This window comes from Bidens hawaiensis, unplaced genomic scaffold (genome assembly GCF_021521415.1).
Source record: "Bidens hawaiensis isolate Kalapana, Puna unplaced genomic scaffold, B.hawaiensis_p1.1 tig00004743_1, whole genome shotgun sequence".
Taxonomy (NCBI): domain Eukaryota; kingdom Viridiplantae; phylum Streptophyta; class Magnoliopsida; order Asterales; family Asteraceae; genus Bidens; species Bidens hawaiensis.
In genome coordinates, this window is record NW_027491293.1 from 1,009,069 (window position 1) to 1,153,247 (window position 144,179).

The 144,179-nt window shown below is 35.4% G+C and overlaps 7 protein-coding genes, 1 long non-coding RNA gene and 3 pseudogenes across 12 annotated transcripts; 6 read left to right on the plus strand and 5 right to left on the minus strand.

Moving 5' to 3' along the window:
• Positions 1 to 19,687: 19,687 nt before the first annotated feature.
• Positions 19,688 to 23,726, minus strand: LOC143627793 (uncharacterized). 2 transcript variants are annotated; one of them, XM_077097536.1, is made up of 10 exons: positions 23,501 to 23,726; positions 23,187 to 23,391; positions 22,988 to 23,078; positions 22,754 to 22,899; positions 22,382 to 22,625; positions 22,193 to 22,297; positions 21,912 to 22,094; positions 21,623 to 21,827; positions 20,323 to 20,806; positions 19,688 to 19,823 (listed from the first exon to the last, which is right to left on the minus strand). In XM_077097536.1, exons 1-10 carry the CDS (start codon positions 23,724 to 23,726, stop codon positions 19,727 to 19,729), a joined length of 1,986 nt encoding a protein of 661 aa, XP_076953651.1. In that variant the 3' UTR covers positions 19,688 to 19,726. The 2 variants fall into 2 exon arrangements, with proteins under 2 accessions (XP_076953651.1, XP_076953650.1); XM_077097535.1 differs by lacking the exon at positions 22,988 to 23,078 and having other exon boundaries at positions 23,324 to 23,391; positions 23,501 to 23,606.
• Positions 23,727 to 28,821: 5,095 nt separating this feature from the next.
• Positions 28,822 to 30,412, plus strand: LOC143627861 (uncharacterized; annotated as a pseudogene). The gene is made up of 3 exons (XR_013152656.1): positions 28,822 to 28,968; positions 29,048 to 29,410; positions 29,642 to 30,412. The product of XR_013152656.1 is annotated as an uncharacterized LOC143627861 (transcript).
• LOC143627862 (uncharacterized) lies at positions 29,390 to 29,911 on the minus strand. Its single transcript, XR_013152657.1, has 3 exons — positions 29,859 to 29,911; positions 29,550 to 29,705; positions 29,390 to 29,465 (listed from the first exon to the last, which is right to left on the minus strand). It is a non-coding gene; the product is annotated as an uncharacterized LOC143627862 (long non-coding RNA).
• A 62-nt stretch (positions 30,413 to 30,474) lies between the features above and the next one.
• On the minus strand, positions 30,475 to 35,937 carry LOC143627820 (uncharacterized). Its single transcript, XM_077097548.1, has 13 exons — positions 35,824 to 35,937; positions 34,992 to 35,126; positions 34,870 to 34,896; positions 34,595 to 34,685; positions 33,976 to 34,019; positions 33,692 to 33,790; positions 33,400 to 33,457; positions 33,254 to 33,306; positions 33,034 to 33,135; positions 32,880 to 32,945; positions 32,129 to 32,247; positions 31,860 to 32,031; positions 30,475 to 30,713 (listed from the first exon to the last, which is right to left on the minus strand). Exons 1-13 carry the CDS (start codon positions 35,935 to 35,937, stop codon positions 30,651 to 30,653), a joined length of 1,143 nt encoding a protein of 380 aa, XP_076953663.1. The 3' UTR covers positions 30,475 to 30,650.
• A 29,907-nt stretch (positions 35,938 to 65,844) lies between these two features.
• LOC143627794 (cytochrome c-like) lies at positions 65,845 to 67,948 on the plus strand. The gene is made up of 3 exons (XM_077097537.1): positions 65,845 to 66,066; positions 67,482 to 67,615; positions 67,753 to 67,948. The coding sequence occupies exons 1-3, from the start codon at positions 65,955 to 65,957 to the stop codon at positions 67,843 to 67,845; spliced, it is 339 nt and encodes a 112-aa protein (XP_076953652.1). The 5' UTR covers positions 65,845 to 65,954; the 3' UTR covers positions 67,846 to 67,948.
• An 8,258-nt stretch (positions 67,949 to 76,206) lies between these two features.
• LOC143627795 (tubulin-folding cofactor E-like) lies at positions 76,207 to 80,124 on the plus strand. Its single transcript, XM_077097538.1, has 15 exons — positions 76,207 to 76,525; positions 76,610 to 76,780; positions 77,293 to 77,339; positions 77,484 to 77,630; positions 77,705 to 77,779; positions 77,872 to 77,981; positions 78,077 to 78,183; positions 78,302 to 78,363; positions 78,547 to 78,654; positions 78,735 to 78,769; positions 78,877 to 78,942; positions 79,464 to 79,555; positions 79,664 to 79,740; positions 79,827 to 79,904; positions 80,020 to 80,124. Exons 1-15 carry the CDS (start codon positions 76,207 to 76,209, stop codon positions 80,113 to 80,115), a joined length of 1,590 nt encoding a protein of 529 aa, XP_076953653.1. The 3' UTR covers positions 80,116 to 80,124.
• A 1,085-nt stretch (positions 80,125 to 81,209) lies between these two features.
• LOC143627821 (uncharacterized) lies at positions 81,210 to 83,265 on the minus strand. The gene is made up of 2 exons (XM_077097549.1): positions 82,261 to 83,265; positions 81,210 to 81,675 (listed from the first exon to the last, which is right to left on the minus strand). Exons 1-2 carry the CDS (start codon positions 83,263 to 83,265, stop codon positions 81,253 to 81,255), a joined length of 1,428 nt encoding a protein of 475 aa, XP_076953664.1. The 3' UTR covers positions 81,210 to 81,252.
• Positions 83,266 to 93,293: 10,028 nt separating this feature from the next.
• LOC143627822 (26S proteasome non-ATPase regulatory subunit 2 homolog A-like) lies at positions 93,294 to 98,547 on the plus strand (annotated as a pseudogene). Its single transcript, XR_013152652.1, has 16 exons — positions 93,294 to 93,299; positions 93,368 to 93,388; positions 93,489 to 93,571; positions 93,681 to 93,795; positions 94,586 to 94,660; positions 94,761 to 94,912; positions 95,023 to 95,139; positions 95,232 to 95,336; positions 95,419 to 95,559; positions 95,646 to 95,750; positions 96,475 to 96,696; positions 96,778 to 97,282; positions 97,791 to 97,875; positions 97,991 to 98,099; positions 98,209 to 98,397; positions 98,472 to 98,547. The product of XR_013152652.1 is annotated as a 26S proteasome non-ATPase regulatory subunit 2 homolog A-like (transcript).
• Positions 98,548 to 104,602: 6,055 nt separating this feature from the next.
• On the plus strand, positions 104,603 to 108,159 carry LOC143627863 (mitogen-activated protein kinase kinase kinase 1-like). Its single transcript, XM_077097581.1, has 9 exons — positions 104,603 to 105,499; positions 105,594 to 105,678; positions 105,752 to 105,814; positions 105,930 to 106,087; positions 106,233 to 106,305; positions 106,395 to 106,454; positions 107,206 to 107,316; positions 107,520 to 107,713; positions 107,859 to 108,159. Exons 1-8 carry the CDS (start codon positions 104,646 to 104,648, stop codon positions 107,700 to 107,702), a joined length of 1,587 nt encoding a protein of 528 aa, XP_076953696.1. The 5' UTR covers positions 104,603 to 104,645; the 3' UTR covers positions 107,703 to 107,713; positions 107,859 to 108,159.
• A 1,043-nt stretch (positions 108,160 to 109,202) lies between these two features.
• Positions 109,203 to 111,177, minus strand: LOC143627823 (uncharacterized; annotated as a pseudogene). Its single transcript, XR_013152653.1, has 4 exons — positions 111,072 to 111,177; positions 110,886 to 110,973; positions 109,478 to 109,630; positions 109,203 to 109,380 (listed from the first exon to the last, which is right to left on the minus strand). The product of XR_013152653.1 is annotated as an uncharacterized LOC143627823 (transcript).
• A 23,963-nt stretch (positions 111,178 to 135,140) lies between these two features.
• LOC143627797 (sucrose transport protein SUC8-like) lies at positions 135,141 to 137,178 on the plus strand. Its single transcript, XM_077097539.1, has 4 exons — positions 135,141 to 136,439; positions 136,703 to 136,769; positions 136,844 to 136,887; positions 137,002 to 137,178. The coding sequence occupies exons 1-4, from the start codon at positions 135,141 to 135,143 to the stop codon at positions 137,176 to 137,178; spliced, it is 1,587 nt and encodes a 528-aa protein (XP_076953654.1).
• Positions 137,179 to 144,179: the final 7,001 nt, after the last annotated feature.

Below are 144,179 nucleotides of genomic sequence, written 5' to 3' on the forward strand. Positions count from 1 at the left end.
ACATCATAACTATTTTATATTGATATAGTGATAAGTTCTTGAGTTTAATTGGACCATTATATAAATTAGACTAAATATGAGATATTCATAATATCATTCCCTTATTATATTTCTACATTATTTAATTTTGTAATTTTTTTATTGGTGTAGTAAGAGTTTTGAGCTATAATAACTATAGAAATGTTTTCGTCAATTGTAATATATATTTTACTTATTATGTTTTGACGAAATTTGTTGCTTACATTTCTATACGTGGTTTATTTAATGTAATTTTTTTCCCGATCCATTTTGGTTTGACCCGTTTTAGTTGACCCCTTTTGACTTGACTCGTTCTAGGTTGACCATTTTTGGCACCCACTGACTACGAATCCTGGATCTGCCACTGATCAAAACCCGCCGCATGACCAGCAACCTTCTCTTTCTCTTCCTCAACAAGTTTTAACTTCTCCGACATAACCTCCATCTCTTTCGAAAACCGAAAGCGCTCATCTCCCAAACAGCGCGTAGCTTCTTTACTTTTCTCTACAGCAACTTTCTTATCTTCTGCCGCCTTCTGCAACCAAGCCTCAACATTAAGGATACCTGCATTCTGCCTATCGAGCTCTTTTTTATAATGCGCAATACATTCTTTCTGTTTAGCGACCTTCATAACGCTCCTCTCATAATGCGTAGTCGCATCCTGACAGGAACTGGACATTTTAGCCGCAAGGCTAAGCAGCGATCACTCGCCTAAAGGCCAGAGGACTCGGCACATAACAACAATTCCCCTCTTGGAACGGCATGACGAATAAAATCCCTACATATGGAAGTTGACTGATGGGTACCCTTATTTTTCACATGCCAGTTGGGAACATAAACCTCGCTGGCCACCTCCGGATCAATCTCAAGATCCTTATTTTCGTCTTCGTCACTAATTTCTTCACTATCACCGGTCTTGTGACCCTCCTTGTCTTTTATGTCCCCCTACCCGATAACTGTTTAGGATCGACTTCGGTATCCTCTTGCTCACCAAGGGCAGCTCTTTCCACAATTCCCAATTTGTTGTTCTTCTTCTTCTTCGCCTTCTTAGACGACGACTACCTAAATCATCTCCTTTCCTCTTCCCACTAACAGGAGTAGACTCAATCATCTTTACAGAACTGGCAGGGTCCAAAATCCGGGCAAGGACATTTTGCTCTGTCTCCCCAAGCTCCCTTGCGGTATACTTCACACCAACAAACTTCTTACGGTGATGAAATCCAATACCGACATCTCTGCAAAAAAAATACAAAGAATTAATATTTACAGAAGACCATCACTTTCTAAGTTAGTATGCATCATTATACGCCTCGTTTTCTCTAGAAATCACCATCAACATCATATAAACACACAAAACACTCAAGTAGAATTAAGGTAATTTTACCACCATATGAACCGTTGTGCATCCCATTGGGAGTTGAACTGCTATTGGGCAAAAAGTTCCCTTTGTTGATAGCTGGCATCCACAGATGATGCGACCATTACACTTGAGTTCCCACTTTGAGGCATTGCAGGATTTGGAATCTAGACATGTCCCATGCAATGTTATAAATAGCTGTTTAAAGAGTTAGATGAATCTATTGCTTATGATGATCAAATGCAATTAACGTTGGGATATATCATCAATATGTGGCATGGCATTTTGATTTTCTTCAGGAAAACTGAATCAACTTGACTTAACGTCTTGACTAGTGTTTTAGTGTTACGGGTATTGTTATAAAACATGAATGACTTGATTTATTCCAAAGTGAAAGCTTGATAGACAAGATTAATAATAGATAATAAGAACAACTCTTATGGGTATTAAACCCTAGACAAGACAATAGATCATATATATTGAAGAAAGAAGACTCTTGCTATTCTGTTATATTGCTACGATGAGGGAGGAGCATTCCATTTATATGGAATCCATAATTATAATTATAGCCAGAGATTGTGGAATTCCATTGTAGGCAACGCTCCTTTCCAAAATAGAGAAGATACAGCAAGGAGAAGCCCAGAAAAACACAAGTTGGAAGCCAGCCCATATGCAAAATAAATAAGAGAAAAGCCCATTAATTAAATGAGGATTATAAATTGAAAATATAAATACTTAGATTTTAACAGCTATCATATCTACTAGTTGACACGACAAGATCCAGGCAGTTTCCTGGGCAGGTACCAAATCAGTCCGGGACTTCGTTATCTGGGCCTGGCGTGCCACCTCATCCGTACATAATGCAACGCTATGGAGGTTAGCGTGGTACACTCAACATGTAACCTGGTTTTGTTATTTAACACTCGGGGTTATATTTAAAACAAATGCTATTTTATGGAGGTCTGCATTTCATTGCATTTATATATTTGAGAGTTAAACCCTAATGATATTTTATTGTTTTTAACTTCTTCTGCAGCTATGATTTCTTTATGAGGCGACAACAAACTCGGGTCCTAAATACAAATAAGATGATGGAGATTGCCAGGCGTTTCGATGAAGGCCTGCTTAAAACTGCAACCTCTAAGGTTTTGGCTTTTCTTATTCGATTCACTCTGTTTAATATAAAGCTATAGATTCATTTCTCCCTTTTGTTTTAGGAGGAATACATGAATATTAGCACACTAGAAAACCGTTCATAAGATTTAATGAGAAGGCGCCCCTTGAATAATCACTATCAACAAGGAAATACTTCTGTCCCCGTGGGAACTAGGAATACAATCTAAAGCCAACAGTATGTAACTTTTCTAGAGATCATAATACATAAATTATCTAGAAAACAAGTTCTATATCTCATGCCTATTACTGAAAATTGTCACTCCAAAGATTCAAAACTGATATAAGTGATCTACAGTAGTCAATGTTGTAAAACTCCCGAGTAGGCGGCCGAGTACTCCCCGATTACTCCCCGTCTAGATCGAGTACTCCCCGCCTCGGCCGAGTACTCCGTAGGTATTTTCCGAGTAATCCCCGACCACTCCCGAGTACTCGCAACTCTCCAGTCGACCGCCTAACGACTTTTACAACCTTGATAGTAGTTACCTCTATAATTAACAAAAGTAATTTCAAATTACATCAAATCCTAATTAAACCAAATACTCCGCAAATTAAAATGATAAACACAAAAACAGTTTTAAATCAAAGATAGAATTATATATATAGTTATCATAGAATGGGATTTAAAACTGACCGTTGGATAAGAATCCAAGATTGATTATCAACCTTCGATAAGCACACAGCAATTACCTTTTATTCACGTGTTCTTCCAACAAAATTCATCAGGCGGTTTTACTCGGTAGTTACTTCCCTCTTTCTTCGCCCTTCCCCATACAAAGCCATAAACTGATAGAGTTTACATATTCAGTTTATGATGACTTGATAAAACCCCCGTTTAACGAGTTGTGTTGTGATGGAAGAGGATTTCTAGGGCTACTAATAAAGGCGTTAGGATTCAACATTTGATGATGTAATCATGTATGTAAATTAACCTTTGAACAATCACTTTAGGGTATTGAGGAAGAGAAATAAATTATTCGAGTTGCTCTGAATTCTAAAGGGGGTTTCTTTGTATGCACACCAACTGTTTGATTCAATGTCTCAGCAGTTTTCTAGCTTTTCATGGATTTACATTTACCTTCTTTGATGAAGATTTTAAGTTTAAATATTCAATAATTGTGAATATCTTCTGTAATTGATCTTTGTATGTAGAAGAAATTACTGAAATTTGTTTATGTATGTTGTAGTAACTCTCTTAATGAAAGTCTACCCACATCACTTGGAAATTTGAGAAGCCTATCAATTTTGTAAGGCTTCCCATTTGAATTTCTCCATATTTTGTCGTTGAATTGACACATATTTTTTTTTTTTGGTGAATATCAAAGACACTGTCATTGTTTGCAACTTGCATATAAACACGTCTTATTGAAATAGTGATTGTTAATGAGAAGAAGGACATATATAATTATTTTTGTGTTTCCAATGCAAAACATTTGCTCTCTTATAAACAATATGCCATTGTTCTTTTATATATTTTCATTTTCTGATTATTTAAATATTTTTAACGACTTAAAATTATGGTGCCTTAGCTGAACAGTTACAGGCAATTTTAAATTTTGTCTTTTATCAATCATGTATAGCAAGTGGAACATAAATGATAAAGAATCAAAATGTGTAATTTGACATTATAAGGTAGCATATATAAGTTTGCTTATGCTATAATATATTAGTGGATAAAAAGTCATTTTTACATTATTAAAGTATATGAAAAGCATCCGTCTTTATACATAGATATTGGATTCTTGTAGCTTTAGTGTTTTCCCAAAAATTAATCAGCATATGCATATTGAAATATGGGTTTAAGTTTTTTGTATGTTGTCATTAGCAGTGTAGAAGCCATGGGTTTCTGTATATTTCATGATTTATAGGGGTGTGTGGGAGCGCAAGAGCCCACATCCCAATCAAGAGGCCAAGAAAGAAGAAAGTGAGTTACTTTAATTTTATTTTATAGCTTCACTATTATCAACTACTGAGGGCATAGGAGATCTTAATGTCTTATTAACAAGATGTTATTGATTGTTTATAGATTTTGACCGCACTTAGGAGTAGGAGATTGAATAAATGGAGGAACAAAACCATTTCAAAGTGTATGTTAAGTAAAAATCGTCATTCGTATCAGTCAAACATACTTGCATAACATATATATTTTTTAGTTACCTGGTTGACCCGTTATAAATTGGGGGTGTTGTTTTTACTTGAACCCGAACCCAATTAACGACTAACTTGAGAAACCCAACCTGATTAGTCAATAAAACCGAACCTGATTGGGTTTATATGGGTCAGTGGATTCCAAACAGTTTGCAAGTTTTGTTGACCGTAACTGAAAGTTTGGTATAGTATATTAGCAGAAAAACCGAGGTACCCTACCCGAAAAACATGAAACCCGTTTACAAAATCCTATTGACATTCTGAAAAAATATAGGCCTGGTGGATTAGGGTCACGCGCCAAAACATGCTAAATTGGGGTTCTAAGGAAAATGAGTTTGGGATCAAAATGGGACCAGTTTCTTTTTAAAAAATAGCATCAGTTTGGTTCGGGTTAAAACGGGTTTGATCAAAAATAGGGTCGGGATGAAAAGAGTGGTTTAGAAAAAAAAGTAAAGCATACGAGAGTTTAGCAGGATCATAAAAATCGACCCAAGTTTTAATATATTTTATATACACGGCTAAAAAAACGTAACTATTTAGAGTGTATCAGCCTACTAGCATGCAAGTGATTCCGGAGATTATTGAAACTTAATATGATCTTTATTACAATTAAAAAAAAAAGTTTGTAAACTGAATGACATCATTATGCAGATTCTAGAGTATAATAGGCAACATCCATCAGCATTAGTGTTCTCGACACCACCAATGAATACGAGCAATTACGTAAAGCAGAACCACAAATCGAGTTCAGTGGGGAGGTTAGTTAATCTCTCGCATACTGTTGTTTATATCATTGGTTTTAGTTTCCTAACTAATATACTCAAGTATTTGTAATCATTATTATTGGACATGCTTAATAAACAAGACTACAAGAGTTTTTTATTTGTCGTTTGTAGGAAGCATATGGGGATCAAGATTTGCATGGATTGTATAATGTTTACAATAAGTCTAAGTTTGACAAGCCAACTAAGGCATATTAATTACACTGCTTACCTTGAAGCCTTTTCACAACCACAACACATACCTCACAACCTTAAAATGTCAAGGTAATGACTATTGGTATTTTTTTTAAAGACAAGCTTTACTTATATAATTATTAGTGTATCATACCTGAGTTTGTTTTGTTTTCTCATACAGTATATGAAGTATCTGAGCAAAATGATAGAATATCTAGTGTATTTTCTTGAGTGCACAGAGCCTCTGTTAGATCTTAATAGATTATTAACAAATGTAATTAACTCTTTTAATCTCTTTTATTAAATAATCACATTTCTAATTATTTGTGTCTATGCTTTTTTAATCACTTGGGTAGTCATTAGAACCTTAGCTTTTGTAATAACATTATCACTGTTCTATGTACATGAAAATTGGAAATGGACAAAAAGGTGAAGTTTATTTATTTATTTTTTATATTATAATGGAAATAAGTGCTTGCATTAGCAAGTGAAGCATGAAAATTACAGAAAGCTTTAGTAAATTTAATTTATTTTAAACAGGTGATAGCAGAGTTGGAAGAGCAATGGGCCAATGATAAAGCAGATGAGGCGCAAGAAAACACATCAGTTAATCTAGACGACTATAGCATGGTCGATGAACTGGTTCAACTTGGTCCTAAAAAGTTGAAGCCTGAAGGAAGTAAGAGCATGTAGTTTATTTTATTTAGTTACTTTGTTGAGTGGTTATATCAATGCTTTGTTTTCTCAACTAAATTCAAATATGTGTGAACATAATCGGTTGCTAATTTTATCATCTTCTTGCATGGTAGGCATTAGGATAAAAGTAGTAGGTAATGCTCAACAACGTGCATAAAGGCTTTTTCATACCAAGGTATCTCTTTATTTATTGTTCTATTATTCGTATTAGTGTTAGATCCGAATCTCATACTTATTTTTTTAACCTGTGCAGCACAGTGATCCCCTTAGAAAGCTGGATAAGAAATATTTTGCAAAAGATGCACGAAGGCTCCAACAGAATGGTACTCAACATCAAAATGATGAGTCAAAATAGATTTCCCTCATGGAGGTCAAGATAAAAAAGCTTTGTTAGATTTTGTCATTGTGCATGGACAAGTTTCCCCACATACTCAAGGTGCAATTGCTTTCTTTCTCATATCTTTTAGACACCAATATTCGGTTTGATAACAGTTTGCTTATTATGCAGTGGTCTTATTGGACTTACATTGTCTTCAATAGAGGGACCGCATGTTGATTTTAGGAACCATGTGAACCCTATGGAGAAGTTAGAGGGTGCGATAAACATCACAGAGAACTCAAGTTCTACAACTCCCAGGTAATATATAAGTTATTGTCATATTAGAGTTTTTAAATGATGTTTGAAACATTAATTATTTATGTACTTTTAATGTTGTGACAGGTATTTGAATTGCCACCATTTGTGAGGAAGAGGTGAAATGTCATCAAGAAATTACTCATGTCTGTGATATTGTTTGGAATTTTGTTATTTGAATAATGCTTGGTTTTTGACAATATTTGGTTTTTTATTCTCTGAAAATGTTGTTAATATTATGGACTTATGGTTGAAAAGTACACGTGTTTGTTTTTAACTTTGTTGCTGGTTTAGTTATGCTCTATTACAAAGGACTAGGGATGAGCTCGGTACCGACAGGTACCGGTACTGAAAATACCGATCCCGAAAATCGCCAAGTCTTGGTACCGGTACCGAAATATTCGGTTCGGTACCGGTACCGGAACAGTATCGGTATTTAAGGTAAAATTCGGGAAATACCGGTACCGTATCAGTCTCGAAAACTCAAAACCTTGGTACCAATTCGGTACCAACGATACCAAATCGGTACCGGTACCGGTTCGGTACCTTACCGATTTTTGCTCATCCCAACAAAAGACAATTATTTTAGGGTATGTTTGGTTGGAGGTAATGGAATGAAGAGGGAATGGAATGAGAGAAGGAATGGAATGGACTATGGAATGAAATGGATCATTACATTCCTTTATCTTGTTTGGTTAACATATTGGAATAAAATGAATTATTACTTTATGTTGTTTGGTATAAAAAAAATTGTAAGAATGAAATAGAATTAATAAAAACACTTCTAGCTCAAAATACTTTTTACAAAAAAAAAAAAAAAAAAAAAAAAAACTACAATGGCGATGGTGGTAGCTCCGGCAACGAAAATGGTGGTGGTGGTGGTCAGGCGGAAGGGGTGGCGGTGGTAGAATTGGTAGTGATGGCAATGATAGTATGGTAGGCAACGACATTGGTGGTAGTGGTGGTGGTGGTGGTCAGGCAGCGGCGGTGACAATGGTTGCGATGGTTACGACGACGTTGTTGGCAGCGGCGGTGGCGACAGAGGTAGTGGTGGTGCTGATAGTAGTTGTGGTGGTTGTTGTTAGGTGGTGGTGGTGTTGAGAAAGTAGGGTGAAGGAGGAATGGAATGAAAAAAAAGAAGGGGGTGGGAATGAATTGTTTTGATGGAATGAGATTCCATGTGTAATGGATGATTCCGTTCCCTTGAGCAACCAAACACCACTTTTTTCATTCTCACGCAATGAATCATTCCATTCCCCCCTGTCATTCTTGCATACCAAACGCAACCTTAGTAAGCACGAATGGGGATTGGTGGACCATGCCAAATGATTGCACAAAACATGGGCCAAATGATTCGAGTTGAATTAGAAATCATTTGGATGATAGCACGTGTTATCTACTACTCCACTAGAGCTTTGAGAAAAAGAGAATATAAGTTAGGGTGTTTTTAAGGAGTGTCAGTGGTGTAATTGATGAGCATCTTGCAAATTTATAAGCAGTTTTGGTGCTTCTGCATGGCATGGCTCAAGATCATATATTGATTTTATAGTCTTAAGACAAAGACAACCTAAATTAATGCAGTCGTCATATTCCTACATTGATATTCCCGTCCACCGAACGAGTAAAGTACTAGTTAGAGAGAGGACGAGGATGGTTAGTAGTAACGTATCATATTAATAAACTGGAGACGCATAAAACAAAACAAAACAAGCACGACTTCGATAGATAGTTAGATACCGGATGCCCGGGTTTGGGTAGTAAAAAACAGTTTCTATTTATTTATTTATTTATTTATTTTATCCAGGTAATCCCTCAATAGGTGGACCGTTAGGGGCTCCGTCCGTCTGGACTCGTGGCCGACTCGGGCTACCTTTAACCAATAGAGGGCGCGTACAGAATACCCGGCGTTACTTAGTTTGTCGTTCCAAAAAAAAAAAGAAAAGAAAAACCTAGGATGAAATCTTATTAACTAACTTAAATACAAACAAGAAACTAGGGCTATCAAGTGGGAGCAAGTGGGAAGTCTTAGCCCAGCCCCACAATAATAGTCCACGCACCCATTTGCAGTTACACCTATTGCAGTCAAACCCAGTTAATAGTCATTTCACGATAAAATTAATATTTAAAAGTATTTCTTTTTACATATAATACATTTGACGTTGGTTTGGTTTAAAGTGTGGTTTAAGTGGCTTAACACCTTCACATTTCCACCATTCACACAATAGGTGATGATGTAAATGATATCAAATCTTATCTTACTAGCATGTTAATATAGGTTTCTAATTCATAAATTTTCTATTTATATAATTTTCACATGTTAATTTAAATATTAATTTTAAACATTAAAATTTCAATTATATATTATTATAATCATTATTTATTAAGTAATAAAGACAATTAATTGTTTGCATTATTATTTTTTAAAATTTTAAGACTTTGTTATTTTATTTTTTTGGATTTGAGAAATTATTTATGAACATTTGGACTCGATTTATGGATGTTTGGATTGAAATGGTAGTTTAAGTCACGAGGTTTGGATTATATTGTTGTTTTATTAAACGCACGATTTAATAAAAATTATAATTATATCTCATTGTTATAGTCATATTTTTAGCATTTTTTTATGTTATGTACTTAAATGTTTTATTATTTCAACAAAAATAGCTTTTATAACACATAACTTATGTTATAACATTTACATATTTACGCTTCATAGTTTACAACATATGACTTTAGTAGATGATGAAGTTTTAATTAATATGTCTTTTTTGTTTCATGGTATAAGTTAGAAATATGTTGTATAACTTGGAATTATGTTTTAAATTGTTAATTTTCTCTATTTGTCTTTATATGTTGGATTCTTTTAATTAAAACAACAATATAATACCTTATAATAATAATAATAATAAAATAATAATAATAATAATAATAATAATAATAATAATAATGCTAGATTATCTAATGTTTACAAATCATTAAAATGTATATAACACACGCATATATATATGAAGTTTTATATACTTTCCGTTCGTGTGTAACACGGGATCTAACCTAGATTTATATTATTACAATATTGATGACAAGGCAATTTAATCGTTCACACAAAACGGGATGATGTAAATAATACCAAATATTATTATATATAACAAATGACAACTTTTGTGTCACAAGGACCCTCATTGGGCCACTTGGCGGCACCTTGGTGGTTGACGAATTTTTGGGTTTTTTTTTTGTGTGTTTTTAAGTTGTAGTACCATAACGAACATAACGTAAGCCGACCGAATGACAATTTTATTTTTCCTTTTTCGTTTTAGTTCCAGTACCGTAACGAACGTGACGAAAACCAACCGAATTTTCATAAGCTCACTACATTTTGTTTTAGTTTTAGTATCGTAATGAACGTAATGAAAACCGACCATATGACAAATTTCTTTTTGTGTTAGTTCTAATACATAACAAGCGTGACGGAGACCAACCGAATGTAACAGCCCAACTACCGCCACACCATAATATTGTCCGCTTTGGCCGGGACGTACCATCATTGCCTCACGGATTTGTTTTTGGTTGCCCAGGTGAAGACTTCCCAGGAGGTCACCTATCCTGATACTACTCCCACCTAAGCACGCTTAACTGTGGAATTCTCCTCTCATCCACTACCATTAAGCGCCCAAAACGCGTTATGATAGGGAAGGTATCCATTTTTTTTATAAAAAAGGTTTAGTTCTCCTCCCCAACCAATGTGAGATGTCACAATCCACCCACCTTAGGGGTCCACGTCCTCGCAGGACTTGGCACCACCGGTCCGGTCCGGGCTCTGATACCATCTGTAACAGCCCAGCTACTGCCGCACCATAATATTGTCCGCTTTGGCCGGGACGTACCACCATCGCCTCACGGATTTGTTTTGGTTGCCCAGGTGAAGACTTCCCAGGATGTCACCCATCCTGATACTACTCCCACTTAAGCACGCTTAACTGTGCAGTTCTCCTCTCATCCACTACCATTAAGCGCTCAAAACGCGTTATGATGGGGAAGGTATCCACCTTCTTATAAAGAAGTCTTAGTTATCCTCCCCAACCGATGTGGGATGTCACACCGAATTTGCATCGACTCACTGTTTCAGCGCCTGGGATTGACAACGCTCGACTTTTACTGACCGACAAACCCCATTGGACCACCTTAATAGATATATATGTGTGTGTGTGTGTGTGTAGGAGATGTATCAAATACAAATAGAATATCCGTACTGAACATACGAACTGAATAAGACCACCTAACCTCATCTCCATCTTCTTTCGCATCCAACCACCAGACCCATCTCCATCTTCCTCATCCACCACAAAACCACCGGACTCCGATCACTCCACCGCTAATCCGTCAACCTCCGCCACCTTTCCTTCAACCAAGGCTCTGTTGCCTCGCCGTTGACACCAACCACAGCTTCCGTATCTACAACTGTGACAAATCCGGCAAGACTTTTGACTCTGGTGGCAGCATCGCCGTCATTTTCTGCTGCAACATACTCGCTCTAATCGGCGATGGCCGACCACTAGAGCCGATGTATCGTTCCGATCGGTAGTTAAATCTCTACGTCTTGTCGGATTATTGTGATGATATTAGGGAAGATATTAGTCTACAATTTCGTCAATTTAAAGTTTTTTATAACAGATTGAAACAATAAAACATGCGATTGCCAATCAATTTTGTAGTTACATTGGTGTTTTTGAAGTTGACAATTTGAGAAAGAAGAAGCAGATTCAATAATTACTCTACTAGTAAAATAATTACCGTATTTGAAACAAGTAGAGTAATAAAATTACTCTATATAGTTTACAAATAGAATAATTTTTACAAATACAGTAATAAAATTACATTACAAACATGATTTCCATTTATTTACAAAAATGTCATTGCCTCCAATTTTGTTTTAGTTTGTACGCTTCGCACATTTTTTTCTATTTGTATGTTATCTTTACTCTCTCTCTCTCTCTATATATATATATATATTTGTTTAGTTCCAATACATAATGCACGTAACCAAAATTGACCAAATTTGTGTTGACTTACCGCCTCAACACCAGTGCCTGACAACGTTTAGATTTTACCAACCTGCCCCGACACAACGCTCCGGGTGAGCTACTAGTTATATTATAATATTGATGAAAAGGCAATTTATTTACTTGTAATGATTTTAAACTTGTTCTAAGATAATAATAGAATCTTCAAATAATAAAAACTTCCCCTATTGGTAATGACTTTGATACTAGTTCGTTTCCGCGTCTTCAAAGAACGAGCTTGATTTCTAAACCTTCACCTTCATCATTGTGGCTAGTCATCGAGATATAACTACATGGGTTTCATAGTTTCAGGATAGTTATTGGGTTTCAAGGTTTACATGTTATTAACATTTGTTGTATGTCACAAATTGTATTCTAAGAGCATTCAAAGTAGATTCTTTATCTGTGTACACATAACTAGGTTAGTGATCACCCAAATATCCAGTGGCAGATCTAGAACAAAATCTCAGGGGTAACGTTCAAATTTTTTTTTACTGTTTTCGTACAATGTAAACGAAACAAAAGTAGAAACACGATAATAAATAAATTAAAACACGTAGGTTGCAAAATTCTCCTCTTCGGTTGTTAAAAGCTAGAAATCAATCCATTATAACCTCTTCTTTTACTTTATCAAATGTTTCAATTTCGACCTATCACACCCCGTTTTAAGGCCTAGAAGTGTGACACTCAGTTGCTACATGTTTTGTAAATATATCAGAGTTGCGGGTTTATTTTAGCAGAAGACTTTATAAAATATAAATTTATATTGAAAATTTACTCAGGAAATAAATACCCGAGCATTCGGTTACAAAATATTGCCTTTATATTATTACAAGAATAATATATTCAAAATTGGGTCATCTTGTATCGCGATCGTCTATCACCATGACTCTAATCCTTGCCTATAGCTACCTGCAATGGTTGGGAAAAATACGTCAGCGATGAGCTGGTGAAACTTTGACTGACTATTAAAATAATTTATAACAGTCGTTAAATACAAATATAGTTTTCTGCTCACTATCTCAGCAGCAATGTCGGTCATTCCCAGGATTTGTACCACTACCCTACACACACGATTCAAGAGTTCCCCGAGTCAGGTAGCCCCTATTTGGAGAACTTGTCATTTTAGGGTTCCTCGACCCACGTAACCCTCCTTGGAGAACCAGTTAGGACTGATTTTATCTGCATGCTTGCTTAGTCAGTTATGTTTAGATCCAGACATATGTGTAATCGGTATGAGTTGCTTTTATTTTCTATTTTGTATTGTAACGATTTTAGAGATCATGTAAAATCTCATGAAAATGTTTATTAGACTCTTTGTAATAAACAACATGTTTATTACAAGAGTAAAAATGTCAGTTCGTAAAAGATTTAACGTATTCATATGTGGTTGTCAGTTCAATGATGTTTGAAAACCTTTCCTGTCTGTATGATGCTACCCTATAGTAAAATAGGTTTGTATAAATACCTTGATGGTGTTTCTTGATTAAGCTGCAGACCTTAAGTCTGGTTTAACCTTGATAAAATTACGGTTGTTTACGAAAATATACTTGTATTTATATATGGCGTTTGGGATAACATGCTTTGGCCTAATAGGTTCTATCACGTTGGTAAATTTCTCCAGGTAAGCTAACGGGTCAAGCGGTTGATTTGGATTTGTATGAATTACTTTCCTTAGGCAAGAAACTTACTACTAGTATATCCCCCTTCCATTTACTACATGTCCGTCAAAATATATAGTTTTGATAACATTACTTCTTACGGATGTAACGTCATTTCTTTTATAAAATTCTTATTTTGATATGGAAATCTTTCAAGGTTAAAGACTAAAACCTCAACTAGGTCTAAGCTATCATAACTATATATTAAAATAATTTAAACATAACCCCTACCTTAAACGATCAGTCGAGAATAAGAATGATAAAGGAAAAACAGCAACTCGTCGTAGAGCTTTGGTAATAGAGACAGTTTGGACGTTAGCAGGGCTTCGGGACTTCGTATCTTGCACACACTTCAAGAAAATGGATCCTCGATTTGCCGGGAAAGTTGGGCACGAATTCCTAGGCTAAATGTGTGAAAATGAAGGTGTTTTGGGGATAAGAGGACTCAATCCCGTACCTCCCCTTTTATAACCAAAATTTGCTTCATTCGCATAGCTCGAAGGACTATGTCGGCATCCCTTCGCGTAGCGCGAAGCAGTAACATTTGTGGACTTGCACGTGTTGGCACGTGGCATGTACAATCGTGTCGCGTGTTGACGCGTGGTTGGACACGTGTACCCGGTATAAAATAAGGTTGATGGATGAAATTAGATTGTGGGTTCGGACCTTATATTTGATTTTGTAATCATAAATGATCAATTGATTCACAAATCGGATTGGTAAAAATTTGATGAATAAAGTACTTAAGATTGAAATCCGCCTAAACTAACATGTGCGTCTGCTATAATTTCACTCATTATTAATAACTTATAAAAAAATGGATTTTTACATATTTCCCTTTACTTAATACCCTTAATTACATATTTTCCCACACCTAAACAAACAATTACATATTTCTCATTTTCATATCAAATTACCAAAATACCTATATCTTTTACCATTAATAAACTAATTAAAAAACAAAGTTATATTAGTAATTGTAGAGTTAAACCCACACCATTAAATCATCTTCTCCAGCCTACTTTCGGCAAGCTCGATCTTTCCGGCAAGCTTCTGGCCATCTCATCACCGCCCATACATGACTACCACCACTTTTTTCTTTTGAATCCCGCCGTCTCATGTACACTTTTTTATTATACTTAAGTTGTTTTTGTTGGTAAAAAAAATTTAAATCCAAAACTTTTTTATATTGACTATTGATTAAAAAGTTCGATGCCAATTGGTTTATTAGTGTTCGATATGTTCGTCTTTACATCGACTCGATTTGGATTGAACTTGAGAAGATATGTAATTGATGTTTTAAGAAAGGAGATATATGTAAATACTTAATTAATTATGTCATTAAGGATAAAACAATCATTTAATTAGTTAATTTTAATGAAATGGGTATATACGTAATATGTGTGGTTTAGGAAGAAGAAATATGTAATTGATTTTAAAGTGATCAGTAAATACGTAATAAGGTAACTTAGCAAGAAAATATATAAAAAACTACTATACAAATGTTAGGTTACTGAAGTTTTTTTGATTTGGCTATAAATGTATCTTTTGCATACCTTTTCTTTTCTTTAATCTTATAAAGTTGGTTTGCAGACTTTATAAATATTATCTGTTTATCTTCTATATTATTTAGTAAATAAAGTATTTATGATATTATTTGGTATTTTTAAACTAACATGATCAATAGATGAAAAATGTTTGAAAGATAACCAGTACAAATTAAAATATGGGTTCATGTTACAAAATTCGAAGACCAATAGTTAAAAGAAGAAAAGTTCAAATTTACTATTTAGGGATGTTGATGCTTGCTTACGAGACGAACACATTTTTATACCTTCTAGGCCTCTTGCTTCATCGTGAGGTTGCCTTTCAATAAAAATAAAAAGTAGTTAAGAAGAAAAGTTAGAATTTATAGTGATGTTGATGGTTTGACCTTACCTTGTGAATCACTATGTCGACTCAAAATGTGACCAAGTCTTATACATCTATGTGTGACCCATGGTTCATGACGCAGCCCATGACGTAACTTCATAAGGTGACTGGGGTGGACTTCCATACACAGTATCCCACGTGTCCTTATTACAGCCGACCCACTTTTCAAATCTGAGAGTATGTATGACCAATGACATTTTATCCGGTCAATCTTTTTGATGTTGACTTCCCCACTTTCAACTTATATAGACCATGCAACACACATGCTTTCATGCATATTCACATTTTGAAAATTGAAACTTCAAACACATCAAACAAAACATGAGTAGCAGCTCGGAAGAAGGTAGCCCTTGTACAACCCGAAATCAAGAAAAGAGATATAAGGGCATTCGATGTAGACGATGGGGCAAATGGGTGTCTGAGATACGAGTTCCAGGAACCCAAGAGCGGCTTTGGCTAGGCACGTTCTCTACACCCGAGGGTGCAGCCATGGCTCACGATGTAGCGTCTTACTCTTTAAGAGGTTCTACATCGTTGAGTAAACTTAATTTTCCATCTATGTTACCTCCTACCGCCCGGACGGACCTGTCTCCTAGGTCCATCCAGAAGGCTGCGTCCGATGTTGGCATGGCAATGGACGCACAGTTTATTGCTTCAAGAGAAAGCGCGCCGAATAACGAGGCATTGAACGTTCCTGTAGAAGATTATCTTTGAATTTGGCGAACTATTTCCCCGCACAATAATTAGAAGTCGGCATTATTTTCCTTCTATGTTATAATTGTTACCACCAATAGCCCGGAGGACGTAGCTATCTCCTAGGTCCATCCAGAAGGCTGCATTCGATGCTCAAATGACGGATATATGATATGATATATTCTTTAGTGTTTATGTATGCACCCTCGTTACGTTGTTTTACCTTTAATGGTTTTCATATCATAAGATATTGTTTTGAAAATATATGTCAATGTACGGGAAAGATATTATTATTATTATTATTATTATTATTATTATTATTGTATCGTGTTCAATTCATGGTTGAAACTTGTGGTCAATAGTACGGAAGGAAATAAATCCGTATGTATTGTAGGCCATTGAAAATGAGCAGTTGCTTTCATGAAGAATTTCCTTGTATAATATTCTAAAGGAGAATAAAGTTTAATATTTAGGAAATTTAAGGAAACAAGGACAATATAGTATTCTACGTTATTTATTAGGCTGAGGGGTGTGGGGCGCTAACCTGGGCGCGAGAGCCCCTCCGCTCGCACCCCCAGGCGCTAACCCCACACCACCGGGGCGCGAACCGGGGCGCGAACGGGGCGCGAGCGCGAGCCCCCAGGCAGGCGTGAGTGTGGTCGCGGGAGAAGAGAGAGAAAAAGGTGTGGGGTATACCAAAAAGAGCAGTTGAGCTCGGATAAAATAAAAAAAAAACATTAAAAACCCCTATATAATACCCCAAAATCAACCCATTTCAACCATATCAAAACACAACTTCAAACTCCAAACTCCTATATAATACCCCAAACTCCTATATAATACCCCAAAATGTCTGGAAATTGATACCCAAACCTAGATTCAGTATATATTGACGACGATTTATGGTCGTCACCAGACCAACCGATGTTTTATTCGGGGCCGCAAGAATCATCCGGCTTTCAACCATCCAACATACAACCGTCTTCTAACTTTGTTGTTCCAGAGACACAAGAATCACAAGGTGATGCTACGGGACCAAGAAGACGCGTCCACCGGAAAAAACAACTTGCAACGGACGGGCCGGGACCGGCTTCGACTCCGAGGACGAAACGGAAAACCACTCCGTGGTCATCGGATGAGAAGGAAGCCTTATGTCGGGCTTGGATAGTCATTTCTGAGGATCGGTGTTGCGGTAATTGTTTTAACGTTTTTAAAAATGATTTTTAATAAAAAAGTTAAATAAAAAAGTTAACTGGAAATCTAATTTAATTATTCATTTTGCAGCCGACTACCAAAAAAGCAAGATTTTTTGGACAAAGGTTAGGGAGACGTTCTATACACTCATTGGGAGTACAGAGCGAAACGCCGATATGATTTCGGGTCGGTGGTCCGAAATCAGAAAATTTGTCCGCTTGTTTACTAATCTTTTCAACAGGAACGGCGGTCGTATGAGACCAAGTGGCAGTGATGATTTGGCGGTTTACAATTTCACGGTCGAAGAGTGGAGGCATGAGTGTTTGCGGAGGTATGGGATGGTGAAGACGTGGGACGATTTAAAGTTGTGGGAGAGGTTGAAAAGGTGTTCCAAGTGGGTTGAGCTGGTGGCGCCGGACCTTGATGCGGAAGTAGGGCCGAAACGGACTAAAACTAGTTCGTCTGGAGCGTATAGCACTTCCGCCGGGTCGGATTGCCGCGTTGGATTCGACCTAAACATTGCGGGGGAGGAAACGTCTTCACCGCCGAGGAGGCGGCCATTGGGAAGGGACGCCAAGGGGAAAAAACCGGCTGAGGGGGGAGCCGTAAACATCGCCGATCTTGTTGAATCCCTCAATAAATTCAACAAAACCATGGAGGTGGTCTCTAATGACAAAAAGGAAAAAAGTCGAATGAGAGATTTGGACTTCCTTACAAGAGACTTCAGTAACCTAAATCCGGTCGATCAAATGCTGATGGAAAAGCAAAAGGAACGTATCCGAAAGAGGTTGATCGAAGAAGACCAAGCCGAAGAATAAGAATAATGTTTTTTTTTAGTTCTTTAATTTTTATTTTATTTTTAGATATTAATGTGTTTTTTTAATTAATGTGTGTTTTTTTTAATAATTTATGAGTTTTTTTAATAATACGTTGTTTGAATATATTTATAAAAAAATAAAAAAAAAATTCGCTGGAGCCCCTCCACACTAGGGCCAGGGGCTCCAACACCCTCCTTATCCAGTTTCTCTCTCTGCCACACGTCATAATATTATTGGCTGGAGCCCCCACTGGAGCCCCCATTAGAGCCCCCCACACCCCTTAGCCTTAATCAGTATACTGCTAGGTGTTTGAAGATTAGGATTATCTATAGCTTTAAAAGTTTTATTTGACTTTGATTAATTAAATATACAACATGAATATTCAGGTATATGGTTCAACCAGAACTTTAAATTATATCACTGATTAACTTATGATAATAAATGAACGAACATAAAAATATGTCTTGTATACCCATTAATTTAAGTTTATAAATAGTCTTTTATTTTCATCCATAAACGTACGTTGATGTTAATTTTTATGTTAAGTTTGTTTGTGAATGTCCATTTCCTTTTACATATTTATTAAATAGTTTTATTTGACTTTTGATTAATTAAATGTAAGAAGTTTAAGAGCTTTAATGTTTGTGTAAATCAACTATATGAATATGTAAAATGTAACATGTTAGCTCAAAAAGTCAAATATAAGACTATTAAACAATTAAAAATTAAAGAAGCCTTTTTTAAGGTATTAGTCTTATAAGAGGGGTTTTTTTCTTAAATATTGAGTTTCTTTCCTGAATTGGTGACTTTGTGGTGGATATGATCGTCTGATACCACTGGTGACACGATGATACTCTAGTGGTCCGTGAGTGATACAAAACAGATAAAACAGTGAAATCTTCGTGATCAAGTGTAACAGACTTGATAGAAAAATATTTCAACCATATAATGAATGTTATCAAATGGTTAAAAAGTAAAAGTGTGTATAATAATTTTTAAATAGTTAGTTCTCATTTAAACTTATTATAATATCAAACGATTTCATAATCAATATTTTTATAGGTAAAATTACAAAATTGACCAACATATTTCAGTTCATGTATTTGGCCATTGACTTTGAAATGACAAAATAACCTTCAAAACTTTGCACTTCATTTTTCGGTTATATGCATGCACATCATATAGAGTAAAACAATATTTAGTTAAAAACCAAGATAAAACACGTTCAAGATTGTAATAAAAAATGGCATTGCATCCAATAGTCTCAACTGTCACATTATTGGATCATACATCCACATAACTAACAATATCTTAATTCTAAACTCAACCCTCTCACATAATTCCCCTAAACTCTACAAAATGATCAACCAAAGCTAAGTATCCCGCTAATTAGGCAATGTGCCTGCGCGATAAACTTAAACTGATGAACACTGAAACCAAAACCGCAGGGACAAATGGTCTTCTAGCTATGCCACGAGATATTGACCTGCAAAGTCAAAGCATTAAAGTTTAGTTCATTCCCAGTAGCTTTCATTATCCCCAGAGATTTTCAAACTAAATTACATTACAATTTAACTAGTGGGGCCTAGGAGTGTAAACGACCCAAGCTGCTCGTGAGTTACTTGAGATTGATCGCTAAAAGCTCAAGTTGAGCCAAAACAAGCCCGAGCTAAAAATAAGCTTGTTTGTAAATGAGCCCGAGCTTCACTTATCAAGCTCGAGCTAGCTTACGAGCCTAAACTAGCCCCTATTATTTATATAAAAATTTATTTAAGTTATTAAATATAAATATTTATATAATAATTGTTACGAGCCTAAGTAATATATATTATGTTATACAAAAAAAGTTATAATTAAAATATATTAAAAAAATAGTTAAAGATGTATATAAATTAAATAATAGTTAAAAAATGAGCTGAGCTCGAGCTTTAAAAACTACTAATGAGCTCGAGCTTGAAAAACTACTAGTTAGTACAAATTTTTACCTTTCAGTAACTGATTTTGTTGTGAGTCCAAATCCAAAAGGAAACAGTGGATCATAATGTTCATCACCAATATTCATTGGCAGTTGATCAACAGTTCTAACCCAAGTTCTTGAAAGTTTACCAGTAAACCCATAATCACCAAAAAGCACATCAGCCACACCTTGGCCTTCAGTACCCGGTAACCAGGCTGCAACCAGAGCATCAATAACCGGCATATACGGTTCAATCACAACCGGTCGACCCGATATGATGACCACAACACATTTCACGTTCCCGCAAACGTTTGTGATGATACTTGGACCGGGGTCTGCAATTGTGAGGTTTGAACTGTCACCAAACATTTCTGTGTAAGGATGTTCACCAACTATAACGATAGCATATGAGAAGTTGTTGGACTTGATGAACTCGGTAGTTGGATTCTCCATGTAGGATATTTCGGTGGTCGGGTCAACTGCGGATTTGATTCCATTAAGAATAGTTGTTCCTGCAGTTAAGATGTAACAGATACATTTTTAGTATAGTTGTTCCTGTAGTAATGGTTGTATTAATCACCGGGAGGTCAAACAGCTTCAATGCATACAACCCAGGGTTGTGCACTAAACCGGAATAGCTTACATAACCGAACCGAAATAACAGAATCCAATAAAAAAAACAGGCGGCTGGTTTTATGTTTTTTAATAAATTAATTTTGCTATAACCAACAACCAAAAAAACTTATCCGGAACAGACTTTTGAGTAATTTATAAAAAATTAATAAACGGTGTGGCCCAAAATTTTAGGTCCAAATGCTTTATAATCAGTTAAGTTTCAGGCCCAAATTCATAATTTGGGCATTTTGTTGGCCCAAATCGTTTGACCGAAAAAAACGATTTTAAGTAATTTATAAGATATTAAAGCATGGTGAAGACCAAAAATTTTATGTCCAAAAGTGTTATAATCAATTAATTATAAATATAACAAAAAAAATCATGCACAAAGTTTTTGGCCCAAATTCATATTTGGGCCTTCTGCGGCCCAAAAATATCAAGCCCAAAACCAAACTGAAGCCATTGTAAAATTGAAAACCAAACAGCTTTCAAATATCAAAAAGTAACTTTTTGGTCTTTGGGTCGGCTTGAGCCAAAAACCGACCCAAACGACCCATTCACAAACTTTTCAAAATTCTTTCCATATAGCCTTGATAAGCAAAATTAACACCCAAGCCCGACCCGCCCATTTTGCTACCTCAAGTAACAAGAAAGCAAATAACATTTTTCTTCTAGTGATTAAACACGGCTTTTAGCCCGTAAGACAAACATACCCGTTGTGTTTCCATTCCCACTAAACCCTTGCCAACCGATTGTCCACCCGCCACATTGGTAGCCCAAGTTATCTGCATGACTTCCAGCTACCAAAACCTTAGATGCCATCTTCGGTAGTGGCAGCATTGGGTCATCTTCCGTTTTCCCATTTTTCAGCAGCACTAATGATTTCCTAACCGCCTCCCTTGCTATTTCTCGGTGTGCCTATATTTCTCAAAACCATAAAACAAACACATTAAATAAAGTTCACGAGTCACTTACAAAGTCTGAGTTGTATAACTCACTGACCTGGCTTCCAACCTCGTTAACCATACTAAAATCAGTTAGAGGGTTCTCAAACAGGCCCATGGTAAACTTGACCCGTAGAATTCGGCTCACTGCGTCATCAATACGGTCCATTGAGATAAACTTGTTCTTGACCAGAAATGTAAGATCGTTAATGAACTCAATGTAGTTATTCGGGACCATAACCTGTTCAAGAATTTAAATTAATATCAAATTAATATAACATGAACCAAAAATATGCATATAGACATATAGTTAATAGACTTATAGTTATATATACTAACCATGTCAATGCCAGCTGTAATACTAGCTAGAACAGAATAAGTGTAATTGGAATGAGGAGGTGAAGTGATTCGGTCAATTCCTTCCCAGTCTGAGATAACAAAGCCCTGATAATATGTGACAGTTAGTAATAACTAATAAAGAATAAGATCATATAAGTTGATATTCTAGTATGGGTACACAAAATATACCTTGAAATCAAGTTTGTCTTTAAGGTATCCAGTAATAAGGTCACCATTGGCGTGCATCCGTTGACCATTTAAGCTGGAATAAGACACCATGACGGTTGACACGCCCTTGATTATAGAGTCATAATACGGAGGCATGTGAATGCTTAACAATTCATGTTCATTTGACACGGTGTTGTTTTCGTCTATACCATGAGTGGTCCCACCATCAGCCACAAAGTGCTTTGCACAAGCTGCAACCTTGTTCCTAACATGTTCGGATGCAAATTAATACGGCAAACAATATGTCATTTTAAGCATCGGCGGCGTTTGGTTCACTGATAACCAAACGCCCCCTAAAGGCCCTAACTAAAACTGATGGTACATACTACTTACTTTCCAGCAACATATGGGACACCGAGCCGTGATCCCTTTGGGATTTCACCTTGTAATCCTAATATTATGTCGGTCATACTTTGAACGAGTTTGGTATCTTCACTGTAACTCTCATAGCATCGCCCCCATCTCGGATCTCTGCATACCTATAAACAAATTTTCAACATTTGTGACTTTTAGAAAACGCATATTAACGAATGCTCGTTCTTTACTAATACTTTATCATATACTAACAGCTATACAAGGAGCAAATGCATATGGGATTCCAGTAGCTCTAACTTCAGCAGCGGTTGCAGCACCTATTCTCTTCACAAGATCAGTGTCCCTGGTGTGTGTTTCATAGTTAGTTATGTGCAGGGGTATTATTGTACTTTTGTATACAGTTTGTTACAAAGTTTGTTAAGAGATATTTTCGAGTATAGCCGTGACTTGCCTGGTAGCTCCAAGGCCAATATTATGTGGAAATATTGTAGCATTAATAACATTATTATGACCATGAACCGCATCAATCCCATAAATCATCGGGATCCCTAATCGTGTCGAAAGCGACCCGTTTTGGAACTCGTTGACCATATTAATCCAGTCAACAACCGTTGCGTGTGGATTGGGAACACTCCCTCCACCACTTAATAAGCTTCCTGCATTTCAAAACAATTTTAAAAACAACAAAACCTAATTTGTTATGCATCGAACTCAACCCGAAACCAAATTTATAAACTTATATCGAAACATTAATTATTTATTTACCAATGAAGTAGTGCCTCATAATATCAGGAGTGGCTGCAAGCCTTTCAATCTGGACCATCTGGCCTATTTTCTCCTCCATTGTCATTCTTTCCAGTAGATCTTTGACTCGAGCCGCGACGGGCTGATTCGGATCTTTATACAGAGCATCATCTGCCACTGTGGCAACAGCTAACCATAATAATAATATCATCATCCCTAAATGTGATATGGACATTGATCTAAGCATATTCACTGCAACACATCAAACATTGTATAACTATTAATTTCAAAATCAAATCAGACTGTTTAAACAATGCTTATAAGATTCTTAAATTTGCATAAACATGATTAGTACCTGTTTATAGAGAGTGAGTGAATGGAGTGAGTAATAATAATAATAGTACTTGCTGCTGCAGAAAGTTGAAGCTGAGTGAGGTACAGCAGCTGCAGGTGCGGTTTTTGTTGAAAATTTGAAATAATATGACGGTTTCTTTTTATTAATTTCATTTCACACCCTCTCAGTTTTTAAATAATACTTATTCTCATGTGCACTCACTTTTTCACACATACTCCATCAACTTTTATAAATTGAAGTTTTGCTAGATTACGTAAATGTTGAAGCTATAGTTTTATACAAATCACATAAACTATTCAAATAGTTATATTGGATTAATTTAATATATACTTTTACAAACATCATAAATATCAGACAAACTTAAAATATTATATGTGCCTTTACAAAGTAGTTAAAATATCATATATATACTCTTATTCATTAACAACAAATTATTACACAATTCATATCATGAATTAAGAACTTTGTAAGGGTATACAGATAGATATGACATTTTAGTTTTGTATGAGTAAATATGATATTTTCAATATTTGTTAGGGTATGTATAAAATTGCTTCAATATTATAGCAATTTGGTACAAATATTTTGTTAGTAAACACCAGTGATCATTCACCACTCACAAGCCTAGTTTGAGTTGAGTCAACACAAGCTAGAGCTCCAATTTGCTACAGATATTTTGGGAACTCCTAGGCTACGAGTTGTGAGAACTCAAAGGAACTCAATTTAATATTTTTTCTTTATATGTATTATACGTAAGTTACATTTATTAGAAAGTTTTTAAATTTTTTTGAACGACTCAACTATTGTAATATGTATAACAAGCTATTACAGTTTATTGTGAATGAGTAACGTAACTATTTGTTACATATGTTTATAGTCGACTCATGTAAAAAAAGTTTAAAAAAATTCTACTAAATATAACTTACATATAATATATATGAAAAAAAAAATTTCTTCGACTTCTTAAAAACTTTTGGAGTTCTCAAAATACCCCTTACGGTCTTATCCTTTATAGTGGAAAGAATGTTGGTCTAAAGAACTATAGGCTTTGGGTTTCAATTCATGGGGTTGACATTCTTTTCATAAAAATTATAAATGAGTTGTTGAGTTTATATTTTAGAAGCTTGTTATTCACCTCGAGCCCAAAGCTTTTATCAATTCTCAAATACGGCTTTGGGTGTAGGGTGCATGGCCGGCTTCTTGTCTCGATAACTCCGTTAGGCCCGAAATTTAACATAAAAAATTTGTTTACATATTTTTATTAAAAGATATATATTTTAATGTTTAAATCTAATTATTCATCACATTTAAGCCGATTTTTTAAAAAAACTTTTTTTCACAACCTAAATCATAACCAAGTAAGCTTATTTAAAAATTTAATTGTTTAAATCCAACAAAAACCCCTTTTACTTAAGACCTAAAAAAATTTTCGCCTTGCTCCAAAAAATTTTAACGATTCTCGAAGACGGCCTTGGTTGGGTGTGTGTATATATTATCTTAATTTGCCATTGCTAAACTCAAAATATTACAATAAAGTAGTATGTAAACGGGCAACAAGCTGCGCCGCTAAACTCTAGTAAAAAAAATCACAACCTCATGCACAAGTAACCCAATTGTATCAAAGGTAAAGGAAAGAAACATGTGTTTGATTCTAAACAAGTTTTCTTGTGTTTGACAACTTTGCTTGATTCCGTCTTCAATGCAACCTGACCCGCAACAAAATTTTGTCTCTGAGCCTAACAAGTCCGGTTAAAAGTTTGAAGACATTGACGATTAGAATTCTGAATATACAGAAAAAGAGAAGAAAGGGTGGGCGGTGCATCAAAAACAATCTGGTTAACGTTAGGGATGGCAAAAAAAACCAAACCCGATGGGGAAAACCGAAACCCGCCCCGAACGGGGCGGGTTCGGGGACACTTAATCGGGGACGGGTCCGGGTTCGGGGTTTCCCCGTTTAAGTTAATCGGGTTCGGGGCGGGTATGGTATAGCCTGTACCCGCCCCGTATACCCGCCCCGTATACCCGTTTAAAACCCGTTTAATTAAATATAATTTTTATATTTATATATAATATATTATTTATTATTTATTTTCCCAATAAGGCTGCCTAACCCATTTTCCCGTATACCCGTTGTTTATAGGAGCTTGTATATAGGTTGTTTCAAGATTATGAAAGTTACAGTCAAGGAACTTCACGGGATGATGGTGTGAGATCAAGTCAAAACAATGCGGGGGGTGGAAGATTTTTCAACGAATACTTCACATTCGTTGAAGAGGATAATCATTCGGGTATGACTTATTATTTACATTAATTTAACTTTATTCATTAATTGTATTAACTTTATTTATATATTAGGTGTCACAACGGAGCTTGATTTGTATCTACAAGAGAAAGTTTGGATAAAAGAAACTGAGATTGACCTTTTAGCTTGGTGGAAAACAAATGGTGTCAAGTACCCAAGGTTGCAAAAGATTGCTCGAGATATATTGGCGATTCCAATATCTACCGTTGCTTCCGAGTCCGCTTTTAGTACAAGTGGTAGATTGGTAAGTCCACATCGTAGCCGTCTTCATCCAAAAACATTGGAAGCGTTAATGTGCGCCCAAAGTTGGTTGTTGAATGAAATCAAAGGTAAACAAACATTTTATTTTTTATTTTTAACTTAGCTACTATATAAACTTTTGACTTTTGTGATATGAATATAGCAACTTGTTCAGAAGAATCCGAGGCATATTGCCAAACTATTGAATATGATTGTGACGATGGTATTGAGGTAATACATATATATATGGTTTATCGTTTACATTTTAATATGGTTTAACATTGATTCTTATATAGTTTCCAATTAATATGTTAATGTTTGATTATCATAGCAATCCGGCGTGACAAGTGTTTGAATGGTTGAATGGGTGCGGTATGGACGTGTAAGAAGGATCAATCATGAAGTTAATTTCCGTTGTGATGGGAGAAATAAACATTTTTATGTATTAATAATGTCTTTTGTATGTGTAATGTGTTTGGATATTGAACTTTTTGTGTATTAATATTGTATTGTAATTTTGTATCATTTTCTTACAATCGGGTTTTAAACGGTGAACCCGACGGTTAAATGGGGATCCCCACGGGGAATTTAGCCCGTTTAAAAACCATTTATGCTAGACGGGTTCCCCGAATACCCGCGGTTTTCCCCGAATCCCCGATGGGGATTCCCCGTTTAGTCCCCGCGGGTTTTTAGACGGTTTTGGTAATGGGTTTTATAAACCGGGGCGGGTATGGGATTGGCATTCCCCGCCCCGAAACCGCCCCGTTGCCATCCCTAACGTCCCAATAACATTTCACGTGGAGCCACATGCGCCTATTTTGTTTCTTTCTGCTTGCTTTCTACCAATTGAAATCAAGGGCTTATATTATAAACTTGTAAAGCTTTGGGTTAAAGTCGCAAAGAGTAAAAGTACAAGGGGCCATAGTGAAGAGTAAATGTTTGAGAACGTGTGGATTGGCCGAATCTTGTGTGCTTCGCATGTGTGTTTGCCTAGGTTGTTGTGCAGCGTTAGGCCATGTCATATTTATTTCATGATCGTGAAATTGAAATCTATCGATTTTTAAGGATTATACAAGTTTTTTTCACATTAAATAATTTTGTACTAATAAAAATCTTTTTAAGGTTGTAAGAATACATGTGTTCTAGTATATAAATCATCTAAATTAATAACATCCTTCACATATTTACATATCCCTAGTCTTGCTGTCATTTTATCTTTGTAGTAACCGCTCGTCTAGGACCCTGTGCTACTACTCTCACTGTAATCCTCATTGCCCTATCATCACCGACACCACCATCACGATTACAACCACCATCACGATTACACACAATGCTCCAACTTCTTTAACATGTTTATAAACCAAACAAGATCTAGTTTGTTAACTAAAATTATTATGAATTAGATTCTAGTTTAAAGTTTTTTTAGAGATTAATCATCCTATTATGTTCTTTTTTACCACTAGAGATTAGAGTGCCCCTCATTGAATTTAGATTATGCTTTTGAAAAGCAGATGTAAATGTGTGTTTCTTTTATTTTTTCTTAAAAAGTATATTTTTTTGCCAAAAAAATAAAATAAAATCTGATTATGTAAATTTATGAATACTGATAGAATCATAAAAGATAATCTGCCTAAAAAATAAAAATGCATTGCCAACCACCCTTAATGCATGTATGTTGATCCCCCTTTTCTTTAATCTTTACACGAACAACGCGGGGCAACATCCAAACACACACATTGAACTTGCATCAGCTAAAGATGGTTGCTCCTCACAACCGTCATTTTCCAGTTAAATCTTACCTTAATTATAAAATCAGACTTTTAAGTGGCTAATCACAAGAAAGAATCACGTAATATATTTTTATGTTATTGCGTAATTGTTTTATATATCATGTATAAAACGAGTACAAATATTTTAGGGGTTCACGCGATTCTCCACGTGTGTAGAGAACTTGTCGTTATGACTATATATCGAAAAGGAACCTATTTACAGTTGCAACGTCTTCATTATTTAAGATAGTTATTTACAAGTTTTAACTAAAAAGTATATGTTATGTAAATTTGACATAACTTTTTATGATACATAAATTAATAAAAGAAACTTGTATAATATACAATTATACAGAATTAAAAAAATATATGTACCAAGAGTTTGCTTTGTGGATAATGATCCTATGGGCCAGTTTGGTGAATTGGGTCAAGTGAACTATAGGAAAGATGAACCAACAAGCATTCAGTTGAACTCCAAACAAGAATATATACCCAGATACCCTCAACATCAAGCAAAATTTTGGTATACCTTCACCCACAAGTAAATATAAACCTTAAGTCCTCATCTTTGATAAATCTTACATTAACACCATATATATATGAACATACATACGAGCATTTCATACTCACAGACACATACAAGCATATATATACAAAGATTTGACACATCAGAAAAATGGCAATGAGAGTAAGGGGTGGCAGCAGGGGTAATAATGCCAGCCGCCACCACGCTTGATCGTCAATCGTGTGTTCGAACAATTCAAGCACATGTCAGAATGGAGACAAGAAGATGGTTATGACACCCTTCTTGTGTATCTCCCTGGTAAACTCATCAACTTAATATGATTTTGCTAAGTTAAATTACACTTGTTTAAATTTTATTGAATTTGTAATCTTTGTAGGTTTTCAAAAAGAGAATATTAAGGTCACGACTGAAGGTGCAAACATTGTTAAAGTTCGTGGTATGCGTTTGGTGTCGGAAAACAAATGGAGTCGGTTTCAGGAAGATTACCGAGTTCCTGAAAACTGTGAAATGAGCAGTATTAGTGCAAGATTTGATGGCGGGATACTAACAATTACAATGCCTAGAAAAATCACCAATGAACCACCCGCCTCCCCCATCCACCACCATGGCACGGGTTGCCCCTAAAAAGGGACAAACGCAGAATCCTAAAGAAGAACCGAAAGAAAAGAAGCCTAAAGAGGAACCAAAAGAAAAGAAACAAGATAAACCTCAAACTACCCGTTTAGAGGACAAAACTTTGGCAACAAAACCAAAGCCAGCATCTTCATCTGCACCGACCAAACAGCCATTGAAACCTCAAACCACTGGTTCAGAGGACAGCACTTGGCCAACACTACCAAAGCCATCTTCATTTGCACCAACCAAACAACCATCAAAACCTCAAACCAGTTACACTTTGCCACCGCAACCAAAGTCAACATCTTCATCTGCACCAAATAAACAACCACCAAATACTCGTTTAGAGGACAAGACTTTGCCACCACAACCAAAGCCAACATCTTCATCTGCACCAACCAAACAACAGCTACCAACTACTCGTTTAGAGGACAAAACTTTGCCACAACCAAAGCCAGCATTTTCATCTACACCAACCAAACCATCTAATATTCGTTTAGAGGACAAGACTTTGCCACCACAACCAAAGTCAACATCTTCATCTACACCAACCAAACAACAGCAATCGGGACCTGCACCAGAAGCAAAGGAAGCAATGGGTGGATTTAATCAAGAAGTTGCTGAGAAGCCCGATATTCGCAAAAAGATGGATTTGGACAAAGGAAAGGGAAAAGAAGCAATACTAACAAAGAGGGATTTCGAGGGTAGTAAGGAAAAACCAAATAATTCGGGAGTGATTAGTGGCGGTTTACAGGGCATACTTGCAAAGAGAGGGCTGGTGAACGAAGATAGGAGGTTGCTCGTTAATGTGGGTGTGGGTGTTCTGATGATTGCGGCACTTGGGGTTCATGTGTCCTACACTATTGGGCTCATAGGCAAAGAGAAGTAATTCGGGCATGTATATATCAACCATATATACCTGTTGTAATGTTGTGAATTTGATGTGACTTTAAAACGGTTATTGTACCTTAAAATATAATGAAACGTTTCTTATATATTTAACTCATTTACTCGTTGAATCAGTGAGTAAAATGAACCAAAAATATACTAAGTATATAAATAAAAAAGGCCAAATGTGTATTAGAAATAAGAAACTATATGAAGTAGCATTTTACGAGTTAAAACAATAATCCAACTTATTTGAAAAAAATATTCATCGGGTAAACATTTAATAGACACTATAACCCTTGACCTCCAATTTAGATGCCAAGTCAGTCTATGCAAGTACAGTGAAAAAGCCGATCTGTGAGCATGAAATGCAGAGGATTTGAAAATTGCAGAAACTTTGCATGAGAAAACATGACACAAGATTTTAAGATGATGACTTAAGAACAACTTAAATAGTCAAACCAGGTTTTCTGAATTCACACTCCTTCAAATGAGAAGGATAAAATCCTGAAGAGCCCGTCTGGATTATCAGCATGTACCTGAAAACAAAATCATATTGTCAGCAACAATACAGGCAGCAGTAGATTTTATGAGTAGGAGTAACATTTGTCGTTTAAAAAAAGCAGTAGATTTTATGAAGATATCTTAAAACACTTCAAACGGTGTTCTGTTCATTATATACGAGTCTTCACATATTGATACGAATTTGCTAAAAGTTGAGACGCTGGTGACGAATCATTGTTAGCACGAGCTACAATACATTACAACTCAATTATAATAACATTTCACGTGGACTCATTATTTCTTATTCATAACGACTTTTTATACACATAGTTTCCAGAAGACACACAACAATAACTTCAAAACATATATACTTTGATACTCTACTGCATTTTTAGACATTTTTAATGATGGAAATGTAGAATTTGATGCTTAAAAGCTTCAACTTTGTTTTGAAGATTCCAAGAAACAAAATCAATTCAAGGTATTTGCTTTCTTCTTCAGGTGACAACAGTTAAAGTTTTCAAGCCCAATTGGAACTTTTCATCTCTTACTTCCATTTGATTCTAGGTTTTGTTTTTCCATTATAATGTTCGAGATGCTTACTAATGCTTTCTCTATTATACTTGTTTTCTAATCCATGATTATGGACCAAACTCTAGTTAAATGCTTTGAGGATACGAAAGTTGAGATTTTTTTACGCTTATTGCAACTTTAGGTTAAATCCTGGTATCACTTGCACATGTTTGGTTTAATGATTCGTTAAACTTAATTGGTTGCTATTGTGGTAATGAATAGACCTAGAATTTACAAACACAATAGTAATTTATGATTAATAAGGAATAATTAATTGCACCTTGGGAGAACTATTATATGAAATAAAACTAACCCAACAAACCAACCATTTGCCTTTCGGGTTGCAATGGGTTAACAGTTGTTGATTACACTACAAACATATTATCAGTAATAGTCAATTACTCAAATGGATCATAAAACGTATTATAGTCAAATACTCAAATGGATCATAACACGTATTAATGCTCCTCGTTGCATTACTAGTAACCAATTTAGCATATTTAGTGAATTAATTTTTCTGAACATACACAGTATTAATATTATATTTAGATTCAATTACTATGATGATCATGCAGTAGGAGAATAAAATGTGAAATAAGAAAACATACCCAGTGGCCAGCATCTTCTAGAACATGCATTTCAACTCCACCACCCTCCTGAGAAGCTTGCTCCTCAGCTGCATGAATCCTCTGCAGATCACCAAGTGCCCATCTGTGCAAGCTTCTTTCTGCTTTTAGAAAATTTACATGTACACCTCTAGGTAAATCTTCCACCACACCCCTGAATTCAATCAACTTATATTATATGGTTGTTCATTTACAAACCTTAAATTAGTTAAGAGGCAGGTATGCACTATACTACTATCAAGATAAAGTACCATAAATTTGTATCTTCATAAGATTGATACATTTCAGCAATTCCATTAAGATTAAATATCCAAGAAAATCCAGAAGATGAATTAGGAGGGTTGGTTGGCCGAAGATTTGTAACGACCCACTGCAATAATTAGAAGAAAATGTAATAAGTGTTATATATTTAAACAAGTCTAAAACACTTATCAACCAGAGGGATGTTATACATAGCAATTCCAAATATCAAGAGACCATTATAGTTATTATCAACAAAAAGAATTATATTTGCAAATACCCACTGCAATTTTTTTAAACTCTCTTTCATATTAACATACATGCTCAAGTTATCCTATCTTCTCTGGGGCATCTCCTAGACTTCAAAGTATACATGTAAATGGGGTGTGTGTGTGTGTGTGTGTGTGTGTCCATATACACACACATCGACATTTGTATGTAAGAAGTTCCAAAAACCTTTTTTTTCAATTATTTTGCAATCTTTAGTTTTTTGTAAATATCATAATTTAAAAAACTAGGTTCAAATATTCTTTTTTTTTACATAACCTACACAGCATATTTTTTCTGTGAAGTTTCATGAAAAACTTATCATTGTGTTATAAAGGAGAAAGTAAATTCATGTAAGAAAACCTATCCTAATGTTATAAAGGCCTGCCACCTTTACATCAAATATTTCAATCTCTAAACTAGAAAAGAAGAATACCCTCATAAAAAAAACAAAAAACAAAAAGCAAGTTTTAGTATGTGTCTCAAAAGATTTACCTGTGCTACATCGTTTGAAAATCCCTCACGTACAAGAGCACTGATGACCTCCCTTTTTGATACGACCTTCCTTGAAGAAAAGACAATAGCAAAGTTAAAATGTGGGAGTTAACAAGACGATAATCATGTAAACATAAGTCTTGATTCAACACACCTCATTTGGAAATGCATTTAGAAAATTGATCAATTCAGCAGGATGATCATCTCCATCTCTACCTGCTCGAACCTTTCCAGGTGTAGCATCCAAAACCCAAACCTTAAGAAATGACAAGCAAAACGTGAGAATATTCATCTATTACCAATTTCACATCACTTAGACAAAGTTATCCACAAATTTTAGCATAGTTTGATCATATACATATATCTGAACTTACTCTGACAGGCCGTGCAAGTGGTTTAGCAGCTTGGTCAACCATGCTCAATGCAACTGGATCAGACGTTAGTGTTGTTAATGATATGGTAACATTGTAGCATAGGAAATGTGAGAATTTGTAAGGTTGTCATATTAAGTTTGTGTTACCTTTTCCTCCAAAGCTGTGACCAATTATGACTCGTGGTGTTACTCTAAGTTGACCAAGCTACTCCAGATGAAAGAGATAAAAGTCAATCTAACTTTAAATCGGAAATTCGACTAGCACACATGTCTTCAAACTAACTTCATTTCATAAACAAATCACAAATCTGAATTTTTATGGAGAAGAAACTTTAAGTATATATAATACATTCAGATTATCAAGAAAAGTTTTGGGATAAGTTTGTGTGATTGTATACATATGTATATACATGATTTGAAAACTAGAAAGAGCGCTCACCAGCTTTAGGACATCAAGAGCAGTTGAGGCAACAGTGTGAGGCCCTGTCTTCTTGATAGACGCTGAATCACCATGACATCGCAGGTCAACCAAGAGAAACTGTGAACAATAAAAATAAACTAGATTTGAAAGTGTGACATCCAAACGTATCTTTGTACTTTTGACTGATTAAGTTGGAGCAGAAAACATTAATCGTCGCTTAGAGTCTTTAATAACTACTACAGTATGTAAGAAATTTCCAAAACTAAGAGTGGATTGTAATTGTATTATGGAGATTAACTAACCTGCCAGTTTGGAAATTCCTTCGCTAATCTCCGCGCAAAGGTTCCTAGTATACACAGTAAAGAGCATCAATCAGATTTCATACAGGTTAGGTAGAAGTCAACGGAAAACTAGAGTAAGAACAAATGAATAAACATAATAAAGTCATAGGTTTATTTCCTTACCTACTTGGTTATCTTTATCTAAATTATATAAAAGTAGCCAAAAGTCGCAATCCATGGTGTTTCAAATTGATTAAAAACCTAAATTCATATATTAATAATAGCCAGCAAAACATAACCAAGCTGAGTGTGTGCCATTAACCAAAGGTTGCGGGTTCAAACTTCATCACAGGTTTATGTGTGAGTTATCATTGTAATAGAAAAAGATATAGTTTTTTGCTTATTTATCTATTAAGTTTAAAAGAAAATGAATGAAAAATATGTGTGGAACCCAACCAGCCCGTTTCGCCACCTCCAGTCCAGACATTTGGACCGCATCTTGCAGTGTATGACCTGTAGGAGACTAGTAGAAGAGACAACATACTCAACTAAAGTATGTCTACATCTTGTGCTATCTTTCTATCAATTAATTCGAGTAAACCACTGGCATGACTAATTTACAACATAAACATTTACCTACCCCAGTTCTTCCTGCTACCTAAAATGCCATGCAAAAGAACAGCTGTTGGTGGGCATGGTACTGATTTGTCAGCAATGTAACTCCATCTAACCTGTGTACAGAACGTGAGACGTGAAGTCAAACATAAGCATAAGATTAAAGACAATTAACTTTCAACAAGCATGAAAACATACACCGATACACAAATGTTTTCCCTATTGCTATTGGAGATGTGTATATAATAAACAATAGCATAGTTACATTAATGAGATGACATAGAAGTTGATATAACTTACAAGAGGTCCCTGAACAAGATCATATGCCTGCAAAAGAAGTAAGCAATAGTGTTAGCACACTTGCAGCAAATACCTTCACCAAGATGTGAATATTGACTCTTATATAAAAACGACAGCATTACCAATATTTCAGATGGCGTTATTATGACCTTCTGTCTACCATAACTCTCATCTACTAACGTCATCTGAATGTTTGACCTTGTAGATGACCTCCTTGACTTACCCTTAGCTGGCAGCTGGATGCATAATGTCCCACTCTACAGCTAGGAAACAAAAGTTATAAATTCCAATAGGCAATAGCTATAGATCGCATTAAGACCACATTATATGAATCATAAAATCATACAGAATAGTAGTATAGTACACACATGAATAAGTAAAGGAATCCACTAAGTGTCAAGGACTTAAATCTATTCATAATATCAAAACAGTGACAACAGACAGATAAACCGCAACATAAGGTTATAAATCCTAGATAAGCATGACGCATAGCATAAACATACAACTTTTTGGGGGTTTAGACATGATCAGCCTTATTTAGGATGATTCCATGTCATTTTGGATGTTTTAGACCAATTTATTTGGAATTTGTAGAATTTTGCCAGCATTTGGACGGAATCTCGCCAAAATCTGGCCAGGATCTCGCCCAAAGGGCGCTGGATGGCAGCAAGTGCTTTCTCAGGGCCTCACCTCGCCCAAGAGCCTAGGAGCGTGCCCAAAGGACTTTTGACAGTGACATCTCACAGATAAACCACAATATAAGGTTATAAGTCCTCAATGAGTCCCAGCGGTGCATTAATTACACAGTTTGCTAAACTCAAACTCAGCATACATATGTGTTAAGTATTTTAAATCTAAATAAATCCTAGATCAAGGCAACTCAATTGAATAACACGAAGTAAAATTCTACAATAACTGACAAACAACTGTAATTTGATTAGTACAGCGGAGTACCTGAGAAAGGCGTGAATTATTAGGCAGATTACAACTAATCGAAGCAAAAGGCCTAAAGTATGACCTAATTTCAACCGGTGATGCGACTGAAGAATTGAAAGCCGCTGTCGACATTTGGAAATGATCGTATACTGATTGAATGAAGAAAGGTGCTTTTGTTTTAATCTCTGATCTAGGATGAATGTGCTAGAATGCAACGAAGAATTAGAGTGAGATTGAATTGGTGGAGGATTTAGTTTAGGTGACAAAGGCAATGTGCTAGACTGGACTAGAATGGTTGAGGTGGGCGGAGGTATCCAAGGAAGAAAGTGGAAGCGATGGTTCTGTGTGGCTCCAGTCCACGGTAGTCGTGGACCCGTCTCGCTTTCCACCGAAATTTAGTGGCTATACAAATGACCGAAATACCCTTTTGTCACATGTATCCTCACTCGAACCCCTTTTCGATCCTGAAACTTGTCCCGACGTGAATCTGTACGGAGCCAAAACCCGTGTCAACCCGAAATCTGTCTCAACCTTAACCCGCGTCGATCCGGAACTCATTTTGACCTGAAACTTGACCCGAACTCATTCTGATCCGACACAAAACCGTGCCAAGCCAAAACCCGTGTTGATCCAACCCGAAACCCGTTTCGACCCAAACTTGTTCTTGCCCAAAACCCCTTTTGACCAAAATCAAATTAAATATTCCAACACTTTTTTTAACTTCGTTTAGAAAGTGGAAGGATTTTTAAATTCCAATAAACATGGGATTTGATTTGAATTAGTTTCAATTTTCAATTTCTTTCATATTTAAGTGAACACAATATGAAGGGATTTATATCCCACCGCCTTCAAATTTATACGAATTGCATAACATGAACACACGCAATACACAAGAGTGGTACAAAACCATAGTCCCAAACTTGTTACCTTTCAAAGTTAGACCATAAACCTGTTAGTTTTGGGAAACCATCAGAACCATTTACGTAATAACTCTTATTATTATATGGGAAAACCAACGGAATCCTTATCCTCATTACTATAATTTACCCAAAATATACATTTATCCATAAGATTTGTCCATTTTTTTTAAATCTACTGCATTTAATTTCCAATATATATGCATAATTAATTAAATACTACTTCTTTCCACACATAGGAGCAAATTAAGATACCCGATAAGGAGTGTGAATAGTAAACATTAAAATGTAGTATGAGGCATGAGATGGGACTCAAACATATAAGTTAAAATCGACAAAATCACTTATTTTTTTTTATAATTTGGGTCGAGAGATAGGATGGGGACTCCATTGTGAGTGCTCTAACTCAATTATATAAAGCGTTTATACTTTTACGCATTTTGGAAAAAAAAATTGTGTAAGCCAAGTCACAATTGCATTCTCTTTCGTTGAAAAATATTTAATCAATACGAAGCAGGATTAGTTGGCAATAAAGCAGCCAGTTATGACAATGACTCCTACACGAAACTTAGAAGAAAATAAGTTTTGCTTTAATTGCCACCAAGAACATCCAACTCGTATATGTTTTAAAGTTCTTACAAAATTTGAGTTGGCTCAGTTTATACACGAGCTGAGCCCATGCTTTCAGCTCGTTTGGGTATTTCTAGCCAAGTCGAGCTGTCTCATTACACCCCAGGTCGAGCTCTAGCTTGCTCAGACTGTGAATGGCTATGTATGTCACTTGGTTTACGTTTTGTATACTATGCACGAAAAAAAATCTTCATGGTGTCTGTTGACCCTTCATGGCATCTTGATCTCCTCCGTTGTTGAGAAAGAAAAATGCTTGTTTGGTATTTTGATTTGTGCCCCTTAACAAAAAGGGAGCATTTTATGCATTGTGTGATTTTAAGATTTTAAGCAATTACAAAATAATAGATCTCACTCTACTTAATGTTGTGAAAGTAGGTATATAAGGCCGAGTACTCCTCGAGTACACGTTACAAGGTATGACGTCGATGAGAGTTTCTTTAACTCCGCCTAGTTACTAAGAATCGATCAAATGTTTTCAACCTCAGCTAGAATCACGTCTAGTCGGTCAATTTTGGCCGATAATAAAACATAATTCATATTTATGCGATATTAAAAAAAGAAAATCACTTATTTTTAACTAATGATTAGCAAATTTTTAGAATAATTTAGTATTTTAAAATGTATTTATCTTATATTCATATTGATATTCACTTGTTTTATTATAAATATTAATAAACTTATAATATTTAATATATATATATAATATCCAAAAGTTAATTTTCTTTATATTTACTATTTTCAAGTACTCTCTGAGTACTCCGAGTATACCCAACTCTTTTGTCGGCCGCTTAGGGTCCGCCTAACGATTTTCGCAACCTTACTCCATTATATAAGTGTTTAATGGCATGAAAACATAATTTCATTTTGTCAAACTGTATTGGGTAGGTGCCTAGGTGGGATACATCTGAATTGTAACGTCCGACTTTCAGAAATAATAAATAAAGTAATATTTAAATAAACGCTGTTATTTAAATTCCGTATAATAAGTAAATAGATTAAAATTAGAGAATGTAAGCTTAAATGGATATGGAATTAACAATAAAATATGGACATAGTAAATTAATGGGCCTAAGGTCCATGAGGTAAGGTATAAGTACCCCTTAAACCTTTTCTAAAACCCTAGATCTCATATTCCATACCTTTCCATTTTTATCAACACACACACAAATACTCTTTTCATTTCGGATCCAAACCCGAGGAAGAAAGAAGTCGTTGGTGTTAGAGCGTCATAGCAAGTAAGAAATATATACCAAGAATCGGCCGTGCAATTCAAACCGGTTCGTCTAAGGTACGTTTCGTAGCGAAAGCTTGTTGATTTAGGCTCGGCTCGTTTAATATCTCTAGATCTAGTTAAAACTGGGCTTTAAAATCAATAAAGGTTCGAACTTTATCACAAACGAGTTAAATCTTGGTTGAGTGAGATGAGGAAATAATAATAATAATAATAATAATAATAATAATAGTAGCAGCAGCTAGTGTTATTATTGTTGTAATGCTACATTAGCAAGTAGCAACGTAAGTAGAGATATTAATAATAATAATAAACAAATAGCAATAATATAATAGTAATATAACTAGAATCGCATAACAATAAGAATGAATGTACAGCACTTCGTCATGTTCTATAATAATCACTAATGGACCCATAATATAATAATAAGAAGAATGAGATGGATAACAAATTAATGGAATGTTGGGGTAGTTAAGATAGGGAGCTGTGGGCGGAGGGATTCGGGTTCGAGTCTCGGCTCTCGTGCGAATTATTCATATTGAATATGGGCTATGCGAAGTTGGACCATGCGATGAGTTGGGTCATGCGAAAAAGTTCAAGCGAACTGTGGGGTTCATGTGATGTGAACTCGGCAATTCCTAGTTAATCCAACAAAATAAACCAAACCAAGCAACTTCGTTATCTCCGTATAACCTGTTATATTTTGAGATAAATAGTCAATTAAAGAAAAGAAATATATTTGTATATATATATATATGTATATAATTAAAAGAAAGGTGTGTATATATATATATACACACACTCACAATAATAGGTTAAAGGAAAGGAGCATGTATTAATGAAGAAGGGAAATATATAATAATGGGAGGATATGAACGCAAAATGAAGACCGTCGTTAAATAAAGTTATTTCGTTAGATTTGTTAGCCCCAAACAAACGAGCCTAGCTTATCAAGTATGCTAGATTAATATATACAAATCTAATTAATTGTGTTAGTACGTGGTTAATTATCGAATATATATGTTAAACAGTTAGCCGCGCACAACTCAGGAAGGGAATTACTATAAACGGTGAACGTAACAAGATCCAGGTGAGTTCTAGCCCCCTTTTATGTGTTATGTTTTCGGGGCTGTGTGCATACTGCGATGTGTTTAGATTTATACACTTAACTTAAATGGTAAGTGTATTTTAGAAATAGGTTTGCGTATGAATGTGAATGATATGGATTGTTTAACTAGTATGTACATAATGTTATATTGGTTATGATTAAAAGTAATAAAAAGAAAATGTAACGAAGATAGAATGGTATGATATGTTAGAGGGCACCGGACCCTAATAATAACCGAGGTATGTAGGGCACTATGTGACATCTGCCCAATCCGACCCGACCCAGGTACCCGTTTTCGAATCCGATTCTTTTTATGATTTAAAATTTGATTATTAATCTTTGAAAATTTAACATTAAATAAATTATATTATATATATTTTACTAATAATAATAATAATTTCCTTTCCGCCGTCCCGCCCCTTTTTCTCTCTTGTCGCCGTCCCGCCCCTCTGCTTAACCCTTAAGCCTGGAACCCCTTTTTCTCAACTCTTTGCTTGTCCTTTGGTTCTTCCCGCCTAAGGATGTCTGCGCAGCTCCACGCGCCAGACTCCTTACAAGGAAGCCTGCGTGAAGACCAGCTGTTCCTGCGATACGCGAGACGAACTGTTCCCGCGGCGCGCAAAGGACTGTAGTTCTTCCCGCGGCGCGCTAAGAATTGTAGTTCTTCCCGCGGCGCGCTAAGAATGGTAGTTCTTCCCGCGGCGCGCTAAAAATGGTAGTTCTTCCCGCAGCGCGCTAAGGATTGTAGTTCTTCCCGCAGCGCGCTAAGGATTGTAGTTCTTCCCGCGGCGCGCTAAGGATTTAAGTTCTTCCCGCGGTGCGCTAAGGATTGTTCTGTCTGCCTTCGCCCTCGCGCACTCAAGCCTTCTCGCGCTAGACCTTAAGTCTTTTCTTCAGTTTAGGTCAGCCTGTATGCTTTTGAAATATCTTATCTTTGGTATGAGCACTGTAGGACAGTTCCGACATCTGTCCGAAAAGCCACTTTCGGCGCAGCATGCGCAGCAATCCTATTGGTTGACAGAAAAAGTGACTGACATAATCTTTTGAAATCTTCTTTTGCATGTCTTGAACAGTGTTTTATCTGACACCTACCATGCTTTGATCTGTAACCTGTCAGCTTTTCCCCATCCCCTGCAGCTGCCGGCATATCTTTTGATATCTTTTGCTTTTGGTTTCTTGTGCTTTTTAATATCTTTTGCTTGATTTGATAAGATCTTTTCCCCTTTCAAGGGATTGTGTTCCCTTGGGTTTTCCTATAAATTAAGCTAATTTCTTGTTTATTAACACTACACACACTACACTTAAACACTCCCAAATCTCTCTCCCTTTTGCTCTCTGCCGTAGTTCCTCTGCAACGCCACTCCTCTCTTTGCCTCCGTCTTCTCTTCTGTTCTGCCCAGAATCTCGGTAAATATGAATATATATATTTTGTTTTAATTTGTTTAACTAACAAAAATCGATACTTACTGCATATATTCAAGACATAAAAACCAATCGTTAAACCAATAACCTCTTATTTATAGGTTAACTTGTGCTTGTTTAAAAATTGGATTCTTGCATTATCTTTCAACGCACCGTTTACAAGTGAGTAATCTCGTACTTAATCCCCTTTTATTTTTAACGTTTTGGGATGTTCATGTGTTCGTACAACTTGAGTCTTAAACTTGTTTATGAAATTTATGTGCGCAAAACCCCCTGTGTTATGGACGTTTACTTGGCTGTTTATTTGTATGTGTGAATCATTAACCGCTTTGTTCGGCCTATTCCGAAGTTTTCATGGATCCATTAGATGAACACGGGAGACCTATCGTTTACGGTTTTCTTGTTTTGTTAGCACATGCACGTATGATTATTTGTTTTTGTGCTCGATTGGGAGCACGGATTGAACTATGAGCTATGATCTATTTAGGCCTGATCACAATCTGATTACACCCTATGTTAGACCCCAGTTAAGCACATGTTGCGCGCAGTGTTTGTTATTATCTATTTATATCTATTAAACTTGATTTCTCACCGGCACGCAAGTGTTGACGTTTTATTTTAACACATGTTCAGGTTTGCTGTAGCTGCTTTTGGGAATCTCAAGGACACGTAGGATGTTTTCCTTTTCTTTGGACCTAGATTAAAATGTAACAAGACAAACTATGTTATTTGAATATTTTGAGTTATGATATGATTTATGTTACTTTACGATTTGTGTTTTGCGCGTGCGCAATGAAAATGTATTTATTAAATATTGACACCCAAATAGTGTCATGAGTAATGAAACAATACGTGGCGCCCCGATGTATAATCCGCCATCGGTCGGGGTGTTACAGATTGGTATCAGAGCTCCGTGACTTTAGGATAGGTGGTTAGACGTAACGACCTAGAATACCTAAGAGTCCCTTTTCGCGCATGAGAAATATCTCATGTTTGCGCGCTAATTGTTAATTACTCGATATTTATAAAATATGCTTGCGCATACGCAGCACATGATTTCGTGTTTTATCCACGATCTTTCGATTTTTATTGTTAAATTTCAATTTATTTCTTTACTTACATATTCGTTTGTTGTTGGATTTAGCATTGAAAATCCGAAAAGTCATGGTGATACATGAATAGTTGATTTTCAATCCCCATTAACTTTATGTTCTAAAATTGAAGATTTGAAAAGTCATGGTGATACATGAATTGTCAACCTTCAATACTCATTTACTCGTATATTTTAAATTGAAGGTTTGAAAAGTCATGGTGATACATGAATTGTCGATTTTCAATTCGAATTCATTTCCTGTATTAAGTTTGCATTTAAATTCATATTTTGCTTCAAAATTTGATAGCATTTAACTCCGCGAAACAAGCTTTACAATGATATACTTTGCGCTAAAACGATTTCCCATACCAAGATATTAACAAAAAAAAAAAAAAAACTTTTATAGAATGCCTCCGCTATCAGCTCGCCGTCATCAGAGGAGAGAAGCCGCGCGCAGACGTATGCAGCGTCGTTCCCAGGAAATGGCCGCCGCAATAGCCCAAGCCTTAAACCAAAACAATACCAACCCCTCCGGATACAATATTAAATCCTTTAATGCAGGTAACCCTCCGAAATTCACAGGGCTTGAAGGAGCCACCGTAATGCTCCAATGGCTCGAGAAAATTGAGAACACCTTCCTCCATACCCATTGCCCTCCAGACCGACGAACCTTATACGCCTCAAGTGTCCTAGAATCAAGGGCGCTTACTTGGTGGAACGGAGTAGCTCACGCGCGTGGCGCAGAGGCTGCTTCTAGCATGCTCTGGGAGGAATTCAAGGAACTTTTGACTAGAGAATTCTGCCCTCCCAACGAAATAAAGCGCCTTGAGGAGGAATTTTGGAACTTGAAGCAGTACAGTGGCAAAGCGCGCGAGTACGCTACGCGCTTCCACGAACTAAGTTTGCTTGTCCCGCACCTAGTTACCCCTTCCCGCCGAGCCATCGAAAAGTATCTTGGGGGTCTCCCCATGGAAATTCAAGATTCTGTATGGGCCAGGAACCCAGTAACCCTCTCTGACGCCATCGAGTTGGCCGTTGTGCTCAGCGACAACCATGTCAGGGCAGGAACCCTGTTCCTGCGGGGAGCCGAAAAGACCAAACTCACCAAGACTGTCTCAGAACCAACAGAAACCAAGCCAGAACCCTCAAACCGTAACAACCTCAAACGCAGGCGCAAACCCAATCATCAAGCCTACGCGCTTACCAACCCACTCATTGTCCAGCAACCCGCCTACCAACCTCCAGTATACGCTCCTAACCCACTGTCAACCTACCCAACACCCCCTGTAGTCCATAACTATGCCTTAACCAATCCCGCACTCCCTGCCCCGTCAACTAAGAAACCTTACACAGGAAACCAACCCTTTTGCCCAACCTGTAGACTTCACCATCCAACTCAAGTCCCGTGTCGACAATGTAACCGATGTGGCCGTACTGGTCACACTGCTGAGAACTGTAGAGTCCTTCCCGCCAACCCAATCGCGCAAACACCACCAACTTACCCGCTAAACCCACAACCAACATACCCTAATCCACGACCCAGGTCGTGCTATAACTGCGGTGACCCCAGTCATTTCGGGAACGCGTGCCCGAGACTGCAAGTACAAATTACGCAAGCTAATCCGGTTAACCAACTTTCAAACCAAGTGGCGCGCGGACGAGCTTTTAATATAACCGCGCACCAAGCGCAAGCGAATAATGACGTGGTTAATGGTACATTTTTACTTAACGGACAATATGCATCTATACTTTTTGATACTGGCGCCGATAGAAGTTTTATTTCTCGCGCATTTGAACAAAAACTTGCGCGACCACGAGTAAACTTAAACGAAAACTTTTCAGTTGAATTGGCTAATGGTGAAACTATTTTATTAAACTCCGTAATCAAAGATTGCACGCTTAACCTTAATGAACACGATTTTCTAATCGACCTCATTCCCATGCCTCTTGGAAGTTTTGATGTGATTATTGGAATGGACTGGCTCTCGCAAAATCGCGCCGAAGTAATCTGCGCCAAGAAGTTGATTCGCATTCCTCGGGAAAATGGTCAAGATCTTCATATCTACGGCGAGAAACCATCTAACGGTCTTAAACTTATGTCATGCTCTGAAGCCCGAAGACTTTTGCGGAAGAAATGTGTCGCGTTCTTAGCTCATGTGGTCAAACCTGATGAAGGAAAGAAGAAACTTTCTGAAATCCCCATCGTGCGTGACTTTCCTGAAGTCTTCCCCGATGATCTTTCTGGTTTACCTCCCGCTCGGGAAGTCGAGTTTCGTGTTGATCTTGTCCCTGGTGCATCCCCCGTAGCCAAATCTCCTTATCGACTTGCACCCGCTGAAATGCAAGAATTAGCAAGTCAACTTCAAGAGTTGACCGATAAAGGATTCATTCGCCCTAGCTCTTCGCCGTGGGGTGCTCCGGTGTTGTTCGTTAAAAAGAAAGACGGATCGTTTCGCATGTGTATCGATTACCGCAAGCTGAACAAGCTCACCATTAAGAACCGGTATCCCTTACCGCGTATTGACGACCTCTTTGACCAACTCCAAGGTGCCTCTTGTTTCTCCAAAATCGATCTCCGTTCTGGCTATCACCAGTTGCGTATCCGCGAAGAGGATATTCCCAAGACTGCTTTTCGAACCCGCTACGGTCATTTTGAATTCTTGGTCATGCCCTTCGGTTTAACCAACGCACCCGCTGTCTTCATGGATCTAATGAACCGGGTGTGTAGGCCTTTCTTGGACCGATTCGTGATCGTGTTTATCGATGACGTTCTGGTGTATTCCAAAACCAAGGCCGAGCATGAACAACATCTTCTGTTGGTGTTGCAAAAACTTCGAACCGAACAACTCTATGCCAAACTCTCCAAGTGTGAGTTTTGGTCGGATGAAGTACAGTTTCTTGGTCATGTTGTAAACAAGATGGGTATTCATGTCGACCCATCCAAAATTGAAGCAATCAAGAACTGGATTGCACCGTCCACTCCTACCGAAATCCGTTCCTTTTTGTGCTTAGCTGGTTACTACCGGCGATTCATTTCGAACTTCTCAAAAATCGCCTTGCCTTTAACAGCTTTAACGCACAAAGGCAAACCGTATATTTGGGGATCGAAGCAAGAAGAAGCCTTTCAAACGCTCAAGCAATTGTTGTGCGAAGCTCCTGTTCTAGCGTTACCTGAGGGTACTGACGACTTTGTCGTTTATTGCGATGCCTCCAACCAAGGTCTCGGTTGTGTACTTATGCAACGAGGCAAGGTTATCGCTTACGCGTCAAGACAACTTAAAATTCATGAAAAGAATTATACGACTCACGACCTCGAACTTGGTGCAGTTGTATTTGCCTTAAAAATCTGGAGACACTACCTCTATGGGACTAAGTGCATCATTTTCACCGACCATAAAAGCCTTCAGCACATTTTTGATCAAAAGGAACTTAACATGAGACAACGCCGATGGAACGAACTCATCAGCGATTACGATTGTGAGATCCGATATCACCCTGGAAAGGCTAATGTGGTAGCCGATGCGCTCAGCCGCAAACCCAGCCAACTCAACTGTATCTTGCCGCGCACGCAGCTTCATTTCGCGCCGATCCAAAACGATCTTGAATCGCGCATTCGCAACGCGCAGCGCGCATCGATCAGCAAAGGCAACCTACGCGCCGAGTTAGCGTGTGGTGCAGAAGCGCATTGTAACACCCCGACCAAAGGCGGATTATACATCGGGGCGCCACATATTGTTTCATTACTCGTGACACTATTTGGGTGTCAATATTTAATAAATATATTCATTCGCGCACGCGCAACGTAAACACAAGATAACATAAATCAACATAAATCATTATATTATAAGGCAAAATATTCGAACAACAATAACTTGTCTTGATACATTTTAATCTAGGTCCAAAAGTAAAATCGTCCTATGTGTCCACAAGCTCCAAATGTAGCTACAGCAAACCTGAACATGTGTTAAAATAAAACGTCAAACACTTGCGTGTCGGTGAGAAATCAAGTTTAATAGATAATAGATAACAATAATCACTGCGCGCAACACGTGTATGTCTGGTGTTTAACAAGGGTGTAATCAGATTGTGATCAAGCCTAAATAGATCATAGTTCATAGTTCAATCCGTGCTCCCAAATGAGCACAAAAACAAGAAAACATCTGTGCAAGTGTAAACAAAGAAAACCGTAAACGATAGGTCTCCCGTGTTCATCCAATGGATCCATGAAAACTTCGGAATAGGCCGAACAAAGCGGTTAATGATACACACATACAAATAAACAGCCAAGTAAACGTCCTCAACACATGGGATACTGCGCGACTAAAGTTCATAAACAAGTTTAAGACTCGAGTTTGTACGAACACATGAACATCCCAAAACATTAAAAATAAAAAGGGATTAGATACGAGATTACTCACTTGATAAAGATGCGGTGAAAGATAATGCAAGAACCAACTTTAAACAAGCACAAGTTAACCTATAAATAAGATTATTGTTTTAATGATTTGTTTTAATGTCTTGAATATAAGTTAGCATAGTAATATGTATCTTTAACAAATTATTATATATATATTATATATTACCGGGAATCTGGGCAGAACAGGAGAGAGGACGAAGGCAGAGAGAGGAGGCGACTGAGGACAACGGCAGAGAGCAAAGGAAGAGAAAGATAATAAGTATTTGTGTGTGTAGTGTTAAGAAAATAGCATTATTATTTATAGGGAAACCCTAGGGAACACAATCCCTAGAAAAGGGGAAAAGATCTTCAACAGGATCAAGCAAAAGATAACAAAAGCAAAAAGGTTCCAAAAGCAAAAGATATCAAAAGATATGGCAGCTGCAGGGGACAAGGAAAAGCTGACAGGTAACAGTAAACAGGCATGGGAGGGTCAGATAAAGGTACTGGTCAAGCATGGGAAAAGCAGATCTCAAAAGATAATGTCAGTCACTTTTTCTGTCAACCAATGGGGTTGGTGCGCATGCTGCGCCAAAAGTGGCTTTTCAGACATAAGATAGGTCAGGTCAACAGCACAGAAGATAAGACATCACAAAAGTAAACGGCTAGATTAAACAGAAGGCTCAAAGGGTTTAGCGCGAGAAGGCATCGAGCGCGTGAGCGCGAAGGCAGACAGAACAAACCTTAGCGCACTGCGGGAAGAACTACAATTCTAAGCGCGTCGCGGGAGGATCTACAATTCTTAGCGCGCCGCGCGAAGAACTATAGTTCTTAGCGCGCCGCGGGAAGAACTACAGTCCCTAGCGCGTAACGCAGGAACAGTCAATCTTCACGCAGGCTTCCTTGTAAGGAGTCTGGCGCGTGGAGCTGCGCAGACAACCTTAGGCGGGAAGAAACAAAGGACAAACAAAGAGAGAAGGGGGGGATTCAAGGCTTAAGGGCGGAACGACGACAAGAGAGAGAAATATGCGGGACGGCAACAAGAGGGAAAAGAAGGCGGAGAGAAGAAGAGGGACGGGACGGCGGAAAGGAAGAGAGAGGAAGAGGCGGGAAGGAAAATATTATTAGTAATATATATATTTTAAATGTCAAGTTTTAAAAGAAAATAATTAAATTTTAAATTATAAAAAGAATCGGATCAGAAAACGGGTACCTGGGTCGGGTCGGATTCGGGCAGATGTCACGGTCTCCCATACTTTAAGAAATTTCGTCCCGAAATTTATCTCGAAGTAGGCTGCGCAGAGAACAGGTGCGGGTACTTGATCTTCATTTGATCTTCCCTTTCCCATGTAAACTCGGCTCCGCGCTTGGACTGCCAACGAACTTTCACGATAGAGATGCGACTGCGCTTGGTTTGCTTTACCTCGCGATCCAAAATCTCAACAGGCTTCTCAACGAAATGCATGGATTCATCAACTTGAACTTCATCAAGTGGAATGTGAAGGTTCTCGTCAGCTAAACATTTCTTGAGATTGGAAACATGGAACGTTGGATGCACATTGCTGAGCGCGGGCGGCAGGTCAAGTCTGTAGGCAACTTTTCCCACACGCGCGAGAATCTTGAATGGCCCAACATAACGAGGAGCAAGCTTACCTTTCTTCCCAAAGCGGACAACACCTTTCCAGGGCGACACTTTGAGGAGAACAAGAACACCAACTTGAAATTCGAGAGGCTTTCGCCTACGATCTGCGTAACTCTTCTGTCGGCTTCTGGCAGTCAGCAGATGATCACGGATCTTGGCGATTTTATCGGTTGTCTCTTGAACAAGTTCGGGTCCTGTGATTTGAGCTTCACCCACTTCGTTCCAACAAATCGGGGAGCGGCACTTACGACCGTAAAGTGCTTCAAATGGGGCCATACCGATACTGGAATGATAGCTGTTATTATAAGAGAACTCGATCAAAGGCAGGTGCGAATCCCAATTACCTCCAAAATCAAGAACACAAGATCGGAGCATATCCTCAAGAGTTTGAATAGTTCGCTCAGACTGTCCGTCAGTCTGAGGATGATATGCAGTACTCATGTCCAAGCGAGTTCCTAGCGCAGATTGGAGAGATTTCCAAAAGCGGGATATAAAACGGCTATCGCGATCGGATATGATGCTCAAGGGAGTACCATGACGGCAGACAATCTCTTTGACATAAAGCTGCGCGAGTTGCTCAACACGGTAGTTTTCACGAATGGGCAGAAAGTGAGCAGACTTAGTCAAACGATCCACTATTACCCAAATGCTATCATGTTTGCTTGCTGTCAAAGGTAACTTGGTAATAAAGTCCATCGCTATACATTCCCATTTCCATGTAGGAATTTCTGGTTGTTCGAGCAAACCAGATGGGCGTTGATGTTCAGCTTTTACCTTAGAACAAGTCAGGCATTTAGCTACGAACACAGCAATATCCTTTTTCATACCGGGCCACCAATAAGTAATGCGCAAATCCTTGTACATTTTATCAGCGCCGGGTTGAATAGAATACCGAGATTTATGCGCTTCACTCAGGATATCAGCGCGAAGATTCTCATCAAAGGGAATCCAGATGCGATTGAGATAGCAGAGAATTCCACTCAGATTAGGGACAAAATGCGCTTCCGCGCCACACGCTAACTCGGCGCGAAGGTTACCATTACTGATGGATGCGCGCTGCGCGTCGCGAATGCGTGATTCAAGATTGCTCTGAATCGGCGCAAAGTGAAGCTGCGTGTGCGGCAAGATACAGTTAAGCTAGCAGGGTTTGCGGCTGAGCGCATCGGCTACCACATTAGCCTTACCAGGATGATACCGGATCTCACAATCGTAATCGCTGATGAGTTCGTTCCATCGGCGTTGCCTCATGTTGAGTTCCTTTTGATCAAAGATATGCTGAAGGCTTTTATGGTCAGTGTAGAGGATACACTTAGTACCATAGAGGTAGTGTCTCCAGATCTTCAAGGCAAATACAACTGCGCCTAGTTCGAGGTCGTGAGTTGTATAATTCTTTTCATGAACCTTGAGTTGCCTTGATGCGTAAGCGATAACCTTGCCTCGTTGCATAAGAACACAACCGAGACCTTGGTTGGATGCATCGCAATACACGACAAAATCATCATTACCCTCAGGTAGCGCAAGAACAGTAGCTTCACACAACAATCGCTTGAGCGTCAGAAAGGCTTCTTCTTGCTTCGAGCCCCAAATATACGGTTTACCTTTGTGCGTTAGAGCTGTTAAAGGCAATGCGATCTTTGAGAAGTTCGAAATAAATCGCCGGTAGTAACCAGCTAAGCCCAAGAAAGAACGGATTTCGGTAGGAGTGGTTGGTGTAATCCAGTTCTTGATTGCTTCAATTTTGGATGGGTCGACATGAATACCCATCTTGTTCACAATATGGCCGAGGAACTGTACTTCATCAGACCAGAATTCACACTTGGAGAGCTTGGCAAATAGCTGCTCGGCTCTAAGCTTTTGCAACACCAACCGAAGATGTTGCTCATGCTCGGCCTTGGTTTTGGAATAAATCAGAACGTCATCGATAAACACAATCACGAATTTATCCAAGAAAGGCCTACACACCCGATTCATTAGATCCATGAAAACGGCGGGTGCGTTGGTTAAACCGAAGGACATGACCAAGAATTCAAAGTGGCCATAGCGAGTACGAAAAGCAGTCTTGGGTATATCTTCATCGCGGATGCGCAACTGGTGATAGCCAGAGCGGAGATCGATCTTGGAGAAACAAGAGGCACCTTGGAGTTGATCAAAGAGGTCGTCAATACGCGGTAAGGGATACCGGTTCTTAATGGTGAGCTTGTTCAACTCGCGGTAATCGATACACATGCGAAACGTACCATCTTTCTTTTTAACGAACAACACCGGAGCACCCCAGGGCGAAGAGCTAGGGCGAATGAATCCTTTAGCTGTCAACTCTTGAAGTTGGCTTGCCAATTCTTGCATTTCAGCGGGTGCAAGACGATAAGGAGATTTGGCTACGGGGGAAGCACCAGGGACAAGATCAATACGAAACTCGACTTCACGAGCGGGAGGGATACCAGGAAGATCATCGCGAAAAACTTCAGGAAAGTCACGCACGATGGGGATTTCAGAAAGTTTCTTCTTTCCTTCATCAGGTTTGACCACATGGGCTAAAAATGCAATACAATTCTTCCGCATGAGTCCTTGGGCTTCGGCGCAAGACATAAGCTTAAGACCACTGGAGGGTTTCTCGCCGTAGATGTGAAGATCACCGTTTTCTCGAGGAATGCGAATCAACTTCTTGGCGCAAATAACTTCGGCGCGATTATGCGAAAGCCAATCCATACCAATGATAACATCGAAACTTCCAAGCGGCATGGGAATGAGGTCGATTAGAAAATCATGCTCATTAAGGTTAAGCGTGCAATCCTTAATCACGGAGTTAATTAAAACAGTTTCACCATTAGCCAATTCAACTGAAAAATTTTCTTTTAAGTTATCGCGCGGTCGCGCAAGCTTCTGCTCAAACGCGCGGGAAATAAAACTTCTATCGGCGCCAGTATCAAAAAGTATGGATGCATATTGTCCGTTAAGTAAAAATGTACCATTAACTACGTCATTATTCGCTTGCGCTTGGTGCGCGGTTATATTAAATGCTCGGCCGCGCGTCACTTGGTTCGAGATTTGGTTCACCGGATTCGCTTGTGTGATTTGCACTTGTAGTCTCGGGCACGCGTTCCGGAAATGACTGGGATCACCGCAGTTAAAGCACGACCTGGGTCGTGGATTAGGGTGTGCTGGTTGAGGGTTTTGCGGGTAGGTTGGTGGTGTTTGCGCGATTGGGTTGGCGGGAGGAACTCTACAGAACTCGACAGAGTGACCAACGCGGCCACATCGGTTACATTGTCGACACGGGGTTTGGGTTGGGTGGTGAAGTTTACAGGTTGGGCAAAAGGGTTGGTTTCCTGTGTAGGGTTTCTTAGTTGGCGGGGCAGGGAGTGCTGGATTGGTTAAGGCATAGTTATGGACTACAGGAGGTGTTGGGTAGGTCGACAGTGGGTTAGGCGCGTAAACTGGAGGTTGGTAGGTGGGTTGCTGGACAATGGGCGGGTTGGTAAGCGCATAGGCTTTGCGCCTGCGTTTGAGGTTGTTACGGTTTGAGGGTTCTGGTTTGGTTTCTGTTGGTTCTGGGACAGTCTTGGTAGGTTTGGTCTTCTCAGCTCCCCTCAGGAACAGGGTTCCTGCTCTGACATGGTTGTCGCTGAGCACAGCGGCCAACTCGATGGCGTCAGAGAGGGTTGCTGGGTTTCTGGCCCATACAGAATCTTGAATTTCCATGGGGAGACCCCCAAGGAACTTCTCGATGGCTCGGCGGGAAGGGGTAACAAGGTGAGGGACAAGCAGGCTTAGTTCATGGAAGCGCGTCGCGTACTCGCGCGCTTCGCCACTGTATTGCTTCAAGTTCCAAAATTCTTCCTCCAGGCGCTTAACTTCGTTGGGAGGGCAGAATTCTCGCGTCAGAATTTCTTTGAATTCCTCCCAGGGCATGCTAGAAGCAGCTTCTGCGCCACGCGCATGAGCTACTCCATTCCACCATGTAAGCGCTCTAGATTCCAGGACACTGGAAGCATATAGGGTTCGTCTGTCAGGAGGGCATTGGGTATGGAGGAAAGTGTTTTCAATCTTCTCGAGCCATTGGAGCATCACGGTGGCTCCTTCAAGACCTGTGAACTTTGGGGGGTTGCCTGCGTTAAAGGACTTAATGTTGTAACCGGAGGTGTTGGTATTGTTTTGGTTTAAGGCTTGGGCTATTGCGGCGGCCATTTCCTGGGAACGTTGCTGTCTACGCCTGCGCGAGGCTTATCTCCTCTGATAACGAGCTGATAGCGGAGGCATTCTATAAAAGTTTTAATTTTGGTTAATGTCTTAGCGCAAAGTATAATCTTATAAGGCTTGGTTTCGCGGGGTTAGATACCATCAACAGTTAAAGTAAAACATGAATTTGAATGCAAACTTAATACAGATAACAAATTCGAATCGAGAATCGACAATTCATGTATCACCATGACTTTCCGAATTCTCAATTTAAAATAGCGAGTAAACGAGTATTGGAGATTGACGATTCATGTATCACCATGACTTTTCAAGTCTCCAACCTCAGAACATAATCGTAAATGGAATTTGAAAATCAACTATTCATGTATCACCATGACTTTTCGGATTTTCAATCTCAACAAACGAATATGTAAGTAAAACCAATAAAAATCAAAATTCAGCAAAAATCGAAATATCGCGAAATAAAGCATAAAACCATACGCTGCGTATGCGCAAGCATATTTATAAATAACGAGTAATTAACAATAAGCGTGCAAACATGAGATTTCTCTCATGCGCGAGAAGGGACTCTTAGGTATTCTAGGCCGTTACGTCTAACCACCTATCCTAAAGTCAACGAGCTCTGATACCAATCTGTAACACCCCGACCAAAGGCGGATTATACATCGGGGCGTCACATATTGTTTCATTACTCGTGACACTATTTGGGTGTCAATATTTAATAAATATATTCATTCGCGCATGCGCAACGTAAACACATGATAACATAAATCAACATAAATCATTATATTATAAGGCAAAATATTCGAACAACAATAACTTGTCTTGATACATTTTAATCTAGGTCCAAAAGTAAAATCGTCCTATGTGTCCACAAGCTCCAAATGTAGCTACAGCAAACCTGAACATGTGTTAAAATAAAACGTCAAACACTTGCGTGTCGGTGAGGAATCAAGTTTAATAGATAATAGATAACAATAATCACTGCGCGCAACACGTGTATGTCTGGTGTTTAACAAGGGTGTAATCAGATTGTGATCAAGCCTAAATAGATCATAGTTCATAGTTCAATCCGTGCTCCCAAATGAGCACAAAAACAAGAAAACATCTGTGCAAGTGTAAACAAAGAAAACCGTAAACGATAGGTCTCCCGTGTTCATCCAATGGATCCATGAAAACTTCGGAATAGGCCGAACAAAGCGGTTAATGATACACACATACAAATAAACAGCCAAGTAAACGTCCTCAACACATGGGATACTGCGCGACTAAAGTTCATAAACAAGTTTAAGACTCGAGTTTGTACGAACACATGAACATCCCAAAACATTAAAAATAAAAAGGGATTAGATACGAGATTACTCACTTGATAAAGATGCGGTGAAAGATAATGCAAGAACCAACTTTAAACAAGCACAAGTTAACCTATAAATAAGATTATTGTTTTAATGATTTGTTTTAATGTCTTGAATATAAGTTAGCATAGTAATATGTATCTTTAACAAATTATTATATATATATTATATATTACCGGGAATCTGGGCAGAACAGGAGAGAGGACGAAGGCAGAGAGAGGAGGCGACTGAGGACAACGGCAGAGAGCAAAGGAAGAGAAAGATAATAAGTATTTGTGTGTGTAGTGTTAAGAAAATAGCATTATTATTTATAGGGAAACCCTAGGGAACACAATCCCTAGAAAAGGGGAAAAGATCTTCAACAGGATCAAGCAAAAGATAACAAAAGCAAAAAGGTTCCAAAAGCAAAAGATATCAAAAGATATGGCAGCTGCAGGGGACAAGGAAAAGCTGACAGGTAACAGTAAACAGGCATGGGAGGGTCAGATAAAGGTACTGGTCAAGCATGGGAAAAGCAGATCTCAAAAGATAATGTCAGTCACTTTTTCTGTCAACCAATGGGGTTGGTGCGCATGCTGCGCCAAAAGTGGCTTTTCAGACATAAGATAGGTCAGGTCAACAGCACAGAAGATAAGACATCACAAAAGTAAACGGCTAGATTAAACAGAAGGCTCAAAGGGTTTAGCGCGAGAAGGCATCGAGCGCGTGAGCGCGAAGGCAGACAGAACAAACCTTAGCGCACTGCGGGAAGAACTACAATTCTAAGCGCGTCGCGGGAGGATCTACAATTCTTAGCGCGCCGCGCGAAGAACTATAGTTCTTAGCGCGCCGCGGGAAGAACTACAGTCCCTAGCGCGTAACGCAGGAACAGTCAATCTTCACGCAGGCTTCCTTGTAAGGAGTCTGGCGCGTGGAGCTGCGCAGACAACCTTAGGCGGGAAGAAACAAAGGACAAACAAAGAGAGAAGGGGGGGTTCAAGGCTTAAGGGCGGAACGACGACAAGAGGGAGAAAGAGGCGGGACGGCAACAAGAGGGAAAAGAAGGCGGAGAGAAGAAGAGGGACGGGACGGCGGAAAGGAAGAGAGAGGAAGAGGCGGGAAGGAAAATATTATTAGTAATATATATATTTTAAATGTCAAGTTTTAAAAGAAAATAATTAAATTTTAAATTATAAAAAGAATCGGATCAGAAAACGGGTACCTGGGTCGGGTCGGATTCGGGCAGATGTCACACGCATCTAGTCCCTAACCTGAATGGAATTCTCTGTTATCTCAATCGCATCTGGATCCCCAATGATGAGAATCTTCGCTCTGTCATACTGAGTGAAGCACACAAAACTCGGTATTCCGTTCATCCTGGTGCTGACAAAATGTACAAAGATTTGCGCCTTTCTTATTGGTGGCCTGGTATGAAAAAGGATATTGTTGTGTTCGTAGCTAAATGCCTAACTTGTTCTAAGGTAAAAGCTGAACATCAACGCCCATCTGGTTTGCTCGAACAACCTGAAATTCCTACGTGGAAATGGGAAAGTATAGCAATGGACTTTATCACCAAGTTACCCTTGACCGCAAGCAAACATGATAGCATTTGGGTAATAGTGGATCGGTTTACCAAGTCTGCCCACTTTCTGCCCATTCGTGAAACCTACCGTGTTGAACAACTTGCGCATCTATATGTCAAAGAAATTGTCTGCCGTCATGGTACTCCCTTGAGCATCATATCCGCTCGCGATGGCCGTTTTATATCTCGCTTTTGGAAATCTCTCCAATCTGCGTTAGGAACTCGTTTGGACATGAGTACTGCATATCATCCTCAGACTGACGGACAGTCTGAGCGAACCATCCAAACCCTTGAGGATATGCTTCGATCTTGTGTTCTTGATTTTGGAGGTAATTGGGATTCACACCTACCTTTAATCGAGTTCTTTTATAATAACAGCTATCATTCCAGCATCGGTATGGCCCCATTTGAAGCACTTTACGGTCGAAAGTGCCGCTCACCGATTTGTTGGAGCGAAGTGGGTGAAGTTCAAATCACAGGACCCGAACTAGTTCAAGAGACAACCGATAAAATCGCCAAGATCCGTGATCATCTGCTGACTGCCAGAAGCCGACAGAAGAGTTACGCAGATCGCAGGCGAAAGCCTCTCGAATTTCTAGTTGGTGATCTTGTTCTCCTCAAAGTGTCGCCCTGGAAGGGTGTTGTCCGCTTTGGGAAGAAAGGTAAGCTTGCACCTCGTTATGTTGGTCCGTTCAAGGTTATTGCGAGAGTGGGAAAAGTTGCTTACAAACTGGACCTGCCGCCCGCGCTCAGCAATGTGCATCCAACGTTCTATGTATCCAATCTCAAGAAATGTTTAGCTGACGAGAACCTCCACATACCACTTGATGAAGTTCAAGTTGATGAGTCTATGCATTTCGTTGAGAAGCCTGTTGAGATTATGGATCGCGAGGTGAAGCAAACCAAGCGCAGTCGCATCCCTATTGTCAAAGTTCGCTGGGAGTCCAAGCGCGGAGCCGAGTTCACTTGGGAAAGGGAAGATCAAATGAAGATCAAGTACCCGCACCTTTTCTCTGCGCAACCTACTTCAAGATAAATTTCGGGACGAAATTTCTTAAAGTAGGGGAGACTGTGACATCTGCCCAATCCGACCCGACCCAGGTACCCGTTTTCGAATCCGATTCTTTTTATGATTTAAAATTTGATTATTAATCTTTGAAAATTTAACATTAAATAAATTATATTATATATATTTTACTAATAATAATAATAATTTCCTTTCCGCCGTCCCGCCCCTTTTTCTCTCTTGTCGCCGTCCCGCCCCTCTGCTTAACCCTTAAGCCTGGAACCCCTTTTTCTCAATTCTTTGCTTGTCCTTTGGTTCTTCCCGCCTAAGGATGTCTGCGCAGCTCCACGCGCCAGACTCCTTACAAGGAAGCCTGCGTGAAGACCAGCTGTTCCTGCGATACGCGAGACGAACTGTTCCCGCGGCGCGCAAAGGACTGTAGTTCTTCCCGCGGCGCGCTAAGAATTGTAGTTCTTCCCGCGGCGCGCTAAGAATGGTAGTTCTTCCCGCAACGCGCTAAGGATTGTAGTTCTTCCCGCGGCGCGCTAAGGATTTAAGTTCTTCCCGCGGTGCGCTAAGGATTGTTCTGTCTGCCTTCGCCCTCGCGCACTCAAGCCTTCTCGCGCTAGACCTTAAGTCTTTTCTTCAGTTTAGGTCAGCCTGTATGCTTTTGAAATATCTTATCTTTGGTATGAGCACTGTAGGACAGTTCCGACATCTGTCCGAAAAGCCACTTTCGGCGCAGCATGCGCAGCAATCCTATTGGTTGACAGAAAAAGTGACTGACATAATCTTTTGAAATCTTCTTTTGCATGTCTTGAACAGTGTTTTATCTGACACCTACCATGCTTTGATCTGTAACCTGTCAGCTTTTCCCCATCCCCTGCAGCTGCCGGCATATATTTTGATATCTTTTGCTTTTGGTTTCTTGTGCTTTTTAATATCTTTTGCTTGATTTGATAAGATCTTTTCCCCTTTCAAGGGATTGTGTTCCCTTGGGTTTTCCTATAAATTAAGCTAATTTCTTGTTTATTAACACTACACACACTACACTTAAACACTCCCCAAATCTCTCTCCCTTTTGCTCTCTGCCGTAGTTCCTCTGCAACGCCACTCCTCTCTTTGCCTCCGTCTTCTCTTCTGTTCTGCCCAGAATCTCGGTAAATATGAATATATATATTTTGTTTTAATTTGTTTAACTAACAAAAATCGATACTTACTGCATATATTCAAGACATAAAAACCAATCGTTAAACCAATAACCTCTTATTTATAGGTTAACTTGTGCTTGTTTAAAAATTGGATTCTTGCATTATCTTTCAATGCACCGTTTACAAGTGAGTAATCTCGTACTTAATCCCCTTTTATTTTTAACGTTTTGGGATGTTCATGTGTTCGTACAACTTGAGTCTTAAACTTGTTTATGAAATTTATGTGCGCAAAACCCCATGTGTTATGGACGTTTACTTGGCTGTTTATTTGTATGTGTGAATCATTAACCGCTTTGTTCGGCCTATTCCGAAGTTTTCATGGATCCATTAGATGAACACGGGAGACCTATCGTTTACGGTTTTCTTGTTTTGTTAGCACATGCACGTATGATTATTTGTTTTTGTGCTCGATTGGGAGCACGGATTGAACTATGAGCTATGATCTATTTAGGCTTGATCACAATCTGATTACACCCTATGTTAGACCCCAGTTAAGCACATGTTGCGCGCAGTGTTTGTTATTATCTATTTATATCTATTAAACTTGATTTCTCACCGGCACGCAAGTGTTGACGTTTTATTTTAACACATGTTCAGGTTTGCTGTAGCTGCTTTTGGGAATCTCAAGGACACGTAGGATGTTTTCCTTTTCTTTGGTCCTAGATTAAAATGTAACAAGACAAACTATGTTATTTGAATATTTTGAGTTATGATATGATTTATGTTACTTTACGATTTGTGTTCTGCGCGTGCGCAATGAAAATGTATTTATTAAATATTGACACCCAAATAGTGTCACGAGTAATGAAACAATACGTGGCGCCCCGATGTATAATCCGCCATCGGTCGGGGTGTTACACACTAGACCCTTATAATATCTAAGGTAAGTAGGGACTGGACTCTGAGGAGATCCAAGGTATGAAGGACACCGGATCCTTATAAATTCCGAGGTATGTAGGGCACTGGACCCTTATAATATCCAAGGTAAGTGAGGACCGGATCTTTATAGTATCCGAGGTATGTTGTTAGTAAAAAAAGTATGAATGTATGAATGTATGTATGTATGTATGTACGTATGTATGATTGAATGATAGACGAACGAGTAAGTATCAATACGTATCTTCGGACGGTATTGGTAAGTAAGTGAATGTAATGCACGTTAATTAACTAGAACTCACTCAGCGTAGCTAACTTTTAGTATGCACGCAGGCAAGTAGAATGAGACAAGTTGCTTGATGAGGACGCGTGACAATAAGAGGAAGACTGACATCGCTATGAAGAGGACACCCGTGTCGTTTACGTTTTATGTTTCAGACTTATGTTATGTTATTTTAAGACAAGATGTTTATAATATGTATGAATTAATGACTTTTAATTCTGCGAAATGTTTTAATTAACTCTGATTTTACGAATTTTGTGAATGAGTAAATCCAACCAGCGAGAAAGTAGGGCACCTGGGTCAGGATGCCTTGTATGAATCTAACCAAGGGACATCATTACTAATAATATATTTATCAAGAGTTGAATATATAGTTCAAATCCTATTATGGGTATGCATAAATGGTTAATAAAAGTAAATTAGGATTATAAGTTGTTAGAAAAAATATTCATGTTTCCGAACATGCAAACTTATGAATACATATGATAAAAGAAACGCATAAATAGTTTTCTCGCACGACGTCATTTATTTTGTAAATGTTTATACCCAAAATATGTAAATGTTTGTGTACAACAATTACACTCACATTTGTGGTATGGCAAACCAAACCACACAGGTTGTGTGTTGGGTCTATTTTAAATTATTTTAAAATTGTAGGTATTAAAATGCTTGAAATGATAAAAACGAAACACAGTCAGACCAAGCGCTATGGGCTTGTTTAGGAGTCCATAACGCATCCTAAATGAGTAGCGCACCACATCGGCCCCTCGTTTTGGCCCATCTCTTTGTACGTTCGTTTTTAAGGTGGTGAGGCCAGCTTCCTGATTCACCAATGGAGAAGAAGGTGCCCCCCCCAACTACGCACGACGTTGTAACACATTAGATAACTATATATTAAAAACACGTAAACAATAAAAGCTAAACTAGTAGTCCTTTTCACATGATTGATTCAAGTTCCAAACTGGGCCGAACATCCCATTTTCACAAAATAAAATCGCCAGTCAGACTATTTGAATCTTAAATCAAAACACATCTAAAAATGATTTGCTTCATTTTAATTGGTTTGATCATTTTCTTTTGTATACAAACATCAAACCTCTAATTAGTGGCCAATCTTTGTAGGGGTCAGGGGCGCCCGAGATACCCTCAAATTTATTAGCGAAGTACAATTTTATGTTTCGTAGATCCTAAAATTTTAAGATCCGTCATTTTCATATAAAAGTAGTCGGAAATAAAATGTTAAATTTACCAAAAATAAAGAAAACTGAAGATAGAAAATGAAAACACTGGTTTCTGGTAGGAATATGTCCTATGGCAAATAAAAATAAAAAAGAGAAAATTTCCAAACTAGTCATTTTTGACACATCTTTTCCGATTTTAGCCCAAGACCAACATAAATACCCAAAGTAGCCAAATTATTCCATTCGATCCGTCAGAAACCGTTCCCGATCCGACGGAATTTTTACGCTGTCCGACGCATCACATAGCATGCTTTTCCGTCGGAACCGGTGCTTTAAGGTTTTGGTCGACCGATTAGCCAGACAAGCTGTCGGAGGAAAAGACAATCGGCTCCGACAGAAACAGTCTCTGAACAGTCGGATCCGACTGCCTTTTACTCCGTCGGAATAAAATATTTTTTTATAAATTATTTTTGCATTGTTTATTTGTTTACATATTTATTTTGTTGAGAAATTATTATTATTTTTTATTTTGTTGAGATTATTTGATGTTTAAAATTTATAACTTTGATGAATAAAATGTTATATAAAGTATCATAATGACTTATAAAGAAAACATAAACGCTAACATTTCATTGATAAAAACTTGCATGGACATTACATTTAATTGATAACATGGACATTACATTTCAAGAGAAATAATAATATCACTTCTTGGAATAAGATAGAGTTTGTCAAGAGAAAGCTAACATCAAACCTGTAATTTTGCATAAAATATAGTTTGTCAACACAAAGGTTGGTGAGCAATTTTCATAGTTTTAGACAATAAGTATATAGTATGAAATCCACAACTAGTATATGAAAACAATAAATAATAGCAACAATTTAGATAATAAAACCGTTAATCAGAATACATTGACGAACCGTCAATAAGAATACATTGACGACAATAATGAAATCGTCAATAAGAATACATTGACGACACCTTTCTATATGGGGATACCATATATACTCGGAATTAACGTATGATCATACTTTGATGAGGCTACCCGCCTTAGCATTCAAGAGGCTACCCGCCTTAGCATTCAAGAATTTGCACATAATCATGTAAAACATATAACACCAAATCGAGCATTTATTTAAGTAAACATATACAATACATGTTGTGGTTTAAGACTCAAGTATAAATCATTTGAATTTGAATAAGTATGCAATGCCACCCCCAAAACGAAAGATGGAAAACGGGGGATGAAAAAGTACTCACATTAACAAGTAACTTGAAAGATAGTGTCGTGAATAATCGGAGAGATCGGTTTAACGAGCAAGACCTATATTAAACGGGTCTTGTGTTAGTAGGTAGTCTTGGAAGGGTTTAAAATAAAATACATGAAAAATAAAGTAAATAAATAAAGTTTAGGATTTAAAATGTAAATATTTGAGAAATTAAAGAAACGAGTTTTGTAAAATAAGTTTACTCGAAACCGGGTCTCGGTATTCTATTCATTAGTTTTTTTCTTTTTTTACTCAACCTATGTTAAGTAATAATGTGGGTTAAAATGCGATATTGCAAAACCCTTGGTTATAAGAATACCAAAACGAGGTTTAAACGAGTGTTCGGGTTTGTCGGTTCGAGACTTGATAATTGACCAAACTCACAGTTAACTTCCCAAAATAATAAATGTTATAAGATAACTTAATAAAATCAAAATAGACTTAACCAAGTATGTAGTTCTATTGTGAAGAACCTTAACGTTCGTTAAGCGAGTATACGACCTTATCGGTTCGAACTTGTTATAAGATCAAGTTGGTTACCGACATGCCAGGTATGTTTAGAAATTAATTAAAATTGATTTAAAATATAATCTTGAAGAAAAATATGAGTTTTGGTGGCTAAAAACACACTTGTGTGTCTTAAGCGAGTGAACTCGGTTTAGTTCGGTTTTTGGTTCGGTCCTTGACTCGGAATAAGACCGAGGATGGTTACCACATACCCAATTACCATGGAACTTGTAAAATAACTTATAAATAATAATACTCAAGTTTTACATTAAAAAAGTTAACAATAAAGCTTTAAAACAAAAGTTCGGTTTTTGGTTCGGTCCTTGACTCGGAATAAGACCGAGGATGGTTACCACATACCCAATTACCATGGAACTTGTAAAATAACTTATAAATAATAATACTCAAGTTTTACATTCAAAAAGTTAACAATAATGCTTTTAAACAAAAGTTCGGTTTTTTGTTCGGTTCTCAACTCGGGATGAAACCGAGGCTAGTCACCACATACCCAATACCATGGAACTTGAAAAATATGAACAATAAATTAAAATATGTAGAAGTTAAGCAAGTATAACAAGTTATATGGTTAGATTTGTTAAATATATAAACAAGGACTACAAAGTCCTCCATGTAACCTTGCCTTACTAGCCCGACATTTCAACCGGTCGAAACCGGAGAAATGAAAAACCGAAGGTAAACAAGGAGTGTATATTATATATATGTTGTAACATCAAGCTTTAAGTATTGAGAAGTTAGTTAAAATGAAATATTAGCTTATGAAGAACAACCTTAGAATTCAAGAATTTGAGAGAGAAATGAAGAAATGAGCAAGCACAAATGAAGAAGGTGGGTGTGTATATATAGGGTAAGTTGAATGGGTCTTTCATAAAGAGTGTTTCATGAAAATGGGTTGGTTATAGACCCAAGAAATCACAAACTACAAATGGGTCATTCAAGTCTCCATTTTGGTAGTTTTAGTCCCTGGAGTTCGTTTTGAGCGTTTTCGGGGAATTTTAAGAACCGAAAAGGGTGTTTTTTTTATCCAACAACTATAAAACAAATATTTAACATACAATTCATCATTTTGATAATATCGAAAGTTTCGGGATACAAAACGGGTCGGGTTTACATTAAGAATACAAGTATAAAATAACCCGAAATTGACAAATGTCACACAAAATATGGCAAATTTAATATTGTTCATTTTTACTAATATCTTAAGGTATTTGATGTCGTTTTCTTCACAATCATAAATCAACCAAGATACAAACCTGCAACATTTCATAAAATAAAGTTTGTCAACACAAAGGTTGGTGAGCAATTCATAAGTTTAATCATATTAGTATATAATAAAGATAGCCACAAAACTTGCATACGAAACGATAAATAAAAGTGGTAATTTGGATAAATAGATATCGCTATACACGTTAGCGACACCTAGCTATTAGGGGATGCCAAATAGTCTAGGATTTATAGTTATCGTTAATTGCATTACGTTAACGACACCTTTCTATAAGGGGATGCCAAATAGTCTTGGATTTTATAGTTCCACCAACCAAAAGCGATAAACACATAGGCATATAAGCATAGAACACCAAATTGAGCAATTATTTAGATAAAGTATACAACTACTTTTGTGGTTTAAGATTCAAATATAAAGCATTTTGTTAAATAAGTATGAAATGTCACCCCCAAAATAAAAGATGGAAAATGGGGTATGAATTACTCACCTTCAAGTAGTAAACTTGAAAGATGATAATTTGGAGATTTGTCGGAACGACGAGTTTAACGCACAATGCCTAAAAAGAAAAGAAGTCTTGAATTTAGAAAGGTTGTCTTGAAGGTCTTTAAACAAAATAAATGTTGAGAAATGTAAATAATTAAAGTTCAAGGTTTAAAATGTGACTATTTAAGAATTTATAATAATAACCCTTTAAAAATGTAAGTTTGCTCGAAACCGGGTTAAAGTATCTAACCTTAATATTTACTCAACCTATGTTAAGTAATAAGGTGGGTAAAATGCAAGAATGCAAATCTCTTTGGAATAAAGATACTAAAACGGTTTTTTTTATCGAGTGTTCGGGTTGTCGGTTCGGGTCTTGATAATTGGTCAAACCCAAAGTCAACTTTCCAAAATATTTAATGTTATGAGATAACTCAATAAAATTTAATAAGACTTAACCAAGTATGTAGTTCCATTGTTTTAGAACTAACAACCTACGTTAAGCAAGTGTTCAGTTTTGTCGATCCAAACTTTGTTATGAGATCAAGTTGGATCCAACATTTCCAAGTATTTAAGAAAATATTTAAAAATCAATTTGTAACTATTTTTAAAGAAATATACAAGTTTTGATGGCTAAAAAAAACACACTTGTGTATCTTAAGCGAGTAAGAATCGGTTTGGTTCGGTTTCCATCTCACAACAAGTTCATAGATGGTTTCCACATGTCCAAACACTAAAGAACTTGTATAATAATGTACAAATAAAAAATATTTTAAGTTTTACAACCAAAAGTTAACAATAAAGTCTTTAAACAAAAGTTTGGTTTTCGGTTCAGATCATGTTTTGGGTTAAGACCGAGGTAAGATTCTACAAACCCATAACCATAGAATTTGTAAAAATGATTTTAGAAACTTAGATATAACAATAAGTATGTTTAAACAATTATTTAACAAAACTAGTAACAAAGTTCGGTTTACGGTTTAGAGCTATTTACGGTTAAACCGAAGCATAGACTCTTAAAAACCCATAACCATGGAACTTGTAAACATGACCAACAAACTAAAATAAGCAAGATTAATATTTATGAACAAGTTATATAGATGTATATATATCAAGGACACGAAGTCCTCCATGAAGCCTTGCCTTATGAGGGCTGAAACCTCACCGAACGGAATCGGAGAAGTAACTACCAAAGATAAACAAAAGGTGGATATTATATATATGTTGCACAACCATAAACAAGTATAAATAAGGCTACATAAACTAATTAAGATGAAAGACTAGTAACCTTCAAAAACACTTAAGAAGATAACCTTGAATCTTTGATGTTTGAGAAAGTTTTTTTTTTTGAGTTGTAGCAAGGGAAAATGAAGAGGAAATGTGGTGTATATATAGGGTAATGTTGGTGGTCAAATATGGGTGTGAGACACAAGATTTTTCATGCAAAATGGATCAAGACAAAAACACAAAAAAAAATTAAAAAATAATAATAATAATAATAAAAATAAATAAATAAAAATAAAAATAAAGGTATGATGTTTTCAAGACCCAACAAGTGTGAAACAATATTGTAACATAAATCCCATCATTTTGATTGTAACATAAGCTTTGGTTTACAAATCGGGTCGGTTTACATAATAAACAAATACAAACAAGACCCGAAATTGACGAATGTCATAGTATTAATTACTGCTTATGATTGATATTATGCTGCACAGATAGTAAGAACCCATGAATCCATCTCTGGTATTGAACACCTCAACACAATTGCCTCTTTGAAATCTCATGTTGTTCACTGCAGTGAAATGGAGATGAGCAGACCCGTGCCAAACCTTAAAAGTAGATTTTAATAGTAGATGCTGTGCAAGATGTTCGATGGTTTTATATTATAAACGGACGACGGGATAATGAAGGTTATTACGTTGGACGATTCACTTATGTAGAACCCATGTTGATGTCTTCGGTGACTGCTGAGAATTTTAGTCGTCCGACATGTGTTATTGTGGAAAGAATGATGATCACATGGATGGAGATAAAAGAAAAGATGAGCAGGAAGATAAACTAAAGGGAAAAGCTAGATGTATATAAAAATAATGAAACCTACTAGATTGTCAAATTTCCGACGGAGTAAAAAACAGTCGGCTCTGACTGTCCATAAACCGTTTCCGTCGGAGCCGACTGTCTTTTACTCTGACGGTTCATCCAGCTATACAATCGGCCAGAAACTTAAAATGTCGAATCCGACGGATAATAATTTGGCTACTTTGGGAATTTGTGTTGGTATCGAGTTATAATCGGAAGATGTGGGTAAAAATTTTTTCCAATAAAAAGGGGCCATTCCAACCACCAATAAAACGCATCCACGTGTTCAATAGTATAGACGCCGCCCGTTCAACATACGCAGCTTGACTCCTTCCATTTTGCCCTAAAATTCTCTTCCAACATTACATAAAGCCACCTTGGTTCCATTTCCAAAACCCTAGCTCTGTCTCCGTGCAACAACTTTTGCAAAAAAACTTCAATCGGCGAATCGATCTGCAAATGGCGTCTTTCGCGGAGGCTCCAGCTGGAAATGCCGCCGCCGGCGAGAAGATCTTCAAGACCAAGTGCGCTCAGTGCCACACCGTTGAGAAAGGCGCTGGCCACAAACAAGGTCTCTATTCTATCTCTTTAGATCTGATGATTTTGAATCTGTTCCTATGATCCCGTACATGATACGCGTGCTAAGATCCAAATTTTGTTGCTTACGTTAAAGGATTGCGTTATTTGCCTAGAATCGTTGTGATTTGCTATCGTCTCGTTTAGATCGTCGTTTGTGTTTGCGGTATCCTTGAGGTGTTTTGATTTATGCGTTGAATCTGATTCATTTCTGATTTTGTTTGAAAGTAAACGGTTAGGTTTATTTGTTAGGTTATGCTACAGATTTGTAAAACACGAAGGATGAGGTATGTTAATTTCTGTTGGCGGATCTAGGGTTATCTCAAAGTATTGGGGGAAAATGAATATTACTTTGTGTAATAAGGGAACAGGGCTAACACAAATTTACCAGAGTTGTTTTTATATTTTTCACATCATCAAGCTTTTTTAAATATATTAGCTGTAGCTTTTCAGAATTTTGTGCTATTGACTTATTTGGTTTTAGCTAATTCGTAAAAAAAAGTAATTTATCTTGGAGATGAAGAGTATGTCATCTGAAATTTTGCTTTAAATTTGAAAAACAACTTAAAAACAGCTTCGTTTTGCTTTCATTATGATTGATGGTTTGTTTTTATTTTTGGAACTGAGCAACTAGGTCGTATCTGTAAATTTTTTTTGTAAAAGTTAAAAGCTCATAGAACTTTAAATATAGTAAGTTTTTGTTTTCATTTTCTGTTCTTAATTTCCATAACCAAACAGAACAAAATTACTGACCCTTAATATTTTATTTACCAGATAATGCATATCTCCTCTTGTCTTTTATGTCTTTACAACTTTTGCTTCTGTTAGTTGCAAACTCTTGATTGTATAGCGAATCATAATTTTCTGTTGATTTATGTTTCAATTTTTTTTGTTTATGTTTGATTTATCAAAACCAATTCAACAATTTAGTCGAAAAACAAATTTAAAGCAACTTTATTTCAGTTATTAATAGAGAGGGTTAACACTACATGGTTTAACAGCTGTTCGTCAGCTTCCATATTTTTATTGATTTGCACCTATCATATTTTTAGTCTTCAACTTAGCTTTATCCTTTTGATGGAATATATAATTTTATTGTAGTTTGCACTTCTTAGAGCATCTTACAATTCTTGTCGGCATATGCATTAATTGGTGCATCATCTTGTGTTTGTTAAGTTTTGATTTGTTATCTGATTACAGCAGATGTTTAGTATCTTAATGTTTGCAAATATCAGGGACATGCTTTTTTTAAGTTACATATGAATCAAACGTATATACAACGTAAAAAGTTATTAGCAGACATGTTTACGTTTGGCAAAGATGTATTTTACTTTTTTAACCATCGCTTGTTTGGGCTTAAAAAGTTAACACAGTTAATAATATAGGTTTTAATTTGATATGAATTTGCAGGACCTAACCTAAATGGACTATTTGGAAGGCAATCTGGAACTACTGCTGGATATTCATACTCTGCTGGTAACAAGAACAAGGCAGTTATTTGGGAGGAAAATACTTTGTACGACTACTTGTTGAACCCTAAGAAGGTATGAATTTTTGTTATTGTTTGTGATTGACTGATATGCAATTATGCATGATTTAGAAATTTTATGAATCGTATCAGTTGAAAAAAATATAATTGTTTTATGCTTTGCTGAATTGGCTTATATGCTTTTTATTGCAGTACATTCCTGGAACAAAGATGGTTTTCCCTGGACTGAAAAAGCCACAGGAGCGTGCAGATCTCATTGCATATCTGAAGGCGTCTACAGCGTAATTCTTTCAATTACGTGTTTTAACATTGTTTTGAAGTTCTCTTGATGATTCATGTTATTAGGAGATAACTTTGGATTATATTTTGATTAATAAGGGGAGGACATGCATCAAATTTTATTACTCCCTTCATTTTTGTTTTTCAAGTGGCAATAGCCTTCTTATTCATCAGACAGAAATTACAATGCGTTTATGTGATTTGTTTTACACATTATTTTTATGTTTGTGAATTAAGTGCGGTGGTTTTTTCCCCTCATATGATGGTATAAGTTATGGTAAAAGTATAAATTATGTTCAAAGCGTGCCCAAGTGATATGAACTTTAAATTGGTGAAAGCCACAGGTCTAGATGTGAAAAGTTTTTCGTAGTAGCAAATTACATATCTGTTTTAAACGTGCTGACCTTGTTTTTGGATAAAGACTGGCATTAGATTGTAGCCATTACATTTGAGACATGTAGCTTTGGTTTTAGAAGTGCAATTAAAATGTGACTATATATGACCATGTCAGAATTGGTTAGAAGTTGGGTTTGAAGAATATTGATTTTTAAAGACAACCAAAGAGGAGATATTATAAATGTTATGTGATATGTAGCTTTTGGTTGTATGTAAAGCAACGTCACACATGCATGAATTCTGGCTTTGTTTATGGACTAAAATGCCTCTGTCTCACTCTCACATGCTTTTTAAGACCAAGCAGTGGATATATCAAATTAAGAGATTGCTACCTTTCAAGTCGTGGCTAGTGGTCCTTAGAACAGTGTAGTGGTCTTCAAAGTCTAGGTTTTTTGGCTTTGGTTTTGCTTAACGCTAGGATTTTGGTTTTGTTCCAGTCCAAAACCATGATCGTTTCAAGTGTTGTGGGAGCTATGATTTAGCTTGGTCTGTTTTCTCTTGTTGAGAATGATAACTCACTCAATCTCTAAATTGCATCCATATGTCGGCCACAGATTCCCCTAGAAAAAGAAAAGGCTTATCCAAACCTTGATAGCAAGGAGTCTTGGGTGTTTACTGTGAATGACATGTTTTGAGTGAAATGTGGATGGCATGTTCTGAGTTTAAATGGTAGATACCACAACTCCAACACGATGTACTCTAGACGTCATGACTTTAAGCCTTCCAACATCCAGAACAGAAGTGTCTTGTGAGCATCATGAATTTATGCTCTTGTGGTGTTACGAGTATTTGGCAACCAGAATTTCACCATTTCTTACATTCATAAATAAGTCGTGTACGCGTATTTTTTCATATAATAATATAGTGTTGCATAAGTAGTCAGCTTTAGCACCTTAACTTGTCCATTTTCAGGTTATGACTATATTTTATTCGAACTAGTTCATATCTAAGCTAGTAAGATGAAGTTATGTTCTGACATGTTTTCACCATTTTGAGTGAGTTTAAGCACAATTTTTAGCATAATGTTACAACATCACAATTTTCTAACTTAATTGATATTTTCAGAAACATTCCACACCAATTTTTTTTTATTTTTTTTACGGTGAAAATTCATTCAACGCTAAAAAAATTCAAGGGCACCCCCCCAACACACACACATTAGTAACTTATGATTCCAAATGCTTTCCAAAGATAAGCTGCTTCTTAACAACTCAAAACATTATTCATTAGTTCATACTTCATACCGACAATGTTATTAATGACACTTATAACATTTTCTTTCTTTGCCACTATCGCAAATGCAATCTTCATCACCATTGATTAGTATCCCATAATAAAATTAAACCCCCCATCAAACTCCCGAGTTGTGTGAATTCTCCTATTTTTTATATAAACCTTGTTCTGCATTTGATTTTTTAGGTAAAAAAGTTATAAGATATACATTAAACATTGTAAGCTTCTATTATTCCATTAACAGTAGAATCATCACACACCATTTATTACTTTTGCTTCGTTCATAACTCTTACAAAATTTTTTATATATTTTTATGAATATTAATGCTAATTTATTTATCAATACTTATGTATATTATAACAGTGTGTGTGAAACTGAAAAACCTAAAAAACCAAATCGAAACAGCCGAATCAAAACAAAAACCTACCGTTTGGTTTTATATTTTTGTAAAAACCAAACTTACGGTTCGGTTTTGGTTTTGGATGTAGAAAATATCGAAAAAACCGAACCAATGTAAATGTGACATTTGTCAATTTAGGGTTATTTTATACTTTTATTCTTAATGTAAACCCGACCCGTTTTGTATCCCGAACCTTTCGATATTATCAAAATGATGAATTGCATGTTAAATATTTGTTTTATAGTTGTTGGATCTAAAAAAACCACCCTTTACGGTTCTTAAAATGCCCAGAAAACGCTCAAAACGAACTCAAAGGACTAAAACTACCAAAATTGAGACTTGAATGACCCATTTGTAGTTTGTGTTTTCTTGGGTCTATAACCAACCCATTTTCATGCAACACCCTTTATGAAATACCCATTCAACTTACCCTATATATACACACCCATCTTCTTCATTTGTGCTTGTTCATTTCCTCATTTCCCTCTCAAATTCTTGAATTCTAAGGTTGTTCTTCATAAGCTAATATTTCATTTTAACTAACTTCTCAATACTTAAAGCTTGATGTTACAACATATATATAATATACACTCCTTGTTTACCTTCGGTCTTTCATTTCTTGGGTCTCGGCCGGTTGAAATGTCGGGCTAGTAAGGCAAGGTTACATGGAGGACTTTGTAGTCCTTATTTATATATTTAACAAATCTAACCATATAACTTGTTATACTTGCTTAACTTCTGCATATTTTAGTTTATTGTTCATATTTGTCAAGTTCCATGGTATTGAGTATGTGGTGACTAGCCTCGGTTTCATCTCGAGTTGAGAACCGAACCAAAAACTGAACTTTTGTTTAAAAACTTTATTGTTAACTGTTTGAATGTAAAACTCGAGTATTATTATTTATAAGTTATTTTATGTGACATTCGTCAATTTCGGGTCTTGTTTGTATTCGTTTTTGTATTTGTTTATTATGTAAACCGACCCGATTTGTAAACCGAAGCTTATGTTATAATCAAAATGATGGATTTATGTTACAATATTGTTTCACACTTGTTGGGTCTTGAAAACATCCTACCTTTATTTTTATTTTTATTTATTTATTTATTATTTTTATTATTATTTTTTTGTTGTTTGTCTTGATCCATTTTGCATGAAAACTCTTGTATCTCACACCCATGTTTGACCACCAACATTACCCTATATATACACCACATTTCCTCTTCATTTTTCCCTTGCTACAACTCCAAAAAAAAAAAACCTCTCTCAAACATCAAAGATTCAAGGTTATCTTCTTAAGTGTTCTTGAAGGTTTTTAGTCTTTCATCTTAATTAGTTTATGTAGCCTTATTAATACTTGTTTATGGTTGTGCAACATATATATAATATACACCCCTTGTTTACCTTTGGTAGTTACTTCTCCGATTCCGGTCGGTGAGGTTTCGGACCTCATAAGGAAAGGCTTCATGGAGGACTTCGTGTCCTTGATATATATACATCTATATAACTTGTTCATACATATTAATCTTGCTTATTTTAGTTTGTTGGTCATGTTTACAAGTTCCATGGTTATGGGTTTTAAAGAGTTTATGCTTCGGTTTAACCGTAAATAGCTCTAAACCGTAAACCAAACTTTGTTACTAGTTTTGTTAAGTAATTGTTTAAACATACTTATTGTTAGATCTAAGTTTCTAAAATCATTTTTACAAATTCTATGGTTATGGGTTTGTAGAATCTTACCTCGGTCTTAACCCGAAACACGATCCGAACCGAAAACCGAACTTTTGTTTAAAGACTTTATTGTTAACTTTTGGTTGTAAAACTTAAAGTATTTTTTTTATTTGTACGTTATTATACAAATTCTTTAGTGTTTGGACATGTGAAAACCATCTATGAACTTGTTGTAAGATGGAAACCGAACCAAACCGATTCTTGCTCGCTTAAGACACACATGTGTGTTTTTTTTTAGCCATCAAAACTTGTATATTTCTTTAAAAATAGTTACAAATTGATTTTTAAATATTTTCTTAAGTACTTGGAAATGTTGGATCAAACTTGATCTCATAATAAAGTTTGGACCGACAAAACCAAACACTCGGTTAACGTGCGTTGTTAGTTCTAAAACAATGGAACTACATACTTGGTTAAGTCTTATTAAATTTTATTGAGTTATCTCATAACATTCAATATTTTGGAAAGTTGATTTTGGGTTTGACCAATTATCAAGACCCGAACCGACAACCCGAACACTCGATAAAAAAAACCCGTTTTAGTATCTTTATTCCAAAGGGATTTGCATTCTTGCATTTTATCCACCTTATTACTTAACATAGGTTGAGTAAATATTAAGTGTCACACCCCGACCAAAGGCGGCGGAACATGCCGAGGTGTAACGATTGTCCATAAGCACATGACACTAATTAAAGTGACAATATTTAATAAACTCATTTCATTTCACAACATCGAAAATGTCACATAACAATTATCCATAAAATAACCATGAACAAGATATTCCAAAATATGGCAAATTGATATTGTTCATTTTTACTAATATCCTAAGGTCTTTAATGTCGTTTTATTCACAATCATAAATCAACCAAGATGCAAACCTGAAACATTTCATAAAATAAAGTTTGTCAACACAAAGGTCGGTGAGCAATTCATAAGTTTAATCATATTAGTATATAATAAAGATAGCCACAAAACTTGCATACGAAACGATAAATAAAAGTGGTAATTTGGATAAATAGATATCGCTAAACACATTAGCGACACCTAGCTATAAGGGGATGCCAAATAGTCTAGGATTTTATAGTTATCGTTAATTGCATTACGTTAACGACACCTTGCTATAAGGGGATGCCAAGTAGTCTATGATTTTATAGTTCCACCAACCAAAAGCGATAAACACATAGGCATATAAGCATAGAACACCAAATCGAGCAATTATTTAGGTAAAGTATACAACTACGTTTGTGGTTTAAGATTCAAATATAAAGCATTTTGTTGAATAAGTATGAAATGTCACCCCCAAAATAAAAGATGGAAAATGGGGTATGAAGTACTCACCTTCAAGTAGTAAACTTGAAAGATGATAATTTGGAGATTTGTCGGAACGACGAGTTTAACGCACAATTCCTAAAAAGAAAAGAAGTCTTGAATTTAGAAAGGCTGTCTTGAAGGTCTTTAAACAAAATAAATGTTGAGAAATGTAAATAATTAAAGTTTAAGGTTTAAAATGTGACTATTTAAGAAATTATAATAATAACCCTTTAAAAATGTAAGTTTGCTCGAAACCGGGTTAAAGTATCTAACCTTAATATTTACTCAACCTATGTTAAGTAATAAGGTGGGTAAAATGCAAGAATGCAAATCCCTTTGGAATAAAGATACTAAAACAGGTTTTTTTTTATCGAGTGTTCGGGTTGTCGGTTCGGGTCTTGATAATTGGTCAAACCTAAAGTCAACTTTCCAAAATATTGAATGTTATGAGATAACTCAATAAAATTTAATAAGACTTAACCAAGTATGTAGTTCCATTGTTTTAGAACTAACAACGCACGTTAAGCGAGTGTTCGGTTTTGTCGGTCCAAACTTTGCTATGAGATCAAGTTGGATCCAACATTTCCAAGTACTTAAGAAAATATTTAAAAATCAATTTGTAACTATTTTTAAAGAAATATACAAGTTTTGATGGCTAAAAAAAAACACACATGTGTGTCTTAAGCGAGCAAGAATCGGTTTGGTTCGGTTTCCATCTTACAACAAGTTCATAGATGGTTTCCACATGTCCAAACACTAAATAACTTGTATAATAATGTACAAATAAAAAAATACCAAAAGTTAACAATAAAGTCTTTAAACAAAAGTTCGGTTTTCGGTTCGGATCGTGTTTCGGGTTAAGACCGAGGTAAGATTCTACAAACCCATAACCATAGAATTTGTAAAAATGATTTTAAGATCTAACACTAAGTATGTTTAAACAAACAAAAACTAGTAACAAAGTTCGGTTTACGGTTTAGAGCTATTTACGGTTAAACCGAAGCATAGACTCTTAAAAACCCATAACCATGGAACTTGTAAACATGACCAACAAACTAAAATAAGCAAGATTAATATGTATGAACAAGTTATATAGATGTATATATATCAAGGACACGAAGTCCTCCATGAAGCCTTGCCTTATGGGGTCCGAAACCTCACCGACCGGAATCTGAGAAGTAACTACCAAAGGTAAACAAGGGATGTATATTATATATATGTTGCACAACCATAAACAAGTATTAATAAGGCTACATAAACTAATTAAGATGAAAGACTAAAAACCTTCAAGAACACTTAAGAAGATAACCTTGAATCTTTGATGTTTGAGTGAGTTTTTTTTTTGGAGTTGTAGCAAGGGAAAATGAAGAGGAAATGTGGTGTATATATAGGGTAATGTTGGTGGTCAAATATGGGTGTGAGACACAAGAGTTTTCATTCAAAATGGATCAAGACAAAAACACAAAACAAAAAAAAAAATAAAATAAATAAATAAATAAAAATAAAAATAAAAATAGTATGTTTTCAAGACCCAACAAGTGTGAAACAATATTGTAACATAAATCCATCATTTTGATTATAAGATAAGCTTCGGTTTACAAATCGGGTCGGTTTACATAATAAACAAATACAAAAACGAATACAAACAAGACCCGAAATTGACGAATGTCACATTAAGGTTAGATACTTTAACCCGGTTTTGAGCAAACTTTACATTTTTAAAGGGTTATTATACTTGAGTCTTAAACCACGTTTAATATAGGTCTTGCTCGTTAAACCGATCTCTCCGATTATTCACGACACTATCTTTCAAGTTATTTGTTAATGTGAGTACTTTTTCATCCCTCGTTTTCCATATTTCGTTTTGGGGGTGGCATTGCATACTTATTCAAATTCAAATGATTTATACTTGAGTCTTAAACCACAACACTTATTGTATATGTTTACTTAAATAAATGCTCGATTTGGTGTTATATGTTTTACATGATTATGTGCAAATTTTTGAATGCTAAGGCGGGTAGCCTCTTTAATGCTAAGGCGGGCAGCCTCATCAAAGTATGTTCATACATTAATTCCTAGTATATATGGTATCCCCATATAGAAAGGTGTCGTCAATGTATTCTTATTGACGATTTCATTATTGTCGTCAATGTATTCTTATTGACGGTTCGTCAATGTATTATGATTAACGGTTTTATTATCTAAATTGTTGCTATTATTTATTGTTTTCATATACTAGTTGTGGATTTCATACTATATACTTATTGTCTAAAACTATGAAAATTACTCACCAACCTTTGTGTTGATAAACTCTATTTTATGCTATGTTACAGGTTTGATGTTAGCTTTGATTAGATTACTTGAAAAAACTTATCATCTTGGCTTTAGGATATTAAAAAATGAAAGAACAAGTTATTTGTTTATCTATCTATTTGGCATTTTGTATGAACAATTGTTGTGTTATTTATGATGATATGGATTTAGATGAGTTGTTTAAATATTGTAACTTTATAATGTCGTTGTGCAATGAGCAATCATGTCGCGCTTCGACGTTTCCGCCTTCATTGGTCGGGGTGTGACAGTAAATTTCACTAATTTGTTAAAATTTAATAAACACAACACTCAAATATGCAAGCCCAAATGTATTACGATCAATTAGTTATTGATTAACAAAATGACTCTAGTCCAAATTCATTATTACGGCCTAAAATCTTTCCTCGAGCGAAAGTTTTCAAGCTCAAACAACAAAACAAAAATCAAACCAAACCAAACCCAAAGTATTGAAAAAAACCGAAACTAAATGGTTTTAAAAATATAGAAAACCAAACCTTCGGTTTTTGGTTACGTTTTAAAACCAAACCAAACTCCCTCTCAACCAAACAAAAACTATGGGGGTGTTTGGCCTAGCTTATTTAACCATGCTTATAGCTTTTTTAGTTTTTTTTTACAAAATAAGCTTAGTTTGGTGTTTGGTTTAGCTTTTTAAGCTTATGCTTATAAGCTTATATAAGCTAATTTGAAGATGGTTTTTTAGCTTATTTGAAGAAACTTATTTGTGTTAGGATGTAAATTACTCATTTGCCCTCAAATGATGGTGGATTAATAATTATTAAAGCAACTTATTACTATAACAAATTAAAGAATGATAGATTTAACAACTTATTATCAACTTGTAGAACATAAGCTAATCCAAATTCTTCAAATTAGCTTATCAAATGATAGAAAGAGCCAAAATATAAAAGCTAGGCCAAACACCCCCTATGTAAGCACCGGCATCTGATCAGAAAATCGACCAAAATGCAAACATCAAACTCAGATACCCCACAACAATGCGACTTCAAAATCGGCCAACGAATCCACTGGGCTGGAGACTACCGCCGCATCGGCACCGTCAAGTACGTCGGACCAGTACAAGGCTATTCCGGCGTCTGGGTCGGCGTCGACTGGGACAATTGCGACGGCAAACACGACGGATCACTCAACGGCGTCCGTTATTTCAATGCCCACTTCCCCAAATCAGCTTCCTTTGCTCGCCCGCATAATTTAAGCACTGGCGTCTCACTGTTACAAGCCCTAAATATCCGATACCGTACCAGTTCTACTAAAGAAGAATTGGGTATGAATTTTGAACGGTTGGGGTTTGAATTAGTTGGTAATTTTGTATGATTGGTTTCTGTTTTATGTTATGTTATGTTTACAGATGAAATGTACGTGCTTTCTGCTAGTCATAAACGAGTAAATGTTCAGCTGGTTGGTACTGATAAGATTGAAGATATATTGGCCCGATTCGATGAGTTGTCCGGTGCTTCTTTATCGTATTTAGGGGTTAGCTCTCCTGGGGACCCCCTTGAAATTAGTAAAACTCTACCAAGTAAGTTTCAGCTCTTTTGTAAAAAGTTTGTTTGGTGAAATAAAGATTTGTTTCTCATGCGACCCATATGACCGTTTTTCGCCTATAATTTGGCCCATATGGACTTCATGGCTCGTATGTCACGTTAGTGGTGTTCCTTTAGATGGAGATAATAGTGATCTGATTTCATATGTTTTAAAATTCACATCCGAGCACCTCCAAAATTGGCACCTCTAGTTCGGTCTTTAAAAATTTTACACATTATTTGGCACCTCTAGTTCGGTCACTGGTGTTTAAGGTTATTTGTGAATTGTGATATATTCAAGATGCAAATTTTGATACGTTTTCTCTTTGGTATGCTGGTCTATCACATGATTACTTTACCTATATGAGAGGTATATTATGGATTGGAGATGTGTGTTGGAAATTTGATTTATTGTGTTGGTTTTCACAATGTCGGTGAATAACTAATAAAGAGCAAGATATGGTTGCCCCTAATTTTGTGTCATTATCGTTATGCTTGTTTCTTGCAGATTTAAAGGAACTCGATTTAACTGGCAACCTTCTTTCCAAGTGGCAAGTATGTTTTCTTGCTTGCATATTTACATTTTCATGCTTTTAGGATCTACATTTGGTATTAGGGAACATTGTAATCATGATAGATCACATAAAGGGTTCTATTATTATTGTTATTTAAGCTGAGTAAACTTGTGTTATGTTGCAGGACATCGATGCTATATGCAGCGGGCTGCCAGCCGTTACAGCGCTTAATTTGACAAACAATAGAATGTCAAATGATGTGGTGGGAATCTCTCACTTGAGGAATCTTCGCTTGTTAGTCTTGAATAACGTTTCCATTAATTGGTCTCAGGTGAGCAATGCTTCCCTACTTTTCTTTTGACTTGTTAATATGGTCAATGTAAATGAAAGTTACTTGCTTTGCAGGTTGAAGTTCTTAAAGATTCATTGCCAGCCGTTGAAGAGCTGCATTTAATGGGAAATAAGATAAAGGAGATAACGGTTTGTAACATCCTCATCTTTATCATGTCCGTACCTCAAAATCGGTCCTTTTGCGTGATATTATTATTTTACAATGCGTTTAATTTACCCAGCCCACGCCATCCAATTTCGTACAAGGATATTGCTCTCTTCGGGTTCTTAACTTGGAAGAGAACTGTATATCCGATTGGGGTGAAATATTGAAGCTTTCACAATTAAAATGGTATAAAAAGCAATAATTTTCTTACTTCCTGGCTTAAACTGTTTTAAGGTTTATATGCTGATGCTAATCCTTAAAAATGTGGGTTCTGCTTTCAGTTTGGAGCAGCTTCAATTGAGTAAGAATAACATAGAACGCATTTGGTACCCTACTACAGACGAAGGGCCATCTAAGCCTTTTCAAAATTTGCGTTGTCTACTTATTGGTAGTTAAATTTCCACCACATAGGTTTTTTTCATTTTTATTAATACCTTTTTTAAACGTCTTCATTATATATGCAACTTGCTCATAATGTAGACTAATTTATATTTTACACTTCTCAGGAGGTAATAAAATTGAGGATCTAGCTTCCATTGATGCATTAAACTCTTATCCAGCTTTAGAGGTAAGTTTGTTTATAAATCTGATATGCTTTACCTGCCATATTCCTTACCATGCCTTACTTTTTAAAAAGCTAGTGTACATTTAAGTATTTAACATTTACTTTAAGTCATCCGTTAGGGTGTTATGGGAGCTTTAAGCCTTCAGTTAAATCCCGACTTATTGATGTTCTGGTTTCAAAGTGCAGGACATTAGGTGTTCTGAGAATCCAGCAACTGATCCAAGCAGAGGTGGGACTGGAAGATATGCTTTGATTGCTCGTTTGGCAAAAGCTAAAATATTGAATGGCAGTGAGGTAAATTCAAGAGCATATAATGTATATTGCCATTTATAGTTATTTAAACCTTACCCATACATGTTATTGTCATTCGTCAGATTACCCCTCGAGAGCGCAAAGAGTCTGAGATTAGGTAAATGTTATACTGTAGAGCTGCGTGCATCAGAATTAGGACTACGGTTATATTGTTGTGGGCCTATGTAGATAAGGAAAATATATATTAATTATTTTGTATTGCAGGTATGTACGCCTGGTAATGTCTATGCCGCATCAAAATCTGGAAGAGATCAAGAGGCTTCACCCAAGGTATTGTCAAAGCCGCATCAGACATATGTTTATTAAAGTTATTTTTGTTTTTTTATGTCTAGTTCAAATATTGATGAAGTTATATGATTAAACAAATCAATGACAACTAATTTGAAAGTTAATTAGGTTAAGGGAAGAGAGTTAGAACCTCAGTATTAGATGTATGCGGATTAATACACCTCTTTGCCTGTAAATCTTTAATTAGGGTTATGTTTTATCTGATGGTGTATGGGTTAAGCAGGTTTAAAGTTATCCATAGTGTATAAAATGTTTAAAAAGCTCTTAAATAATTTTATTAGAAAAGATTTGCTTATTTTTTTGTAATAAAACAGCAGTTGTAATTACATTTAGCACATTAGTTAAATTTAGAGAAATGGATATATTTATTTAAGTCAACTTAATCCAGTTCGCTCTATTTATTGCACATTTAGTGAAAAACGTTCATTAAGAAGAACCTTTTATGCTAATTGTTATTTTTGTGCAATGATCCTTTTCACTCATGTTATCTCGAATCATATTAGATTCGCTGAGCTGAAAGCATTTCATGGAATCGAGGATGAACGACCTTCAAGTGGTCCTGCAGGCCCTCAGAAAATGGCTTCTGGACTTATTAGTATGAACCCATTTCTTTGATTTGACTTCGACCAATGTTTTAAGTCTTTAGACAAATAGTCAACTTCTTTCTTTAACCTTTGTGGCCAAATCAAATTGTTTGTTGCAGCTGTTACTCTCAAGTGTGTTGGACCGTCAATTTGTGAAAAAGCCCCAATAACAAAAAAGTTACCCGCAACCACCACTGTAATTATTTGTTTTTTTCGGTTCTGTTTTATCATTTGTTGTGTAAACGGCAACGCCTTTTAACTATAATAATTTGTTTTTGTAAGGTTGGCAAGCTGAAGACTCTTTGCTTGAGCTTCTTCAAATTAAAGTTTTTTAAGCCAAGATTATATCTTCAAGAAGAGGTATGACTATGACTTTGACTAAATGTTTTGACTTTTGACTTCATAAGCACTGATCTAATTTTTGAATTTGAAGCACTGATCTAATTATGAATTTGTGCTTGGTTGTGATTTGCAGGGCTCCCCGCTATATACACTGCTTGATGATGACATGGCGTCTTTGAACGATGCGGGTGTATGCAATCAATCAACCATTTTGGTAGATGAAGAGTAATGAAACACAACATACCATGAACAGTTTTAGGTAATGAAAGCATGATGTTAGATATTATTGGTGAAGATGTGAAAATAGGTTGCTATTTTGATATTAACCATGCTACATGCCTGTAGGTTTTATGTTGGATTATACATGCGACGCCCATCGCTTTTTGGACTGTTCTATAAGAAATTTAAGTATTCATGTTATGTAACTGGAGCATTGTATGTTTTGTTTGTTTGTTCTGCTTAGAAAGTGATATAGCAAAAAGTTTTGGTTTGTATCATCTCTGAACTAGGGTCGTCCAAACCGTTCGACGTTTGAACTCGCTCGCCGCTTGCTTGGATGTTTTTTGCACGATTGTAAACGAGCTGCTCTGCTCGGTTCGGTTTGTAAACGAGCCAAGCAACGAGCAAATGTCTGCTCGGTTTGGTTCGGCTCGAATATTTTTAATTTGTTTTATATAATTATATATGAAGAAATATAAGTATACAATTTTGGTTCGGCTCGAATATATAGACAATACACATAAAATATAAGTATTAATTTTTAAAAACTTTTTAATTTTTTTCTATTCTGTCAATTTTATAGTTTTATTAATTCGATTCAAGTATTCAGAATACTGAAAGCTTATTTAATGTTCATCATATCTCACTTTAAACTTATTTCTCTTAAAAATTTACAATCTATTATATGCTTGTCTAAAAACTACTAATTTGTTTACAAAATATATTATTTACGTCCTTTAAACTTATTTCTTATTAAAAATTTTAAAGTAAAAAAGAAATAAAAAATGCTCGAAGTTCTATCAAGAAATGCTCGGTTCGATTTTGACACGTTTTGTTTTTCGTTCGGTTTGAATTTCAGCCGTTCGATTCAGTTGTAAACAAGTCAAGCAACGAACAAGCCTTCAGCCCTACTCTGAACCACTTACATACCCAAAACATATGTTTTAATTATACTATGGTGTATATCATCCTGTCCCAAATGTGCACAAGGAAAAAAGATTTGAATATATGTCATAATACATTTGTAAACCATAGCACAAAACACGCCCAAACAAACACAAAACTAAACAAGACAATAAAAAAAAAGGTTCTAAATAAGACTATACAAACATATGTGAACCCATGTAACAAGTCAATCAAGAGTTGTCTATTTTGCTGTGTACCCCTGGAGCCGTTGACCCATGTAAGCCATATGCCATGTCAAGGCCACCAATGTAAACATATTCAGTGCAGATGAATACGCATTCAGCTTCTTCAACCTCTCATTCAACTTCAACACATCCTGTCTATCCACAGCTACACTCCTTGCTGCCACCGAGGCATTGCTTCCATGCGTCGTGCCAACCGCAACCCCAGCCACATTCTCCATCACGTTATCTTTAACCGCAACCGTAACCCCTCTCCCATTTGCAACCGACCTTACCACCGTATCACCACCACCATCCACTGCAACCCGAGCCCCCCTCGCCACCGTAACACCATCACAGTCATCCATCCCGCCTTTAGCTGCAACCGCAACCCCGATCCCTTTCCCTTCTTCCTTCTCTAACTTCATTCTTCTATACATTGCCTAAGAATAGAATAAACAATCTTTAAAAACTACCATAATGTATTGGTTAGGATTTTATTTGGCAAGCGTTTTAATTCATTTTTAAATACAATGTTTATACCAAGACAGATGGAAAACGGACAACAAGCTGCGCTGCACACACGTTTTGAATTGCAACACTCAATTTTTTGAAATAAAATGTTTTTCGAATTTTGAACATGTTTAGCCTAACTAAACAATTCCAGTATTTTAGGTTACGAATTAAGTTGGCTCTACAAACTATAACTATATTAAATTATATCGAAACAGAAGGCAAACGGGCAACAAACAAGATGTGCCGCTACCCCTTTTGAATTGCAAAACCTAATTTTTAAAAACTACCCCTTTGAATTGCAAAACCTAATCTTTAACTAGATTTGCGGATCTTGGAGTCATAGGAGTCATAACATTACTATGACTTACCCAGTAGCTCAAAAGCTTCATGAGCGAGGAAACCAAAAGTGTCAAAAGCATAAACACATGTCGATTCATTTTCGGTTGAAAAATGAGCACCCCTATGACTACAACAATCATAAAAACTGTACACATATATACATAAAAACTTACCTTGGTTGCTTTAGGCTCCAAGCATATTATGTTAATCAAAACCATCAAGAGTGCAGAAACAAGACTCAAGCTCTGAAACAGCCCTATCTTGCTAGCCAAAAACTCGGTCTTGTGCCCGAGTAAATGCCCCAACAAAGCAGCCGAAACACAATACGCCATGGCTCGGAAATACACCGGGTACATCCTGCTTTGCACCACTCCAAACATCTGCCTCGGAAGGCACCTACCCAAAACATAGCTCGAAACAAACGTCACCCACACGCACATACCGTACGCGGTCGAAAACCCTAGCATATGAATCAAACCAACAAGCGGACCGATCTTATCGCGATACAATATACACCATATAACATCATACATAAGCTTCCTAAACTTATAGAGAATGCCATTCAAAGTTTTTCGGCCCGCTTCTTGTACATTCCTCACGGTTTCTCGATATTTTCCCGTCACGTTTGTTGATATATCTTCTACAATTCTTTTCGGAGAGTCCACGACATTGAAATCATCCGAAACAGCTTCTTTTACAACCTCATTCATGCCGCCGGCGAGCTTCTTCGCTTTATCGACTCCATGCGCTAAGCTGGCTTTCGCCTTTTCCCGTACTCCTTCGGACACTTTATCTTTCCCCTCCCCCGCGAGATCTTGCGGGCTCTTTTCGATGGCTTCTTTCAGAGCTTCTTGGATTTCTTCTGCTTTATCGGTGACCCCGTGTGCGGTTTTGGTAACCGCGTCTTTTGTTTTCTTGAAAACGTGTTTGCACTTGCCATAAGCATCACAAACAAGATCTCTTGGACCTGAAAACATTCCGTGTGCTTGTTTCTCGCTATCGGAAGCGTCTGGTGGCGAAATCGACACTTTCGTGCTTCCGTCGGCTTCTTTATCGTACTCGACCGCCACTACACGATGACGGTCTTTCACGATCACCTCTTGGTGGTCTTTGTGGAGAGATGTGCATGTTAAGAGTGAGGTTAGAACAAGGACAATGACTAATATGTTGTTCATCATTTTGGATGTTTAGTGAAATTGGTTGGGTTGTGTGGAGAAAGAAGTAAGAGGCAAAGGGTGTTATGTGGGATTGATTTAAGGATAAGTATGTGCATGCATGGCGGTGAGAAAAGCTGACGCGTGGGGTGTTGCCCTGCTGCATGCTGCCAGTGAGTTACACTTGTCTACGTTTCAAGGATTTGCTTTATTCCATGCTTTCGGAAGCTACTCGTGGTCGAAAGACGTACTATGGACAGGTGGAGTCTTAACGGAAAATAAGTTAATTAGAGGTGGTTGGGATTGTTTCTTTTCTCTCTTATGACTTATAAAACTTTGAGTTACAAGAGTTACAAGATGTTTGAGAAGATTAAAGATCGTAACTGTATTAGTTATAAGTTACAACTTTGTAACTTAATTTATGATTTAAATAAATTATAAGGAGGTAAAAATAAGAAATCTTAAACACCTTCTTTGTATGAATCAATAGTATTCATTAAAAATAATAATAAAACTTATTATCTTATATACTTCCACTAGATTTTATCCTTCGTATAGGGTTGTTTTACATTATTCGCTTTTAATATATATATATTTGGATTTTAATTTTATTTATTGTAAGAAAGTTAATAATTAATATACTTGAGATTTGATGATAAAATGGTTTCACAAATAAATAATATGTTATAATCCGGTTTAAAAGCTATCTGAGTTTGGTGATACCCATTACCCATTTATTTTCTTTATTATAAAATTGTTTCTTAATTATAAATAATATCTTTTTTTAAATAAAAAAAGATATTAATTTTTAGTATACTCCTATTTTATAGATTTTCATATCAAATATTTGATGAGATTAATTTTTAATATATTGAGATGTTATAACCCGTTTAAGAGCTATCTGAGTTTGGTGAGACCTTTACCCGTGAATTCAGGTCAAATGCGTGAGAAGCCTTCATTTACAGATAAAGCAATCCGATGGCTTGAGAGAATGTTGTTTTACATTTTTTGTTTTTTAATATTTATTTTTTGGATTTTAATTTTCTTTATTGTAAGAAAGTTAATAATATATTTAGGGTTTGATGATGAAAGAGTTTCATAAATAAATGATATTTGCTACAAAAACACAATGTTTTAATCATACCACTGCAACAAGCTACTGTTAACAAGACCATGAAGTATGAAGACTCAAGACCTAACTACAACTGATGGAAAATACAAAAACTACTGTTTTATTGCTTTACAGTTGATTTGTATCAGCTGTTTACTAGAAGTTAGGGTTTTCGAGTCTTGTACCTTCTTCATGATGTAATAATACTCCATGGATACAAAATCCATGTAGGTGAATGAATATGTGATAATATAATTGCAATTCATTCATATATTTTTTTTCTTTATATTATTAGATCCATCATTGTTGCTACTATTCTATCAACCACACCCATTTCCTACACTTTAATGTTTATCAAATTGATTTCACATAAAAAGAGGTAGCTCTCAGATATCCTACACGAACTGACTATATATAATTGGTGAAATTTATAAATCTGTTTGACATCTTGCATAGGGTGATCCGTGTGTTTTTTTTACTCTTATTCGGTAAACACTAAAATTAAATCCCAGTCAAAATAGATAAATTAGTGCCACTTTTTTATTAAGACACTCTGAACGATTTACCGTATATTCGGAGTTTTGTGCTTAGCATGCATACGGATTGTTGGTTATCGGAATGAGGTAGAATGGTGTTTTTGAGTAACTCGGGTCGTTCCCACACATGCTAATTTAAGGACAACTTACCACTTGATCTTGTAAGTAATGCTCACCTACTTATAGGACAAGTATAAACAACATTCGTATAAGTGACCCTGTATGAGAATGTGTAACTGACACAAATGGTAAACGTCACCTTCCTACATAGTCCTTTCTAGTGAAATTATGAGGCAACCTCAATTTGATAACTGTTATGCATCAGAATAATAAGATATCAGTAATGCATTATAAAGATTAAAGGGAAACTCATAATAGGGCTCAAACAAAAATAACCCAAGTAATCAATAATTAGGGTTTTCAATTTATGCAACTTTTGGTTAATGGGTGGAGATGTGAACGACCTACAAGCATATTAAGTTGTGGCTCATATTTGGCCCTTGAAGGCAGAGATATATACAAGCATATCTTTTGCTAGTCAAGATATTAAACTGAGAGAAGTGTATATAGTGTGAGAGGTATGAACATGCATGCCTTAACCAGAAACAAAGTACACTCGTTTAGGTGGCCTATTTTTCTAAAGCAGCACTAAATGTATTTATTGGGTTGTCAATCTAGAAAGTGTCATTTTTGGAAACCATGTATGACCTTAGACATTACTAGTATTAATGATGGTAATTGGCATACCTATAATAGAGGTCGATGTTTGCATTAGAGTTTGCTCGAGGACAAGCAAAAGATAAGTGTAGGGGTGCGATGGTCGGGTGTAAATCATGTATATATGTGTGTTATTTCATGTATTTTAATAGTTTAGATATGGCGAACACGGTTACATTGAGTTCTTTTATGATTGCAGGTGTTCGATGCTTAAACGAGCTAATCTGGAGCCATTATGACGATGATTAAACAAGCTCCAAGATATAGGAAGCATAAGAAAGTTAAGATGGATGTTATAGAATGATTTGTGAAGAGTTTGGATGAGAAACCTGAAGCTGATGCTAAAACTAAACAAGATAGATTGAAAAAAGCGACCAAAAAGTAAAACGAGCATATCTTGGGCTAGAAAATGAGTTATGGGACCGATAATATATGAATTTTGGGTTTCCCAATGAGAGGAATCTGAATATGAGGTTTTATTTGGCCGTGTATCGCGATGCAACGTGTATATGTCAATTGCGATACGCGATAGACATAAAAACGTGAAAAAATGAGTTTTGACCTATATGTTCTATTTTACAAACCCTAATAAGATATCTTCAGTTCCAGCCGTCTTGGGACGACATGAGGGATTCCGGGAGCCCTGAATAACCTCGAATCACCTCGGGGTTCGTAGTTCATCATCCTGAATCGATAGCCGAAGACTAATTGAAGATCATGAGTTGCTGATTCGTCTCGAGTCATTCTTGGAATGTAGAGTATTGTAACTTATCAGTATTTTCTCATGTATTAGAACTGAATGATTGTGGTTACTGATTTATGATATATGAACATTGATGTTTGGTATTGTTAAGCATTCAGTCGGTTTAGGTGTATTTCAATCAGAACGATTAGTTTGCTAATTGCTGTGATATGTGTCTAATAGGATTTGTTGTTGTGACAACTGCCCAATCCGACCCGACTCAGGTACCCGTTTTCGAATCCGATTCTTTTTATGATTTAAAATTTGATTATTAATCTTTGTAAAATTTAACATTAAATAAATTATATATATATATATTTCTATATTACTTACTAATAATAATAATTTCCTTTCCGCCGTCCCGCCTCTTTTTCTCTCTTGTCGCCGTCCCGCCCCTCTGCTTAACCCTTAAGCCTGAAGCCCCTTTTTCTCTTAACTCTTTGCTTGTCCTTTGGTTCTTCCCGCCTAAGGATGTCTGCGCAGCTCCACGCGCCAGACTCCTTACAAGGAAGCCTGCGTGAAGACCGGCTGTTCCTGCGATACGCGAGACGAATTCTTCTCGCAGCGCGCTAAGAATTGTAGTTCTTCTCGCAGCGCGCTAAGAACGGTAGTTCTTCCCGCGACGCGCTAAGAATTGTAATTCTTCTCGCAGCGCGCTAAGAATGGTAGTTCTTCCCGCGACGCGCTAAGGATTTGTAGTTCTTCCCGCGACGCGCTAAGAATTGTAGTTCTTCTCGCAGCGCGCTAAGAATGGTAGTTCTTCCCGCGACGCGCTAAGGATTTGTAGTTCTTCCCGCGGCGCGCTAAGGATTTAAGTTCTTCCCGCGGCGCGCTAAGGTTTGCTCTCGCCCTCGCGCGTGCGCTCGAATATTCTCGCGCTAGACCTTAAGCCTTTTCTTCAGTTTAGGTCAGCCTGTATCTTTTGATATCTTATCTTTTGAGCTCTTTAGGTCAGTTCCGACATCTGTCCGAAAAGCCACTTTCGGCGCAGCATGCGCACCAATCCTATTGGTTGACAGAAAAAGTGACTGACATTATCTTTTGAAATCTTCTTTTGCATGTCTTGAACAGTGTTTTATCTGACACCTCCCATGCTTTGACCTGTAACCTGTCAGCTTTTCCCCATCCCCTGCAGCTGCCGGCATATCTTTTAATATCTTTTGCTTTTGTCTTCTTGTACTTTTTAGTATCTTTTGCTTGATTTGTTAAGATCTTTTCCTCCTTTTTAGGGATTGTGTTCCCTAGGGTTTTCCTATAAATAAAACTATCTTCTTGTTTATTAACACTACACACACTACACTTAATCACTCCCCAAACCTCTCTCCCTTTGCTCTCTGCCGTAGTTCCTCTGCAACTCCTCTCTTTGCCTCCGTCTTCTCTTCTGTTCTGCCCAGATCTCGGTAATTATAAATATATATATTTTGTTTAACTAATCGATGCTTAAGACATAAAAACCAATCGTTAAACCAATAAACTTTTATTTATAGGTTAACTTGTGCTTGTTTAAAAGTTGGTTCTTGCATTATCTTTCATCGCGCCGTTTACAAGTGAGTAATCTCGTACCTAATCCCTTTTTATTTTTAATGTTTTGGGATGTTCATGGGTTCGTACAAACTTGAGTCTTAAACTTGTTTATAAACTTTTGTCGCGCAAAACCCCATGTGTTATGGACGTAGACTTGGCTGTTTATTTGTATGTGTGGATCATTAACCGTCTTGTCGGCCTATTCCGCAGTTTTCATGGATCCATTAGATGAACACGGGAGAACTATCGTTTATGATTTCTCTTTTGTTTACACTTGCACAGTTTTCTTGTTTTTGTGCTCAATTGGGAGCACGGGTTGAACTATGAGCTATGATCTATTAGGCTTGATCACAATCTGATTACACCCTTGTTGAACACCAGTTATACACATGATGTGCGCAGATATTGTTATCTATTTATATCTATTAAACTTGATTTCTCACCGACACGCAAGTGTTGACGTTTTATTTTAACACATGTTCAGGTTTGCTGTAGCTGTTTCTGGAAGCTTGAGGACACATAGGATGTTTTCTTTTCTTTTGGACCTAGTTTAAAATGTAACAAGACAAGTTTATGTTATTTGAATATTTTGAGTTATGATATGATTAATTTTATGTTACTTCGTGAAATTGTGTTGCGCGTGCGCGGTAAATGTATTTAATAAATATTGACACCCAAATAGTGTCACGAGTAATGAAACAATACGTGGCGCCCCGATGTATAATCCGCCATCGGTCGGGGTGTTACAGTTGTTTAGTTTAGGTCAATGAAGCATACAATTGCCCTTAGTTGAGTCACGCTGGCAGGGACCATTTGATAACCAGTGCCATGTGTTATTGATTGTTGATGCCCAAGAAAAGATTAATCAGTTTACCAAATCTATTTATCAGTAACTAATGTGTTAAATAACATGAGATTACTGTTTAATTGCATGCTTGAACCCTAGGTGTGATTTTGTTCCCATAATTCTTAAACTCGTTTTAAGTGTTTGTTGCTTCCAAACAAAAAATGCTAGTGTGATCAGCACTCGACGAAACTTCATAATTGCTTCCAAACGAACAAACGTATGTCATTGACCACATGCTTCTCTGGATTCGATACCTGAAGAAGCGTGGATCGACTCACTGGTAGACGATCTACTTTCCTCGGGTGTGATTATGCAATTTCACCGATGGTTTTTCTTGGATCTGGATTCTTCCACCTACAAAATGAACAGCACCGTAAACTTACCCCTCAGAAAGGGACAGAGGGGTCCTCTTTGGGGTAACCCTCCGGTGTGAGAATAAGTATTTGTGGGAGAAGATAATAATATGTGAGAGTAAGGAATTTGGAGTGTATTGCTTAATAGCTGAATACTCTGTGATTGTATGTTGTCAGGTGATATCTGATGATCCTTCCTTGTGGAGTTGATGCTGTATTTATAGTGCTAGGGTTTCCACTGATTGGGCTCAGACCCAATTAGGGTTTTGATGGCCTCCTCCAATTGCTTGGCGCCACGTGTTCTTGGGGACACCTGGTGCTTTTTCATTGGTTGTAATCACGTGGTAGCACATGGTTTATGCTGAGTTGTCCACCTTTCATTTGGCAGCTGTCAACATCAGCATATTCTTATTCCTTAAAAAGATACCTTCTGGAAGGTTGTCTGACGTGCACAATCAAGGTTGCCCTAATCCTGATTTGGATAAGGACGAGGTTGATTATGTGCATGTGTGATATGCGCCAATCCTGAGGATGCGCGAGGTCTTTTCTTTATTCTCACGCGCAGATGTTTCATGCGCAGATGTGATATGCGCCGCGCGCTGATGCGCCACGCGCATATGTGATATGCGTGAGCATATGTGATGCGCGAGCATATGTGTGCCTGGGCATATGATGCCTGAGCGTGTGTGGTGCCTGGGCATATGATGCCTGAGCATGTGTGGTGCCTGGGCATATGATGCCTGAGCATGTGATGCATGAGCATATGTGATATGCGCCATGCGCGTAGGTTTTGGCTTTGTGCCTTCATAATGTCTTGATTTCAAGCTTCTTGTCTATATATTGTGGGTTGACCCGCCTTGCTCGGTGTTGAGGCGGGTACATACCTCTTCAATACCTAACTTACTTTGTCTATAGGTAAAATTTGGTTTTTGCATGATCGGTACAACACGGTCATCAAGGACTATTTTCATTTTGGAGGTGTAGTGGTTTGTAGCCCCATTACATCCCCACATCAGTTTTTTTTTATTTTCTGTTTATAATTAAATTAAACAAATAAAACTCATTAAATTAAACAAATAAAAAATACATTAAAATTAAAAAATAAATACCGAAATAAAAAAAATACATAAAAAAACCGTAAAACTAAAAACTATTTTCATAGGTTGTAAGCTTCGCGTATTTTTTGTAATCGTCGTTCTTCCAATAATGCGGCATATTCGGCAATCCTCTTTGAGAGGATTCATGGATAGTTGGGGTTGCTTATTGGATTCATTTTCATTTACACTTTTGGAGAAGATATGTGGTATTTTTGTTTAAAAGATTATAAATGTTGGAGATGAAGTATGTATTTTTTTGGAAAAAAAGATGATGAGTTGGAGAAGAAGATGGTATATATACATATATTGTTTTGAATTATTTTTTTGGTTTTGACTGTTACCAACGGTCTTATTAATATTTTATTATTATTTTCAACCCACAGTTGGCGACAAATGAACCACCCCCATCGACCAAAAATCGCCTAGGAGGCGGTGTTCCACATCAAAATCATCCAAAAACACCTTGCTTTTGTCGCCCACTACTAGGGATGGCAAAAATCCCCGAATCCGACGGGGAAACCCGAAAACCGGCTTATTTCGGGTCGGGTCGGGTTTTGTTTTTTCGGTTTCGGGTCGGGTTTCGGAGATTGTTTCGGGTTCGGGTTCGGGTTTGGGTTCAGGTACCCCCGCCCCGACCCGCCCCGATATAATATATAAATATAAATATAAATATAAATAATATATATATATATATATATATATATATATATATATATAAAAAACCTAAACCTACATCCAGACATCCACTCATCCAGACTCCGCCACCGCCAGTCCGCCCCTGATTCACTCAATCGCCGTCTGCACCACCATCACCATCCACTCAATCGCCGTCTGCACCACCGGACCACCCTCCTCCTCCTCGTTTTGATCCCAGCCGAAGTATGTAATCTCACTCTTTAATCACACACACACACCATTCTTTTCTTCCCCACTATCACACACACACCGAAGTATGTTTTCTCCTTTTTTAGGGTTTTTCATTTGAAAGTTAGTTTTAAACCTATTTTTCTTCAACTCACCTCTGCTTAATACTTGAAAATTTCTAAAAACATTATCAAGTTTCCTATCCAAAGTAAAGAGAACTAGAGAAGATTATATAGAATGGACTAGTGGCTCATGATTGCTAGTTGCACAATGGGTCTATGTATACCTGCTACACTACAAATTATTTGGCTTAACTGCTTTCTTCTATTGTTGAATTTATTCAAGAGTAAACAATGAGATCATACTTAATATGAGCAGGTTATTCACTGGTGTTTACATCTATTAATTTATTTAAAACAAAAAGAATTAACTTTAAACCTATTCTTCTTCGATTCGCCTCCGCTTATTACAGCTTGAAAATTCCCAAAATCACCATTCATAATCAATTTGAGACGTTGATTGTATATGGTTAGCATGTGTTTATCTAAACGGTTTGCATATTTGACTATTGAAATAGATTTGGATTGGAAACTGGAAATGTTTCTCAGTGTATGATTGATGGCTTCTTGGTGAATGAGATGGCGATTTAGGTTTCGGGTTTTCGGGTTCGGGGACGGGGCGGGTCGGGGGGTACAAAAAACCAAACGGGGAATCCCCGAATTAAACCCGACGGGTAATGGGGCGGGTACGGGGATGGTTTTTGGTTTCGGGTTCGGGTTCGGGTTAAGCAAAACCCGCCCCAAACCCGCCCCGTTGCCATTCCTACCCACTACACATAGCTTTATGAAATAATTGGCGTAATTTTTGTTGTAACTCTTTTATTTTGCCGTCTAATGCCTTGCTAGTGCTTTTTTGTTTGTTTGAACTCTTTAAAAAATGTATATGAATTCATAAAAAAAATGGAAATAGAAGGAAAAAATTATCGGGTTTCTTGGAGAGAAAGAGAACTGAAGGTTCTGCTGTGCAAATTATATAAGACCATCAATCTCCAGTTTTCGATTGATTCTGAGCCATGGATTCAGAACCAAACAACACTGCTGGCGGCAGTGGAAACCCCAAAGATGAGAAGGAGAAGAAGAAGAAGAAAGATCCAAAAACTAAAGGCGAAGAAGATCTAGTAACCATTATTCACTTGTTTCTTTTCATCTACATTACATCTCTAATATTATCATTATTGTTCAGTCAGAGGAGGATTCAGCTTTGAAGCATCAATTGGAGACGTACGTCAAGAAAGCTCAGGACACCGAACCAGGCGTACAGAAGTTCGCTCTTGACAGCATGAGGTACTAAATATAATATCCTTTGCTTAATTAAGATTAGTTAGTGAACTTATATATGCTTGTAGGCAAGAGATTAGGACTTCCACCAGCTCCATGAGTTCAGTCCCCAAGCCACTCAAGTTTTTGAGGCCGCATTACGCAACTTTACCAGACAATGCCGGATTCGGATGTTGAGGTAAGCTATCTCTTTCATTTTGTATTATGTTTTTTGATCTTTGTGATTTGATTTTGTTTTTGGCTGCAGAAATTGCTTGCGGATATACTGTCGGTTTTGGCTTTTACAGTGTCTGCCGAAGCTGATCGGGTATGTTTAAATGCGTTGTTATGTAGTTTTACACGTGTTCATTGCGGTGCAATCTTTTATTGATTGTTTAAGCTTGCTACTGATGTTTTCTGCATTTTTTACATTCAGGAGAGTTTGAAGTATCGATTACTTGGTTCTAAAGGTGATATTGGTTCCTGGGGTCACGAGTATGTTAGGTAATCAATTTGTTATCCTTAGTTTTTTAAATGTTAATGATCGTGCCATTCGTTACAACTACAACATTCGATAACAACTATATAGTCCACGTGTTGCACAATTCACCGTGTAAACATTGTATAATATGTTACATATTACAATGCAACAGCTTTCACCTATTAGAAGAATTCTACGTTCTCTTGTATATTGGTCTGATTATTGATTGTGTCATTGCAGGAATCTGGCTGGTGAAATTGCACAAGAGTATTCGAAAAGAGTGGCACTGTTTTCTATCTCAAACAGTGTTATCTATTCATTACTTTCTCAAGAATTTATTTTTGTTTTGCATGTGATGTTACAACATTATATATATACTTATTTCTAACTTTGTGCCAATTCAGAACAAGGAGGCAAATGTAGATGATCTAGTACAGCTTGTTGAACAAATTGTTGCTTTTCACATGAAGGTATCTCACTTATTTGTTGCTGTCTTTGCACCTGTTTTTATTCATGTTACTTTTATCTATTATTGCAGCATAATGCAGAACCTGAGGCTGTTGATCTCTTGTTGGAGCTATTTAGCTTTATGACCTTTGATATACTTGAACTACCGTTTTAAAAGGTTGAATATGAATCTGTAAGTTGAATAATTTTAGGTTGAATATCTTGATCTATTGGTGAAGCATGTTGATAAAACCAATTACAAAAGAACCGGTCTGTATCCAACAAGTTCAGCAAGGTAGAGTATAGATTACAGTTATGCGTTCTTGATCCTTATATGTATGCTTGTCACTTATCACATGCTTATGTACTGCGTATGCGTGTTCTTTTTCGTTTTTCAAATGTAGCTACCTCCCTGGACCAGATGACGTGTCAGTTTTGGAAATTGCATACACAATCTACTACCAATTTGTGGAATTTCCCCGTGCACTTCAGATTGCACTTCGACTTGACAACATGCAGGTTTGTGTTTCATGGTTATTTGTATATTTTTTTCTTTTGATATATGTTGTATAACTGTATACCTTTTCCATTTGTATAATAACCTAGGCCTGTAAACGAACCATTACCAAAAGAACACGGAAGGGGCATGCTTGTGTTCATTCATTTAATTTTACAAACGATGGAACATGAACAGTCAAACAAACGAAGTTTTCTTGTCTGTGTTCATTTGTTAAGAAATCGAATGTGCTCATGTTTGTTCGTTTACAGTATGAACGAACGGTTCACGAGCATAAGTAACATCAATGAATAAAACCAGACTAAATTAAAATTAGTGATATTTTATTTTAATAAGACTAGACCAAATTGTGATGGGCTTAACAATTTAAATGAATACATAAACTAATGAACATAAACGAACGAACATATATAATAACAAATGAACATAAGCGAACACAAATGAACAAACGAGACATGTGTTCTTGTTCATTCTTTCAACTAAATGAACAAAATTATTTGTTCATATATGTTTGTTTGCTAAATAAATATACCAAACGGTTAACAAATGGTGCACTTAACATATGGTTCATTTACAGGCCTATTTTAACCCAAACATTGCACAACTGAACATAGCCTTTGGGCGAAAATTAATTTTATTTACTTGAAGTTCATTATAACAGAATCTGACAGAACCTTTTGCTTGTATGCTAGGGTAAATGTTAAATATTTTAACGATAAGATGATTAATATTTTTTGTATTCTTTTGTATTCAATTTGAGTTCTGATATGTCATTGGATGCTTTTTTAACAGCATGTGAAGCAGGTTTTCACTTCCTGTCCTGATCTATTGCAGAAGAAGCAGTTTTGCTACATTCTTGCTCGACAAGTACTAATCTTCATAAACTGTTTGTTTTCTCATAAGTTGATTGGTGATGACTGTTAATCCTTCATAGCTTTATGAACTCTAAACTTGTCTTTTTGTGTAGGGTACAAGTTTTGAGCTTGATGAAGAAATGTGTGCTGATGATGAAGACCGAGAGGTCTTACAAGAGATTATCAACAATACTAAATATTAAGTGAAGGCTATCTTACCCTTGCAAGAGATATTGAAGTCATGGAGCCCAAATCTCCTGAATATATATATATATATATATATATATATATATATATAAGGTTTGAGCCATTTTAATCATGATATCACTATATCAAAATAAATTATAATAATCATTCATATAAATGTTTTGTTACTTTCATCAGGCACATTTACTTGATGGTCGGGCAAGTGCTGGTGCTGGTGTCGATTCAGCCAGACAAAACCTAGCAGCAACGTTTGTAAATGCATTCGTGAATGCTGGTTTTGGTCAGGTGTGTTATTTATTAAGCACAGTTCCCACATATGATATGTTATTCTATTTTGTGATAAGTGTCTGTAGTGATTTGGTTTTGTTCTTTTTAAGGATAAATTAATGACGGTTTCATCAGACTCTTCTGGTACCGGTTCTTCGGGAAACTGGCTATTTAAAAACAAAGACCACAGGAAAATCAGTGCTGCTGCAAGTTTGGTATGTAAAAGCCGGTCTATTTCTTTTATTTTAGATTACAATGTTTGCATATGAAGTGTTATACATGTTCGTACTATTATAGGGAATGATCGATCTTTGGGATGTTGACACTTGCCTTGCTCAACTTGACAAGTACTTTCATAGCAATGATAATCATGTGACAGCTAGCGCTTTATTAGGAGTTGGGATTGTAAACTGTGGTATCAGGAATGACTGTGATCTGGTGAGTAGTGAAACATTGACATTTTATATATTAGTGGCTATATGACCATCTGTTTGATATCTTGTTTTTTTTGGTTGTTTTTTTAGGCTTTGGCACTTCTTGCTGATTATCTGGATAAAGAAGATTCTTATATTAGAATTGGTGCTATAAATGGTCTTGGTCTTGCATATGCAGGCACACAGAATGAACAGGTTTTCATTTCTAGCATCTTTCTGAGTTCTCTTTGAATATATTGTGACTTTGAGAACCAATAATATGCCGAGAACAGCGAGAGCCACGTTAAATCTTGTACCATATATTATATAAGTTGACTAGAATGCATGGGGATTTCAGTATTTTTAAGATTTATTTTCAAGAAATATAATGAAGGCTTTATCTAATGTTGGCTAAAAAATAAAACAGTTAGACTCAAATTCTAACTTCAATAAAACTTGCACATAAAAAACAATAACCTGACCCTTCATTTATACCAAAATTATAACTTCTTCCCCAAGACACCTAATTAGACTCAAATTAGCATAACAAATAAACCTTAATATTCTTGCCATACTAAATAAACATACCAAATTAAACCAATAAACATTCTAAAAGACTATAACTATCCTTCAAACTTCTTACTGTTTAGCTTTTCAACTTTCACATGTGAACTAATTAGGATTAACTTCCAACATCTGAATGCATATAAGCACATTTTTGTATATTTAAAATAAGATTCAGGAGAGGAAAAAAAATCAAGGAGTGGGGAGGAAAATAAAAATGTGATTTTCAATATTACTTTTTTTGTTTAAGCGAAATGTACACATATTATGTTGTTCTCAACATACTATTGGCTCTGAAAAGAACGCTCTCCTATATAAATAAGTGTGTGTGTGCATGTATGTGTATATATTAAAAGTGTTTTTTGTTACTTTTCAGATTCGAGACAAACTAACTCCCATTCTTGGAGACCCGAAAGCACCACTAGATGTGATTGCTTTCACAGCAATTGCACTAGGTTTGGTGTATGTTGGCTCGTGTAACGAGGAGGTTTCCCAAGCAATAATCTTTGCACTTATGGACCGAAGCGAGTCAGATTTAGGAGAGCCACTTGTTCGACCATTACCTCTCGGTTTAGGCCTTCTTTACCTCAGGAAACAGGTACAAAGATGCAATTTGCAGAACCCATTGTTGTAATATCCTAACAAGCAATAAACTCCAAAATTTGTTTTTATTTAATAGGATAGCGTGGAAGCTACTGCTGAGGTGTCAAAAGACATTCAATGAAAAGATCAGAAAGTATTGTGATATGACCCTGCTATCTTGTGCCTATGCTGGAACTGGAAATGTTTTGAAGGTTCAACATTTTCTTGGTCAATGTGCCGAGCATCTTGAAAAGGATGAAACTTTTCAGGGTCCGGCTGTACTTGGTATAGCCATGGTGGCAATGGCTGAGGAACTAGGTCTCGATATGGCAATCCGTTCTTTAGAGCATCTTTTACAATACGGTGAACCAAATATCAGAAAGGCCGTTCCATTGGCTCTTGGTTTACTCTGCATATCAAATCCAAAGGTGCATGTTATGGATACACTGAGTCGACTCAGTCACGATGTAGATGCAGAAGTTGCCACGTCAGCAGTATTTTCATTAGGGTTGATAGGTGCAGGCACCAACAATGCTAGAATTGCTGGCATGCTTCGGAATCTTTCAAGTTATTACTACAAAGAAGCCAATCTTCTTTTCTGTGTAGGCAGCTAATGCTCATATATCATCATCATCGTACTCAGTATATTCCACCAATAGCAAAGCTATGGTAGGGTCTGAGGAGAGTAAGATGTAGACAGCCTTACCTCTATCCCGTAGGAATAGAGAGGCTGCTTCCGGGGAGACCCCCGGCTCGATAGTAGTTTTGCATCAAGCCTTGGACATAAGGCACATAACACTCAACCATCGGCACACCGGTCGATTGGTACATGTACCCTTGTCTTTTGGCTATTAACGCCACCACATGATGCATGATTAACCTTCCGCCACTTTTTAACGTTATTTTCACGAGATTAGTAAAATAACGTCAAAATTAGTGTAATTTCACTTTTGCCCACCCGAGGGCTCACACATATATACATTATATGCGCGCACCGCATGCAGGGCGTTCTAATGCTCATATATATCTATATATATATGTATATATTAATTGCAAGTTAATAAGAACATTATATTAATATTAATATTTATTATCATATTATCATTGCAGGTGCGAATTGCTCAAGGTTTTGTACACATGGGGAAGGCTTTGTGACTCTTGCTCCTTACCACTCGGAACGATTCTTACAGCCCCCGTAAGTAAACCTATTTGTACATGATATCTGTTTTTATTTTTGTAAAAATGTTGCATATATGCGTTCTTGTTTCCTATAGTTATAGAAGATGAATCATTATTATGCATATTTGCAGGACCGCTCTTGCTGGACTTGTAGTATTACTGCACACGTGTCTTGATATGAGAGCTATAACTTTGGGAAAATATCACCATGTTCTCTACTTTGTAGTTCTGGCTATGCAGGTTTGTATTATCAGCCGTGCTTAAGTTTACACGTTTAACCCGTTAAATCCAAATTGACCCGTTTGATTATGAACTAGAATGCACTAATTTGTGATTACTCTTTTAACAGCCTAGAATGTTGCTGACTGAATGAAAATTTGAAACCTCTATCGGTACCGGTTCGGGTGGGTCAAGCTGTTGATGTTGTGGGCCAGGCGGGTTGGCCCAAGACCAACATGGGTTTCCAGACCCATTCCACACCTGTCCTGTTGGCTGCTGGAGAGAGAGCTGAACTTGCAACAGATTACTTTTTTACATTGTTATTTGTTTACTTATGATTGTTGAAGTATGTTTTATTTATCTTTCTAAAATGTTGGTTGTTTTTCTATGCAGGTATATTCCTCTATCTCCTATCCTTGAAGGATTTGTTATTTTGAAAGAGAACCCGGATTACAGGGAAGAGGCCTAGACCGGCGGATTGTTTCATGGTTGAAAAGATGGGATTTGGCGGAAATTTGAAGTATTGTGCTGCCATGGGACCCGAGTGTGATTATGATCCGGGCTTAAGTTCTGAAGTCCTTTTTTTTTTTTTCTAATATGCTGGATGCTATTGGTTTGTGGTTGGATTATGTTTAATGTTGATGTTAAAATAGAATTATGTTCTGCGGTTAGCTATGTGACATTTTGAGCTTTACAAAACACTGATTTCAACCAATGCTCTCTTCCAACAAACATGTATTTCCACTCTAGACCCAATTGTTTTAACAGAAATATTTAAGTAGGATTTGCTTTCTTGGCACGGGTGTGACTTGTGAGTTTGAAGTTAGTAATTCTTTTTCAAACCAAGTCTATTGGGTATTCCTTCATATAGTTTGATCTTATCTAATTTTGCATACTGATGTACGATCGAAAAAAAACTTCCGTTTAAAGACAACCGTATGCAAAATTGTTGATCTATCGTGAATTGCTAAATTCAGTCAAATTGGGTTTGCTATTCACAATTTCTCCAATAAATAGCCGGCTCTAGTCCGTTCTCACGTCGTTTAATTTAAACACGTACCTAATTTTGTAATCTCTACATATAGATGCGTATGTACTACTAATTGTTTGTCACTTAATATAGAATACCTAGTTGCCACCCTTAATCGTAGTTAGTTTAGATTGAACCATGTTAAATCCTCATGTTCGTTATTGCTTTCACGTGTGTTCAGTTTGTGATAAATGTGATTGAAGGAAGACTCACTTCACTCGACTTCTTTTAAATAGTGAACCCTTCTTGGATGCAACTATGAGAATGTTTTCAAATCTACCGTGGATTGCTAAATACGGGCAAACTAGGGTCGCGCCGCCATCATCATTTACATTGAGCTTAACGTTGATAGGCTTGTTGCTTATCCCATTTGTCTAACATATAAGCCAGTTTTCTGCTCTAAAACTTATTAGCATTTCATAATTCTTTCTTCAAAACCAAGTATATTGGATCTTCCTTCAGAGCCTCAATAATCAAATCATTTTATATGACCTTATGTACTGGCTTATTTATTTTAGTGATGTGTGGTCATATGACTGAGTAACTTTCGATACCAGACACATCTATCAACTTTATTTTGTCAATGGACTCCCTTCTTGGATGCAATGAGCCAAAAATTTCTTATCTATTTTGAATTGTTGGATTCGGTCAAATTAGAGTCACCCTGCCTACACTATTTATGCTGAGCTAAACAGTGGTATGCAGTTACTTATCCCATTTGTCTATAAGATATAAGTGTATATATTATAAAGTGTCCTTGATTGTTGAAAGAAGATAAGATGGATCATGGCTTAGAAAGGTCGGGTCGAATAAGTTGGAAACACATATATTTGTTTTAAGGTGTCATTGACCTTTAAATCAAAACAATTCAACCAAAGAAGGTTGGGAAACAAAATGAAAATTGGTCAAATGGGCTGACATTGTTTCATTCAACAAATGATGTATTTTGACTTAAATAAAAGTGAAACAAAAACAAAGATAAGTTCAAATATTATGTAGGTACAAAATACCTAGTGGAGTGAGCACCCAGACTTCATTTAACCAATTAGACTAATGATATAAAACTCATTAGTCAATTGTGCTCAACACCTTATATTAGCATACTTTAATCACTATCGGGTCAAAAAAAGTACGTAACTTTGTGAGGCTTTGGAGTCTATTTTTATGAAGTGAGTTGACCAATTAATTCAAAAAATGCATGCCAAAATCCACCACTAGTCGTCTAGTTGGTAACACATGATTTTTTTTATACATAAAAAGATTTTTTTTTTTTGACGTATCATCTCAAACACAAAACAAGTATTCAAAGTCGAGTTTATGTGTAAGGATGCAGAAACCACCATTTTCAAAACAAACTTTTTATGTTTATATATATATATATATATATATATATATGTGTGTTTTTATCTACACTTTTTTTACTAGTATAGTGGGGCCCAAAGAAGTTTAATTTAAACCATGATTGCAGCTTGTGAATCATACTAATATAAATTTGGTTACATGCCCTGTTTCATGTAACAGTAATTTAATTAGTACCACAACGTAGTGATACATTTGTGAACTTTAATAGACGATTTTGTATTTCACTTATAGTGATTAATCAACGTAGTAATTAATCAATAAAAGTTAAATAAAGAAAAAAAAAAGAAGCGAATAGGCGGAATAACAACAAAGTCGACTTCGAACATTAATAATCACGATAGCATCTACAGAAATGAGTTTTTCGAAATTATAGTTATTGAAATCATATTTACGATCCACAATGCCTCAAAAAGACTTAGTGGGTTGGCGATGATAACTATCGAGAACGGAATATTATAGTGCACAAACTGCGAAGAGTTGATTCACTAATTTGCTATCAAAAATGTTAGGAGAGCTTCACAAATCCCGAGTTAGCTATTAGTCTATTACTTATGTCATAAACTCATTCTAATACCATGATATTTCTAATTGTTAATTTTATTGCCATAACTTTAACCGACATATAGAAAATGTGTTTACATTATTTAGTATGTTAAGGCCTAAGGGGCACATTTTTTTCGACTCGACGGGAGCACGTGAATTCTCATGGCCGGCTCTGGAGAAGAGTATTCGTGTAATAGAATTATAGAAACGCGTCTTCTCTAAATAATTTAAGGGCTGTTTGTTTACGTCTGAATGGAACCATTCAGATGGAAACATCTGATTAATTCAGACTGTTTGGTTTCAGACAGAAAAGCATCTGAATAGTTAAAAATTGAGTCTGAATCATTCAGACTCATGTTTTTGCTGAATGGGACAGAGGCTCATTCAGATCTGGCTCATTCAGATCTGAATGAACCAAACAACCCCTTAGTTGAATGTTGATTAATGGAGAACATAGTTGCTTATGGTTGAGAAAACCTTTTTTATGTTGGAAAAGAAATACCCGTTGTGTTTAATTATTAGACACGTCTCTTAGAGCATTCTCAACCCATCTCCTAAAATTATGTGAGAAGGGTTTGTAAATTATAGGGTGGGGTTGTGAGTGTAAATTATAGGGTGAAGAGAGAAAAGATAGTGATTTTTTGTAAATTTGAAGGAAATTTTGTGATTTTTTTGTAAATTATAGGGTGGAAAGAGAAAACTGTAATGAAAAATATAAAAAAAATATTATTTAATTAAACAGGAGAGAGAAATGTAGTGTTTTTTAGTATAATTATATGATATATATGGATATAAGAATAGAGAACTGAATGAGAATGCTCTTATAAAGAAACTTTTGTTTTTATAATGAAATTTGCTGGATTTAATTATTAGAAACACTTAAATTATTTTAGTTCGAAAATAGAAATGCTGCAGCTTTATTTCACGTGACTCATTGTACACATGAAACAAATAATTAGAACCATTAGATTTTAGATTAAAATTAAGGTGTTAACGTTCCTTCAAAAGTCAAATAATTAGAACCATTAGATTTTAGATTAAAATTAAGGTGTTAACGTTCCTTCAAAAGTCAATGAATACGTACAACCCATATATGAATCTACCAATTTTTTTTAATAATTTCGAGATATTATTGTGTTCTTTTTTTAATCCACGTGTATATGTGCTATTGTTTTAAATAATATAACTTATTATTATTATTTGTTATTATTATTATAATTATTAAAATTGTGCTTATTTTTACAATATGGATGGCCCCTAAGCTGCTTATATCATCAATCAATGAATAGATTTGTAAAGTAGAAAAATAACTTTAACAATATCTTCATATGATGACTTACGCTCTGTTCAGCGCTCTGTTTCCGAGTTCAACTTAAGGAAGGGAAGGAAAGGGATAGAAAGAAAGGAAGAGTTGTGTTCCCAAGTTTCATTTAAGGAAGGAAAGAATAAAAAGTGTGTTTTCGAGTTTTATTTAAAGAGAGAAAGGAAAGAAAAAAAAAGTGGAGGCTTTTGTAGTGTAAAATCTTTCTTTCCATTTTGAAAGGAATTGGTTGGAAGAAAAGGAAAGGAAAGAAAAATGAAAAGAAAGGAAAGGAATGTAAATGTTTTTTTTCCATTCCTTTCCTTTCTTTCGTTAAGTAAGTTCGGGAACACAAAGGTAAATCACGAAAGTGCAATTGGCATTTTCGGTATTCCATGGCATGGTAGTAGCATGTTGGCACAACCGCACAATGAATTATCGTAAAGAAAATAGTGTCATGGGTGTTCTAAAAACATTGATAGTATGTTGACAACAACTTTCTCAAAGCTCTGCTTGGTATTTGTTTGATCGAGTAATTTTATGTACACGTGCCAAAAAGGAGTTTGTTTGGAATGACTTTTGTTCGATAGACATGTATTGTGTTTCGCGGAGATGATTGCGAAGGAGATTGTTGTACTTAGGCCACTGGAAAAACATATATATGTTAAGAGCATCCATCATGAAAGTCTGGACGAAGCCAACTCGCCACAGGCCACTTTCTCTATTCCAAATGTGTGTCAACTTGGATTTAGTTAGAGCAAAAAAACCTTCGTTATGGATGCTAACAAGAAGAAAAGGGAAAAGGGGGGGGGGGGGGGTGTTTAAAGGGTTTTATAACTTTTAGTTTAATTTTTTTTAGTCTCGTTAAAATTTAACCAGAAATCTAACTATGCTATTAAAGCAACACAAGTTATCCACATGGCATTTAACTAGGCACTTCACATAGGATACCAAGTAGATGTCATGTCACTATTTCCTATTACATTATGACCAATGACCGTTTCCCTATTATAACCTATTACCCATAAGGCTTTATAAAATATTGAGAAATATATTATTGTGTGATACGGGTTCCGAGCTCAAGACCTCATGCTTCAAACCAAATGTACTTACCAACTCCACGAAAATGGTAATTGTGTTTGATTTCTTGACTTAACATATATAAATGTGATTTCTCTTCAAGTATGAAACCAAAATTATATTTAATTGTTAACATTTTCATAATTCATAATATGACATTGTTTTCTCATATCTCTTTAACACAACCATTTAAGATTGTTCATCGTTTCTCTCTGTATTTTAAAATATAATATATTTATATATATTTTCTTTTACAACAAAACCTTAGTCTTTGTAAATTTAGTTTTTAAATCTATGGCAACATTTTGTTATAAATATCATTTTTATACATACAATATTTAATATAACTATATCAGTATGAATATTTTATTTGAAATAAATCAAACATCAAGTTTGGTTTTCAACTTAAAATTATAGTGCATAATATATCAAAAACTTTAAAAAAAGTCATAAATAAAAATTATTATATGAAACAATTGAATTTATGTATTACATATAATAATGTTTTATTTTTATTATATTTTTCACCCGTGTGAAAAACGGGCTCTAACATAGTTTAATTAAGTTATCACAAGGTCCATCTATGTGAAGTTATTAACTATGTGTGAAGTGTTAATTATGTTAGGACCATTAACATAATTAACTTAAGTATTTGACCATTTTTTCTAATGACATGAGAGTGATTGTTGAAACTTATGGTCTTTAAATACTCATATTCGAAACCTACTCAAGAGGGTTTTGCCACCTTTGTGTGTTCCTATGAATGAGTCAGACCTCAAACGTCAAAAGTCAGAACAAGTATAGATGATTTGTATCCCGTCTAAAAAAAAGTCACCTAGATAGTTAAGAAAAGTTCCAAACGCTATAAAAGAACTGCGCAATTGACTTTTCTTTTAATTTATTTAACGAACAAACAAACGATGTAATTAATTAAAATATAATATGTTAGATAATAAATGAATTATTAATTAAATTTAAATATTAGATAAGAAAAGAAAGAAAAAGTTTCTCCATGTAGGAAAGTTCATTGAATAAAAGTGGTAATGTCTGATGTCTATCTGTAATATTATTAATATTGATATTAATATTATTATGATATTTTGCAGCACCACCGGTCCACCACCGCGTTCTTCTTCTCTCTTGACTCCAACCCACCGTTTACCCTCCACCGGCAGTCAACCAAACCCTAACCTCAATTACTCACACACACCTTCCAATTCCATGACTTAACACACAGATCTTCATCTCCCAAATGCATCACCTAACTCAATTTCTCGTCATCAACTCCCGGAAGAAGCACAACAAGAGGCCACCACCAAAGCCAAGACTAGAGCGCCTGAACGCACGGAAGAACATCGACTACGACCTCCCCACAACCTCCGGTTCCTACTCAACCGACGAGGTTTACTCACGCCGCTCATCGGCGGTCCGAGGCACGCAGTCACTTGACGTCATACCTACCAGCTTCCGGATCGACGGCAGTGATGACGGACAGCTTGATGTTGTTTACCGTAGCCTAGGGTTACAGAGTGCTGAAGATTTAGGGATTCCGGTTGATTCATGGCAAGCTAGTAAGATCCGGTCCAGCTCCGAGCTTATTCCGGTTCAAATTAATCATCAACATGTTGAAATTAGGGTTTCGGAGGATGAACCAGAGAATAATAATAATGAATCTGATGTTGTTAGGGTTAGGGTTAGTGGTGGTAACAGAATTGGGAACGGGATTAAAGGCGTACGGCCGCCGGTTCTTTCGCCTCCGTTGTCGTTGATTCCGCAGCAATTTGATGGTGGAGGTGAATGGGATATTGTTAGGAGCTTTGCTGGTCGTGAAGGTTTTAGTTTGTCTGATGAGGAGGAGGATGCTGATTTGGAGAATGTTAGTACGATGGTTGAAAGGGTTACGCTTTCGGCGTCGTCTTCGTTTACGACTTCTAATGATGATGATTCGTCTAGTACCACTACGGAGCCTCAGGTTGTGTCGCCGAATGAGGTTGGTTGTACGATATCTGCGAACGGAAGGTTTAGACATATTACTATTACTCATTGGCAGAGGGGTGATTTGTTGGGGCGCGGGTCGTTTGGGTCGGTTTATGAAGGCATTTGCGAGTAAGGCGTAGTATATAATTGTCCGGTTAATGCATTATAGCGTTATTAGTGCACCCGATAACTTTTTAACGGTTGTATTGCTTCTTTCTTGTAGCGGTGGATATTTTATTGCTGTAAAGGAAGTTTCTTTGCTTGATCAAGGTGAACTGGGAAGACAGAGTGTTTTCCAGCTTGAACAGGTAAGCCCTTTAATATCTTAATTTGTGTTTACCAGTTTATGATTAATGATGTGATCTTTGTTTATCTTTCCAGGAAATTTCTCTTTTAAGCCGGTTTGAACATTATAACATAGTGCGATATTATGGGACTGATAAGGTATTTCACTTTGACTTCGATTGTTACAAACTTTGTCTACAAATTAGAAGTTAGTTGTTTAAGCTAGCTTTGTACTGCCAGTGTGGTTTATTTTTATACATTGTGTGTGTCTCAGGATGAATCGAAGCTGTATATATTTCTTGAGCTTGTAACGAAAGGTTCTCTTTTAAGTCTCTATCAAAGATATCATCTTCAAGATTGCCAAGTTTCTTCATACACGCGCCAGATCTTACATGGTCTGAAGTATCTGCATGACCGCTGTGTGGTGCACAGGTGCGGTAGAACACAACTGCTTTTAGCCTGAAATAGTATTAGCATGAGTTATTCTTTTATACTTCATAGTTTCATAGATGCTAAAGGATTTAGCATCCCGCTACTCGCGGGTCTCTAAGATCAATTTTTCTTGCTTCTTTTTCAGGGATATAAAATGTGCAAACATATTGGTTGATGCTAATGGCTCAGTGAAACTTGCAGATTTTGGGCTGGCAAAGGTTCCTCCGCTATTCACTTATTAAGTTATGTTTTGTTGTTGATAGATCTCTGTATTTCTTGTGATTAAACCTTTCCCCATCTTATATAGGCAACCACGCTCAATGATGTGAAGTCATGCAAGGGAACCGCATTCTGGATGGCTCCTGAGGTACGTCTCATTACACACACACACACACATCTCAACTGAGGAGTATTCATAACTGTGAGCATATAAATTAGATCATTGTGGAGAACTGGTCATTTGAATTGCTAGATGATATATGACATACCTATTACTCAATTAGGTTTTATTATTATTTTGTGCTGTTTACAGGAAATTCTATAAATATCCAATTAAATCTAAAACACTAGGGATTGAAGATAACGGTAGATTTGATGACAGACGCACAGAACAAATGTAGAAAACCAAATCTAAAATTCTATCTCAAGTAAATCTATTGTCGTTACATGGGTATAATATTTGTGTTCTTGTAGTTAGATACATTGATAAATACTTCAAACGATGTATGTTTTGAGCTTTCTATGACCTGTTCATAACATAAATACATAACTGTCAATTGCAATTTAAATCATCTTCTCTATGGATGTTCGGGAGCTTATATGTGTAATGAATGACTTCACTTTATCATCTTTAAGAAACAAGTTAAAACACAAGATTATTCTCTCAATAAATTGGCCAATTAGTCACTTAGGATTCTGGGACCACACATAACACAGTCTTATATGTCATTCATTCTTTTATAAGCGTCTCTTCAATAGTTATGTTTTAATTATGTAAAAGTTGCAAAATATGCAGTAGTTTCTTTACTAGGTTCTGCAGTATTCAAATAATATTTTCTTTTCAGTTTTTAGATGTTTTAAGGTGTTAAGTTCTCATCATGAGTCAATGAACTTTTCAGGTTGTTAATTTGAAAAATAAGGGGTATGGACTTGCAGCAGACATATGGAGCCTTGGCTGTACTGTCTTGGAGATGTTGACTCATAGAATTCCATACGCTCCATTGGAATGTGTACGCACTCTCTCTTATTTCCATATTGGTTTCTTCTTCTGTAGGGATGGTTTGTTGGCTTATTTGATCAGTCACCTGCCATTATTTTTCTCCTTTTTTGACCATTGGTTAATGCTCTGAAATGAGATTTTCCACCACTGTAAAAACTACATTGGGTCGTACAAGTTAAGTTGATTGACAGCAGTTACTGTTGTGATGAACAGATGGCTGCATTATTTAGAATTGGAAATGGTATTCCTCCACCCATTCCGGATAGCCTTTCAAGAGAAGCAAAAGATTTCATATCTCAGTGCTTTCATATTAATCCAGCAGATCGACCGACTGCTAGTCAGCTTCTGAACCATCCATTCGTTAGAACGCCACTTCCTTCTGGTTTAATTTCATGAACAATAATGAGGTAAATACATTCTCATTTAAAAGACTATCTGTATACCTGTACTTATGCATATCTATACCTGTACTTATGCATATCTAGGTGATAAGTATGTTACTATATTTCGCACGTAGTTTCCAACATATCTTTCAATGCCTTTCTGTGACAGTTGCGACTGCAAGTCTTTTGGCTGTATTTTCTGGTCTCGGGACATATTTCTTCACTGGCATCTATCTTTATCTTTGGAGTTATATCTCTTGATTTTGTGAGGAGTCCTCGTCCTCTGGCATTGCTGTTTAGTCTGTAAGTTAATTCTTTTGATAGGATGATAATATGCTTGTTAAATGTAGTCTAAAATGTAAAAAGAATGACAGTAAGATTATGTTTGATCACATGATGATTAAGAAGCATTATTTTGTAAAGTGCACCAATCTCCGTTATCCAACTTGTTATGACTCGGACATCGACGAACCAGGATATTCTACGACTTTTTGATTGATAATAGCGTGTTGGCTTTTATTGGCCCTTGAAGTATGATGTGTAAGTTTTTTTTATTTGCTACATCTCTAGCATAGGATTCAGTGGCTTGCAGTTGTTATGGGTTTATTGTATAAACGTAGTCATGTAACCAACTTCTGGCTGGTTTTGTATGGTACAATCATAGTGTTTTCTTTCATATTAAAAACTATCTAATGTCGAATTTAATGTAAATTATACTTGGAATAAGTTTTGGTACATTGACAGTGGAGTATTTGGACAGTAAAAGCTGAACATGTGTAATCAGCATAACAATTTTAGGTCAGTGTTTGTGAAATCACATAATTAAATGGTTTTCGTTTTTAGAAGTCGTGTCTCCTATGAATGGTTTTCATTTTAGTTTCTCTACACTAAGATCATTGGTTTCAAAGAAGTTTGCAAATGTCATTTGAAATCCTAATACAAACACCAACACTGATGCCTCAACTACTGTCTAGTCATGCATAAACTATCTAGAAATGGATCAACATGTTGTAACCATTGGTATAATTTAATCTCCACGCTTCCTCCTGTGCTCCCTGTCTGAAGTCAGAGGTTTATAAAAATAAAATTACTCCATGCCCATGATACTCACAACTGGTTTTTGTCAAGTAGCTAGTCAACGCCATTTTTAAGGATACTAGGTCCTTGTGAGTGTCTGCCAAACCCCTAGATTAACTTGTAAAGTTGTAAGCATTAATGTTGTAGTGTTTCGTTATTATGACAATCCTAGACTGAGCACCATAGTTTTACAGTTGAATAACTTGGAAACTTGATCTTGCAATCAATATCAATGGAAATGGGATTACACATCCCACTAACAAAATCATGGTCAATAACTCAAGATTAAGTCACTTGCAAAAGTTAACTGTAATGTGGATTACCCAAAGCGTGCGCACACAACTACATCCCTACATATTCCTAAGATCTTGATACGACACATAAACAGCAACCAAATGGTCATATACAACCACAGGAGAAAACATCTGCTGAAATATAACTCGAATCAAATCACTTTTAACCTCAAAAGGTCCAACTCACTATCCCATACCGTCACTTGGATTCATCAACATAGACATGTACACGCTTCATTACTCATTAACAAATACACAAAAGCAAAACCACAAGTGATCTTAGCACTTCAATCCGAGTGAGATGTCCAATAAACAAGCCCACTGCACAAAATGCCATAAGGACTAAAAATATTTAACAGCATGTTCCACATTGACAGTGTTAAAACAATAAACATATTGCAAGTGAACAAAGAGTTACCTGATTAACACAAACACACACTGCAAAACACCAGCAGTTCCTGTCTACGCTGATGGGCCTTCAGGCACAAGTGCATCTTGTATCAACAACCCTACCGATGCTGCCAGTGAGACGAAGGACACAACATAAGCTAGAAAAAGCCAAAGTTTCAACCTGCAATATTACACAGTAAAGGTGAGATATTTGTATGAAAATCTAAATTTAATGACATGACAACTTCCCTATTGAAAAAACAAATAGAAATTCAATGTTGGTTGACAGTTATATTTCGACCATAAAGTGTTTCACTACAGATGATTACAATAGGTAAACTGACAAACTAGATCTAATATTATTTTTTAGGATTGCATTAACCACCTTATCCTTAGCCTTTTCCCTGAAAAACTATTAACGGGCATATGCAATTTGAGACTTCATTGGCTAAAAATCGGTTTAGTACAATATAGATATGGGCACTAATGTGTGGAGTCCAATAAAAAAGTAGAAAAACAGTCACTCGTTGTGCTATAACAGTTAACAAGTTGCCATAAGTGGCAGCACATCAAGTAAGATATGCACACACCTATAAAGTTTAGACTATTTAGCTTTGCGAGTATGATGTCTAATGCAGCATAAACAGAAGTGATCAATAAACAAGCTTAAAAATATGAGAAATTGAGAATTACATAAATATTCAGGATCATTACCCTCATAATGATAATATTAATAATGTACCATCACCAAAACAAACCTGTCTTGTAGAATTACTATATCACTATTTCCAAATATACAAAACAAGACTATTCTTATCTACTAAAATGAAAACATAAATATCAGTAATACCATATCCATAATCCATGTACTGCGATTAGTCTCCTACCCCTTCATTTGTGTCCTACATTATTTAAGGTTTCAATTTCCTTCATGACAAGCATCACGGATAGCAGGTGAGCAAGACAAAACAACCATCAACAATAAAATAAACGACACTTATCTTTCTCAATCACCATCATCGTAAAGATGAATGCTCTTATCGGACTCAAAATAAATTAGTTCTTGCATAAAAACGTACACGATAGAATCTAGAATGCTTCAATATGTAAGTCATCACATGTCCACACATCACTACTAAAATAGTAACCGAAATTCATTTTGCAGCAAACATAGAGACATCTAAAAGATAACAGCTTGAACAATTAGTCGTGAAATTATTGATCAAAATCATTAATAATGTAAGATAAGTATGAGAAAGCTCCATTGTGAAATTGGGGCAAAAGCCAAACCCCAAAACTGTAGAGATTCATAATAATAATATTAGGAAACATGGATTGAATTGCAGTATTATACAATTAGATCACATAACAAGATTAAGCTGTGAAATAAGAAAACCTAACAAAATAATCCAATAAAATTGAAAAAAAAAGCAAACCTCCATTGGCCATCTTCATAGGGAGAGTAATCGATGTCATCTCTTCTAACGCAATTAAACATCAAAGCAGCCAAAGATGCAAATATCCCTACAATACAATTCAATAATTAAACATAAAACCAGATAACCCATCAATCGATTAAACAGATAACTTAGAATCAAATAAGAATAAGAAGCCTAACCCACCGGGAAGGTAGTGAAGAAAGGAGACTTGAACAGCACTGCAGACGACGGCGTCCACCCAGAACCACCATCCCGCACCGAATATTCCCCACAGTTCAGACAATTCCATTGATCGATTCAGTCTTGTTGAGTACAGTACAGGGGATGCGTGTGTTCTTTTCTACGATGGAAAGAAACATACAACACCACCTGAAATTGGTCAGCTTTACTTTTACTTTAATTAGCTTAGACCTTTGCCTTTCTCATCATTAACAACTTATTACGAGAAAGTGTGTGTAAACGAGCCAAACTACTCAAGATCACTTTGTTAAAAAGCTTCATCGACTCGAGTTTAAACAAGCTTGAGCTTTATCTCTATGTTAAAAGTAAGTTTAAACTTCACTTATCGAGCTCGCGAGCCTACCATTTATCTACTTATATAATAATTTTCAAAAAAAAATCTACTTATATAATAATTTCTATGAAAAAATAACAACATAATATATATTATACTATATATAAAATTATAATTGAAAACAAATAGAATAACTAATTAATAATAGTAAACGAACCGAACTTGAGCTTAAAAAACCATTAACGAGCCGAGCTTTTTGCACCAGTATAGAAAACTAGAAACCTGTGGTGAAATTTATAGTTAAAGTGTTTTCTTAAAAAATTGTCTAAAAGGTTTATTTTTAAGGTTAGAAAAATATTTTTTATGAACATATTTGTTTTAGGAGGTGTTTGAGATTTCTTATAACTTTTCAATAGGTAAATAAGTTATAAGTTGATGAAAATAAGCAATCCTAAACACCCCATTATTTTGAAGTTGTTTACAATTCATATTTTTTTTGTTATAACCTGAAACAAAAAAATCTATTAACTTTTGCCTTGAAACGATTTTATTAAAATGGCTACACTAAATTAAAGGATATGTTTTTTTAACAATAAATTTATATCTATCTAAAATCCCTTTAACCTTGTATTTGTAAGAATATAAACTCATCACATTTATTTTGAAAAAATTAACACTATACCCGTAGAATAGTAGACCATTAGGTCGGTTCTAACTCATTTGTATTAAAACAGACAAATAAAATACACTTACGATGATACATATAAGGCAATATTTTTAATGTTTATCATTTCTGTTTGGTAGTACACATAATTAGTAGATTTTATGGTTACATAATTTATATGCTTTAATTTGGTCAGAGCTAAAGTAGCAACACTCACGTAATACCCAAACAGTACTGACTTGTCATATGATTCGTTACATGAAGAAGATTTTCTATATGTGACGTGTGACAAAAAGAAAATAGTTGTATGGGTTATATGAGGGGTAAATCATGGCAACGAGGTGTTGATTGATAAAGAAATGGGCAATGTAACAACCGGCAAAGTCACATGGCCTGTATGATCATGTTCCACCCTATTATACAAGCCCGCATGATGTGCTACGAATGTTGTCTAACTTATATTTAAATAATATGCATATTCCCTGCACTTTTTAATACTTTTGAGCTAGTTTTTGTTAAATATTACTCGTATAATGGAGTGATTTTACTTGAAACTAACGGGTAAAACTTCAAGCAAAGTTTATTTGTTATGATTATCAATTTTTCTTAGAATTAGTCTTATATGTTATTTATCTAAGTTAGTTACTTCAATAATAAACTTGATATATTTAATTAAAAAGAAAAAAGAAAAGATCAGTCATGAAAGGGCCGTCCACTTGTTTAGTTTGAATTAATTGTGCTTAACTTTGAATTTAATTGGCCTTTTTTGTGATGCATGGAATTAACAGAAGGAATTATTTTGATTTTTGAATCAAGGAAGCATTAAGGAGGCTACCAGCTACTTTTAATGGGTTGAAACAAAATAAAAAGCAGCAGCTATAACGCACAAGGACAGGGCAATGCCAAATGGGATAATAATCAATTCACTTGGATTATTGAGTGAAAAATATATGGGTCGATCAAGACACGGTTCAGCATGGTACGATTGGGCTGGGCCTGATCAAACAGAAAGAAAAGAAAGGATTTTAACTTGCAGCAAGTCAAAAAGAAAGATATAAATACCAACAGAAGTGGCGGCTGTTAAAGGTGGACACGCGAAAGATTTTCTGGGGAAGCGACTTGGAGATCAGTTAAGAGGCTGCCGTTAAAGAAAGAGAAGAGTTGTCTTTGGAGGCTACTGTTGGAAAAGAAGAGTAATCTTGGAGCAATAATTCAACTTCATTCATCGTGAAAGATTACACGAGCATATTTAGTTTGAACTCTTTAGATTTCTTTCTTTCAATTTCTTGACATAAACGCAAGTAATTTTACTTCGATTATTATTATTATTATTATTATTATTATTATTATTATTATTATTATTATTATCAGTAGCTAAACCGATTGAACTAACTAGTGATATTTTAACGATTGTTTCAGGGGTTTTAACAAGTGTATGTTGAATTTCTATTGTCAAGTTCTATGTTTTATGAATTAATTTCGTGTATGCTCCTATGACTTATTGTAATGTGGTCAATTGTGTCTCGAATGATTCTTATTGCATGAATTGGTTTCGTGTAGTTTAGGGTTTTACGCATGAAATTGTTTACTTGGTGTTTGCAGTTTTGTTATGGATAGGCCAGTCATAGGACTATTTTTCTAACCATAGTTAATCCCAGTACTTCACATTTTGAGAGTCTAACAGGGGATCTTGAGATAGACTGTCTTTTTTTCCTTAGTGGTTTATTTAGCCGTTGCGAGACATCGATCGGACGACTAGATTCGCTTTCGATTAATTTGTAATCTAAGTTATTAAAGTCATTAAAACTCAAATACTCCTTATATCCTAGGTTTGTTACGAGGAATAAGCGATTATTGAGACCAACATGAGATTGATCATTAGGGTACTTAGAAATTCTACCGTGATTATCCCGCTTTCTAGACATGCTTAGGGATTTTTATTGAGACCGATAGGAAATCTGGTTATGTGCGTTCGTTAGATTCCTGAATCCCGTTAAGTGTCGTTAGGATACCTTACCTAGGTGGTTCCCTTGCCATATCTGTCAGTTTCGCGCGAAGTTTCTGTTGTCTTTGTCATCAAAATTTGTTTATGTTTCGTTTTTCAGTTAGTTAATTAGTAAAATAATTTCTAAAATATATTAAAAACATTTTTCAGTCAAATTTTAGTTTAGTCGATTCTTAGAGTTGTAGAACGTGTCCTTGTGTTCAATATCTGGACTTCCTGTGTTTGTGCTACACGCGACTGGGACACTTGCCAATTGTGTGAGCTTAGTTAGGTTTTCCGTTTTTAAAACTTAGTGTCGAATTGCAGTATTTTAAGGATTATATTTTAATTAGCTTTTCACACATCAGATGTTGATAGGCTTTGATGTGCAGAGCTAATTTGGCATAATACAACTTGTATGATGTGACATGGAAACTGTTGTACACTTTTGAGGTGTTGTTTGTGTAGCAACACCTTGCGATAAAGCAAATACCTTTGACGACTAGTATAGAGGTGATATATACCTTATCGGATAATCTAATTGATATACGAGTATGGTGATGACGACAATAGTTAGTGAATTAGAGAGTAAAAACACAGCTAAAGTTTTATATCAAAATTATGAATGAGATTACAAGTTTACAGCACACATATGCGTGTGTTCTTTTGTCAATTAGATGTAAAATCGCATATATCATAACAGCAAGTGGTGGTATTAGACCACTTGATGTCACTATCCAGGAGATTTTTCTGTCGCAACTAGGACTTACCATTGGCAACTAGTAACCTCTTTATGGGACCACTGGATGATACTATCTATGTCGACGTCATATGTTTTTTGGTCGCTTTGCTGCTTCCCAGGTGTTACACCTACACCTCAAAATTAGTTTCATATATAAACAACACGTAATGTCACGTATGTTTGCTATCTCATTTGTGTCTTACCATCTAGGGATGAACTTGGTACATTACCCCTATCCGTACATGTACCCGATTGTACCTGTACTGAAAATCAATAAAAACATGTATGAATACCTGTACCAAAATTTTCGGTATGGTACGAGTACGGGTACGAGTACGAGTATTGGTACAGTATTTCAGTACGACACCCATTTTTGTACCGCTTTGCTTTTTTATTTCCAAATCTCTGACAATCTTGAAACCGGTTCCTGTATGGGTAACGAACAACCTAAATTAGTCTGGGTACCAGTACTCGTACAGGTACGTGATGGGTACCAAATTAGTACAAGTACCAAACTGGTTGCCGATTGAAGGATAAGATAGTATTGAAGAACCCTAACACGGTCGCCAACTTTAAGTGGTGTGTTTGTTTGTTCAAGTATTGGATGTTATATTATTTAATATTGAAGAAGCAATTGGTATTTGTTCAATAATAACATTGTGAGAGAATCTACATCTACATATATACTATTAAAGTAAAACAATTTTTCCACATGTTATTCAATTAGAGTAGCTAACTAGGATGCAAACTATTACTATTAACATTTATAGAATTATTAACGAAGCTACAAATGTAACTTTAAATGTTATATTAAATGAGATATTTAGATATTTCTGAATTATAAAATTTTATTTATCATTATTTATATATTATGAAACCATAAGGTATTTATTATTTATATTATTAAATTTAATTTTTTTGTTATATTTTTTAACCACCTGTGTATTACACGGGCTATACCCTAGTTTATTTTATATATTAAATATAAAGAAGCCTAATTAGACCCCTACATATTCAAAATAGGTACAAAATACCAAATTTACTTGTACCGTCCTAGGGATGAGCAAATTCGGTACTGTCGGTACCGAATCGGTAACAAAGTTTTGAGTTTCGGGATCGGTACTGTACCTGTATGGTACCTGTATTTCTCGAATTTTACCTTCAATATCAGTACCGTTCAAATACCGGTACCAAGAATTTGTGATTTTCGGGATTGGTATTTTCGATACCGGTACAGTTACGAGCTCATCCCTATACCGTACCTGTATCTGTATCCGATTGTATCAATACCCATACCGAATAAGGTAAACCGGTACGAGTATAGGTACATGTACGATATGAGTACGAGTACGGGTATTTAGGACAAAATGCTTATCCTTACTTCCTTCCAACGCTCACACACCCTGGCCTTCACGTTGCAGATGCTTCTATAATTAGATAAATTAATCGATCAAATAACTTAAATACAATATATTCTTATAAAAAATACGGTATGTTCAAACTGGTGGATTGATGGTCGGTTAAAATTAGAATAATCAAAACATATCTATCAGTTATAACTAATACATTGAGCTACTACTACTATTTATCAATAGTATCTCATACTGCGAATACTCATAGTATTTGATCATGCCTTCTTCTGCGCATACTATGAGTTCATGCAACTAAGTAACTACTCTCAAATTAAGTATGTGCATGCTAAACTCTCTGAGTACTAGGTTTGCGAGAACTTATTGTTGTGCGAGTACCAGATGAGCGAGAACTATCGTGCGAATACTAATATACTATCATAATTAAGCGCATACTCAACGGCGAGAGCTTTAACATATGCGAGTACTAGTCATGTGGTTACTTGAAGTGTGCGAATACCTAGAATACGAGTACTCAACTGTTGGAAATCGAGACCCAAACATGAACACACAACACATGATATTATTATAAAGAACAAAAGCCACACATAATACAACAACCCTGCACCCCTATTTATACTAATATAAACTCGTTTCATACTCCAGCGATAATTCTTAAATATACTCAAAACAAATTATAAATTAAACTTTATCTCCAACTCTAGCAATTATCTCCTAAACAATAAATTAACCGTTTAATATATTATCTAATCTTTATATTTATATTTTTTATGTTTGAATTGTTTATTTAATTCACCCCTTGTACTTCTCGTTTGTTAATATTAACCTTCGTTCATATATTAAATCAAGATTATATCCTTCAACATGCTCTTCGTGATCTAATACCTAATGGTGGTTGGACTTTGTAATCATGTTAACAACTCGCCATTGGAACTTTATGTGTCCAAGCACATTGAAATGGTGATTTCTAAGTGTCACACCCCGACCAATGAAGGCGGAAACATCGAGGCGCGACATGATTGCTCATTGCACAATGACACTATAAAGTTACAATATTTAAACAACTCATTTAAATCCATATCATCATAAATAACACAACAATTGTTCATACAAAATGCCAAATAGATAGATAAACAAATAACTTGTTCTTTTATTTTCTAATATCCTAAAGCCAAGATAATAAGTTTCTTCAAGTAATCCAATCAAGCTAATATCAAACCTGTAACATTGCATAACATAGAGTTTGTCAACACGAAGGTTGGTGAGCAATTTTCATAGTTTTGGACAATAAGTATATAGTATGAAATCCACAACTAATATATGAAAACAATAAATAATAGCAACAATTTAGATAATAAAACCGTCAATAAGAATACATTGACGACAATAATGAAATCGTCAACAAGAATACATTGACGACACCTTTCTATATGGGGATACCATATATACTCGGAATTAACGTATGATCATACTTTGATGAGGCTACCCGCCTTAGCATTCAAGAGGCTACCCGCCTTAGCATTCAAGAATTTGCACATAATCATATAAAGCATATAACACCAAATCGAGCATTTATTTAAGTAAACATATACAATACGTGTTGTGGTTTAAGACTCAAGTATAAATCATTTGAATTTGAATAAGTATGCAATGCCACCCCCAAAATGAAAGATGGAAAACGGGGGATGAAAAAGTACTCACATTAACAAGTAACTTGAAAGATAGTGTCGTGAATAATCGGAGAGATCGGTTTAACGAGTAAGACCTATATTAAACGGGTCTTGTGTTAGTAGGTAGTCTTGGAAGGGTTTAAAATAAAATACATGACAAATAAAGTAAATAAATAAAGCTTAGGATTTAAAACGTAAATATTTGAGAAATTAAAGAAACGAGTTTTGTAAAATAAGTTTACTCGGAACCGGGTCTCAGTATTCTATTCAGTAGTTTTTTTCTTTTTTTACTCAACCTATGTTAAGTAATAATGTGGGTTAAAATGCGATATTGCAAAACCCTTGGTTATAAGAATACCCAAAACGAGGTTTAAACGAGTGTTCGGGTTTGTCGGTTCGAGACTTGATAATTGACCAAGCTCACAGTTAACTTCCCAAAATAATAAATGTTATGAGATAACTCAATAAAATCAAAATAGACTTAACCAAGTATGTAGTTCTATTGTGAAGAACCTTAACGTTCGTTAAGCGAGTATACGACCTTATCGGTTCGAACTTGTTATAAGATCAAGTTGGTTACCGACATGCCAAGTATGTTTAGAAACTAAATAAAATTGATTTAAAATATAATCTTGAAGAAAAATATGAGTTTTGGTGGCTAAAAACACACTTGTGTGTCTTAAGCGAGTGAATTCGGTTTAGTTCGGTTTTTGGTTCGGTCCTTGACTCGGAATAAGACCGAGGATGGTTACCACATACCCAATTACCATGGAACTTGTAAAATAACTTATAAATAATAATACTCAAGTTTTACATTCAAAAAGTTAACAATAAAGCTTTTAAACAAAAGTTCGGTTTTTGATTCGGTCCTTGACTCGGAATAAGACCGAGGATGGTTACCACATACCCAATTACCATGGAACTTGTAAAATAACTTATAAATAATAATACTCAAGTTTTACATTCAAAAAGTTAACAATAAAGCTTTTAAACAAAAGTTCGGTTTTTGGTTCGGTCCTTGACTCGGAATAAGACCGAGGATGGTTACCACATACCCAATTACCATGGAACTTGTAAAATAACTTATAAATAATAATACTCAAGTTTTACATTCAAAAAGTTAACAATAATGCTTTTAAACAAAAGTTCGGTTTTTGGTTCGGTTCTCAACTCGGGATGAAACCAAGGCTAGTCACCACATACCCAATACCATGGAACTTGACAAATATGAACAATAAACTAAAATATGTAGAAGTTAAGGAAGTATAACAAGTTATATGGTTAGATTTGTTAAATATATAAACAAGGACTACAAAGTCCTCCATGTAACCTTGCCCTACTAGCCCGACATTTCAACCGGCCGAGACCGGAGAAATGAAAGACTGAAGGTAAACAAGGAGTGCATATTATATATATGTTGTAACATCAAGCTTTAAGTATTGAGAAGTTAGTTAAAATGAAAGATTAGCTTATGAAGAACAACCTTAGAATTCAAGAATTTGAGAGAGAAATGAAGAAATGAACAAGCATAAATGAAGAAGATGGGTGTGTATATATAAGGTAAGTTGAATGGGTTTTTCATAAAGGGTGTTTCATGAAAATGGGTTGGTTATAGACCCAAGAAAACACAAACTACAAATGGGTCCTTCAAGTCTCCATTTTGGTAGTTTTAGTCCCTGGAGTTCGTTTTGAGCGTTTTCGGGGAATTTTAAGAACCGAAAAGGGTGTTTTTTTTATCCAATAACTATAAAACAAATATTTAACATACAATTCATCATTTTGATAATATCGAAAGGTTCGGGATACAAAATGGGTCGGGTTTACATTAAGAATACAAGTATAAAATAACCCGAAATTGACAAATGTCACACTAAGCTCCCACACAAAACCAATAGCCAAAGCTCAAGCATTTAACCGAAAGATAACTTGAAACCGAACCCTAGGTTTTGCGATGAAGATGACCAAGATTCAAGCTGTTCCAATGAATCCCACCTTTAGCGATTACCAACGAAATGAGGATGAAGCTGATGGCTGCTCATTTTAAATGAAAAATCTATACTTGGGGGTAATTACCCATTACTCCTTGAATCTTTCATATGTTGTAATAACTAAAAATAGTTTATTTATTTACAAACTTGGGATGATACACATCCTACGTACTTTCTCGATACCACCACCTAACCATCACCACTGCTGCCACCATCGTCACTGATTGTTACCACGTTTGTACAATTGGTGGACATAGTTGGAATGATGACAGTCATTCTTGGAAGTATTTTGTGCAAACTTGGTACAAATGATAATTTGACTTATGTGCATAGTGGCTGTATGACATTTATAGTGCTCTAGTCTATAGTTTTTCTAAAATATATGACGGTAATGCAATTACGTTTTATAGTTTAAATCCCCTTTTGTTTTAAAGTAATTAAATCTATAAACTACTTAAAAACGTTGACTTGTAATATGCATATAAGGTAAAGTTTAGAGCGTGTCTAGTTAGGGACGTGAGAGCTTGCCGTAGGGCATCAGAGTGGGATATCTATTATGGACTTGCATGTCACATCCCAACCTAAGGCGGAAATGCCGGGGCGTGATCCAATTGCTCACAGCTCGAAGATACTATCATATATAAAATGTGACAATATCTAATTAATTATTTACAAATATACACACATTATTCAAATATACAAAACAATTCAAATGCACAAATATGAGTTCATATAACGATTATCTTGATTATATCCTAAGGTCTTGTCTACGTGTCCAACTTCAATCTTCAATACAAGCAACCTGCATATGCGTAGAAAATGGAGTTTTGTCAACAAACATGTTGAGTGAGTTTACCACCAAGTTTTGATACCAAAAGTAATGTTAATATAATAAATAAGCAAAACGTAATAAGTGCGGTAATGAAATCAAATCATAAGCAAGTAAGTTGTCGATTAAACCATCGCCAAACGAATTGGGTGCCGGTAAATCAACTATGAGCAAATAATGTGTATAAGACCGTTGCCAAGCGAATCGGGCGATGGTCAATGAGAATGAGAACCCTCTCCAAGGGGATATGTCAAGCAAATCAATACAATAACACATAAGCACATAACAAATAGATTTGATTAATCACACACAATTACACGTTTGCTATTTTGATATGTATGTATATATAGATATGTATATATAGTATTATATACGCATATGTCCCCAAAACATTTATGAAAATCGAGTAAAATAGGGGAATGATAAAACACACCTTAGACGGAAGGCAAGTGATTAATAAATTCGACAAACGAACTAATGATTTAAGCGAGTCGTCCAATACGCGTCCAACGAGATTAATGATCAGAATTTGAAACTTTGTGATATGAAACCATAAATAAAAACGAACTTAATGCCGCTGGAATCAATCCAAACGGATGAGTAGAATTCTAGTTATGTTGATTTTAATGTTTAAACGAGTCGAGTCTGACCAGAATCCGAACTTCGAGTCGCGAGTCGGGTTTTGGTCAGAACCCTTAAAACTTAATTGCGAGAATAAAAGTCTTTTGGACCGAACATTGAATCCGACCAGAAGTATGAGAAAACGAGAAGTCAAAGTTGTTGACTGTTTTACCCTTTATCGGGTTTTGAAGCAATTGACCAGTCAACACCTTTCAATCACCGAAATTGATTGAAGGTTATTGACTAGGAAATATGTATGAACGATTTTACAGTTTACAACTTACCCGGAAAGTGAAAGAACAAGGAGAAACGATGAGTCAAAGGTCCTAAAGCAAGCAAAGTCAACCGTCAAGGCTTGTGTCTTTAACGAATATGCAAAAACCGAAGGGTTTGAGAATGGGCAGAGGTAGGTGACGGCTGGAGGAGGTGTATGGGTTAGATTAAGGTTTACAGCAGATGGTTATGACTTGTTTATATAGGAATAGCTAAATCGAACTAATTATAGGCTTTTTGGCCCGTTTAAGCAAGTATATGCGTTTTAAGGAAAGAATCGTCGAAAGATCCATAAAGATCTGATTTTGGGCAGAGGGAAACGAATTAGGAATGATATTTAGTTATATGATGTTTACTTGGACCTTAATTCACTCAAACATGCCTATAAATAAACGATTTTATGCCTTAAACAAGTTTAGAAACGAAATCAAGTTAAACGATGACCAGCTAGGCCAAGGCGGCGCGCGACAGGGGTGAGGGGTCGGCCCGCGCGGCGCTCCGAGGTTTAGGAGGGGAAAGTTTCATTTTTTTACAAGTTTAGTTCTTTTAGTTTGGTGTTTGGTCTTTAAATGCACTTTTTTGATGAAATCATTAGGATTTAAACGTTATTTAAAGTACAAGGGCCTAAAGTGAACATTAGGAATTTAATACTTATAAAGATTTGATTTTTGATTAATAATAGTAATCCAAAATATTCCCGGATCGGGTTAAACGTAAATGAATACGGTTTGAAAAATCCGAAATGTTACGTTGCATTTGTTTGTTTATCGATCATAGACAATTTATATTGCATATGACGTTTATTTCCAGTGTCGTTTAATGTTATAATTTAATTATAAAAAACATGTTGCGTGTGTAAAACCAACCATCATACACCTAAGGTTCGAGGCATTACATGATTATTTATTTTTAGTATTAGAAATATAGTTTCCACTAAAACTTTCAGTCTATATATATATATATATATATATATAAAATCTAATTATAAAAAATATGTTGCGTGTGTAAAACCAACCATCATAACACCTAAGGTTCGAGGCATTACATAATTATTTATTTTTAGTATTAGAAATATAGTTTCCACTAAAACTTTCAGTCTATATATATATATATATATATATATATATATATATATATATATATATAATCTAATTATAAAAAATATGTTGCGTGTGTAAAACCAACCATCATAACACCTAAGGTTCGAGGCATTACATGATTTTTATTTTTAGTATTAGAAATATAGTTTCCACTAAAACTTTCAGTCAATATATATATATATATATATATATATATATATATATATATAGAGGAAAGTTAACGTACAAATGAATTAACGTGCTAAAAGTAAGAATCAAGTAGAGTAATTACGTAATTACTCTACTTGATTCTCATGTTTAGCACGTTAATTTTATTTGTATTTGATTCAAACTCTAATATATATATATATATATATATATAAAATAACAATTTCTAAATTAGTTGTTATCATAATGATCATTATAAATTTCATTTGATTTTTTAGCTGAGTAGACGTGCGTTAGATTTTAATTTATTATGTATCCAAATTTTAGTTTATTACATTTAATGCGTATGTGGCGTCAGCAATGTGACGTATGGAGTCATCGCACATGCACCATAATGTTGTCCGATCTAACATTCTGATGTCAGCCCTTACTTGTTTATGTTCTTGTCTCGTCGCTCTTTTTCTCATTTATTACACTTATTGTCGTTAATTTCCTCTTTTCCACTTTATCCTCAGCAAACCTACCTCCGTGGTCGCCGCTTTCCTATAGCATAGTATTCTATCAGTTTAGCTCTTGCTTTGCTTACTTCCTTTTCTTCTTCTCACCCATGTCGCCGCCACATTGCTCTTTACCATATTTACCTCGGCATTTTTATTATACGTACGCATTTAATATGTCATATTTCATCAATCAAAACCCTAAATAAAATTTGCTATGCTTATTGTATTTTTGTAAATGACTTGTAATCCCTTTGTTCACTTTTCAAAATTGCAACAGATGCATTTCCTCATATGTGACATACACGTTGGGACTAAGCTGTGAGGAACATATGCTTTGACGTGATTTAACGATGATCTTTAGCTACAAAGTTATAAGGGTCATCGTGAAGTATGACATGCAACGCATGAAAGTCCTATGTAGTCAATATAGGATTTATTTATCCTGCTTAGATGAGAGGTTGCCATCTTTGTGCCTCTTAATAACTAGTGAATACACATGGCATTATTAAACTAAGTTGATTTGTTTCTTTCATCGTTTACTAACCACTTTGGATCATGAAGATATAGAATCAAGGTAAGAAGCTAAAATCGATCACATAAGAGTTTATGAATTAATATACATCCATTAAAGATGGCTAGCAATACTAACATTCAAATTTACTATGAATTTTATCAACTATTCATCATAGTTTAAAACACATACAATTTACGAAATGTGGAATATAAAGTGGACGTAAGCTCATTTGTTCTTTATTAAAACCTTGTGTGGAACAAGCTACGCAAGGAGCAGTGGCTGAACAATAGATGGTTGAGCGAGTTGCATATCTTTGCAAAATGCGTAATTAATTGCGTATATGTTAGCAAACACATTAGGACTAACTTTAGTGTTTTAGCGTTTAGGTGTTTACAACCCCATTTATGGTCCACAATATTAGGTTTATAATTAGTTATTTTTTTTGAATGTACAACAAATAGAAAATTTTCTAGGCATTTCATACGAGGACAAACTAATAATATTTTGGCCAAAAGATAGAAAAAATATTTTAATTTTTAGAAAGTAAATATCTATAGCACTTTGTATTTCTTTTATACACATATGCATGTTATATAGAATTGATTTCTTTTAAAAACCACTTTGAGTTTTAAGAACACGAAAGAACTCAACGTAACAAATTTTTTTTTGAATTTTTTTTACATATACGTTAAAATTAAATAGGCGAGAGAATAAAGATGTACAATGATTACGCTAATTTAAACGTCTGTTACATATACGTAATATATGTAGGTTACATGTACGTAAAAAAATTATATAATTTTTTACACACCGGGTCGACTTTTTATATATGTGTAACAGACGTTTAAATTAGCGTAATCATTGTACATCTTTATTCTCTCGCCTATTTTATTTTAATCATATTTAATCTCAACCACTTAATCTAATTTATTTAATTAAATGTGTGGTTAAGAATGAAGTTCTTAAGTTCTTAAAACTTAACAAGAATTTTCAAATTATCCCCCTTATATATATATATATATATATATATATATATATATAGGGGATGCTTCATGCAAAAAGTAAATTTACAACGAGAAGTGCGAGAAGTCAATCTGGACCACTCATTTAATTTTCAATCTTGAATCATTAAAAATATATGAAAAGGGTATTAGAGTAATATAAATGTATCACCTCTCCAATTAATATATATAATTAAACCAATACAAGTTACATGTCTAACTAATATAATTAATCTAATCATAATAACTAAAAGATTTAAAAAATTAATAAATTCATAAAACATTAAATATATCTTTATATCTTGAATTCATTCTGCACAACTATAATTTTTTCCTACACCTTTACAAATTTTTCCTACATATATTTAATTTTTTCCTACACATTTTAAATTTCTTTATACGCATGTTTGTCGTCATATACATCTTCAAATGTTTCCTACGCATATTCAGTTTCTTCCTACACATCTTCAATTTTTCATACACATCTTAATTTTTTTTCCTACACATTTTTATTTTTCTTATACACAACATATTTTTTTCCTACACATCTACAATTTCGCCGTACACTTTTTTCTTTCACCCTACGCATCATCAATTTTTCTAAAGTATATTTAATTTCTTCTTACACATCTTTAATTTCCTCATACACATCTTAATTTTCTTCCTACACATCTTTAATTTTCTCATACACATCTTAATTTTTTTCCCACACAATTTTATTTTTCTCATACACATCTTATTTCTTCTCTTACATATTTTCAATTTCTTCATACACATTTTTTCCTGTCTTACGCATCTTCAAATTATTTTTTTTCAAAAGAGCAATCGATGATAAAGATACTATTTTGCTTAAATGTTATAAATTAAAAACTTTTTATTGGTGAAAAAAGAACAAAATTAAATCTTACATTAACATATAATAAAATAAATAAATTGTAACTTACGAATCATAAATTCTGGATATTTATGTTTTGAGCTTTTATTTAAGGATAGATGAGATAAATTAAATTATGAATTATTTTATTCTATCTAAACTACCCTTTTTTATTTATTTTAATGTCTTTCAAATTTTATTAATTACAATAAATGTAATAATGTTTCAACCATTGATTAATAATCTAATGGTTGAGATCACTTATCGCACTTCTCGCTATAAGAATCACTTTTGAAATGAGCCTAATCCTATATATATATATTCAAAATGCAGATAGTTACACATTATTATTTTAAATATTACTTTTAAAAAAATATATAATAACATTAAGTATATTATTCAATTTATTTTGAGTATATATTATCATGTGTTTTCTAAATTGATTTAAAAAATATATATATGGGGTATAATGTGCGAAATTATATCTAGTTATTATTAAACATATGTTGCTGTAACTATAATATACATTGCATAATTATTTGTATAAGTTGCGTAATTAAAATATACGCTACATAATTATCTGTATAAATTGTGTAATTGTTAACTATATATGTCACGTAATTGTTTATGTATCGCGGTTATATATTTTGCGTAATCTGTGTTAATTATCTAACTTTGTGCATAATAGTTGTTACTTTCGTATGATTATGGTGCGGACACATTTACCCATCGTACAATGATACGTGTCGTGCACCAATGGTTTTGTAATCTTTGTAGGATAAGAACCAACCTACACATATACACTACTCAAATTCAAATCTATAATGCAATAATAATTATACTAGTGTTAACATAAGGGTGTCTGGGGCGTCTTTCATGGAGAATCAGGTTCCTTGGTTTAGTCAACAACACCATCCGCCAACACCGGTTTAATGAAACCGAATGCTCATATATTTATGCTGAATAAAAAACAAGGCTTGGTGAATATTTTAAATAACAAATGCATTAAATATATTTAATATAAAAAAACGAATTTCAAACTGTATTTAGGCATAAATTAAATAAAAAAACCCTAAAAACTAAATTGAAATGTATAAACAAATTTTAAGCATTATTAATATGAAATATCTAAACAAATTTTAAGCATTAATATCTAAAAAAAAGCATTAATCTAACTAATATATTAAAGCAAAATCAATTTGTCTACTTGTCCTTCTCCTAGGGTGTTCACCTAATGTTCCATGTCATCCACTTTCCATGCTTATAATTTTCACATAATTAATCAATTATTTTAATCCTAATGCTAATGAGCATTTAAACCAATATATAACACAAGTATTGACCAAACTTAACATTTAAAGTTTTGAATTCATAACTTAACATTTACTTTGACTTTATTACATATAATCTAATCTAATCTAACTAATATATTAAAGCAAAATCAATTTGTCCACTTGTCCATCTCCTAGGGTGTCCACCTAATGTTCCATGTCATCCATTTTCCATGCTTATAATTTCCAGATAATTAATCAATTAATTTTAATCCTAATGCTAATTAGCATTTAAACCAATATATAACACAAGCATTGGTTAAAACTTAACATTTGAAGTTTTGAATTCATAACTTAACATTTACTTTGATTTTATTACATCTAATCTAACTAATATATTAAAGCAAAACCAATTTGTCCACTAAAATCTTTTTTAATATAGTTGATCAATTAGTTATATATTGACAAGGAATTTACAACTTTACAAAAATTGATATTTTTAACTAAAACAATCTTGCAACAACAATCTTACAAAATGCATACCAGGAATTTTTTTAAAGGGGGTGGATCCCCCGCAAACATTTTAATAAAAATAAAATAAAAGAAAATGGGTTAATTAAAACAGTTTCTAAATTAGTCAACAGGTCAATTGGTTTATTTTTAAAGTTAGATGTCCAATTTTTGGTAGTTCCAAAAATCAAGCCCTTGATTTTTATTAGAAATTATATGCTGCATTTATAGGCTTATTTATAGGGTTTTAGTTATAGGATGTATATTGCATTATATTGAATTTGATTTATTGTATTTATTATTTAATTAAAACAAATTATATGCTGCATTTATATGGTTTTAGTTATAGGATGTATATTGCATTATATTGAATTTGATTTATTGTATTTATTATTTAATTAAAACGGTTTCTGAACTTACGGTGTTTATCAAAAATCTCCATATGTAGTATATAACATCCGTTCATAGATGCATTCGCCACATTAAAACAATCTTTTGCCATTGAAGCTTTTACAAAGTAAGTTCTTCAACTGTTAATTATAAATTTTATATTTACATGAATTATTTCAGTAAAGTCTTTTATCGTTTGATTTAAAAACAGATTACAATGGAGGTTCAAAGCTTTACAATGTTGGATGAAATTAATATTCTCAAAACATCTCCATCCACAGTTAAGGTTAAAGTTTTAAGAGTATGGACCGTCAAGGATAACAAACACTCCAAACGAGGACTTCTTGATGGAGATGGTCCTTATGGATCAATCTATAAGTTTTTTATTGTTTTATATTTTTCTTTCTCTATACTACCCTTTTCATTAATTATCTACACATGTCTTCTTCTTCTTATTATTATTATTATTATTATTATTATTATTATTATTATTTCATGACAGGAGAATCGAATGAAAGCTACGGTTTTTAAACCCGACATTTTTTGTTTTCAAAGGTTTTTGAACGAAAACTCTACACGGGTGAAATTATAAGTTTAAACCTGGTATGTATTTGTAAGCTTAGTTTTCAAATAATATTACAAAATCTGTTACTAATTTGTTTTTTTATTTTTTTTCAGGTATAATGGTTCATTTATGTTATATTATTCCTTATTTACTGAATTATTTATTTATAAAGTATTTTCTTTTTATGTTATAGACATAGTTTAAAATCTTTTGTAATATCTGCTGGTAAAAAACTTATGTCAAATATTTGTGTTGATCGAATATGTTTTTTTATATTTTATATTGTTTCTTAATATGTTTTCCACCCGTGTGTAACACGGGTTATTATCCTAGTATGAAATATTTCAAAATTGAAAGTTTGTCTCTTTATTATAAATTAATGAATGTTTATATATTTGATTTTTTTTAAATTAATGAATATTTTTTAAATATATAATGAAAATTATTGTTTTTCTATTTTAGTTGTTATATCTTTTGTTATATTTATTTAAGTTATTTAAAATGATTACTTTTATGTTTTTTTTAATATAAATGTAGGTTTAATTTTATACAATGAAATAAGAATATTTTTCATGATATTTATGGCTGCTCATACAAAATATTCATTGATTTTTTTAAATATAAGGTCAATTCCTCGTTGATTTTATTTTCCATAATCTTGATATCCCATAGTTCCCTAACTCACCGTACACTTCTCACATTAATTAAAAACTTTTTGTATGTGATCCTAACACTATATATAGTGTTTGCATCAAATATAGATGACTTTAAACGTAAAAATCATATGAAGTGAAAGAAATAACGCGGTGTCATTTTCATAATTGTGTAAATATCGTATTACGCTACAACATATTTTTCAACTAGTGTAATAAAACTTGCACTATAGTTTTACAGGTACCCCGTAATTTTATTACGCTAGCTTAAAATGTTATAACGTAATTATGATAATTACTAGAATATCACCACCTGATTCTTTCCACTTAAACGCTTAGCACATGGTTTGTACATGATCTTGAAAATATATATACATGTTTTATTTAGATGCATGATCAAGAGAAAACTCTTTATTAGAGAGATGACTAGAAAACTAATAAAAAATATTTTTTATTTTTTTAAATATTTTCATTTTTTAATCCTTCTTATATGTTGTTATACTTCACCAGAAAAAAATAAAAATAAAAAAAAACTCGATATAGTGCACATATGAAATAAATCGACTTTTTTATTACATATGTGAAATAGTGGTGTATTACATATGTGCAATAGTGTGTATTGTATATATGTGCAATAATGTTGTACTAGGATAGTGCCCGTATTACACACGGGTAGAACATATTTTAAACGTCATATATATGTATATATTATTAATTTAGTAAATGCAAATGTCATATTTATATAAAAAACGATACCTTTACATAAATTATGAGACATTAAATTATTATTTTAATTTAAATACAAAAACATACAAATACTAACAAAGATAAATAAAAAGTTAAAACATCTTTATAACTGATAACATGAGAATAAAAACACATATTAACTGAAAATTAGTCGTCTAACTAAATCAACATCCAAAATGTCATGCCTCATACACAATAATTGAAATACAACAAAAATAAACATTATGTAAATTTCAACACATATACATTAGAAAAAAATTAAACAATTAGGTCAAAGTCATACAAATACTTAGTTTACATGAATTAAACCGCCTGACATACCTGATCACATGAAGAGTATTCACATTTAAAGCCAAGTCTTTTTTGCAAACAACCTTCATGTGTACTTGAACTACATCATTCACATGAATCCTTAAAATGAAATCTCTTGCTTACTGGATGCCCACATAACGAAAAATGAGGAATCTAATACATGTAGTCAAATTAGGCGTATTAGAAACAAAAATCACAATATATAAACATAATTTTCAGTAACAAACAGATTGAACATCATATCGATTAACCGATAATTTAAAAAAAAATCATACCTTTAAACCCTAAATAGATTAAAACATAAATCGATAATAGGAATAGAATAAATATTAAATCTATTAACCGTTAGTATAAAACAATCATGCAGTTAAACCCTAAATCCAATAATAGTGAATCGATTTGATGTTGCTCTTCACAAAAATCGATCCCAAACACTAAAATATAAATCATACATGATAATTGCGAACGATGAACATATTTGATGTTGTTTGGATTATGAAACCGATAAATTATGAAGAACCGGTTATAGATGAGGCGAAAAATCTTGTTACAAACGATGGGGAGCGTTATGATTTTTGAACGAAGCATGTGCCTTTTAAAGAAGAAATGATGAACAATTCAAACCAAGTAAATTTAATAAGTTTTTTAATTCTAATATTAATTAGAATAGTTAATATCATAATTACATTAATAAGTTACAAAAATATAAAAGTCAATATCATTGATTAAAATTTTATTGTGAATACGTAGAAATTAGATTTAGAGAAGGTTGATGACATGGAAGCCTATGTGGACAACCTAGGTGAAGGACATGTGGTCAAAATTATGTTGCTTTAATATATTAGTTAGATATACAAATACAACAAAATTGCGCATATATACACTATTGTATATATGTAATACAACACTATTGCACATATTCATTATATTGACTTTTTTATTTTTATTTTTGCATATAATCTAACTAATATATTAAAGCAACATAATGTTGTCCACATGTCCTTCACCTAAGTTGTCCACATAGGCTTCCATGTCATCAACCTTCCATAAATCTATTTTTCATATATTCACAATAAAATTTTAATCAATGATATTGATTTTTATATTTTTGTAACTTATTAATGTAATTAGGTTTATTGGATTTTAATAATCCCTATTGATTGGTATTAGCCAATAATAATCCATATTCATTTTATTACCGCTGGCGGTTCCAAATTTAAAAAAGTTGGCCCTCGGTGGTCCCCCGTTAAAAATGACTTAACGGCGTTAATACTTTTTTTCCGATTTTCAAACTAATGTTTTAGGGTTTTTGATCGGAAGGAGGATACGAGTCGATTGATGTAAAGCTTCGTTCCAAATGGTGCTCCAAAACAACGAAACAATGTTTCAATTCGGTTGTTTGAACTTGCAATTAACAAAAATCAAGTCGTTTGGATCACCGTTTCGAGCTAAGTTTTACATCAATCAACTCGTATCCTATTTTCAAACAAAAGCCCTAAATCAATAGTTTGAAATTCAGAAAAAAGTATAACTCCGTTAAGTCATTTTTAACGGGGGACCATTGGGGGTCACCTTTTTTAAATTTGGAACTGCCAGCGGTGATAAAATGAATAGAGATTATTATCGGCCAATACCAGTCAGCAGGGATTATTAAAATCCAATAAACCATGTAATTATGATATTAATTATTCTAATTATTGTTAGAATTAAAAAACTAATTAAATTTACTAGGTTTAAATTGTTCATCGTTTATTCTTTAAAAGGCACATGCTTCGTTCAAAAATCATAACGCTCCCCATCGTTTATATCCAGATTCTTCGCCTCATCTATAACTGGTTCTTCATGATTTGTCGGTTTCATAATCCAAACAACATCAAATATGTTCATCGTTTGCAATTATCAGGTATTATTTATATTTTAGTGTTTAATCATTTTTTTAGAAGAACAACATCTAACTAATATATTAAAGCAACACAATTTTGTCCACATGTCCTTCACCTAGGTTGTCCACATAGGCTTCCATGTCATCAACCTTCCATAAATCTATTTTCCACATATTCACAATAAAATTTTAATCAATGATATTGACTTATATATTTTTGTAACTTATTAATGTAATTATGATATTAATTATTCTAATTATTGTTAGAATTAAAAATCTTATTAAATTTACTAGGTTTAAATTGTTCATCGTTTCTTCTTTAAAAGACACATGCTTCGTTCAAAAATCATAACGTTCCTCATCGTTTGTAACCAGATTCTTCGCCTCATCTATAACCGGTTCTTCATGATTTGTCGGTTTCATAATTCAAACAACATCAAATATGTTCATCGTTTTAATTACCAGGTATGATTTATATTTAAGTGTTTAATCAATTTTTGTGAAAAACAACATCAACTTGATTCACTGTTATTGGATTTACGATTTAACTGTATGATTTCTTTTATACTATCGATTAATAGATTTGATATTTAATCTATTTCTATTGATCGATTTGTGTTTTTACCTATTTAGGGTTTAAAGGTATGATTTTTTTTTAAATTATCGGCTAATCGATATGATGTTTAATTTGTTTGTTACTTAAAATTATGTTTATATATTGTGATTTTTTTGTTCATAACACGCCTTTTTCCAAGTTTCACTAATATTAATTTATTTTTATGACCTATCAATTTAAAATTTGAAAATCATATTATATATGGATATGAACCTAATTGTTATAATCTAATCTAACTAATATAATAAAGCAACTCAATTCTATTCACGTGTTATTAATATAGGATATCCACATAGGACTCCACATCATCACATTTTCATATAATGATTTTCCACATATTTACAATTAATTTTTGGTAACATAAACTGTAATTTTTGAAAACTAAAATCTTTTTTAATACAGTTGATCAATTAGTTATATATTGACTAGAAATTCACAACCTTACAAAAATTATTATTTTTAATTAAAACAATCATGCAACAACAATCTTACAAAAAAAAAACAATTAAAACAATCTTACAAAATACACATCAGGAATTTTTTTTTAAAAGGGATGGATCCCCGACAAACATTTCAATAAAAATAAAAGAAAAGAAAATGGGTTAATTAAAATGGTTTCTAAATTAGTCAACAAGTCAAATTGGTTTATTATTATAGTTAGATGTCTAATTTTTGGTAGTTCCAAAAATCAAGCTCCGGATTTTTATTAGAAATTATATGCGTCATTTATAGGCTTATTTATAAGGTTCTATTTATAGGATGTATATTATATATATTGAATTCGATTTATTGTATTTATTATTTAATTAAAACGGTTTCTAAACTTACGATGTTTATCAAATATAAACATCTCCATATGTAGTATATAACATCCGCTCATAGATGCATTCTCCACATTAAAATAATCTTCTGCCTTTGAAGCTTTTACAAAGTAAGTTATTCAACTGTTAATTATAAATTTTATACTTAAACGAATTATTTCAGTAAAGTCTTTATCGTTTGATTTAAAACAGATTACAATGGAGATTCAAAGCTTTACAATTTTGGATGAAATTGATGTTTTCTCAAAACATCTCCATCCACAGTTAAGGTTAGAGTTTTGTGAGTATAGACCGTCAAGGATAGCAAACACTCCAAACGAGTACTTCTTGATGGAGATGGTCATCATGTATCAATCTGTAAGTTTTTTATTATTTTATATTTTCCTTTCTCTATACTACTCTTTTCATTAATTATCTACACATGTTTCTTATGATGATGATGATGATGATGATGATTATTATTATTATTATTATTATTATTTCATGACAGGAGAATCGAATGCAAGCTACGATTTTTAAACCCAACATTTTTTGTTTCAAAAGGTTTTTGAACGAAAACTCTACACGGGTGAAAAATATAAGTTTAAACCTGGTATGTATTTGTAAGCTTAGTTTTCAAATAATATTACAAATCTGTTACTAATGTGTTTTTTTTTTCAGGTATAATGGTTCATTTATGTTATATTATTCCTTATTTATTTATAAAGTATTTTCTTTTTATGTTATAGACATAGTTTAACATCTTTTGTAATATCTGCAAGTAAAAAACTTATGTCAAATATTTGTGTTGATTGAATATGTTTTTTACATTTTATATTGTTTCTTGATATATTTTCCACCCGTGATTAAACCGGTTATTATCCTAGTATATATATATATATACATATATATACAATAGTATGTATTAAATATATACAATAATGTTGTATTATATGCAATATAACACAATTACATATATGAAATACATATTATTGCATATGTGAGTTGTGGACAAAATATTAAAAAGCATATATATATATAAATATATATATAATTTTTAATATTTTTGTTTAATTTTTATATTTTTTCTAATAAAGAATAACAACATATAAGAAAACTAAAATAAAAAATATATAATATATTTAAAATAAAATAAAAAATATTTTTTTATTAGTTTTATAGTTCTCTCTTTAACCGAAATTCTACTTTGATTTTACCTATTTATTTATGCACCGTATCTTATAATCATTAACTCCTTGAAAAGTATTATTAAGTTAATTACATTTCAAATGCGTTTTTCCGGTTAATCCTATGAAGTGAAATCCTCATTCGGATAATGAATATAATCATTTATTACACATAGTCACTATATTAAAATAAAATAAAAATAATTAAAACTACATAGTCTTCATTAGAGATGAGATCGGTACTGTACCGATATCGATCTTTAAGATAAAATTCAAAAAATACCGTTACCATACCGATATCAAAACTCAAAACTTTGATATCGATTCGGTACATTCATACGTCTTCATTTGCATAAAAACAAAATCCATTCAACACAACCTTTTCAACTAAATTATATAAAGGTCAAATTCTTGTACGTATGTGAATGCATTTACTGCCGATTTATCCGTAAGTACCGGCCTCAATTCACAAATTCAACCACACCAATCTTCACTGAAAACAAAAATAACTTTTCAACAAAACACACAATGGAAAGCAGCAGCAATATGAGTTTAGCAAACGATAATAATGTCCCCCTGCCTCAGCCTTTGCCTTCACCTCCGCCTTTTAACTTGCGGAACCACATATCGTCCGAGCCGCAACAAAGGCCGATATGGCAGATCGTAATGGTGACCGCCATTGCAGCCGGTATCCAGTTCGGGTGGGCGTTACAGCTTTCGCTTCTAACGCCGTATGTCCAACTACTAGGAATCCCGCACACATTTTGCGCATACATCTGGCTTTGCGGACCCATATCCGGCATGATCGTGCAACCCTTGGTTGGCTACTACAGCGACCGTTGCACCTCCAAATATGGCCGTCGTAGGCCGTTCATCGCTGGTGGGGCCGTCCTGGTCGCTATAGCCGTGTTTCTCATTGGCTACGCGGTTGACATTGGCGTATCGACTGGTGATAAGCTTGGAAAAACCCCGAAACCCCGCTCGATAGTTGTTTATGTCGTAGGGTTTTGGATTCTGGACGTTGCTAATAACATGCTTCAAGGACAGTGCCGTGCATTCCTTGCGGATTTAGCTGGTTCGTATTCTAGCGGAATCCGAACCGGGAACTCACTTTTTGCGTTCTTTATGGGCGTTGGGAATGTTCTTGGTTACGCGGCCGGGTCCGTGACCGGTCTTCATAAAATATTTCCGTTTACTAAAACAAATGCTTGTGATATATATTGTGCTAATTTGAAAACATGTTTTTTCTTAGCCATTGTACTATTACTAAGCATTACTATTTTAGCCTTAACCTTGGTTAAGGAAGACGTTTACCAACCCGAAACCGTAGTGATCGGGGAAGAGCGGAAAGACACGAAGACGCCCTTCTTTAGCGAAATGTTCGGAGCGGTAAAGTCGCTTTCGCGCCCAGTGTGGATATTATTACTAGTCACTTGTCTTAACTGGATTGCGTGGTTTCCGTTCTTCATTTATGACACTGACTGGATGGGCAGTGACGTTTATGGAGCGAAAACTAAACACAGTGACTTGTATAGTAGCGGTGTGCGTGCCGGGGCGTTTGGGCTGTTGATTAACTCGGTTGTGGTTGGTTTTGTGTCGCTCGGGATAGAGCGTATTGGGCGGGTTTGTGGCGGAGTTAAGAAGCTGTGGGGTGGTGCAAACTTGCTTCTGGCTGTGTGTTTGGCGATGACTGCGTTGGTTACAAAGATGGCTAATGATTCAAGGCATTATAAGATGGTCAACGGTGTTGAGGTTCTTCGGCCACCGTCCTCCGGTGTCAAGGGTGGTGCTTTTGCCGTTTTTGCTTTTCTTGGCATTCCACTCTCGGTGAGAAAATTAAAATTAATTAATGCTATTTTTTTGTATTTTTATTTTTTAATTCAAGTCAATGAATTTAGTTTAGGTTCTAAATGCTATTTAATAGGGTAAATGGCATATAAACATTCTCAATTTATGTGAAATATAATATTAAGAATAATAAAGTTTGAAATGATGATGTAAAAGTCATAAAAGTGTAGAATGAATGATATGGTATCTTTTATCTTTATTAAACGAATTTAATAGTTAATAGTAATTCTATGTTTATTCAGGTGACATTTAGTGTTCCTTGTGCTTTGGCTTCTATGTTTTCTAACGACTCCGATGTAGTAGGACAAGGTAAAAGTAACAAATTTTGTCATGTTCTATACAATATAACCAAGTTATAACATCATGTTGTTTTTGTTTAACAGGTTTATCATTAGGACTTCTTAACCTTGCAATTGTTATACCTCAGGTATGACCATATGTTAACAATCTATCTTTATAGCCATAGATGTAACTTTTTCAAGAAGGATCAATTCATCATTTATATCTAATCTTGTTCGTAAACATTTTATTGTTGCTACAGATGTTTGTATCGCTAGTAAGCGGGCCATGGGACAAACTGTTTGGGCATGGAAACTTACCAGCATTTGTTGCGGGAGCAGTCGCTGCTGCAATAAGCGGAATATTAGCACTTACTCTACTACCATCACCACCTCCAGATGTGGTATTTACAAGTGTTTCTGGTGCAGGAATGCACTAAGAGCGTATGTTGTTTTCGAATTTACAAAGTCTAAATATGTAATGATTTACTTAAGAACATGTTTTCCGCTAACCTAAGTTAAAGTTACCCAAAAAGAGCGACAATAAATGGTACTTTGTTTAATATATGTTTTTGAGTTTTCAATTTTATTGTTGTATGTGCATATATGTAACTTGTGTATGAGAAATCGGAATATACCAAAATCGTCACACAACGAAAGATAAACTACATCATAGATCAAGTGTGTGGTCAAGGCACTAATAATCAAACCGCTCATCCTTAAAAAGTAGGAAAAATTACTTCGTGAATCGTTACATACTCACATATAATGTTTTGACGTGGCTTAAAAATTTTCTATAAATTTGTTAAACAATTTGTGTGCCTCATCTTTGTGTGTAGTGAAGAGGGTTTTTTTTTTTTTTTTTTGAAACTCCCATGTTTCGCGAGTTAGTGAGGTAGCCTCTGTCGGAAAGTGAATCACGCATTACATCAATTGTCTTAAATTTCTACTTATAACTTAGCATCTTAAGTTTGAGGCAAAGTGTATAAAGGGGAACTTAAATCTTAACTCCTTATGGTGTAACAAAATGTGTCTAACAGAAATTTCTTATACACAATATGGTAGTTTCATATGCGAAAGGTATTTTGTTGTTGTGTCTATCTAGTGTACCTTAAGCAATGGTGAACTGTCAAAGTTAAGAACGACTATAATTATAATTGTATACAATTCTAGGCATACCTTCCCTCTTTGCAGGAACTGAACATGCAAACATAACATGTAAACACACTTGAAGAGGCAAAAACATGAACAAAGATGTATCTATCGAATTGGATTTTTTATAGGTCATGTTCATGTGTGTATCAGAGTAGTACTCTATAGGAAGGTAGTAATCGTTAAGACATTAAGTCAATCTCTTCTTTTAGGGTGAGACTTATTTCTTGGCTTATTGCATAACGACACGCAACTGATAGATCATCATATATACAAGGTCTTTTGATTTTGTTTCTATCCTGTAGTGATGGTGCAATGTCGGAGTTCATAATACATATTGTTGTACACTTATATATCTCCACCCCTTCGTTGTAACCGAACACACAATCACATAACATAAACTTTGAAAAAGACTGAGGCAAGTGAACGCTGGTGACTATGCGTCTAGAGAAGTGGGTTTAAATTAAAAAACATTTTTGTCGGTGCATGCATCTCAAATGTTTGTGCAGAGAAATAATTATTATGTCAATGATGTTGGTTTCTCCTTATAGGAGTTACAAATTTGAGGCAAAGTATATTTGATCTCACTAATGTCATTGCTTCTCATTTGTAACAGTGAGTGTCCGGTAGAATTTTCATATATACAAGGTATTTTGTTATTCTGTCCATCCATGTACAGCAATGGTGCACTGTTGGAGTTAATAATGCTAAAATTGTATTCACTTTGAAACTACTTTCTTTGCAACTGAACATACACAGATCGATACACAAGCGAACACACTAAAAAGGACTCAAACTACACATGAAGATAAATAGATCGATATGGGTGGATATGTAACTTCGAGTTATATTCTTGTGTTTAGTTTAGGAACTATGTGTACGGAAGTTTATTACGTGATTAGGTCAGTTTATATGACCTAGAACAGTATGTGTGAAGCAAAGTATGCAAGCGCAGACTTATATTTTGGCTCCTTGTTGCGTATCAACAAGTGTCCGCTAAAAACTTCAAAGATACAATATAAACACGTGGACACAACAAGCGAACACATTGGAGGAGACTCAAACACGTGACAACACACAAACTCAAGTGGATATGTATCGATCTATTAACTAATTTTCCCTATTCGTGTGTAGCGATCTATTATAACGAGTACGTAAAGACCTATTTAGCTCTTTCTTTGTCGTTTTTCCTTTATGACACCTTGGCTGTATTTGGTTTGAACCTAAATCCGGGACCATATCTCTTCAATGTTCAAATCCTACAAATTGTTTTTTATTTATTTATTTTTGATAGTTCTACCTTTAAAGAAATGAATTTTTGATCCAACCACTATACAAATAAACACGTGGACACAACAAGCGAACACATTGGAAGAGACTCAAACATGTGAAAACACACAAACTCAAGAGGATTTGTACCGATCTATTAACTAATTTTCCATATTTGTGTGTAGCGATCTATTATAACAAGTATGTAAAGATCTATTTAGCTCGCTCTTTGTCGTTTTTCCTTTATGACACCTTGGCTGTTTTTGGGTTTGAACATTAATCCGGAACCATATCTCTTCAATGTTCAAATCCTTCAAACTTTTTTTTTTTTTTGATAGTTCTACCTTTAAAGAAATAAATTTTTGATCCAACCACTAAACAAATTATCGTTTCCAGGACTTTGAATTGGGTGTTGGCATTGAGGAAAGGTTAGTTAAAACTTATCTATATTGTTTTTAATTTCTTGAACACCAATTTATTTTTAAATGTAGTTCGCAAAACCCAATCTTTTAAAAACTATATTTGCTGATCTTGGAGTCATAACATTACTATGCATGACCCGCTGAACACGGGGTAGCGATTCAAAAAGGGGTAGCGGCGCAGCTTGTTGCCCGCTTGCCTTCTGTTTTGATGTAATCCAATAAACAATCATATATTATAGAAGCAATGTAGTTCAAACCACAAGAAATGAAGAATTAAAGAGGTCGAATATTTTTGAGTCATTTCACTTCTACCAGGAAATAAAACGGCAAGCAAATAGTGAATTAAAATACAGAATCCGTATGTAATAATTTTATTATCCCTCAATTAGGACCTAGTGATAGATGGCAAGAGTTTTCTAATGGAGAATCAAGTTCGATTTTCACTTGTGTCATTTTAGGTGGATATCGGCAATGAAGGATTTCAGCTGGTACTTGTGCAAAGGTTGTCAGTTTGGACCTCGGGCCCACCCGGGTTTTAGTCCCACCGCGTGTTACGCCAGATAGTTCTGCTCTTGTGTTAATTAGCACGACGACTGTCAAGTTGCAGTCGGCGGTATGGCTTTCTGTGGGAACACCCAAGCTAAACTCTAAAAGACAGCGTTGGCCCAGTTAAGACAGCATAGTCTGGCCTGAGTGGGGCAACGGGACTCTCCAAATTTGAAGAGTGTGTTAATTACTTAAATACAAGAAAGTCGTCGTTCTAAAAAAAGTAATAATTTTATCTTAGATATATATGAACGAAACATTTAAAATCTCTCTGGTTGCTTCCTACATTTCTCTCAAGCCACCAGATTGTTTTATTTGTAAATGGAGGTTTATCATACATTTGACCCGAATTCAAAGGTATGGGTCTCACCAAACCCATATAGCCCTTAAACGGGTTATAATCACATTAAATTAAAAATAATCTCATCAAATATTTGATATGAAAATCCTATAAAATAGGGATATACTAAAAATTAATATCCAATTTTTTTAAAAAGATATTATTTATATTAAGAAACAATTTTATTGTAAAAAAAATAAGCGGGTCATGAATTTCACCAAACCCAGATAGCTTTTAAATTGGGTTATAACATCCCATTTATTTGTGAAACACTTTCATCATCAAATTCTAATTATATTGTTAGCTTCCTTACAATAAATACAATTAAAATCCATATCTATAATATATATAAACGAAAACCCTAAAATCCTATGTGTCGCGATGTGGTTGCTCCCTCCTTTTATGAAAGTCACCAGATTGCTTAATTTTTAAATGGAGGCCTCTCATTGATTTAACCCAAATTCATGGGTATGGGTATTACCAAAACCAGATAGCTCTTAAACGGGTTATAACATCTCATTAAATTAAAAATTAATCTTACCAATTATTTGATATGAAAATCCTATAAAATAGGGATACACTAAAATTTAATATCTATTTATAATTAATAAACAATTTTATAGTAAAAAACATAAGCAGGTCATGGGTCACCAAATCCAGATAGCTTTTAAACGGGTTATAACATATCATTTATTTATGAAACCCTTTCATCATCAAACGCTAAGTATATTATTAACTTTTTTACAATAAAGAAAATTAAAATCCAAAAACTAAATATTAAAAAACAAAAAATGTAAAACAACCATTCTCTCAAGCCATCAGATTGTTTTATTTGTAAATGAAGGCTTCTCAAGCATTTGACCCGAATTCACGGGTAAAGGTCTCACCGAATCCAGATAGCTCTTAAACGGGTTATAAATCTCATTATATTTGTTAGGGCTCGGATTTTCAGTATCCTCAGCAAACATTATGTTCCGAAGAACTCCAGGATGCGGTATCCTCCAAGGTAACAGGTATCCTAAATATGTTATATAACTAACAATTTGTTTGCAGCCTTTCCTTGTTTACCAGGTCAAAGACCGTTGCTATGATATACCGAAGACTCGCACTTTCAGTTAATAGATCGTGGCAGGAAAGGGAACGTGTTGATTAAGGGGATTAACGTCTAATTGGATTTAGTCCAAAGTTTCCTAAATTATAGGCCATATTCGTAGCTTTATTTTTGTATAAATAGAGCACTACTCGGATCAAACAACACACACTCTAGACACATGAGACTTACTAGTACTCGCACTCTCTGTAATCACGATCGAGTTTCAGCTCCACATTTGTAATCACCCTTTGTTATTAATAAATCGGTGGTGATGGTTTTCACCACCCGGGGTTTTTTTCTTGTTATCCTAAGGATAACAGGTTTTTTCCTCGCATCAAATCTTTGTGTTCAAGCAATATTTACAAGCACCTAGTCCCATTTTGCTAATTTGGTTGTAAAATCACGTTTGTTAATTTTTGACCAAAACAATTTGGCGCCCACCGTAGGGCTACGGTGCTTCAATCCTTGAAATTCGTTTATTTCATTCACTTTCATTCTCTTTACAATGTCCTCACAACCAAAAACCAGTTCAGTCTTTGCTCCGGTGGTCACCGCTGCTTCAAATGTTAACCCAGGACCTCCATTAGTGCCGAAGAAGAACACTCAGCCCAGAGGAGAACTTCCACCCTTCGCGGGATCCTCTACACAGGTAGACCTGGTTATTTCTCACAATGACATTTTTGCTTTGATGAAACAGGTCAAAACACATGGAGCAGCAAGAAAAGACCAACTCAAGGATATTTAAGGAGATTGAAGGGATCAAAAAGAGGCCAGGGCAGGAGGCTACTCCAATCATGCCCAGGATTCTTGATTTTGGTTCTCCAGGATCATCCATCCTTCAGAATCCCGGATCCTTGGGGACACACTCAGCAAGGACTCCGTCTCAACAGCAATCAGGATACGGAGGAACTTATCTTCCGGTATCCTCGGAATTACCTAGACCAACGAGGCCATAATCCATCAACATGCAGCCTCGTTCAACCATGCTAGCGGGCGTATTCTCATCAGGATCTCCCATGGTGTCCTCTGAAGTGCATGTCGGGGACGATATCCCAATGCAGGCGTCACCTTATCCTGAGGATACCCTTAATGGAAATATTTGTCGTCAAGGCTCAGGATACCAGAGGCCTAGCTACGATCTCGGTAACAATTCATTTAATGCAAATTTATACACTAATCGTGGATCTGTGCAGGATAAGGGGATATCTCCCGAGATAGCAAGGGAATTGCAGAAAATGAAAGACATGATATCCTAGGGATAATACATCCCATAGCTGAAGTCCCCGTAGGTAGCCACAGGTTATCCAGGTTCACTTGGCCTATATGTGACATAGAAACCCCCAAGAAATTCCAAACTCCCAGCATGAAGCTGTACAACGGCACCACAGATCCTGAGGAACACGTAGCTCAATATAGAGAAAGGATGGAGATTAACCCCATCCCTATTAACATCAAAGAGGCTTGCCTGTGTAAGGGATTTGGTTCAACATTGACGGGACCAGCCCTCAAATGGTTATTGAGTATTCCTTCCAACACTATTACTTCATTTGCTCATTTGATTAACTTATTCAATAATCAATTTTCTTGTAGTAGATCTTTCGAGAAAATGACAGGTGACTTATATAGAATTGTTCAGCATAAAAATGAATCCTTAAGGGATTACATAACCAGATTTAGCAGGAAAGCTTTGGAAATCCCCAACCTTGACATGGCAGCTGCTGTTGAAGCCTTCAAGATGATATTAAGGAAGGATTCTCCTTTCTATGATGATCTTGTCATGACTCCATGCAGGAATCTTGATGAAGTCAAAAACAGGGCGTTAAGATACATTCGGCTAGAGGATGACAAGAAGGCTCACGGAAACTTGGTTATCCCGAAGTATGAGTCTATCAACAGGAAATCAGACTCTCCACAAAAGTTCTCCAGGCAAAGCCATATTCCAAACAGGATAATTCCAGGATAAATGTCGTGGAAGAAGATGAAGCTGATGAAGAGTATCCTAAAATCTCTAAATATTGTTTTAATATTGATATTAGTGGTGTGATATGTGCCATGCAGGATTTAGGTGACAAGGCCAGATGGCCTAAGAAGAATGAAAAGCCCGGATCCATCAAAGACAAGTCCAAATGTTGTGTATTCCATGAAGACTTTGGCCATCGCACTGAAGATTGCATAGCACTTCGGAAAGAAATAGGATACCTTCTCAGCAAAGGATACCTGAAGGAACTGTTTGGAAGAAACAAGAACAAGAGTCAGGATCCTGTCAAAATACCTGAAAAGGCACCTTCTCCTCCACCCGGAGCTAAGGTTGTATCCTTTATCTCAGGAGGATCCGACATCTGTGGAACCTCATATTCAGCAGCTAAGAAGCGTTCCAAAGAAACAAAGATGGACAACGGAGAAAGACCTCTCCGCACTTCCACTGACAACTCAAAGGATCATATCCTTCGACGAGGAGGATCGATGTGATCTTGTGGATCCCAACCATGATGGTTTGGTAATCACTTTATATATAGCTAACTATTTTGTGCGCAGGATACTCGTTGATGGAGGAAGCTCTGTGAACATTATCCAAATGGATGCCTTGAAGAAGATGAATATCCCGGAAACGGAGATTAT

What these genes read in the sequence shown, in the direction of transcription:
- LOC143627793 (XM_077097536.1), bottom strand. Translation starts at nt 23,726, where the DNA reads ATGCTTAGATCAATGTCCATATCACATTTAGGGATGATGATATTATTA. An exon ending in ATTGGCCTTGGAGCTACCAG is followed by an intron (nt 23,079 to 23,186) that starts GCAAGTCACGGC and finishes AACACACACCAG; the next exon opens with GGACACTGATCTTGTGAAGA. An exon ending in TTAACGAGGTTGGAAGCCAG is followed by an intron (nt 21,828 to 21,911) that starts GTCAGTGAGTTA and finishes TGAGAAATATAG; the next exon opens with GCACACCGAGAAATAGCAAG.
- LOC143627795 (XM_077097538.1), top strand. Translation starts at nt 76,207, where the DNA reads ATGCAAACATCAAACTCAGATACCCCACAACAATGCGACTTCAAAATC. An exon ending in AAGCTTTCACAATTAAAATG is followed by an intron (nt 77,982 to 78,076) that starts GTATAAAAAGCA and finishes TTCTGCTTTCAG; the next exon opens with TTTGGAGCAGCTTCAATTGA. An exon ending in ACTCTTATCCAGCTTTAGAG is followed by an intron (nt 78,364 to 78,546) that starts GTAAGTTTGTTT and finishes TTCAAAGTGCAG; the next exon opens with GACATTAGGTGTTCTGAGAA.
- LOC143627794 (XM_077097537.1), top strand. Translation starts at nt 65,955, where the DNA reads ATGGCGTCTTTCGCGGAGGCTCCAGCTGGAAATGCCGCCGCCGGCGAG. An exon ending in AGGCGCTGGCCACAAACAAG is followed by an intron (nt 66,067 to 67,481) that starts GTCTCTATTCTA and finishes ATGAATTTGCAG; the next exon opens with GACCTAACCTAAATGGACTA. An exon ending in ACTTGTTGAACCCTAAGAAG is followed by an intron (nt 67,616 to 67,752) that starts GTATGAATTTTT and finishes TTTTTATTGCAG; the next exon opens with TACATTCCTGGAACAAAGAT.
- LOC143627863 (XM_077097581.1), top strand. Translation starts at nt 104,646, where the DNA reads ATGCATCACCTAACTCAATTTCTCGTCATCAACTCCCGGAAGAAGCAC. An exon ending in CAGATTTTGGGCTGGCAAAG is followed by an intron (nt 106,306 to 106,394) that starts GTTCCTCCGCTA and finishes CATCTTATATAG; the next exon opens with GCAACCACGCTCAATGATGT. An exon ending in CATACGCTCCATTGGAATGT is followed by an intron (nt 107,317 to 107,519) that starts GTACGCACTCTC and finishes TGTGATGAACAG; the next exon opens with ATGGCTGCATTATTTAGAAT.
- LOC143627821 (XM_077097549.1), bottom strand. Translation starts at nt 83,265, where the DNA reads ATGATGAACAACATATTAGTCATTGTCCTTGTTCTAACCTCACTCTTA. An exon ending in TGGAGCCTAAAGCAACCAAG is followed by an intron (nt 81,676 to 82,260) that starts GTAAGTTTTTAT and finishes TTCTATTCTTAG; the next exon opens with GCAATGTATAGAAGAATGAA.
- LOC143627797 (XM_077097539.1), top strand. Translation starts at nt 135,141, where the DNA reads ATGGAAAGCAGCAGCAATATGAGTTTAGCAAACGATAATAATGTCCCC. An exon ending in CTCCGATGTAGTAGGACAAG is followed by an intron (nt 136,770 to 136,843) that starts GTAAAAGTAACA and finishes TTTGTTTAACAG; the next exon opens with GTTTATCATTAGGACTTCTT. An exon ending in TTGCAATTGTTATACCTCAG is followed by an intron (nt 136,888 to 137,001) that starts GTATGACCATAT and finishes TTGTTGCTACAG; the next exon opens with ATGTTTGTATCGCTAGTAAG.
- LOC143627820 (XM_077097548.1), bottom strand. Translation starts at nt 35,937, where the DNA reads ATGTCGACAGCGGCTTTCAATTCTTCAGTCGCATCACCGGTTGAAATT. An exon ending in TAACGCCATCTGAAATATTG is followed by an intron (nt 34,897 to 34,991) that starts GTAATGCTGTCG and finishes CTTCTTTTGCAG; the next exon opens with GCATATGATCTTGTTCAGGG. An exon ending in AGGAATTTCCAAACTGGCAG is followed by an intron (nt 33,791 to 33,975) that starts GTTAGTTAATCT and finishes TATTGTTCACAG; the next exon opens with TTTCTCTTGGTTGACCTGCG.